Below are 144179 nucleotides of genomic sequence, written 5' to 3'. Positions count from 1 at the left end.
AAAGATGGTTGCCAGATATACGGTTGAATGAACAGACACCACACCTTTCCACAGTCACTGCCAACAAGCCCACAGGTGAGGTAACCAAATGTCAGTCAGATGTGTGAAGACAGACAACACATATAACTAAGTGAAGCACAGGTTCATTATAATTCAGAAAATAGTTTATTATACAACAATATCAAGGTGAAACCACATGACAGTGGGCACATGGTCACCAAGTGATGTCAAATGGGGCTTTAAGGGTGGATTCTGGATATCAGTGTCAGACTTGCCCCAGCAACTGGCAAAGTACATTGAGAAGGAGAGAAATAAGACACAGTCAGAAGCACACCAGAACAGGATGGAAATGCAATAAACATGTCACAAGAAACCTACACACTCACAATTTAACATGTCAACACCATTGTGGACTATAGACCATCTGATAGGACACATCACTGCACGCTTCCAGTCAAGTACCACACAGACAAACTCTAATAGCAACTGAGCTGCACAGATACATCACAGGCTCACTCAGGACATTGACATGACAACCCTGTGAACTCACCTTCAGCTGAAGAAGTTGTTGATGAGCTGTGTGCGGACGTCACCCTCATCATCATCACTGGCCTTGTGGCCCAGGACAGGATCCTCCACAGGTGGTGGATGTTGGTCGTCGTCATCCTGGATGAGAGGCACCTCCTTCCGTACTGCCATGTTGTGGAGCATGCAGCAGATGATGATGATGATTTTACACACCTTTGCAGGCTCATATGGAAGGGCCCCTCCGGTCTTGTCCAGGCAGCGGAACCAGCTTTTCAGGAGACCAAAGGTACGCTTGATGACTCGCCTGGTTCTGACATGTGCCTGATTGTAGCGCATCTAGGATGCTGTCACAGGGTTCCTCAGGGGTGTCAGCAACCATGGCATGTTGGGGTATTCAGAGTCGCCTACATACAAAGAATCACACATTAGTTGAGTATTGTAAGTGGGTGGGAGACAACTTTGCAAAACACACACAATGGTAAACAGTACACACCAACAAGCCAGACACGCTGGTTTGGCACCTGTGACATCCTCAACGGTATGTGACTCCTCCTCAAGATGTAGGCATGGTGGGCCGAACCAGGGAAACGTACATACACATGTGTAATCACCATGTCCACCAGGCATACCACAAGAGCATTGATTGAGTGGTAATGTTTGCGGTGCAGAATGTCTGTCCCATGGTGGTATCAGGGCCACATGTGTGCCATCAATTGAGCCAATCACATTTGGCATCCTCCCCAGTCCATAGAAGGCATCCTTGAGATCTGCAAGTTCACCCGGTGTAGGAAACTTGATGTAGGAGTCCAGGTGAGTCAACATCCCCTCCAAGACATCTCGTAGCACACAGCTGAACATAGTTTGTGACACACCATCAACACTAGCCACAGTTTGTTGGAAGGTACCGGTGGCAGAAAAGTGCAGGGCTGCCATCACCTTCACCTTTGGTGTCAGTGCTGAAGGGTATGTGCGGCCAGGTAGCATATTTGGTGCCAACTGCTCTGCCAACTCATCAATCATGCTCTTGGTGAAGCGGTACCGTCGGATGCTGTCGCGTCCCACCAGGGTCTTGAGGTCAGGAAACGGACTATGGACTTCTGAGGCCCTGCAGTACAGAGATGAGCAAAGTAACATCATATATTCAGCTACCCATGTGGCACTCAACTTAAAAAAATCCCATTTTACATCATAGCTATTCACAATTAACTAAGGTGTGTGCAGTGGGTTATGGACACATATGTCACCTTCATGCCCATCAACTCACATATAAATCACACATGTGTACATAAGTTCCTTGGGGGGCAATGGCAAATCATTGGGCTGTGGCACAGTACACATAGACTGCTGTCACGTTCAAAACACACAACATAGTGACAAGGGAGGACTGATGTTTCACAGGCATCACAATTCCTTGTCAGGGAAATAGCCATGGTCCCTATATTGCCACATGTGCACTGGAATACCATGTTGTATCATGGACATCACACAACCTATTACATATTATTATTATTATTACATATTTGTACCGCGCTGGGAATCGACTCCCGAAGGAGTATTTCCGCGCCTCTGGCGTCATCTTTGAACAGAACAGGTCCTACAATGAAGAAATATTACAGTAAGGTGTATAACTAATATTGGAAGAAAAAAGTTTTTAGTTTCTTCCTAAAAGGAAGATGATCCCTACATTGTCTGATCTCTCTGGGGAGAATGTTCCACAGCTTCGGGCCAGCCACTGACAAGGCCCTACCCCCTTGCCTTGCCTTCTTAATCCTAGGAACACATAGGAGTTCTTGATCTCCCGATCTAAGAGATCGGGAGGGAACGTAAGCATTACATTTTTTTGTCAGGTATTCAGGGCCTTTCCCTGTAAGGCACTTATATAATAACCTATAACGAGTCACACAGTTAGTGGCCCCTGTGGTCCCTGCAGGCCATACATGGATGCCCTTTACACTCACACACAGCATGGAATTTCATGCTCAAGGCACATGGTGGACCCTGTCTCACATTGGGCATATGGAACCATTAACATCAGAGACACAACATGCACACAGACTGTGTAGGTAGGTCATGATTGTAGCCATGGGTCTGGCTGTGATGTACATGACATGCAACCCTGTACACATGATGTATGTGACAGGTCATACTAATCTCCAAACTGGTACTGTGTCCATTACTCATGCCCATAAGCCAACACTTTGAAATTACATTTGTGAGGTGCACCACACCAAAACTAATCTGTCCCCATGAACTCCTGCCCAGCCTGGGAGTGGCTTGACCTAAGTGTCATTTAAGAATGAACATGTTGCCCCCCCATACACACACAGGTGATACAGCCTTACTTGCCACGTGATGCAGTGTGGGACATGCTGAGGTGTTGAAGGTGTGGCCATGGCACTTAAATCTGTATTTAAACCATCTGCAAGTCACACCAATGTGATCCGACGTGGCTGACTTGCATGCAGACGCGTCGTAAATGCATAGACCGAGTATTGTGCACAGCTTGTTCATTGACTGCACTATGCGTATGCGTATTACATTCACCCGCATCTGATCACATTGATGCCAATGGGCAATGCTTGCGCATGGCTCGGTTCATGCATGTTGGACGCGTATGCAATCTGACCCGACGCTGGTGACTTGTAAGCAGACGCATTGTACGGGCATGGACTTAGCTGTGCGTACGCATAGCCCATAGAATCGTATCAAGATGGATTCGTCTTCTTAAAAAAATACGCGTCGGATAGTCAGTTTACCGAGCCCTGCACACTCATTGGCAATGGGCTGTCATGGAGACGGATGGGAATTCTAAAAACGTTCGAGTCATGCGCTGGAAATACAGTTGGATGCGTACAACAATGTTGCAATCCTAGGGCGTCCTGAAGGTGAGTGATTTGAACGATGCGGAAGACATGTAGGAGTCTTACATTTCCATGGATTGGACAGATTCATAGAATGCAACCGTGTCTGGCCTATCAGTGAGGAGCAATGTCACATGATCTGCCTCTGTAGCACTGATTTAAGGCTGGCAGGCCCCAGGGACCTCACTTGCCTGCACTACTTTCTACAGGACCACTTTCCCAAATCCACTGCTGCTGCTGTCTGTGCTTCCTCTGGATCCTGCAATGGCACGTACTTTGGAGAGGGCCCCAGCATTCACTGAGGAGGAGAACCAGGCCCTGCTGGATGGGGTCCTCCCAGAGTACAGCAAGCTGTATGGGAAACCAGGGGAGCAGGTGAGTGTGCAGTTCACTGCCTATCATTTTCTGCAAGTTGTCTGACTAAAAGTAATAGAAGTGTGCACAGCAGTGTGAGACATATGCACAGAGTACTTTCAGGTATCTATTTAAGTGTGTACATGTGATTAACAGGTGTCCTGCTGCAGAAGTGCAGGAGTGCTAGCCCTCTTATGCATTGCCCCATGACATGTGACAGTGAAGACTAACTTTCCATGCATGTCTGTGCCAGGGGAATGTATGTCATTACAACGCATGCTTTTACAACGCATGCCATTACGACACAACTTTTACACCGCAAGTCGTTACAACGACTTGCGTTGGGGGGCGCTGGTTAGTGAATAGTTTCATTTACTATTCCAACAACAGTCCCCGTGGATAGTAGGGAAGGTGTTGGATAGTAATTAAACTATTCACTATCCTAGAGCGCCCTCCAGCGCAATTCGTTGTAATGACTTGCGTTGTAAAAGTTGCGTCGTAATGGTAGTGCGTTGTAAAAGTTGCGTTGTAAAGGATGTTTCCCGTGCCAGGGCATTGACTTGAGAAGAGGGATACTGGATTGGAGTCAGAGGTGCTCCATGCACCCCATTGTGTCATTAGCTTTCAAGACCTAAGGACATCATTGTGTGTATTGCTGCTAGGCATCACAAGATTGTGAAATGTGAGTCTGGGCATACATTCATCCAGACCCCTGTACTGAGTGATTGGCATGCGATGTGATGTATGTCAATAGTACTGTCCTTCTACATGGTCATTTGCATGCTCAACAACTGTTTATGTGGTTCATGTGTGCATCTTCGGGTATTATCAGCCAGCATGCAACAGACATATGGGTACAGGTCCAGGAGGGATTTGTGTGCCATGGTGGATGTTCAGACTTGCTATTGCCCTATGTACACCTGTGTGTGCATTTTGAGCACATATCAGCTAAGGATGCCAGTGCATGGCCTGTGATGTGGTGTATTTACAATGCTGTTTGCCATCAGTGCAGGCAACTAATGTGGTCGTTCTTTTCCTACTTATATGCAAATTCATGCACAGGCACAGGAGACAGCGCCACGGAACAGGTGGAGCCGCAGAGCCAGCCTGGGCCAGCGACTGAGGGGTATGAGGGACCCAGTGGCACGGAGGGTGAGGTGAGCCACACAGAGGAGTCCTCAGTACCATCCACCTCACCTGAGGACCACAGCAGCTCGGAGGATGACGCCCTTGTAGAGGCAGGTGTCAGCAGCCAGGAAACAATGGATAGTGAGGCTCTCCCCGCCACCGCCACCACCACCACCACCACCACCCTCCCCTTGGCTCCCATCCCAGAGGTCCATGGCAGCTCCTGTGTTCAGGAGCATGTCTCCTTCCTGCCAGGCACCGCACCCCCTGCCCCTGTGTCCTCTGCTGCCCTGATTGTGGAGTCTGTGGACCTACTTAAACAGATCCATGTAGGGCAGACATCAATGCTGAGTGTCCTCCACGCACACACCGGTCTGTTGACGCAACTGGTGTCGTTCATGGAGGGCATCTCATCTGGCATGTCTGCCCTACAGAGGACCAATCAGTCCATGGCCTCCTCACTGACATCAGCAGTATCCCTCCTACAGCAGTCCCTGACCCCTTCAGCCTCAGCCCAAACAACTACTCCTAGCACCCCACCTGTCCTCAGAACACACACACCTGCACGATCACCCAAACACACAGACACAGACAGCACACAATCACCCAAACCTAATTTTAAACGTGCACACAAGCGAAGTCAGGGGACTGATACCACACACACAGGGGATGGGTCGCATACTGTTAGATAGGGACCCGGAGGGTCGGCCGAGAGCAGGGGGAGAGGCCTCCGGTGAGGGCCGTCTCCGGCGATCGTACAGACAAGTAACTTCCCCCCCACAGATGGACACCACACAAGGATGAGTTCAACACACTTTATATACGAATCTTGAGGCAAGGTGATAACGATACAGTGGAACCAGGATACGAGGATCCTGCCAAGTCTACTCTCTGTAGGGGAAAGGGGTAGCGGGACAGTCTTTGTACCGGTCCGGTACAGGTGCAGCAAGAGGGAAGCTCACAATCCTCGAGCTTGGAGGTCTGCAAAGATGAGCCGCGGCAGCGCCAGCAGGCTAGGTTGATGGTTCACAACGAGGAGGGCCGCGGCAGCGCCAGCAGGCTAGGACGATGGTTCACAATGAGGAGGGCCGCGGCAGCGCCAGCAGGCTAGGACGATGGTTCACACCGAGGAGGGCCGCGGCAGCGCCAGCAGGCTACGAAGATGGTGCACGACGAGAAAGGCCGCGGCAGCGCCAGCAGGCCAAGATGATGGTTCACGTTGAAGAGGGCCGCGGCAGCGCCAGCAGGCTTTGGAGATGGTTCACAAGAAAGGGCTGCGGCAGCGCCAGCAGGCCTTCAGGGATGAGTTCCTCACGGTGTCTCTCGACTCCAAGATACAACTGCCTTCCGGCTCTGGAGCTGCCCCAGTTATAGGTCTGGTCTCCTTTGATGTCCGGACCCTCGCACTTGGAGGTCGGGAGGTCCGGGATGAGGGAGTCCAGACACCCAACAGGGGGGTGGAGCCAGCGCCCGGGGAGGCCGGGGGCGATCGACACCTGGCGGAGGGGAGCCATTGACACTCCTTCTCCCATTGACCTGCCAAGTGGTCTCTTCACCCCCTAGGTGGATGGTGGTGCCTCGATGTCGGGGCCTGGCCAGGCCCGGGGTTGGGGTCGAGCCGAGGCCACGCGGCCTTGTTATGTAGTGTCCAAAGATGGCGGCTGGGCTGGGGCAGGGGTGCTGACGGGAGCCCGGGCCAGCCGATACTGGGGTGTTTGGGGGCTGGAGTTCTGTTGTGGACGGGTCGTGGGTTGCCCCAGCGGGTTGCCGGGATGGTTCTTGTCTTGGATACAGGGAGAGCAGGGGTCCGGGCCCCGCCATGCGGGGAGGGAGCGGGCCTTCCACGCGGCCTGTCCAACACATCCACACACACAGGCATCCACAACCACACCGCAGTCATTAGATCCCTCTTCCTCCAAGAGCCCTTCCCTTGCCTCTCCTGCAACCCCATCTCCTAAGACGCTCTTCTGGTGTGGCCTAGGCCTCTTCCCCTCAGATCCAGCAGATCCTGACTACAGGGGGAAGGGGAAGTCCCCACACACAGAGAAGAGTGCCCCTCACACCGTGACACCCTCCCCCAAGCGCAGGCAGACTGAGGCCCCCACCTGCAAGTCACCCCGTAACCAGAAGAGCAAGACCCCACCCCCAACCCCAGCTCCACTGCACAGTCTCCTTCCTCCATCCCCCAGGTCAGCAGACCACAGGTTCCCCCGCCACTCCCTGTCCCAGGTTCCCCCACTCACAGATACATCATCCCCAAAAAGCTCAGGCCCTCCCCACTTTCTCTTCCACTGACACCACCACCAGTCTCTCTGTTGCTGCAACTACTGTGGGGAGCGTGTCCGCCCAGCTGTACTGCCAACCTCACCTGCGCCCCTTTCCACTCCCATGGTGTTAGGCGGTTCAGTGGAGTCCATGCCCACCCAGTCTGACATGGGCACTGCAGTGGGGACCATGTCCACTACACCTGACCTGCCCACTGCAGTGGTTCCAGCACCCACCCCATCAGACTTGTGCCCCACAGTTGTGACGGCACAGCCCATGTCAGACCCCTCCACTGCAGTTGCCACTGACTCTCCTGCACCCAGCACCCCTTCTCAACCTCCTTCTGGTGAGCCCTGATCCTGTCCCTGCGGTGCCTGGCCTGCCCCATGTATGCCCCTCAGAGTGGATTTCCCCAGTCCTTATCAGTGCAGCCAAGCAATGGGTGACAGGTGTCACTCACACCATCATTGTACTTTGGATTTTCTAAAGGACATTGGACTACAATTCATTGTTGAGTATCCCTTCCAGATGGCAGATTGCTGATTCAAAGCGTTTTGTTCTTCTCCTTGTGCATTTGATTGAGCTGTAGATTGTGTTGATGCTTTTTAGCCTGACCTTGGTGTGATGATGCAGGATTTACAAATGTCTGTTACTGAGGTGTTGATGTGGTGTACTCCATGTGGCCCATGAGATGTGTTTCATGTTCAGGTTTATATCCATGTCATCCTTTGCAGCTGAGTGGGTGTGTCATGATTAACTATTTTAGCACATGGATGGTAACATTTCATTGGCATGGCCACATCTGTGGCTTGCACCCATGCACATATGATGTGCTTCACAATGTCCAATTTGACAGTTTCCCTGACTGTTGTCCCATCTCCACTGTACATGCAGGTGTGGGCATCATTGGTGTAAAGTCAACTTTGTCCTCTGTACAACTTGGTAGACATATGTGCAGGTGACTTAAGGGGCAATACAGTACCCAGGTGTATGTCACCAGTGCCTACATTGGGTGGTAGATGAAGGTTGAATGTACAGGTGTTGTGCTGAAATGCCCAGGAATCATACATACTGTTTGGCATGTGCTGCTATTTACATGATGACACCTAGCCTGTGGTCACTGTGATGATGAGTGATTTACACCCTTTCCTACAATGCTCAAATTTAGCTGCAGTTTGTGTACACACATTTTACATTGGATGTACACACTGATGGGGTTTTTTCACGCATTGGCCCAGTGCTATTTCCAAGCTTGATTTGTGTAGCCCACACTCTGGCGTTATTTACACATGTGATGGTAGTTACTTTGTTTGTCATGAATCAAAATCACTGTTGGGGGTATTTGTCAGGCACTACACACTGTTGCCATGATGTTGTTGTGAAATGCATTTGGCTGACATGCCTGTGGTTGATGTTTGATGATGTGTGACTCATCATCCTCCTTATGGGTGGGGGTGGCAGTATTGATAGGCAACATGCCCGTATGGGTGGGGTTGCAGTCGGAGTGGGTAACATGCCCCTATGGGTGGGGTTGCAGTCGGGGTGGGTAACATGCCCCTATGGGTGGGGTGGCATCAGTGATAGGCAACATGACACTTATGGGTGGGGTGGCATCAGTGATAGGCAACATGCCCCTTTGGGTGGGGTTGCAGTGGGGGTGGGTAACATGCCCCTATGGGTGGGGTGGCATCAGTGATAAGCAACATGACACTTATGGGTAGGGTGGCATCAGTGATAGGCAACATGACACTTATGGGTGGGGTGGCATCAGTGATAGGCAACATGCCCCTATGGGTGTGGTGGCATCAGTGATAGGCAACATGACACATATGGGCGGGGTGGCATCAGTGATAGGCAACATGCCCCTATGGGTGGGGTTGCAGTGGGGGTGGGTAACATGCCCCTATGGGTGGGGTGGCGTCAGTGATAGGCAACATGACACCTATGGATGGGGTGGCATCAGTGATAGGCAACATGCCCCTATGGGTGTGGTGGCAGTGGGGGTGGATAACATGCCCCTATGGGTGGGGAGGCATCAGTGATAGGCAACATGACCCTATGGGTGCGGTGGCATCAGTGATAGGCAACATGACACTTATGGGTGGGGTGGCATCAGTGATAGGCAACATGCCCCTATGGGTGTGGTGGCATCAGTGATAGGCAACATGACACATATGGGTGGGGTGGCATCAGTGATAGGCAACATGCCCCTATGGGTGGGGTTGCAGTGGGGGTGGGTAACATGCCCCTATGGGTGGGGTGGCATCAATGATATGCAACATGCCCCTATGGGTGGGGGGGCACCAGTGATTGGCAACATGCCACTATGGGTGTGGTGTCAGTGGGGATGTCCATGGGTTCCCTAAGAAAGCGTGGTAATGGTGGACAGGGTCTGGACCCCTGGATTAGTTTGTTGTATGGGTGTCCGATTTACCTTCAGCGCCGTCCGCGTCTGTTTCTGATCCGGTCATATATCTACAGAACTGGTATGACCTGCGCGATTGGATTCATGCTCCATCTCGATCGTTCCTGGCTGCTCTGGCTCGAATCCGTGGAATGGGTTAATGGCGTGAATCAGAGTTGATATGCATCTCTTCCAGGTGCTGTGACGTGCTGTACATGGCGACCCGTCCGGGAATGTGAAAACTGCGCATCGTGTTTGACCGGCCGGAAGTAGCATTGTTTATGTTGCCGTGCGGCGCCGATTGGGTGTTTCCGGGTCAGGCTCAGACGGAAATTGATAATGGAGTCGGAGCGTGCAGATCGGTTGGGAATTTGGCACTTTTCCGCATCGTACTACCTCGCTACTTGTACGGTTTGGCCATAAGGTAAGGCTACTAACACGTCTTGGAAGGCTGACCGACCAAGATCGGAATCCATCCCTACATGTTTAAAGTTTTTGGCCCATTTTTCATAAACTTAGGGGTCGATTAGGATGGCGGACGGATTGCCCCCACCGGGCTGGCGGTAGCCACCGCCGGCCCGGCGGGGGCAATCCGTCCGCCATCCTCACAGAAATGACCCCCGCCACATTAGGATGGCTGGGGGGTCCGCGGCAGACGGGAAGACCGTCTGCCGCCTTTCCGCCGCGATCGCCTTGCGACCGCGGCGGAACAGGCCTAATATGGTGGCAGTGTCTATTAGATACCGCCAGCCATATTAGGATGTGCTTTGGGGAATTCCTTTCCGTGGCGGCAATACCGCCACGGAAAGGCATATGGTCTTTGCTTTGGGGGCCTGTTGTGGGTCCCATGGTGAAGGGGGTTGGGGGTGCACATGGGGGGTACCTATGGTACCCCCCTGCATTTTAAAGTACAACATGGCAGGCTCCACGCGGGGCCTGACATGTTGTGCTTTGAAACGCACAACATGCATTTTTGGCATTGCGGCAGACGGTGCTTTCAGCAGATCTTTCAGCAGAAGATTATGCAGAATATACAGAAAATATGCTCTCATTTTAACTTCTGGAACTCCTTCTATAACCTCTATGAGAAGATCATGAGAGAAAACTGTTTTCTTTCATACATGATTCATCAAATCCCCACACAGTATCATCAAATTACACAGTGTACACTCGCCTTAGAATACACCCCAATTCCTAACATTAGAGTAGAACCACCAACAAATGATTTATATTGTGACAAAAATCTGTTAGCAAACTTTATACAAGGGGCACCCCACAACTCCTTTTAGGTCAAAGTGTGCTCCCAGGCCCCCATGTATAATTGTAGTTCATTTTCAGGTCACAGGGACTATGTATTAAAGTCCTGTAATGTCTGTCACAACATATTGTTCAGGCTATAACCAACCTATCAGACTTGACTAGTCACCTTTAAGGTGGACAATCAGATCATATCAGGATACAAATGGTCAACATAGTACTAACATTTTAATCCTAACTTCACAAAAACAACTAAATGTATTCAAGCAAAATAACGAAAAGCACTCCTTCAGAGAAAAGATCAGCTTTCTGACAAATTTGGGTGATTATGTTCAGATTTTTACTGAAACACTGTCTGAGCTTCCTGTGGAAAGTTGCATGGGAAAAATGCGTTTTGGGACCCCCTTTTTTCTTATCTCTCACTTGACGGATCACCACAAAACCTTCCAGCAAGAAGCTGAGGTGTACAAACTTTTTTTTGGTAAAGTTTTGGGAAGATTCATCAAATGGTGTGAAAGTTGTTATCAAAACATAAAATGCTCTTCCTATGGAAAGTCTGACCTAACTATAAGTACACAGTGGCAAAGCATGAATTGATATTGAGTTCCTAAGTTCTATTAGATGGTTTATTGAGTTCTGAGCATCAACTCCATTGCCACCTCCCTGAGTAATACTTGGAATGCTCGAATTCACTACCCTAAGGGGCCAAGTACTAAAATTGAGAACTTGAGGCCATATTATCAAGAAAGGGCGATACATTATCGCCGCTTTTATCGGCAGGAAATGGCCGATAAATTATAAAGGCAATGAGGCCTTGTAGTTTCCTTGTTTCATATTTAGAGGAAGTGGAAGTGATTGCCACTAGATTTCCTGTTACTTTGTATTTGTATTTGAAGCAAGAGGGTTATACAGAGATCCTATACCTTGATTTGACAAGCCAGTTTTTAAAAGAAGTATTTCTAGTGCTTTCTGTGGGACTGCTGTTTTTCTCTATGGTTTTCTTATACCTCTTGCTCTATTGACCTAGGGTTTCCTGTTCACACTCACCAAGCTTTGCACCTAAACATCACCTGAACAGGCTCTGGTTGGAGTCCATAACAGACCTCCCTCACTACTGCTTCACCCTTCAGGGAAGATTTAGGAGGTTACAATTCATAGCCGTTCTCTTGTGCCAACTTCACTCTGCCCCTTAGCTCTGTGGGAGGAACTCCATGATCTGTGGAGACTGCAACGTGTATTGATGTTGTAGCCTGCTGGACTGGCTTCTATGGCCAGACAAGTGTTTGGAAAATGCTTAGGACATAAAGTCCTAACAGATGGCTTGAATTCTGTTGATTTCGGATGGTGAGATTTTTGGTATTTAAAATATATGTGTTCTCTGCGACATTTTCGACAGATTTTCTGCTTCCTGTTACGCATCTCAGGCGAAGAGCAAATCAATACTGTAACGTGCTTAGTGCATTTAGTTTAGTTCCAATGACTGAAGAATGTAAAGAAAACCCTTAGAAATGGGCAACGACCTAAAGGTTGATGCATTGGATATTGAAGTTTAAAAATCTAACTTTATCATGAGAGAGGATTTTTCGTTACAATTCCAAAGACACCAAACATGAACTGGTTTCCTTCTCCAATTTGGAAATTTCAGCTTATGAATTGACATAAGGTAACTGTAATGCTACCATAAGGAAGAGGTAGGCCTTCCAGTAGAGAAAAAGTAATTTAGGAGTTTTCATTACCAGGACATGAAATTGCATGTCCAACGTTTTAAATACACTGCACCCTGCTCTCTGCGCTTTCCAGGACCTACCCAGGGAGTGATTTTACAAGCATTAAAAAGTAAGTTTGGGGTATGTCAAAAGGCTTATTTTGCCAGGTAGAAATACCAGATTAAAACTACACACACAGGCTGCAATGGTAGGCCTGAGACAAGTGTTCAATGCTACTTATGTGGGTGGCAAAACCAGTGATGCAGGCCTCCTAGTAGCATTTAGTTTACAAGCCATGGGCACAGGTAGTACCTCTTTACTAGGGACTTACAAGCAAATAAAATATGCCAATTAGCATTAACCAAATTAACCATGTTTTAAGGAGAGAGTTAAAGCACTTTAACACTGGTTAGGAGTGGTAAAGTGGTAAAGTGAGTAGAGTCCTAAAGCCAGCAAAAATGAAGCCAGAAAAATAAAAGAGAGGAAGGCAAAAAGTTAGAGGGAAAACCATGCCCAAGATGCCAGATCTAAAATTAGCCAGAACACTAAGGCCCTCATAATGAGAGACACATTGTTGGGAAGGGTATTTTTGCACCCCTGGAGTTAACCATATTGTGCCCCTTTTCCCTCTGGGGGCGTGACATTACCTGAGATCAGGAGTAAAACCCGGAGGTTTGACTGACGAATGGTGAATTACTGAGAGAATTAGCATTTTTGGGTCATAGTCCCATGGTCATGCCCCATTTTTCGTAATAGTTTCCCCTTCAAGCATTCAGCCTCTTTCAGCAGCCAGAGCTCTCAGGGAAATATGTCCAAGGATTTACCACATGGCACGCCAAGTTCCATATTGAGCTCATTGTAGAATTCGATAATCTTTTAAAAGGGGCATAAAGATCATATATAGGTGAGACTTTTTATTGCATGGTTTAATGAGTCACTTAACGGTTGAAAACATACAACAAGACATTTGAAACACTCCTGGTTGTAAACCTATCAGCAAGAGAATTCACTCGTTTTTAAGCACAGGTGAAACTTTATAATAAAGAGCACTGACTGAGCCCAAGAGACAAGTTTATAAGGGAGACTCACAACTCCTATCAGTGGCTATTTCAGTCCTGGGATCCTTCCCTCTTCATTTAGCCCTTGTTGTGAATCTTTCACAGTGTTTTTGGGATATCTTAGTGAGCTTCTTCTTGCAGAGAACCCAAAGCATCTGTGCAAAGATTATTTAATTGCAAGATACCCAGAAGGATTGTGTGTCATTAGTTTGCATGTCATTACACCAGAAGTTACTAAATTGCAGCCACTATATCGGGAGTCACTATATTGAGAGTATCAGGACTTCACAATTTCAAAGATTTTTAAAATAACTTTAGTATGTATGAATATTACTTCCTAAAGGAGTCTGCCTATTGGGTCTTCTTGGGCAGAAATCAATATTAGCAGTTCACCAGAGGAGAGAGCCCCCGCAAATCAGATGGACATATGCAAGCCACAGCAGGACCCTACAGGAGCCCCTCAGCCCTGGAGGAGGGCCCCCATTCAGGGCACAGCCAATGAATTTGTGTGATATATAGGAGACTCAGTGGCTCCTCTTCACATTCTGCGAGGGGGCCCCATTATTTTTCATTATGCCACTGCTGCAAGAGAAGTCTCCTGATTAGATATTGTCCACAGACTTAATAGGCTTGTTATGTGTATTTATATTTTGGACTGGGGCACTGATATGGAGGGTGGCTCCTGCAATAAAGCCTTGCCTGCCAACCAGGCTCCCTCCATCTTCTTCTGATGGCCTACATTTAATTTTAATTTAATTTAAAGGAGTTTGTAGAGCGCCTGGTGACGCCTCCCGGCGTGTCCCCGCGCTGTGGAGAGAGTGTGAAAAGGTGTAGAGAAAAAAAACCCATCACCAAGTAAAGAGGCAGGTTTTCAATTTCTTCCTAAACAGGATTTCATTATTCTCCATCCTGATATCCAAAGGAAGAAGGTTCCATTTCCTGGCAGCTAAAGTCCGGAAAGATCTGCCTCCCATTCTAGCTTTTTTGGGGCGTGTAGTTCTGAGCAGGCCCATACCTTTAGATCTAAGCGACCTGCTAGGTTCATAGACAGAAGCCAAATTCGACATGTAGGCCGGTGCTCTGTGATGAATTATTTTATGGCACCAAAGCATAGCTTTAAAATCAATCCTCTTCCTGATAGGCAGCCAGTGGAGGGCTACGAGAGAGGGGCGTGATGGTGCTCGGCGAGGGAGCCTTAAAACCAGGCGAGCTGCCGAATTCTGTAACACCTGTAGCTTTTTAATATTTTTCTCAGATGTACCCATGAGCAGCACGTTTCCGCAATCAATACGGGACGTTATCAGTGCTTGCGTCATGGTACGCCTGGAATTGATGGGTAACAGGTCAAGGGTGCGGTTCAGAGTTTTCATCACCCCAAAGCATTTGCCCACAGTTTTTCTTATGTGGCTATCAAAGGACAATTTATTGTCCACCCACACACCCAAATTCTTCGCCTCTCGAGAGGGGGAGGGCAAAGGACCAAGGCAACTGGGCCACCACTCAGTCGTCCATTTAGCCTCATTGCCTCCCAAGATGAGGACCTCTGTCTTCGTCCCATTAAGTTTCAGACAGTGGTCGTTCATCCATGTGGCAAGTTTAGTCATGCAGGCATTGAAGTTATTAGCTTCCTTAGAAGGGGCTTGGGTCAGAGATATGAGAAGTTGCGTGTCGTCGGCGTAGGAGACCAGCTCCACGCCGAACGACTGCACTACCTCTGCCAGTGGGGCCATATATAGATTAAACAGGGTGGGACTCAGGGCAGAGCCCTGAGGCACCCCCTGCTCAAGCCTCACCCTATCGGAGAGAAAACTCCCCCTTTGGACTTGAAAGCTTCTGTTAAGCAAAAATGCCTTCAGCCATCCCAGTGCCTTATTGGTGACTCCCGCTTTGTTTAGACACTGTAGCAAGATGGAATGTGCTACAGTGTCAAAAGCGGCACTGAGATCAAGCATGATGAGGGCCATTGTCTTTCCCTCATCTGCTCCCTCACGTAGGGTTTCTGTGGCCCTCAGGAGAGCTGTCTCCGTTGAGAAACCTGATCTAAAACCCGACTGGGATTTATGGAGAACATTATGGGTCTCAAGATGTTCCATCAGTTGGGTGTTAGCGATTTTCTCCGCCAACTTGGCCACATACGGTAGCAGGGATATGGGTCGTAAATTATCCATTGCGTCCAAACTGATGTTGGGCTTTTTCTTAATGGGTAGCACTATTGCCTGTTTCCATTCCTCCGGGAGACAAGAGGTTGAAAAAGAAGTTAGTAGCAGGTGCCTCAGGTGAGGTTCCAGTACTGAAAAAGCTTCAGCTAAAATTTTTGGTGGAGCCGGGTCTCGGGGCGATCCTGATTTGATCTTGTTGCACATCTTGGACAGCATCTCATAGGAGGGAACTTCAAAAGATTTGAGACAGACCGGCGTGTTTACAATTTTCTCATTTTCAGTAAAATCTGCGGTCGGGGCTCCCTGTTTAGAGAAACTGGTATAGATTTTACTAATTTTACCAGCAAAATACTGAGCAATGTTATTGCACGATTCCACTGAGTCATTTTGGGTGGAGGAGGACATCTCCACTATGGATATCTCCTTATATATTTGAAACAATTCCCTAGAGGAGTTGCCTGCTTCCGTGATACGAATGTGATAATGCTCAGCTTTTGCCAGGCGAACGGCTTTGTTATATTCTTTCTGAGCTGTTTTATACTGTATTTTTATGTCTGCACAGAAGTTATGACGCCAGGCTCTCTCAAGTTTCTTGCAGGCCGTTTTCAAGGTCTGTAGTTCTTGTCCGAACCAAGGAGCAGTTTTCTTAGGCCTCCTAGCATTGGACATGGTGCGACTAGGGGCTGTGATGTCCAGAGCCTTAGTGACGATATTGTTTAAATTTTCATTGGCAGCCTCACAGTCAGCTCCTTTCGGAGGACCTTCATCTTGGACAATTTGAATGAAGGAGTCTAAGGTAAAATTCTTCCATTTCCTGCGTTTGTAACGCAGATAATGCTGACGAAAAAGCTCTGTTTTGTCAATTTGGACTGAAATGGGGATAATATAGTGATCCGACCAGGGTATGGGTATAGGATCTGTAGTATGCACTCCCAGCCAGTTACCAAAGACGGGGTCTAACAAATGTCCTAGTTGGTGTGAGGGTTCTTTATTTTTAAGGTCAAATTGAACCGATTGCAGTTCCATACGTATGTCAACTGCATCTTTATCTAAATGATCATCAAAGTGAGCATTAAGGTCTCCCAGAACTAACAGTTTAGATTTCCTTAATGCAAGATGGGTGACCGCCTCCATGAGGGTGGAAGTGAAGTCATATAATCTACCCGGTGGTCGATATATCAAAATACCAGAGATCGAGTGATTGGGACCAGTGTTGATAGTAAAGATGCCAGCTTCACTATGATCAACCTGTATGTGTGCAAGGGAGCAGACGAGAAGTGCTCTAGTAATAATGGCGATGCCACCACCTCTACCGTCCTTTCTATCTAACCTGGATATAGAGTATCCGTTAGGTAAAGCCTGAATAATGTCCGGATCCGAGTATTCATCCAACCAGGTTTCCGTTAAGAAAAGGATGTTAAGATTCAGGTCGTCAATCAAGTGGTAGATTTCCAGCGCATGTTTGCGCAGTGATCTACAATTCAGTAAAGCTGCTTTGATGATAGGCCCGGGGCTAGTATCTGGGGCTTGGGGGCGGGGATCAAAGCTACACCTCCCGCATTTTGTGAGTGACTGGGCCAGCATGGTGTGCTTGCAGGTGGCATACGTGTCGGGTTGTAATGCAAGTAATGCATGTCTATCATACCTTATGGAAGTTTGAGTCAATCTACCAGGGTCTGTGGCCCCGCGCCCCGTCCGGCCGCGGACGGGCGCAGACGGGCTGGACTTTGGCTCGACTTTGGCGCGCTTCCGGCGCGCCCGCTGCACGCGTCCGCTGCGCGGTCGCTGTCCTAAGCACATTTATCCTGAAGGGGAGGGGTCGCTAGAGCGCTGACCTCAGCTCCCAGAGCCCGGATGTACAAGGCTCCTCCTCGCCCTCGCCATCAATCGTCCATGATTGGACGCGGCGGACCGGGGCGGGAGAGGGAGAGTTACTAAGCAGGAAAGTAAATATACAGAAATTCACCCGCACTGAGCGTTTTAAAAGTAATAGCCTAATCGCTACTTAAAAACATTCGCTGTTACAACAGCGCGCACAGTGTGTCCCACAAAACTGCAATTGTTAGCGCAAAGTGAAGGGGGCTGCCTCTGCCACCGGCAACACACTACTCCACCTGCTCCACTCTACATGCCCCACATATGGGATATTGATACAGTGCAGCCTCTTGGCAGCCTTCTTCTCAAGGGCCCACAGGTGAGAAAGGGGGACAGTGTAGAGTCTTCCAACCATCATTGCCCTTTCATCAGCACTCTCAATCACAAGCCTTCGGTTCTACCTTTGCTATCTCTTAAGGCAGTTGAGACAGCCTGTGTACTATTGTCCCTGAGTGAAAATGCAGCTGTGTATGCCAGTCTGGGTTCTGTTAAGGGGTACTTTTGGCTGACTGAGTCTCAATTGCCCTTTATGGCTTTCCACAAAACAGGCCCCAAAGAAGATAATCCCTGGTTTGCATTTGACATGTTATCTGGATTTCTTTTTTGTTGGGTGCTATATTAACTGTGTGTGTCCTGCGTTGTCCTTCTACAGTAAGAACAGTCCTGGCATGTGACTTTTAATGGGTACAGGCTGCTTTAAAAAACATGTTTACCGTTTGGTATGCAAATGCAGGAATGGAACTGCTCTCCCTTGCAGCCCTCCATCACTGCATTCCCAGCCAATCACAGGGGATTGGAAATAGTAACCTGTCTAATTATTAAAAAGCAGGTTATTTAGTGACTCATGTTCATAGACAATTGGTGAAGCAAGATATTTGCACATAGGCCACATCATCAACTGCAGTGCACACCCATTTACAAACCTGTTGGTGTGCAAATTGCACATCCTAGTTTGCAAACGGGTGTTCTTAAATTGGGGCCTAGGGCCAGATGTACAAAAAGTAGGAATTGTGATTTCCAAATTGTGATTCTTACTGAATGGTAATTAGAAAATCACAATTCCTTATGCAAAAAAAAATTCAACGTCTAATTCGTGATTACTAGTGGGTTGCAAATCAACCTACCTTATGAATAATAATGAGGTAGATCTCAATTTAAGACCCATTAGGAAACACAGCCATCACAGGGCTAGGGGCCAGCTGCAGACCACCATATCTGTGATTGCTCTTAAAAAATATTTTTTCAACATTCTCGAAGGAGTACCCGGGGGACCCCTTCCCACTTGCAAATGGGTTACCACCACTTTTAGTTTAGAACTTTGTTGCAAAACAGTAATACATACCATACCGATTCGGTATTGGGAAGGGACGGCCAAAACACGCCAGTTTCAAATGCTGAATCACAAATGCAAATTGCGATTCGGTAACAAGTTACCGAATCACATTTTGCATTTTGTACAGCTGAAGAAGCATTTTTTCCATGATAAATGGCCTGATTCTGCAAATTTGGTCGTTAGCCATGGGAAAAATGCTTTGTACACCTGTCTCTGAATACCTCTATGTATTCTGTAAGTGTCTCAGTTGGGACAACAATTCCTCATGGTAACCTTATTGCTAATCGGAATCCCTGCTGGTTTTCCTTGACCTTCACCCTTTTCTGAACCTTTATGTCACTGTGTGGATAAAAGAATCCCAAATTATAAGCAGCTTGTCGGAGGTATATTTAAGTATCTAAATCAACGTCAAACATCAGTCACTGTTAACTGGTAAAACTGGCAACAATCTACGCGACACAACTAAGTACAACACCTGCTCACTCATTAGGCGCATCATCTAGCATCTTATAAATTAACAATGTTACCAATTTGTTTAGTTCACAACTTTGTAATTTTTTAGGCTATAACAGAAAGGTCCTGCAATTTGTGCTGCAACTTTACATTTTTAGAAAATGTTTGTAAAATCTTTGTGTCATTTTTTTCATATTTGAATGTGTTGTGTAGCATTTTCAAATGAGAGTTTGTCAATACTAATGATTCTTTCCTTTGTAAATATGCTAATAGAAAAACACCAAGTTCCAGATTTACTAAAAGTTCACACAAAACAGGGCAGCAGGCAAAGTTGCTGTGGTGCATTGAGTGAACTGAAGAGAGCAAAAATAAACCATATCTACAAAGATTGTCTTGCCCCATAGTGCAAGGGTGTCTTATGTTTTGGTCTGCATAGATTTTGTTCAGGAAAGGCTATTTCCTCTATGTTAGTTTGCTGCAGAATGCAACACCAACGCAAAGAGAAGAAAAACATGAAGAAATAAAGATATTTATTTATGAGTTTTTATATAGCGAAAACTTTACCCTAAGGTGTCAGAGCACTTTACAATAGAACCAGTTCCATTACATAAGTACTTCAGAGTACATGAATTACATAAAAGATACGAAACAGATAAACTCTAGACTCACAAAGAATGTCAGTAAGTACATAAGTCTACTACAGATACTAGCGGTTAGAGTTACATATATACATGCTGCCAATTCACTCAAGATTACATTTTAAGAAAAGTTTAAGTGATTATGGTTGGACAAGTATTACATATTTACAGAGCATGATCTTCTCGCCCTTGCTTGGGTTCCTTCAGTGATCATTCAGCCTTCCCTGTGTGGTGCACTCACAAGCGATGATCTTAGGCCTGGAGGGGTCCCTGAGCTAGTAAAGGCCATATGTATTCTGTGCTTGTTCTCCCAGTTTATAACAAGAAACAATGTCCCACTAGGTATCAATAACAGAGACAATTCAGATTTTTGCATACAGTACGTATTGCAAGAAAGGAACACCAGGGAGTCTCAATACATTTTGTGAGAAGGTTGTTAATCACCAGTTACATTAAACACGGGAAGCACAGTTAAAGGCAGCACTGTACATGAAAAGCAATCATGAAGCAACCCAAATGACACTTGGTGAAAATGTGATGACGCAGTGATAGTGACGACGCAAGTGAAAGTGAAAGACAGCGTGGTCGGCGCAAAGTGATAAAAACAATCAATTAAAGGCTTTCACATTGAATATATACAAATAGACAAGTTCAATTTGACATGGTGATAAGCCTATTGGTAGTGCGCCGTGAAATCGCGCTGTTGTTGTCGACGGCGTTTCGATCCTCTATGATTCGGGATCCTCTTCAGGACAGGGTTGGCGTTGAATTAGGGTGCTGGAAATTAGGAGCACTAACTGGATCCAGGGGTCAGTCCTCCACAAGGTAGTGGGTCCGGAGCCTCGTATACATTTAACGAGTATTGTTTCAGGTAACTGTAGGGCGCCTGAATCGCTGGAAGCTGAATGTCACAAGTTGCGAGTCAAAAGATCACTCTGGGGGGTTAATAATTCTCCGTTTAAGTCGGGTGCCTGGATTAGGATCGAAACGCCGTCGACAACAACAGCGCGATTTCACGGCGCACTACCAATAGGCTTATCACCATGTCAAATTGAACTTGTCTATTTGTATATATTCAATGTGAAAGCCTTTAATTGATTGTTTTTATCACTTTGCGCCGACCACGCTGTCTTTCACTTTCACTTGCGTTGTCACTATCACTGCGTCATCACATTTTCACCAAGTGTCATTTGGGTTGCTTCATGATTGCTTTTCATGTACAGTGCTGCCTTTAACTGTGCTTCCCGTGTTTAATGTAACTGGTGATTAACAACCTTCTCACAAAATGTATTGAGACTCCCTGGTGTTCCTTTCTTGCAATACGTACTGTATGCAAAAATCTGAATTGTCTCTGTTATTGATACCTAGTGGGACATTGTTTCTTGTTATATTCTACATACCCAGTCCCATTTTGGTCTATGGGTTATACTCCTGTCTTCTTCACTCTCTGTTCTCCCAGTTTGCCACACATTTCCAAGACAGCAGCGTAGGTTCCAAGGGGCCTGTGGTGTCGATGGGGCGGTAAGGAAGTTCGCTTTTGATGTTGCTCAACCCAGCACATGGAATGGAAGGTCAAGATGGGGATGGAAAGAGGCGGTTGAATGGGACTATCTGTGGGGATGTCGAAGTCAGAGGGGGACGCGGACTTACCTTTAGCGCCGAGTTGGTGCTTCCATGTTGGTTGCTTAGTCTCCCTGCTACCTGTCGGCAGGGCACAGCAGGGCACCAGAAGTGGACTCAGGGCCACATGGCATATCAGTGGCAGTGTGTAACCACAATGACCAGATAAATCCGGACTAGGGGAACCAGAGGCACGGAGTACTGGTAGACAGCATCGAGGAGCGGAGGCATGCAGACCTAGGATGAAAGGCGGCGATCACTGCAGTTACCATTCCAGGATATAAAGGGTCCATCTGCTCTCCCTCCTATGAGGCGCAGTTTACCTCATCATAGGAATCATTTAAACATATCATTACAGACAGTGGAGTGTGAGTATTGATCACCCCACTAAGTGGAACGCTCTCACCCAAGTTCGGTAAGAGTAGAGCCCTTTATACTATGATCCTGATGAATGCCGCGGACCCAGTTGGGCCTACAGGCAGAAACATGTTGATCTCACATACAGCGGTGGGGGGACACTAATATCCCCATGGCACCGATCACTTGATTTTAAGCTACCATATGGATGTCGATGCTATTAAAATTAAGTAGACACCCATAAAGGCTTTTTAATTCACTGCACATTTTTCTTTGGGCCCCCACTTAGTTTAGAAGTGCATCCCTGTCATCAGGTGTATGCCCGCCTTCTATCAAACCAGGTTTTTAGAGAGCATGACACCCGGTGGTGTGTGAGACCAGTCCTCCACTTTTTGTGAGATGCCAGCACTCACAAAATAACACTTCACTTACACTAATAATATTCTTACTGGTAGCAGTTCATTGTGGTAAAGAACATATCAGTGGCAGTCTCTCAAACACTAGACAGCTGTGCACAGCTGAGATGTACCCGCAGCCGACCCAGGACCAATATGTTGGATGAGACTGGGTTGGGTTGCATAGTACACATTGCCCTCACCCCAGAGCACACCTTGTTGCCAAAATGGCGTTCACCGTCATCAACCTGTAACCCTTGGCAACCTGGCCATCCACCTGGACAGCCCTTGACAGATGGTGCACGGCATTCTCCTGACCACCGGTCACTGTGCATGGCGGAGCACATCAGCAGATCCCAGACGACATGTTGGGTGTGTATGACCCAGGCCACAAAGCATACTGCCCTCCTGCTAGAGTGGGCTTCACTGCCATGATGGTGGTCTGCTTTTCCCTTCTTTGTTGTTGTTGTGCGGTCCTCGTTGTGTCACCCTGTTCCACGATTTTGGGCTCTATTGTCCTTTATGCGAGATGGAGCAATTGTTTCTCATGATTCCTGATATGGCTTTTTCTAGATACAGGGGCTTTGCTGAGATTTATGCCAAAACGGCCATTCTGAGCCAGGGGAGCTCCTACGGGAGTTACCTAGCAGTCGGTCATCTTTCTCCTCATTATGCCAGCTTCAAGTAGGTGTGGGATTTTGGCCTAAATGCATAACTACAAGTCTTTGTAGCAGGATTGGATTGGGATTAAAAATCGGCCCGGGCACGCATTAAAAAATCGGCCCACATTTACATAATGCCTTACCTCAAATCACTGCTTCAGCGTAATTTTACATAAAAGGGGTAGGGGGGTAAAAAAAAATATGCACGCATCAGTTTACACCAGTGAAACGCCTGAAAGCAAGTGAGGCCACTCCTGCACAGGCCCCCTGCCCCGCTCAGTATGCCTACATTAATTGGAGGCCTAGCAAGAGAAAAGGGGTGACACCTCTACATGTTGCTGCAATACGGGAGGTAATGAGTGCCCATCTCCCTCCAGAAAGGCCACTTAGACACCCACTGGGCCACTGGTGGTATAGTCGAACAACAGAGACACCGCCCAAATCGGCCCCCAGGCTGCAGCCCTCCGGTGGAACTCGACCCCGCCCCCTCGGGCATTGCTCGAATGCCCCCGTTATTAATCCCACGCTGCTTTGTAGATATGGATAGACAGGAATGTCCATCCACCATCCTGGAATGCCTCTCTTTCGCTCCTTTGCATTACTTATTGTTGCACACCAAAGTAAATCACCATCTATGTTGGTTTGTAAATTCCAGTCAGGATTTTACATTGGGTCTGCATTTTAAAAAGTAACGCAAGGGCGCAACAAAACCTTTGTAAATCTCGTCCTAATTTCTACCACTCTGGTTTCACTTACATCAAGCAGAAAAGTCCAACAAACGATTCACTGTGCAGAGTGTCCAGGTAAAGTTAAGGACTACACCATTATGGACCTGCTCTCACATAAATGGTCTCATATGGCCAGACAGTTATTAATGAAAAATAAAAAAAACTCTCTCCCTGTTATATCACCCCTTCACTTACGGTGAGGGGCGACTTTGAATGGTGCAGCATATGCAGTGGCACCGAGTGTCCGGCATGGGCCCTTCTGCATTCGAACTGTGGCTCTATTTTACTAGTCACCGCTGAGGACATTAGTGCACATCGCACCCTTGCTGGAGCCACTGTTCTTACGTCAAACTGTACTTTGTCTCATGATAGCAGATTGAACATCTCTGAGATAGCGGAGATCCATAAACACATTGTTTGCTTTACATTTTTTTCTTTTAGCCTAATATTCTTCTCATATTCCATGGTTTGCATGTGTTGAGGATAAATTACAGATGCGCCATCGAAAACATCTGACAGAGGTTGGCGGTTTACCTCCTAAACCTGCGGAAGGGGGCCGGATATTGACTCAAGGTTTGCTTCAGACTCTCCGTCAGTGTCTTCCACTCAGCATGTGAGCACAAGATAAAGTGCTGTTTTTTCATCCCTTTTTTCTTTAAGACAAATGGGCTACAAATTTTAACAATATGAGGACGATTTAAAGAATTTGTCCCGCTGAATAATGTTGGGGCGAGAAAGGTTTGTTCCACCGAGGAACGCGCGTGCTCTGCCAACTGCCATAGTCGAAAACAAATCATGTAAGATGCTTCGAAACCTCGGAACCTGCATTGCCAACTCGTTTTTCAAGTACTTTGTCGTCAGATTACCCGACTTCAAGGGAGATTACCCGACTTCAAGGGCTCGTGGACAGCCACTCCCCACCGTGGCGGTTCCTGGTTAGTTGTGAAGGACAGTGGAGTTTCATTTTTGAAAATTAATGGTGAGCAGCTGCGTTTCAGCAGAGGCAAAGCAATCCATTTGGCGCCCTCGCTGTCACTGTTTTGGTGTTCAAAATATTTGTATTACATTTTTGATAACAGAAAACATACAAAAAGAGCTCCGAAAAGGTACAAAAGATTATCCAATACAACAATATGTAAGTAGATAAACATTATAATTTATAAATAAGCATCAAGAATATTTTATAAAGTACCAATAATACAAAAACCATATCACTGTAAAAGAAACTAAAACATCATACTCCTATATCTGTAACTTTATAGAGGTATTAAGTTGCGTGTTATGCCTAAACATGAAATGTTAACTATACTTACACTTCTTAACGATTCAAACCTAAATGGTACTGAAAGAAACTTAGAAAAAGTCATGTACTTCCTTGTTCAAGAAATGGTTTTTGGATGGAAATATCTGAAATGTTGCCATTCTCAACAAAAACATGACTTTGGTCCAACACAATGTCTTTCCCAAACTATTTTTCATCTGCAATGAGGGTTTGTATTATTTCAGAAGGTAATGCTCTGTGATATATTTGTAGGCACTTTCAAGACATTAGTTAAAACTGCACACATTCTGTGACAAAGGTCAATTTTTATTACAACACAAGCAGTAAAATCGTGGGCAGATATGTGCCCCAAACTTTGGGACAACCGATAAGTGCCACATGTTAGCTTTGCTCTAGACAAATTGGTCCAAATGAAGTTTTCTGCACTTGTCAAGAAACTAAGGGTTAGATATACTAAGGGCCTTATTTATGAAGGCCTTGCGCTGCCGGTGCGCGACTTTTAAAATGGGAAAAAGTGACGCACCGGCGGCGCAAGGCCTTCATAAATAAGGCCCTAAGTGCTTTTGTGGTTGCAAAACCTTAAAATATCAAAAACATAGGGTTTGTGGCTCAAAATTCCCTTTATATAAAGTACTCACCCCATTTTGCGTAACAGAAAATCTGTTCCAAATAACAAAATGGGGTTAGGGACTCATTCTGAAACGCAATTTGGAAGACGCTTGTAATGGCCATTCCTCCCAAACTGCTAGTCGATATGAGATATATCACTGCTTTCTGACTGCACATCCAGTCACAAATAATTGACCAGTTACAGACATATATGTTCGGGTGGTGCTTGATTTAAAGATGGGAGGGGACCCCTTTTGACCCCCTTCCTTTTGTGAATCAGGATGGCTGATACATAAGGTCTCACTGATGTTTTTCACAATAGAAAAAACTTTTTTTTTTTAGAGAGTAGCGCCATCCTTAAAGATACTTAGATTGGTTTAAAAAAAGTTTTGCAACTGGAATGAAATCATATGGGTTGTGTTCTGCTTAGGGTAACCAGATTTTCAGAATGAAAAACCGGGATAGGCACAGACATAGAAATAGGACTAAATGTCCAATTAGGACTCAGGGCTTGTTATATACAAATATATATAACAATATATATATATTGCATCATGGGATTGGTAGTCCTGACACGGACATGTGCACATGCTGGATATTAGATTGTTGTCTCACATTGATACAATTGTGTATCCTAGGTCCTGTATCAAGATAACAGTTACCTTACCGTAGTATAATGCGACTTGGGTCCGGAGTTCATGTTCAGTGCAATTTATGCTTTGGCTTCGAAAAATCATGTCTGCTCTATGAGTCAGCATCGGATTATCGGTGTACTGTTTTGCATTTTTACAGCATTCCTTTGCCATTTTCGTTTTCCAGGGGGAACAGTGGCACCTTTATTCTCCATAATGATGTTATTACAGCGTGTCTCTATGTCAAATGTGTCCATTAGATTTCATATAACGGTCAATATACAGACAACATATTTAGAGCATTTGGCGCCCCATTTGAAATCTATGCAATTTCCCACTTAGTTTTGGCTACATTAAGATTTTTTAAGATTCTGTACCATCACTATATATATTTTATGCAATATTGTACAGCATTAGCTTTGCGCAAAGTGTTAGACACAGTTCTTGTATAATTGGGAGGGTCAGAAGTGAGGCATGTAGTATGTTGTCTATTTTTACTAGTGCCATAAGTGGGAGTGACTATATATTCTGAAAATGAACTGGCGCCAAATAGATTGACAAAGGCTTCGCAGAACCCGAAACGCGTCTCTTTTGTCTTGGAGTCGAGGGGGACCTGATACAATAAAAGAAGCTATGTACCGTCAACCTGAAGTCCGTGCCTTTTTCAATTGGATTTTCCAGTTGAAGTTGGATGTTCTGTATATATATATTTCGCTCCCAAGTTCACTTACAGGCAGCATGTGCACTCTTACTGACGGGTGCGACCCTGTGGAAGTGGGTCCACACTTAAATGCACGCTCAAGTTTCCCAAAAAGAAACACGATGCACTCACGAGACCCCTTCCTCAGATTGTTTAAAGTCAGCGCAGTCTGCCCTGATGGAGATTTAAACAGGTAGGAGTGACTCCATTGGTCCTTGCTGCTGGACATCAAAAGAGGGCTGCAACCTCGGAATGAAGACTCCTCCCCCTTAGGTGTATTATGGGATTCGAAGTCCGAGAGTGTTCAGAGTGGGAGGGGGGGGGGGGGGGTAGCTTTATGTCTTATTCCCACCCGCCTCCACATAGGCATTGCCCCCAAAGTCCACAGTTATCGTGCAGTCCAGGTAACTCTTTACCTTCCTTCTTCGATGACAGATGCAGATTCCAAGTTCCAAAGCATATTGTGCTGTTCTCAGAGTCTCCTCCGGGGCCCCTCGTCACACCCCCAGGTCCATAACACGACGCAGGAGTTGGTCATATGGCCGTTGCTCCCCCAGTAAGGATGACTGATGATAGGCACAGCTTCTCTGAGAGTGAAAGTTATATTCCTGCTGGTGAGACACGCGCGTCTGCCTATCTTCTATGCTGATAGGCACAGCCTTCTGCATCGGAAAGACGTGCACTTCTGCCTATCTTCTACGCTGATAGGCACAGCTTTCTGTATCTAAAAGCAAAAAACATAATAATAACATACATTTTACTAACATTCCTGATGGTTCTAATTTTACTTACATTCCTGCTGCTGTTCACAGTTTGTTTTGTATTTCTTTTCTACGTTGATAAGCACAGCTTCTCTGGTGTGTTTGTCACTACTACCACCACCAACTCCTTTGGAAGAGCACCTGGTAGGAATTGTAGAAAATCTATACATTTGTTGTATCTTCTAACCTCTAAAATGCAACATGTAACTGTTCCTCTGTTCTTTTTAATGTCATCTGATGATCCACACATCAAATGGCAAAAGCGGAAGAAGGTTTTTGAACGTTATGCTAAGGTATGTGGCACATATTTGTGTGCAGAACGTAGGTCTTCACTTCTGCTGCACTGCTTGGGGTCTGAGGGTCAGCAAGTTTTAGACCATCTCCCTGAGTTGAGTTATGCTGAAGCTGTAGACTTAAACGATTATGTTTGTATAAAAAAAGTAGCCAAACATTTCCTCCCCAAAGTCAGCACAATCTTTGAGAGATATTATTTTGCCAGAAGGCAAAATGATGGGGAAACAGTTGGATGTTACATTGCTCAACTGAGGAAGCTTGCTTCATCCTGCAAATTCAGGAATTTACTTGATGAGAGAATCAGGGATCAATTCATCCTGGGGTGTAACATCGAAAGGATCAGGGAAGAACTATGGTTGAGGGATGTACACTCTCTTGATGAGGTAATCCAAGTTGCAAAAAGAGTTGAACACGTCCTAAAGTGTGTGGATAGCATCAAAAAAGACAAAGAGTTGACGGTTCATGTTGTGAAAGAGAATATAAAGAAACCTGTGGTTAAAACTGGGCGGGGGGAATGGGGAGCAAATTCACACTCAAGTTTTACAGATGTGACAAGTCTGGGCATTTGGCGGATGATAAGAATTGCCAAGCATTAAAAGTTGTTTGTTCTAAAAGTAAAAAGAAGGGACATCTAGCTATTGTTTTCAAAGCAAGGTTGACTTCTACTAATGTGAGAAGTGTTGAAGCTGAAGATGTTGAAGAGGATTTTGTTTGCGGACAGATTGAAGTTCAAGTTGACATTCCTGAACTTAGGTACAAAACATGTCCAGTTAATACCATTCTTGTGGAAGGAGAACCCACTAAGTTTCTCTTTTACCCTGGTGCTAAAATTACAATTATCTCCCGCTTGTTTTTTCTAAATAAGCTTGCACACAAGATTTCTTTACATAAGCCTGATATATTTCCTGTAGCTTATGGTGGAGAACCAATTCTCCAATGTGATTATTTGATAGGTTTGATTGAGTATGAACAACATTATATCTCTGGGAAAATGTATGTTTCTGAAAAAGGTGACAGTATAATACGTTGGTTTCACCGAGGTGATTTGGTTGTTATACTTGACCCAAGTAGTGCTACACCCATTTTGGTAAAAGATAAGGTGAACATAATTCAAGGTGGCTCTCTTCTCAATAGTGGTGTTGAAGCTGAAATCAAAAAGAAATTTCCTAATGTATTTAGGGAAGATCTTGGCTGCCTCAAGGATCTTCAGCATAAAATATGGTTATGTGCTGCTTCTCAAACTTCATACTGTAAAGTAAGGAGTGTACCTATGGCTCTTAGCTATGGCATGAAAAAAGAATTAGAGAAAAATAAGGAAGGGGGAAGAATGGAAAGGGAAGACCACTCGGTCCCCCCGAATGTATGGATGGGTGCCCCGATCCCCCCGGGAAACCATTTTGGGCGGGGGAGTGGTTCGGCTGGTATGCCCAAAGTGGCGTAGCCGGAGCACGCCCTTCCCGCCCAGAAGGGGTTGTCCTAGACACCCACCCGGAAAACCGCGCCCAGTGGGCGTACCTGAGGAGGGTCCCCGCCCTCCCGCAGACGGATAAATAGAGCGGGAATCCAAAGCAGCGTCCTCTTGTTCCAGTGCTCTGAAGGCTGCACCACTCGTTGCTCGTGAGCCCTCGACGGAACAAGCAGCAATTTTGAGAACTTGTAATCTTGTTGTTTCTCTTTCAGTACCAGGAGTGTGAAGGATCTTGGACCTCGTTGATCGACTAAGAGCGGAGTAAACGAAGTTATGGCCGGCAAAAAAGCGGGAAAGGGCTCCGAGCTCGAGAAGGTACTGCGCACCTTGTCGAACCGAATGGCAATCATGGATCGAAAACTGGGTAAAGTAGATTCGATCGGGCGAGGTTTGGCCGAGGTTAAGAAACAGTTAGCGGCCCAGAACAACCCCTCAGGCCGTCCTAAGAAGGTGATAGGCCCGGCCTTGCCAGGAGTCGGCCCTGAGGGTAGGGGGAAGCGTAGTAAGAGGAGGGCGGTTTCCAAGGAGGATCCGGTTCCGGAGGTGCCCCCGGCTGCCCCCATCACACCGGCGGACAGCCCGGTACCGAGTCCGGATATAGGTTTACCAAATCCTGTTGTGATTACCCCGGTTAATGATGATCAAATGCCCCCAGAACTGGCCCTCCAGTTAGCGGCAGTGTTGCCCTGGCTTAAAAAGAAAGCAGGGGGGGCAGTGGCTGCGGGGGATCCGGCCGAGGAAGCTAGATTAATAATCGAGCAGTTACGGCAGTCAAGAGAAGCTGGGACGGCGAATGTTCCCTCTGTTTCCCCACAGGTGGCGCCAGGAGTAACTACGGTTGGCCGGGAAAAGACAGCAGACACGGAGGTTGAACCCGGTAAGAACCCATTGCAAATGGTGGGGAAAGTTCAGTGCCTTCAAGGCGCGAGAGGTTGGCCCAACACATCCCAGCGGCCACAAAGGAAATGATATGGGGGGACAAGTATGTTAATATGTTTTCATTATTGACCGATCATCGAGAGATGGAATATGCAAAGACGCAGAAAGATTTATGGCACCCCAGCGTATGGCGGGCCAAGATGGCGGAATTTAGGGTCGACGAGACCGTAGCGAACTGGGTGAAGGCCTTCTCGTTATTTACGGCAGTAATGGGGGAACGTAAGCCTGAAGTGTTGCCCGAGCTATCCTGTTACCAGAATAGGATCATGGATTTTTATAACATGTACGGGGGGAATGAGTGGAAAGGATATGACATGCAATTCCGAAAGTCTAAAGAGTTTGATGCAACTTTGACATGGGACTGCCTCGACACGGTATCGTGGCACAAGCAGCTCTTGCCTGGATCGGCAGGTACGTCCTCGCCGGGCGGAAGCGGGCCTGGGACAGTTCACCAAAAGCCCGCACAGCCCTTTAGAGCAAACGCTGGTGGGTAATCACAGCCTAAGACCGGCGGAAATGGGGGCAAGCGCGGGGTTTGTTGGAGTTTCAACAGAGGCAACTGTAACAGGCCCCAGGGGACATGTAGGTTCCGGCATGCGTGTGCGGGCTGTGGGAACTCCTCACACCCGGAGAGTAGCTGTAGATCCAAGAGCGGTGGTTCGGGAGGAAAGGGGGGGTCCAAGCAAGAGTGAGGTGATGCTTGGGAAGCAATCATCTTCTCCTGTCGACATGGCTCTGACTCCCTGGTTGAACAAATACCCTGATCATGTATCCGCCGGGATTTTGAGGAATGGTTTCCTATATGGCTTCAACATCCCGGCGGGGAATTTTCAGGGGAGCTCCTTTTGTAAAAATCAGCAATCTGTCCAACACAACCCAGCAGTGGCAGCTAGGAAAATTTCCAAAGAAGTCAGCTTGGGGCGGGTAGTGGAGCCTTTTCCATGCCCGCCGGTGGCGGACTTCGTGTGTTCACCTCTGGGAGTGGTTCCGAAGAAAGACCCAGGGGAGTATAGACTCATTCACAATCTGTCGGCCCCGAGGGGGGCCTCGGTGAATGAAGCCATTGATCCAGATGTCTGTTCAGTACGGTACGCATCGTTCGACGATGCTGTTGCCCTATTGAATCACCTGGGCCCGGTGCTCTGATGGCGAAATCGGACATCGAATCGGCATTCAGGTTGCTCCCGGTACACCCACGGGACCAGCGCTTGCTAGGTTTTACGTTCCAAGGAAGTTATTACATGGATAAATGCATGCCCATGGGTTGCTCAATTTCTTGTGCTTATTTTGAGATGTTCAGCTGTTTTTTAGAGTGGGCATTCATCGAGGCCACAGGGCATAGACAAGTGATGCACTATCTAGATGACTTCCTGTTCTTAGGGCCGGCCGGCAATGCGAAATGTGCACAGGCGCTGCAGGACTTCTGCATCCTCATGCAGGAGTTTGGAGTCCCATTGGCACCAGGTAAGACGGTGGGGCCATCTACTTCACTGGAGTTTCTGGGAATTGAGCTCGATTCAGTGGAGGGATGCTTCCGTTTGCCAATGGAGAAGGTGGCCAAGTTCAGGGCGTCCTTGACACAATGCCTGGGCAAAGAAAAAGTGACCCTGCACAAGTTACAACAAACAGTGGGTCAGCTTAACTTTGCCTTGAGAGTAATACCGATGGCTCGCCCCTTCTCACGCTCTATTGCACAAGCTATGGTCGGCCTCAAGGAGGGACACCACCGCACGAGACTGTCGGCAGAGGTTCGCCAGGATATGCGCATTTGGTTTGCATTTCTGGTGGACTTCAACGGTCGAGTAGTGTGGAACAAACCGCCAGCATCATCGGACGAGCTGGGTTTGTGGACCGATTCAGCCGGGAGCGTGGGATTTGGCGCCATCTTTGGTAACCGATGGTCCGCGCAAGTATGGCCGACGTGGTGGCACTCCAGCGGCCTGACAGGTAACATTGGGTTCTTGGAACTGTTTCCCATTTGGGTTGCTCTGTTGGCATGGCCAGACGATTTTAGGGACCGCTCAGTAGTGTTTTGGTCCGACAATATGACTGTGGTTGAGTGCATTAATCAGCAGGCAGCCCGCTGCAAGTGGATCTTGAGACTGTTAAAAGAAATTGTTTTACGTTGCATGAGATTGAATGTACAGTTCAGGGCAAAACATGTGCCGGGTGTACAGAATAATGCAGCTGATGCACTCTCTCGTTCACACATGCAGGCTTTCAGGGGCTATCTACTCACAGCGGACCTAGTAGCGGCACCGTTCCCCGAAGTACTATGGCTGATCGGTGCCCCGGATTACAGGACCTCGTGGCAGCCAGCTTAGTGCCCAGGACGAGGAAGGCTTATGAGGGAGCGTTTCGTTCCTACTGCACCTTTTTAGGCCCGGCAGGGAGACATAGCTGGGGACAGGAGGAATCCTTCCTGGGATTCTTGGTAGCGCTGCATAGAGAAGGCCGATCAGCGGCAACTGCCAACAGACATAGGGCGGCCATTTCATTCATGGCACAGCTCCACGGCATAAGGGACCCGACAGGTTCCTTTTTAGTCAGGAAGGCGCTCCGCGGCTGGCAACGCCTGGAGGGTCGCAGACAGGATACGAGGCGCCCGATTGGTTTAGAGAGATTGTCTCGACTTTTAGCAAAGCAGTTCTGTTCCGGGCAGCTTTCGCCTTGGCATTTCGTGGGGCCATGCGGGTAAGCGAACACGTGGCGAAGAACAAGAAAGATATGGAGGGAGGCTTATGCAGGAATCACGTACAAATACGGGGTGATTCGATGCTAATCTCGATAGCTAGGTCCAAGACAGACCAGGGAGCTTTGGGAGATAGTGTTGTTGTGCAGCGCGCTCGAGGATGCCCCACTTGTCCGATAAAGTGTTTAGAGGAATATTTGGCACAGAGGTCGGCGACATGGGGAGGGAGCCTGCTTAGGCACAAGGATGGGACCCCTCTGACGAGATTTCAGTTTCAGAAGGTGCTAGCACTTACAATCGCTGCGGCGGGCATGGACCCGTGCGATTTTGGGACCCACTCATTTAGAATAGGGGCCGCTACGGAGGCTACGGCCCGGGGTTTGGGTGCGGAAGAAGTGAAACAGCTAGGCCGTTGGTCCTCGAACTGCTTCAAAAGGTATGTGCGATTGCACATGTTATAAAAGACTGATGAAATGCACTCACGCTTGTTGTCTTTTCTTTGAATTACAGTTTCGCAAGCCTGTGACGCGGGCGGAATTTGGAGTCAACCCATCACCGGGGGACGAGCGGTCGAGGATCACCGACTGGAGAGCAAGTGTTATGGGTCGTGGGCCACTCATACGTGAGGCGCGCCGGGGACGTATTCATGGCAGGTGACGCGACTCACGCATCTGGGGAATACGGGTACAGAGTGACCTTCCATGGGAAGGGTGGCCTCTGTTTTGACCAATTTCAACCGTTTGTGGAGGGTCTTTTAGGGCGGCAAAGGTCACCGCCATCTATAATCATAGTACACTTGGGGGGCAATGACTTGGTAAGACTGGGAAGACGAGTGCTATTGGAACACATTTTGTCGGCAGCTAGCTGGTTGGCTAAAAGGCTCCCGGGGTCCACAATCGCCTGGTCCCACATGATCCCTAGGAAAGTTTGGCGGGGGGGTCTCTCTGTATCAGCGTTGAACCACTCGGTAAAGAGGGTCAACAATAAAGTTGGGAAATTGTTTCGCTCCGCACAGTTGCATAGCATTCCCCATGGGTGTATTCGGGGTGATCACTTTTATTTAAATGATGGGGTTCACCTGTCCAGGGCGGGGAATGATTTACTCATAGGAGACTTCATAGCATGGCTAAGGGGTTTGAGGAGGCATGACCTTTAGGAGGTGTGGGGGGGCCGGATAGTCGGTCAACTGTCCGGCCTGTTGCGGTAAGGTCATGATCGGTGAGCAGTAATTTCAAGGTCCCTAGAGGGGGGCGCCACCCAGAATGGATGGGAGCGCCCGGGGGGAGGCGGCCATTGGCCCCTCCCACGGGGAGGCGGCACCCACTACGGATGGGTCGCCTAGGGGGAGACGGCCATAGGCCCCTCCCAGGGGGGAGACGGCTAGATGCCCCTCCTACGAATTTCCCGGGGGCCGGATATCCGCTCCGGCGGAAGAGAGTGTGGGGAAGGGGGGGAGTCCATGCTGCCTTCCTACAGATACCTCACACGGGAACTCGGACGACCTTTAAGATGGCGTCGAGTGGAAGGGGGCCCCCACGACAAGGGAAGTTACAGTTGGCAATGAGGGTAAAGTCCTCTGCGCATGCGCCACTCACACCTTGAGGGCGGGATTTTGGTAGTAGGGCTCTGACACCGGTTAAGACCTTGCCGTTGGCCCTTAATGCTAGGATGTACAATTTTAATTTAGAATGTATGCATTTTCAGGATGCTAGACTCGGCTAGGAAACCTTTGTATTAGAGATCTGTTAAGGTTAGCCAAAGAACATGTCTTCATCAAAATGTAATGAAAGTAAAATTGTACATAATTCATGAAACATTTTAATTTAACGTTTTAAATTTTGTTTCATATTTTAATAAATACGGCTGGGGGGGTAACTCCCCCCCGCCTTCCAAAAGTTCAAACCTGTGTCTGTCTCCTCCCATTGGGGAATTGGTGTTGGGAGGGGGTGGCGGGCATCCCGGCCATATGGAAAGGGAAGACCACTCGGTCCCCCCGAACATATGGATGGGTGCCCCGATCCCCCCGGGAAACCATTTTAGGCGGGGGCGTGGTTCGGCTGGTATGCCCAAAGTGGCGTAGCCGGAGCACGCCCTTCCCGCCCAGAAAGGGTTGTCCTAGACACCCGCCCGGAAAACAGCGCCCAGTGGGCGTACCTGAGGAGGGTCCCCGCCCTCCTGCAGACGGATAAATAGAGCGGGAATCCAAAGCAGCGTCCTCTTGTTCCAGTGCTCTGAAGGCTGCACCACTCGTTGCTCGTGAGCCCTCGACGGAACAAGCAGCAATTTTGACCCACCCACCAGCCCCTATTGCAAGGTTTGTTTGAATAAAGTAATTGTTGATGATATCCGATTGTATTAAAGAGATGCAGTCACGTTTTTTCAGCATTTATGTATGCCTTGGGATTGAAGAAATGTGTTTAGGCCTTTTTTCCTTTGTAGAAAAGTAAAGGAGTGTATCGCATAATGAAATTGTCTTCTGCTTTAGGACTTTTTTCCCGTTATAGAAATGTAAAGTTGATGACTCGTCAAGATGTGTCAGATTAGGCACATTTTTCTTTCCTTAGTAGGTAAAACAACTGTCGTATTTATTTTTGGTCGGGCGGTAAGGTCATGATCGGTGAGCAGTAATTTCAAGGTCCCTAGAGGGGGGCGCCACCCAGAATGGATGGGAGCGCCCGGGGGGAGGCGGCCATTGTCCCCTCCCACGGGGAGGCGGCACCCAATACGGATGGGTCCCCTAGGGGGAGGCGGCCATTGGCCCCTCCCACGGGGAGGCGGCACCCACTACGGATGCGTCACCTAGGGGGAGATGGATAGATGCCCCTCCTACGAATTTCCCGGGGGCCGGATATCCGCTCCGGCGGAAGAGAGTGTGGGGAAGGGGGGGAGTCCACGCTGCCTTCCTACAGATACCTCACACGGGAACTCGGACGACCTTTAAGATGGCGTCGAGTGAAACGGGGACCCCACGACAAGGGAAGTTACAGTTGGCAATGAGGGTAAAGTCCTCTGCGCATGCGCCACTCACACCGTGAGGGCGGGATTTTGGTAGTAGGGATCTGACACCGGTTAAGACCTTGCTGTTGGCCCTTAATGCTAGGATGTACAATTTTAATTTAGAATGTATGCATTTTCAGGATGCTAGACTCGGCTAGGAAACCTTTGTATTAGAGATCTGTTAAGGTTAGCCAAAGAACATGTCTTCATCAAAATGTAATGAAAGTAAAATTGTACATAATTCATGAAACACTTTAATTTAATGTTTTAAATTTTGTTTCATATTTTAATAAATACGGCCGGGGGGGTAACTCCCCCCCGCCTTCCAAAAGTTCAAACCTGTGTCTGTCTCCTCCCATTGGGGAATTGGTGTTGGGAGGGGGTGGTGGGCATCCCGGCCATATTGAAGAAGGGGAAGGTACTGAATGGTTGGCCCCAGTAGTCGCTGCTCGCAAATCTAATGGAAGTCTTCGCCTTTGTGTAGACATCAGGCAGCTTAATAAGAGTGTCATTGTAGATCGATACCACCTTCCAAATATTTCAGAATTATTGGTGTTGCTAGGAGGAGCCAAAGTGTTCAGTACAATTGATCTAACTTTGGCTTACCACCAGATAGAATTGGAAGCGTCATCCAGAGATTACACAGCCTTCATTATACCTTTCGACATGTTCAGGTTTGTAAGGATGCCATTTGGCTTGGTATCAGTGGAATCCGTTTTCCAACGTGCCATTGGTAAGATTCTTAGTGGGTGTGAGGGAGTCTGTGTATATCAAGATGACACCTTTGTTTTTGGTAAAGATGAAGGAGAACATGTGTGTCATCTTGGTATGGTGTTAGGAAGACTTGACAAAGTGAATCTTACTGTTAAGGCTGAGAAGTGTCAATATTCCACCACAACCATCAACTATTTGGTCACACCATCTCTGGTGATGTTGTCAAGGCAAAGTCCGATTTGGGAGATACCATTTCTCGCATCTGTGCCTCTACTTCTAGAGAAGAGTTAATGATGTTTTTGGTATGACTGAATACTATAACAAGTTTGTGGAGAATGTTGCTGAACTTAGTGTCAACATGAGGATGCTGTTGAGGAAAGGGGTGGAATTTAACTGGAGTAGTGCTTGTGAGAAAGAGTTTATCATCCTCAATTGTGCACCAAGTCTTAAGAGTTTTGACCCCTCTAAAATTTCCATCATCACTACTGATGCGAGTCTTAAAGGTTTGGGGGCTGTCCTTCAACAAGAAGATGAAGAGGAAATGAATACTATAATGTTTGTGTCACGTGGTTTGAAAGATGCTGAGTCTCGCTATTCAGTCATCAAGGAGGAAGCTCTGGCTGTGTTCTGGGCCATCAGAAAACGTAAGAAATTCTGTTGGGGAACTAAGTTTCTTGTTACCACGGATCACAAGCCCCTGTGCGAAATCTTCACGAAAAAGGGTATATACCTGATTTCAGGCAGGATAACCAAATGGGTGATTGCCTTCCAAGATTATAATTTTGAAATAAGGTATGTTAGACCTGGCACCATTGGTGTGGGTCTCCCTTCCATTTTTTGCTGTTGCCTCCTGTGTTTTTGCTATTTGTTTTGCTGGTCTAGATGCTTTGGGCACTGTGCCACTGCTATTCCGTGCCACAGGGCAAGTGCTCCCTATTGTAAAGTATTGTATTGGATTAATGACCCCATGATTGGTTAATTTGATTTACTTCTCAGACCCTAGTACAGTGCACCATGTGTGCCCAGGGCCTGTAAATCAAATATTGATGGTGGGCTTGCAGCACTGGTTGTGCCACCCACACAAGCAGCTTGTAAAATGTGACTCAGACCTTTCTGCCTCAAACCTGGTTTGCTGTTCTTTTGCTGCCTTTGCTCCCTGAGCCTGGAGGACTGCGCACCAAGCGCGTGGGCCGCCATTCCTGCATCAACGCCGGGGGAGCCACGAAAGTACCACTCCCAGCATCCCTCGCGGCCGCTGACGCTGCGCTTTGCACCAGGAGGCGCTTAAAGGACGCCCAGGGCTCCTGCAGCGCGAGACGCCCTTTCTGCCTCATACCTGGTTTGCTGTTTTTTTGCTGCCTTTGCCCCCTGAGCCCGGAGGACTGCGCACCAAGCGCCGGGGGCCGCCATTCCCACTTCAACGCTGGGGGAGCAAGGAAACTACCACTCCCAGCATCCTTCGCCGCCTCTGACACCGTGCTTCGTGCCAGGAGGTGCTTAAAGGACGCCCAGGGCTCCCGCAGTGCGGGACGTCCTTTCTGCCTCATACCTGGTTTGCTGTTCTTTTGCTGCCTTTGCCCCCTTAGCCCAGAGGACTGCGAACCAAGAGCCGGGAGCCGCCATTCCCGCATCAACGCCGGGGGAGCCAGGAAACTACCACTCCCACATCCCTCGTGGCCGCTGACGCCGCGCTTCATGTCAGGAGGCGCTTAAAGGACGTCCAGGGCTCCCACGGCGCGGGACGCCCTTTCTGCCTCATACCAGGTTTGCTGTTCTTTTTCTGCCTTTGCCCCCTGGGGCCGCCATTCCCGCATCAACTCCGGGGGAGCCAGGAAACTACCACTGCCAGCATCCTTCGTGGCCGCTGACACCGCGCTTCGAGCCAGGAGGCGCTTAAAGGACGCCCAGGGCTTCCGCAGCGCGGGACGCCCTTTCTGCCTCATACCTGGTTCGCTTTTCTTCTGCTGCCTTTGTCCCCTGAGCCCGGAGGACTGCGCACTAAGCGCCGGGAGGCGCCATTTAGTTTATTTTATTTATTTATATTTAATTGTATAGAGCGCACAGCTACCCGGAGGTTTCCCGGCGCTAAACCAGTAAGGAAAGTGTACAGTAGCAAAATTAAAGAGCAAAAAGCCACGTTTTGACATCTCTTCGGAATTTTAGATAGTTGGATTCAATCCGAATAGATAAAGGGAGAGAGTTCCACAAGGATGGGGCCAAAAAAGCAAAAGATCGACCTCCCATTCTGGCTCTCTTCGTCCTGGGGATCAGAAGTTTATGTTGACTGGATGAGTGAAGAGTGCGGGAAGGAAGGTACGGATGAATAAGAGATTTCAAATACTGGGGGGCCTTGCCAGTGTTAATTTTATGTACAAGACAAAGAGCCTTGAATTTACAACGATTGTTGATGCTTAGCCAGTGAAGACTACGACGGTGCAGGGAAGTGGAGGATTTATAAGGTAGTTTACACAGGAGACGGACTGCCATGTTCTGAACCGTTTGTAATTTCCGAATAACCTCTTTGCCCGCTACCAGAAAGAGAACATTACCATAGTCCAGGCGAGATGTTATTAATGCCTGGACTACGGTTTTCTGGGTTTCCAGAGGAAGCATCCAAGTGATTTTCCTCAACCATTTGAAGATGGTTATACAAATGGAGGAGACTCTCACGGCATGTTGTCTCATGGACAGCTGGTCATCGAATATTATTCCCAAGTTACGGGCAGTTTTCGAAGGGTTGGGAGGGGTGCCCATTTGAACAGGCCAGTGAGAGGGTCCCCATGAGGCAGGATTGTTGCCAAATAGGAGGAGTTCAGTTTTCCCTCTGTTCAGTTTTAACTTATTGTTATACATCCAAGAGGCAATATTGTTGAGACCATGACAGAGGGATGATGTAGTGGAAAGATGACTGGTGGAGAGAGAGAAGATGATCTGTGTGTCATCTGCATATGAAAATATGGAGAGCCCTGCCTGCTCCGCAATAGCCGCCAATGGTCTGACATAATAATTAAAAAGGAGGGGGCTCAGGATGGAGCCTTTTGGGACACCATATGCAGATGTATGAGTTTTAGACGTCGAGGTAGCCGAAAAGACTTGAAACGTCCGATCGGACAGGAAACTGATGAGCCATTCAAGGGCGGAATGAGTGATGCCAGATGTTTTTAAAGTGTTAATCAGAATGGGGTGGGAGACCGTATCCAATGCGGCACTTAAATCTAATAGAATAAGTGCCACGGTCTCCCCTCTGTCCACCAGATGACGAATGGTTTCAGAGACTCCCAGCAGAGTGGATTCTGTAGAAAAACCAGAACGAAAACCAGATTGTGAAGGGTGTAAGATATTATGAGATTCGATATGGCTAGTAAGTTGTTTATTTATATGTTTTTCCAAAATCTTAGAATAGACTGGAAGAAGGGAAATTGGTCGAAGTTGGCGGGGTTACTTGGATCAGCATTGGCCTTTTTCAGCAATGGTACGACCATTGCATGTTTCCAGGAGTTGGGGACCTTAGCCTCCCTAAGAGATGTATTCAATAGTTCCACTATGAGCTTTAGGGAGGGTGGGTCAAGGGTGAGCAAGATTTGAGGAGGGAAGGGATACAGAGGGGAACCAGATTTAATGCTTTTCACTAAGTTATGTAGTGTGGAAGGGGTCAAGGGGTCCCAGACCTTGATCTCTGCCACTTCCGACTGAGAGAAGTCTGAGGCAGTAGAGGCAGTAGGTTCAAAGACTGGATGAGCGTTAGATGGACCAAAGTCGGCATATATACTCTTGATTTTGGAGACAAAGAAATCTGCTAAGGAGTCACATTGTGCTTTATCTAGACATGGGGCCTTGGGTTGACTAGTGGCACCCGAGATTTCCTGCACTACCTTGAACTAGGCTTTAGGACGATTTTGAGCGTTCAGGATAGATGAATTAACATATTCAATTCTGGCAGTTTTGCAGAGAGAATGGTATTTAGTTAGAGCAGCTTTATAGTGTAGTTTAGCTTGTGGATCGTACTCTGAACGCCACTTCCGCTCAAGATGTTTGCAGCTGTTTTTTTCTTTTTTTAGTTGGTCATTGAACCAAGAAGCCGGGGGATGATGTATATTAAATGTCTGCTTTCGAAGTGGGAGACAAATGTCTGCAGCAGATGTGAGCCAGCGATGAATGACGTCCACTTGATCAATGCTACTGATCTCAGTAAGGGGCATAGAATCAGACTAAACAGAATTGAATTTATTGGAATCTAATTTCTTCCAGTTGCGGGTCATTCTAGGTTTAGGGGCGGTTGCTAGGTGGTTAATAGATCGATCAAAGAAATAGAGAATTCTAGCACGAAGTGGTCAGACCACGGGACAGGTAAGGGGAGCTTGCAGGATACTGAATCCAAATTAGATAGAATAGGGTCAAGCAGATTGCCCGCCTTGTCGGTAGGGTCTGTATTGTGTAGGGTAATATTCATGGCTGCTAAGTCAGACTAATTGGGCATGTTGTATCGTTAAAATGAATGTTTAGATCACCAACAATAAGGAAATTAGTTGACGTCAATAGTAAAGGAGCTAAACATTCTGACAGAGATGAAGCCCAGGAAGAGGCAGGGCCAGGGGGGCGGTAAATCAAGGCACCTGTAAGTGTGAGATTGGGGGATAACAGCAACTTAAACAACCCAGCCTCACAGTTAGAAATCGCGATATCCTCCCATTTACAGGAGAGAGTTCTTTTAAAAATAATGGCATTTCCCCCCCTCCTTGCCCTTTCTGTTACTGCCCAAGAAGGTGTAATTATCTAGGAGAGCGGTTGCAATATCAGGGCCAGAGTGGTCCATCAGCCAAGTCTCCGTGAGGAACAGGGCATCAGGTTGGAAGGAACAGAGAAGATCAAAAAATCTCTACTGTGCTTAGGGAGGGACCTGCAATTTAGACTAATAAAGTTAAAAATGTGTGAGGGGAGTTTCGGAGTCGATTTACATAAGAAATTAAATGCCGACATGTCTAGTGTTGATGGAAGCGCAGTAAGAGATAGCGAACACTCCGGACAGATCAGGGGCTTATGCTGAGGGAAAAGAGGAGTATCATTGGTGCATTGTGGTGGCCTGAGGGACAGGAGAGTATTTTTGGAGTAGGTTCGCCTAGAATCTGCGTACGTTTGGGCATAAGGACTGGCCCTGGGCCGCGTACAGTCGCGGACGGGCAGGACTCTGGCACGACTCCGGCGCGCCACCGTCGCGCCCGCTGCGCGCGTCCGCTGCGCGTCATCCAGCACATCGGTTAAGTAGGGAGGCGGCGGTAGGATGACTAGACCGCACACCCCCGCTTCCGCCGGAAGTGAATAGGGATAGGAAGACCTCCCTGCACACCACGAGGTGGGCTCCGGGAGGAACGGGGAGTGGTAGAGCACAGAAAAGGTGACTGTCAGCAATCGACACACACGTTTTCTAAAATCAAGCACTTTTAAAAATACAGGAGTGCAGGCAACTGAAGATGTGCCCCCTTGCTCTCTCACAGCAGCGTCACACACCCCGGAACCATAATGTACAGAAATAACAAATAACAATTAAAATAAAGTAGCGCGGTCAGAGCACCTAAATCGTGCCCCCCCACGAATTGATTATGCAGCGCGGTGCAAGCACATAGATCGTGCCCCCCGCAATCAGGTCGTAGAATGAGGCGCAGTAGTACAACAGTATACGTACCCTTGTTGGTAGGTCTGGAGCCTGATACTCTCCTGCGTTAAGTAGGGAGGCGGCTGTAGGATGACTAGACCGCACATCCCCGCTTCCGCCGGAAGTGAATAGGGATAGGAAGACCTCCCTCCACACCACGAGCTGGGCTCGGGGAGGAACGGGGAGTGGTAGAGCACAGAAAAGGTGACTGTCAGCAATCGACACACACATTTTCTAAAATCAAGCACTTTTAAAAATACACAAGTGCAGGCAACCGAAGATGTGCCCCCGTGCTCTCACAGCAGCGTCACACACCCCGGAACCATAATGCACAGAAATAACAAATAACAATTAAAATAAAGTTGCGCCGTCAGAGCACCTAAATCGTGCCCCCCACGAATTGATTATGCAGCGCGGTGCAAGCTCATAGATCGTGCCCCCCTTAATCAGGTCGTAGAATGAGGCACAGTAGTACAACAGTACACGTACCCTTGTTGGTCGCCTTGTTGGTCGCCATGCCCGCATCAACGCTGGGGGAGCCAGGAAACTACCACTCCCAGCATCCTTCGCGGCCGCTGCTGCAGCGCTTCCCGCCAGGAGGCGCTTACAGGACCCCCAGTGCTCCCGCAGCGCGGGACACGCACGGGCGTTGCCCAGACGAAGCCCGGGCCAAGGGCGGGCCGGTCCATGCCCGTCAGCAGCTGGAAGAGGCTGGGCTGGGCCACCCCCCTAAATTTGCTACTAAAACTTGAAGTAAGCGGTTTAATTACCTTGCCTCCGGACTTAAGGGGAAAATTGTTAATATTACCTGTTAGTACGAGTAGAAAGACAATCGCGTCAATCGCCTTGGCCATAGCTGTGCTACAGAGTGGTTTATTGTTGGTAATTTAGCTTTGCATAATTGAGAAAATCGACAGCTCAGGATATGAGTAAGACCATACGCAAAGGGGGAAATGGGGCGGGTGTTGTTGGAACCCTAGATGCATTTCTTTCTAGGGCTGAGTCTGTGTTAATACATGAGATCCAGCTCACAGAGCAGAGGCTATCACTAGAACCACTATATGCACTCCCACTACAAGTCCCCCCGCTAGAGCCTAATATTGTTGTAGTTAAGAGCCAAATAGCGCCACAGAATATTGCATCCAACCAGCAGCAGGGTACTACTGAACAATTAACATCGGTAAATCTTTCATGCTCAACACCATCTTCCTCTCCTCCCTCCACCCGCACCAGGCAATCGAAGGTCATGCTAGAGCCCAAAGGAAAAGATCAGTCAAAAAAAGAAAAGCATGTAGCGCTCCCAAAACAAAACAGACCACTAAGCAGGCTAAGAATAGGAACGTCATGTATGAGCAGGGTGGGCCTGCTGTAATGTCTCTGGATCCAGATAGCCATAAGGGGGGCAGGGTTAGTAATAGTTCGCTAGCGGAAGGGCCAGGTCTTAACTGTCCCCAGGTGACATCGGACACTTCAAAGCAGCTAGAAGAGAGGATATTAGCAATAATGAATCCTGTGATGGCGAAGCTGGATGCAATTGCTGCAAGGTTAAGTACAATAGAGAAGCATTTAACCAAAGACCCACCTAACCCTAGGGCCTCCAAGTGGGGGAGTTGGGCGAGGTGATATTGACAAAACAGACGGGGGGCACCATTGAGTCTGTAATACCGAATAGTCCCCCGCCAAAGACAAATCTCAATTGTACTCCCCAGGGCCCCAGGAACACTGGTAGCAGGAGCCAGGGAGAAATGCCCACCAATGTCTCAAACTCTACAGTACTAAATTTACCTCCCCAATCTACACCTCTGGTGGTAATCTTGGGTAATGTGCCGCCCCTTCCCCATGGTACCACTGAAGTTTATTCCCAACTTCAGAACAAGGTGATCCACTGGCTTTGTAATAATGCAACAGTAAGCCCTACAATAGATCGTAACATCATAATAGTTCACAAAGTGGGATGGGTGGGAAACTCAAGAAAACCTGGAGGGGGGACTGTATTGTTGTAAACTTTAATGACCGCAGGCTTGTTGAAAGGTTATTTAGAGGAACTAGATCTGGTATGCCCAACACTGGCACCGGAATCCAGATCCTTGGGTTTCTTCTATCAACCCGAGCTTCCAACTAGTAATAATCAATCCTCATATACTGATTGGCAGCTACATGGTCCGCCAGCAACTATTAGAACTACTCATCACATCCCTCAGATAGTTAACCACGATCCACAGGGGAACTTTAACACCTTTCCTATTCTGTGTAACAGATTTGCAACCCTTTCCTCATTAGAGGACTGCGATTGACTAAATAGACCTGTAGCGCTCAAAGAGTCAACACCGCCCTCTAATCTTAATCATATGAGAAAGGACCGCTTAGGAGAGCCCCGGGGTGGAGATTATATTGTTGCCCATGTTGAGACCCCAAAAACTGGCTCCATTGTAGCTCAAGGCAACACAACAGTCTATAATGTAATTTCCCGAAATATCACTGGGTTGGCAGGGAAATTTCAAGATCCCAAGTGGATAGAGCTCATCGGGGTATTTCCCATGATTTTTTTACAAGAGACTTGGTTGGTGGATTGTGACTTTTTTCTAGAGGGCTATAAGGCTTTTTTGTTCCGGCCCTACGTTCATCTAGTGGCAGAGCTAAAGGAGGTCTGGTCATATACACCTTCCTAGCCCTGAAATGTGCAATTACCCTTATATGTGTGAAAAAATATGAGAGAGGACCCCACACGTTCCAGGGAACAGGGTACTATTAACATTAAAAGTCAAAGGGCTATCCCTGGAAAGGTTCGTAGACAAGGGAGCTACTTCCCGAGTGTCGAACTCTATTCTCACTCACTCACCGCACACACTAAATAACTCGTCTGAATCACAGATCACAGACTAGAACATAACGTATTACAGTCTTTTTTATTTAAAATTTGTACTTGTTAAAAAATTAGTAAGAATTCTGTCGAAAACTACTGACTGCGTCATATTGGAGACATCTCATAATATAAAAAAACAATATTTAAAAACAAAGCATAATACAATTACTTATGTATAACATATTCAAAAAAACAATACATATATATAACACATTAAAATCCACAAAAATAATCATACAGTATATCATCAGTCAATGAAACAGAACATACAACATAACCCCCTAGTTTCAATAGAGCACTTAATATTGCTACAGATTGATTGATTCAATAACCTTTACATAAATGCATGGGGATTTCCAGTATTTTTCAATGTTATATCTCTAGGATCCCTAGGTTTTTTTGAATTCTGTATATAAAAGTGCGTTGACGCGTTTCGGTGTTGTAGCCCGTGGATATGGTCACACCTTCATCAGGACAGTATTTTTGTTTGGGGTCATCAGGTTCAACCGACCATTTCCTTTCTGTATAATAGAAAAGCATAAATGAGTGTGTATTTATGGTTAAATATCAACACCGTACTATAGTATAACAATCCCAGGTCTAAATCTGACAGACAGTCATATTTCTTGCCCTCAGTGCCCTCAGTGCTTTAAGTGCATCGATTATATCCCTTTAACATGGCATTTGGCTTTCTCTTACATCTTTATTCCATTACATTTTGTTCACGATTTCCTAACATGTTGTCCCTCCGTTACATAATAGTAGGTGACCAGTTTGGAATTCTCTCACATTCTATTACATCTTGTTCGCGATTTCCTGGTTTCTAATCCATCCACTATAATATTATAAATAACCAGCATTCATACACATCTCAGGCCCACTGCGTTTATATATACTGACCTCTAGGATCTGTGGTGTAGTTCTTTGTATTTAAAGCTTCTCGCATTCCATCATCAATTAATCTTATTTATTCAGTATAAAGTGGAATCTAATAGGGGGAGGAATCAGAAAAAGGAGGGTTTTATTAGCAGTTATGTACTATCCCTATTTATCCTCAATCACGTTTTATAAGGAGGAGATTCCATTGTACCTTTTCCTTTTTGTAGACAGAGACTGAATTTGCAGATCTTTAGTCTTTTTGGCTCCTACCGACCATTAGTTAAGGGGGTCATTAGGATGGAGGATTTTCCGCATCCTCCGGGCCGGCGGAAGCCACCGCCGGCCCGGAGGATACGGAAAATCCTCTGCTGACCCACCAGGACCCACCGCCACATTAGGATGGCTGGTGGGTCATAGTTTAGGTCCGCAGCTTTTCCGCCGCGGCTGGCTTACAACCGCGGCGGAAAAGCACTAAAATAGTGAAGGTGTCTCTTAGACACCGTCAGCCAGATTAGGATGTGCTTGGGAACATGCTTTTCCGCGGCGGCTTTTCCGCCGTGGAAAAGCATGTGTAACTGCACTGCAGGGGCCCGTTGCGGGCCCCTAGGTGTAGTGGGGGGTGGGGGGTGCACATGGGGGGTACCTATGGTACCCCCCTGCATTTGCGTGCACAATGCAGCAGGCACCGCGCAGTGCCTGCCGCTTTGTGCACGCAAATGCTGTGCATGCATTTTTAACATTGCTGCGGGTGCAGCTTGAAGCTCCACCCGCAGCAATGTTAAAAATAGAGGATGTGACCGCCACCCTGGCGGTCACATCCTAATCTGCACAGAGGGAACGCCGCAGCCCATGCGGACGTTCCCTCATGCTCTGGGGTCGCGGACGGACTCAAGTCCGTCCGCGATCCTAATGACCCCCTAAGTCTTTCAGTTTGCCTCGGTCTCTAATTTATCATATAGGTTCCTATTCGGGGTATAAGTATAAGGAAAAGTGATGATTTTATTCATTGTCCCACACGTTCCTTCTATCTACTCCGTCTCTTATCCTTGTCCCTGTCTTACCTTAAATAGTTTGAGACACCTCCTTCCCCGTGGCTTCACTATGCTTCCGGAACGCCACTTGCGTCCTGGTGCAAAATTATTAAAGTCGATGGTTTCTATAGAGGAAAGACAAAGTGTGACGCTATTTGTCAATTCTCTCTGGTTTTGGCCGTGTATCTCTCAATACCCAGTATGGCATAGACACCTTCCCCACTATTAACGCGGTAATCTAATTACAGTATGTACCGCTATTCGCAAATACTCTTGCATGTTTGTCGTATCTCTCTCCTTTTAACCCAGTATGATCGGAACAGCCTCCCCGATGGTAAAGTCGTTATTTAATCAAGGGGATCTAATCTTATTTAATTGAGGGGATCTAATTACGGGGATATCTAATCACCCTCTCTCTATCTTTATGTGGAGCGGTTCCCTCCCGGGTGTGTAACGCCCCATAGGATCCTTTACTGTCCCCCGGTTCACCTTTTGATTTCGCAGTTCTTCAGTTCCACCGGTACGTCTTGTCTCGCTGGTTGTATTTTACCCGATCGTCTCCCTCTTCTATTTATATCACTCTCTTCTCATTGTTTACAGCTGCGGTGTACGGGTTTGTTAGTGTACCCTTGCGCATGCGTAAAGGACATTCCATTGCCTCTATTTCGTGGCAGCCATCTTAACACTATGTATGTGTGTTTTTGTTAAAATAGCAAAACATGACACCAACGGCTCCGAGTATCAGAAGTAAACCCTGAAAGCCGTTAGAATCATAGCTTTTAAGTCCATGCCGGGTCTCCTAAGTATTAAATGGGCATGCCCATGACATTTACAATATTTATATTAAATGTATATTTATGAAAGGAGTATCTCCTAAGTATTACACGAACATTTCAATGAGGTTTGCACTATTTACGTTTAATATTTAATGTCACCTGCCATTTCCGTATATTTATGGTTAATAACTTTGTTTTTATTCTAGCATCTATCTCATGATTTTAGTGTTTTTGATACTCTTATTTATTTTTTAAACGACTCGTCCTCCCGTATCTCTAGACAATTTATTTCATATTTAGTGGACACTAAGCACTCTGCACATGGATGTATTCTAGTTTCTGTATTATGCTTTGTTTTTAAATATTGTTTTTTTATATTATGAGATGTCTCCAATGTGATGCAGTCAGTAGTTTTCGACAGAATTCTTACTGATTTTTTAACAAGTAAAAATTTTAAATAAAAAACACTGTAATACGGTATGTTCTAGTCTGTGACCAGTGATTCAGACGAGTTATTTAGTGTGTGCGGTGAGTGAGTGAGAATAGAGTTCGACACTCGGGAAGTAGCTCCCTTGTCTACGAACCTTTCCAGGGATAGCCCTTTGACTTTTACAATTACCCTTATACCCAGCACTAACAGTAATATTCAAGCAGTTATTCTGAAGCGAGGGAATGTGAAGATGTTCCTGATTAATTTTTACAATGCAGTGAACATCTCAGGGACATGTCAGATTGACCAACTGGGTGGCTATGTCAAACAACACCGCAGAAACGCTTCACACTGTACGGTGCTAACAGGGGACCTTAACATTCATCCGTGTGGTAACCCAGCAAAAACTGTTATCGGTGTATTGGGCTGTGGCAAATGGGGTGCATAAACTTTGAACATTCCAGTTGGGGTGATGCCCTCAATCACTTATTGAATTAATATGATCTGGTTAGCACCATGTGTGTGGTGGATGTCGGTAGCAAACAGGACGTTCCAACATTTAAGGGACATTCAGGGGGGTCCTCTATAGATCATATTCTAATTACGGAAGGTCTATGTTCCAGTTTATCGGGTTTCACAATTTTAGACAGTATTTACAGCGATCATAATCTTGTCTGTATCCATCTGGCCGGGAATTTACTGCTTTTGCGGCATAAGTCGTTTTTTAGCGGGGTGTTGAAACCCACAGACACAAGGCGCCGCCTTAAGTGGTCAAAAGTGAACCCGGATTCATTTTATGAGAGTATTCATAAAACATGTGCCCCGGAACTCGAATCTTGGGTATCCTCTGTTTCTGTCCCCATGGATATTCTTGGTGCCTTTGAGGCGATTACTATCAAAGCCGGGACATTGCTGACCACCCCGATACCAGCCCCGAATTCTAGGTACCCAAGATGGTTGGATCACACCTGCTCAAGTGCCACCAGGGAGCTAAAGGTAGCCCTAAAAGAAACACTAAGAGACCGCCTGCAGATCCGATCGTTGCGCTTAATCTATAAAAAAAGTGTTAGCGAAGCGTAAGGGTGAATTAAAAGAAACTATCTGGAAGGATCTGTTAGACCCTGAATAACAGCGAGAAATTCTGGGGTATAGTCAACAGACCGCAGTTTGACATGGGTGGGGAACCCGAATTAGATACTAATATCTCTGAAAACAATTGGGTATTGCACTTCAGCTCCATATTCAAGACTAACACTCCACAGTTAGATTTGCACATGGGATTTGCACAGGGTGTAACTCCACCGCACTTTACCCCAGGTGAAATTGAAAGAGTAATTGTGGGGCTGACGAGTAATAAAGCATTGGGCCCGATGCCATGCCTCCGGATCTTTTTAAATCAAATATAGCATTATGGGCGCCGGTTCTTACTGCAGTACTCAATGCAGCAGCATCCTTGGATTGCCCTGGGTCATGGGGCACATCCACGATCGTACCAGTCTTCAAGAAGGGAGATCGGAACAGCACCACCTGCTATAGACCATTCTCCCCGATCGATTCTGTGGTTAAGGTTGTGGGTGGCGTGGTCCTGAATAGACTGTCAACATGGGCTGAGGAAAACAGGATTACATCGGATATTCAGTACGGGGTTTCGCCCTAGCCATTCCACGCTAGCACAATGCCTAAATTTATTTATTTATTTATTTATACTGAGTTTATAGAGCGCCTGGTTACACTGGCCAGTGTGTCCCCGCGCTATTCAGTGGCCTAAATGATCCCTAGTACAGCTCACGAAAAAAACAAATTAATACGTGGGGAACAAGTGTGTTTTGAGTACTTTACGGAAAACTTTTTCGGACGGCTCCATTCGGAGTCTGAGAGGGAGAGTGTTCCAACTCCGGGCCGCCAGGAGGCGGAAGGATCTGCCACCCATCCTGGCCCTGCTGGTCTTCGGGATGCACATTAACCCAGTGCCCTCCGAACGGAGGAGCCTAGTGGGTTTATACAATGTGAGCAGATTCCGCAGGAAGCTAGGGCCCTTGCCATGAGCCATGAGAATTTATATATGATCCTTGGGAAGTACACCCAGGCTCGCCGTGGCACCATCTACATGGCGTTCATGGATCTCTCCTCCGCGTTTGATTGTGTAAACCGGGGGAAATTATGGGATCTCATGGGCGCCATGAGGATGGAGCCTTCCCTTGTCAATTTCATAAGGGACCTTCACAAGGATACTAAGGCAAATGTTAGATACTCGCTAGACCTTAGGGTATCCAGGGACTTTCCTGTCGAGAGAGGAGTGAGGCAGGGCTGTATTCTGGCCCCCTTTCTTTTTAACTTATATATCAACGAGCTGGACGAGTTCCTGGTTAAGATTGGTGTTGATTTCCCATATGCTGGGCGCAGGAACCTGCCCGTCTTGCTATATGCAGATGATGCTGTCCTCCTGCCAAGAACTGCCAGAGGCTTGCAGACCATATTGAATGCCTTCCATGGTTTTATGGCTGTCCGCGACATTGCCATAAATAATACTAAATCATATATCATGCAGATAGGGGTGCGCCCTAAGAAACAGTATTCATTCATAGTAAATGCTGAGAAGGTACCTCTGACCACATCATTTTCTTACCTGGGAGTCTTATTCGATGATCAGTTAAAATGGGGCCCACTGGAACAAAGGAAAAGAGGGGAGATAATACAGGCAAACTCAGCAATCTTCAATTTTGAGACTAAAATGGGCAAACGCCCAGTAGCCGCACTATTGAAGATTTTCCAGGCAAAAAGGTTTGCAATTGACAGCTATGGCAGTGAACTATGGGGGTACGCACCAGTCGAATGTATCGAGGTGACTGAGAATACCTTCTTGAAAAAGCTATGGAGGTTACCTAAGGGAACAGCTAACCTAATAGTTCATGAGGAAACCAGAATACCCTTTATCGGCGAAACTATAGCACTACAGTCTCTATTGTTTTGGCTTAAGTGCTGGTTAAACAAAGACCTGGCCCTTAACCATCAGCTTCTGAGAGAAGTGTTGTCTCAGGATCATATGCTCAATGTACCATGGCTTAAATACCTAAAAAGTTTTTTTACTGAGCTGGGGCGTCCGGACATTTTTTTAAATCCAGACTTGATCGTTACCACCGATGTAGAGTTTGTAAAAAAAACTTTAACATTAATGAAAAAACTAGTCAGAGATGATGCGGAACTGGTGAAACCCAGCATACGCAAATTTGCGATGCTTAAAACCACGCCTTTAATGGAGCCGTATTGATCATGGCACATAACAATTCATGAGCGGTTTTTATTAACAAGGTTTCGGCTGGACTATTATCATCTATTATTAGCCGTACCTAGGGGATCACACAGAGGCTAGGTGTTACCTCCCTGCGGCTGCGACAATATGTCTCCACAGGATTTGGTGCACTTTTTATTTATTTGCCCTTTTTATAATGTTCCCCGGAGGTCCTTTCTGAAACCTTTATTAAACAAATTAAATTTTAATCAGGTCTGTCCTTCCCTGTGCTACCTGCAAATGGTAAAACCAGAAAGTACTTTATATGTGGTTGGCTTTCTTAAATCGGCACTAAAATACAGAAACGGAAGAGAGTCCTGACTGTCTTTTATCTCGTCATTATACCTGTATTTTATTGACATATTTTGTACCCCTGTAAATGAAATGAATTGTATAAAAATTGGGGATATGATCATGCTATATATCTCTATTAAAGTTTTATGCTCACGTTGTAATTTTGATTTTATGCTTTTTAAAATATGCAAAACCGAATAAAGTATATTGAATGAATGACTCAGACCTGACATTGCAGAGCCTGTGTGCAGCCTGGGGCTGCCATGTCGACTTGGCAAGTGCACCCACTTGCCAGTCCCTAAACCTTCCCTTTTCTATATGTTAGTCACCCCTAAGGTAGAGCCAAAGGCAGGGTGCATTGTATATAAAAGGTAGGAGATGCCCTGATGTGTGTAGTATGTCCTAATAGTGAAATACAGCCAATTTTGTTTTTCACTATCGGAAGGCTACCTGTTCCCACATGCAAAAATGGGCAGTTTGATTATAACATCTTATATTCCTAACTGACTCAGGGAACTAGGTAGAAATTTGAGTTTAGTATGCCTAAACTCATAATGATAAAATACATTTTTTAGTGAAATTGGTTTTAACATTCTGTGTTTGAAAATACCATTTTTAGACAGTAGGTATTTTGTTGCCTAACTATCTAAGCCTGCATCTGCTAGGTTGTGCATTCCTTGTCTGGTTTTTGAGTGACATGGTCTGTGGGGATCCAGGAGACAAGGTGAGGTAGCACAGGGCTGAATAGACCTATCTGCATCTAGAGTGGTGGGAGGAGGTGCACCTGTGCCTGAATAGGGCTGTGCCTGCCTTCCACAATGCTGGCTCCCCCTCATGTGGTGTGTCTGATGACCCTGGCCCACAATGTCAAAGGAAAGAAGGAGTCCTGTAAACAAAGTGCTCCAGGGCTGCACAGAACTGGTTTGGACTAGGTACAAACACTTTCTGCGTTCAGAGATAAAGGATTTTGGTGTATAAAAGGGGGGACCCAGGCCCCAGAACTTTAGATCACTTCTGAGAATCAAGACAAACCTTTGCCAAGGAGAAGAACCAAGGAAGCTGCAAGGAGGAGACTGCCCCTGTGCTGTGCTGTTGGCGTTGGCCTGCAGTGGTTAATTTATTTGCCAAGGAAAGGAGAAAAGGAACAATGTGTGTACTTTTGCAATCTTGAAGAAGAATCTCCAAGAGCTTGAACTAAGCTCGACTCCTGCCTGGAGTTTCAGGGGTACAAGACTTCACCCCCAGCTCCCCTGAATTCCCTTGCTGTTGAATTCTGCCTGCAAAGAGGTGCCTATTGTTGTTTGGGCCCTCTGAGAAGACTGCAAGTCGCTGGGAGCAGGAAGCACAACGCAACGAGGAGAAGCGTGTCGCCGCCACAGCAGTTGCCGTCGCATCACCGAAGAAGCGTGCCGCTGCTGCCGATGTTTGCCGTTGCATCATCGACAAAGCGTCATCGCATTCCATCGCATTGCATCGAGGCACCAACTTGTCGCATCACACCGGATCACAGTAAGAAACCGACGCATTACCTCCTCTCTGGTAAGGAACCTACGCATCACCTCCCCTGCGTAGCAGTAAGGAACCAACGCATCACCTCCCCCAAAGCAAGGAACCGACGCATCACCTTGCCTGCGATTCTTTTGTTTGTATTGCGTGACAAATCCAAGGAACTTGAGAGTAAAGTGTTGCATTTACCATCTACATTGAACTGAAATATTTTCTACTATTTTAAGGTCTATTTTTGATTACAGTATCATGGATTTTTGTCGTTTGGTCTTGTGTTAAGTCTAGTAAAGATTACTTATTTTTCTAAACTGGTGTGGTGTCCATTTGCAGTGTTTTAACTGTATTACTGTATGTGTTCACAAATACTTTACACACTGCCTCTGAGATAAGCCTGTCTGCTCGTGCCAAGCCACCAAGGGGGTGAGCAGGTTTTTTTTTAGAAGTGTACCCCCTTGCCTCTGTGCTGTGCTGTTGGGGTTGGCCTGCAGGGGTTAATTTATTTCTAAAGGAAAGGAGAAAAGGAACTTTGTTTGTACTTTTGCTATCTTGAAGAAGAATCTCCAAGGGCTTGAACTGAGCTTGCCTCCTACCTGAAGTCTCAGGGATACAAGACTTCACCCCTAGATCCACTGAAGCCCCTTGATGTGTGTTAGATTAGGGGGTCTCTAGTTGGCAGAGGTAGGTACCTTTGACCAAATAGGGACCCTAGCGTCTAGTCAGGGTAAGGGGGTACACTCCTAAAATATCCCTTGCTCACCCCCTTGTTAGCTTGGCACAAGCAGACACGCTTATCTCAGAGGCTCTGTGAAAAGCATTTGTTAACACATACAGCAACCCAGTGACAATACTACAGATTGACACCACACAAGTTGCAGTATAAAAATAAGTATTTTTATATAGACTTAGCACAAGACCACAAACGACAAACAATCCACAATACTGTACCTTAAAAAATGATAGAAATAGCTTAGTTCTCTTAAGATGTAAAATACAACACTTTGAGTTCATTGCAGTTTTGGATGCGTAACGCTATACAACAAAAGTGTTGCAGGGAAACTGATGCGTTGGTTCCTTACACGCAAGAACAGTGATGCGTCGGGTCCCTCCTGCTGATTAGGGGATGTGTCGGTTCTTTTTCGCATGGGGAGGTGACGCATCGGTTTCTTACTGCTCTTCGATGGCGATGCGACCAGCCTTGATGCGATGAAGATCTGGTGCAATGAAACAAAATTGGAGTCTTCTTCTTGATGCGACAAAGATGCGTGCACGCCCGATGGCCGTGCGGCGACTCAACGATTCTTCTGAGCCGTGACAGGCTTCTCCGGTGATGCGATGGCGTGTACTGCAACGGCGACACTCTTCTCCGGTGATGCAACCTTCACCACCAACGCCATTAGAGAACTTCATAAGAAACCAAACTCTATTCGTTGTAATTTCAATGCCAAACAAAAACAAGCCATCCGACAAATCATCAATGACAAAAATATAACCTGTTGCAAAGCAAATAAAGGAGGAGCGTTGGTAATTATGGACACACAGTTCTACCAAGAACGCGTAATCGCTCACATATCCAATCCAGACTTATACATAAAATTGGCTCATGATCCAACTAAAGTGTTTTTGGACATTTTGAAAAACATTCTTGAAAAAGCACTCGACATGGGAACCATCACAGAGAAAGACAAGAGATACTTAATTCAAACGAACCCAAAAAGTCCTAGTCTTCATATGCTCCTGAAGATTCACAAGGATTCCAACAGACCACCGTTCCGGCTAATAGTATCCACTAGAGGGTCCATCCACGAACCTACAGGAAAATATATTGACATGTATCTACAACCATTGGTGAAAGAAATGTCCACATATTTACGGGACACTACGGATTTTTTGAATAAACTTGACCAAACTTCACTTGACCCCAATGCTAACATCATACTATGTACCATCGATGTGTGTGTGTTATACACATCCATTCCACACAACAGGGGCCTAGAGACGATTGAATCATTTCTTCTGCAACATCCAATCAAAGAGGAATTAAAAGTATTACTACTTGAACTAATACAAAACATTTTGTACCACAGCTACTTTCTATACGACGGAGTGTATTACCAACAATTGGTTGGTACATCAATGGGAAATTGTGCAGCCCCCAGCTATGCTAATCTTTTTATACACAGACTGGAACTTGATCACATTTTGAACAATCCAAGATGGTCCAACAATATAAAAAATTTTGGGAGATATATAGACAACATTTTTCCCATATGGGATGGAACCATGGATGAAATTTCAGAGTTCATCACGTACATTAAGGGCATTGATGACCACATCAAATTCACACACTCAATGAGCTTTCAGAATATACCTTTCTTGGATGTATTAGTCAAATACCAGGAAAAGAAACTGCAAACTGACCTGTACATCAAAACTACTGATAGGAACAACACTCTCCACTTTGACAGTTGCCCTCCTTTTTCTTTAAAAAACATCTACCATATTCACAACTTCTCAGGGTCAAAAGAATCTGTTCTCAGTCAGAAACCTACACCCACAACGAACAAATGATTCTATCAAGGTTTAAAGACAGAAAATATTCAAGTCAAATTCTTGATTCAGCAAAACAACGAGTGGGCAACCTTAGACGTCAAGACCTTTTGTCCATCCAGACAAGACAGAAATCTACCAACAGACCAGTTTTTATTTCAAAATTTTCAACTAAAAGTTTACAAATCAAGAAAATCATCTTGAATACTGGCAGATGATATAAAGTGAACCTGATTTTAATGGAATCTTTAATCATGTTCCACTTTTTCCAGAGATCTAAAAACATCAAAGACTTATTGGAAAGTACACCAACAATATCCAATACCCATTCACGGGCACTAGACTTTGTCATAATTGCAGTCATTGTCACAATATTATCCCAGGAAACACATTGAATCACCCAACCTCAGGTAAAACAATGAAACTATTAGCAATGCTACCTGTGACTCAAAAAACTTGGTATATCTCTTAAAATGTCCCTGTAGATTACCGTACATAGGAAAGACTGAAAGAAAAATAAAGGTTTGTCTAACTGAACACAATAGTACTATCAGGAATAAGATCAAGTTTTTCAAGTTTCAAAGCTTTATTCGACATTTGTCATAAAAACATCCATCCTAACCCTATACAATAAATACTAAAGCTAAAAATACTTTTTTAAAACACATATTAAACAAATGACAGTCGAATACTATACACTTATAAAATTTGTGCTTAATTCATACAATTTGTTTAGAAAACTTTTAAAATTTGTGAGTATTTAAGACATGGCAACCATACCTCATTATGTTACATTTAGCAGTAAAGTGCAGGTACGAATTACCCAGGCCCAAGCAAGAAATTTTGCTACTGCAATCACAAATGGTGTAGAGCAGTCGGATTCTAATATTCTAAGTGCTATCGATTGACTACGAGTGCCAATGTTTAAACAGACTGGCTTTAGCCATTTACGCCGTGGGCCGGCATATAAAGGGCAACAAAACAGCAGTTGGGAGATGTGCTCTATTTGGTCTTTACAATGATAACAATGTTCATACCGCGGCGGGGACCAATGTTTCTTGAAGGCATTCACTGGGAGTGTTCCAACGCGAAATTGGAAATATAATTTCCTATCTTGCGGGCGTTCAATTATGTCCCAGTATGCTTCGCACGATGGAAACATTTTGATGTCCAAAAAGCGAGATGACAAATTGGGTACAGATCCTTTGCAATACAATGTTGAATACACCATCTCCCAATACATTTCTTTCAATTTTGTTTTCAATGGAAAACAAGCCACTTCCCTGTTACCCCATAGTTGTTCCAGTGTTAACTTTACCAGTAGGCCCCGCAGTTCTTTTAACCATACAATACAATGGAAACGATCACACTTAACAACATCTGACAAAGCTGTGACATAGTGGCTTAGCTCTGGGGTCACCGTCAATCGCCTCCAATACAGCAGTGGCCGTAGCCGAGCTATATCCTCAACATTTTTCCTGCCAAGGTCCAGCTTTAATGGAATTGTGGGTGTGCTTTGTGGGGCCATTACAAGCCCTCGCAAAAATCTGTTTTCTGCCCGCCCTAAATCTCCTAGATTTGAAAATCCCCAAAGTTCGGAACCATATAAACAGGCGCTCAGTACTTTCATGTTATAAATTTCAAGGGCACAGTTTATTGGTTTTGTCAACGAGGCTCTATGTTTGAGGGCGACTACGCCTGCAAGCTGGCTAAACTTTAGAACTGCCGTATTGATATGCGATTTCCATTTCATATCGCCCTGCAAAATAATTCCTAAGTAGGAAAAAGCATCAACTTTCTCAAGTGGGGTACCCTTGTACGTTATCACACCTTTAAACGTGGTCTGGTGGTTAAGGCACATGAATTTAGTCTTGGTGGTGTTCAATTCAAGGCCCCGACTATCGCAAAATTCACCAAAGGCATCAACCGCTTTTTGGAGACCACTCGGTGTACGTGAAAGTAGAAGCGTGTCGTCCGCAAACATTAGGACGGGGACATGTGAACCTGCTATGATTGGGGCGTCACTTGGAGATTTCTTTAAATGATCAACAATACCATATATGTAGATTGAAAATAGTGTTGGGGCCAGGACACACCCTTGCCTCACCCCTCGCTCCACCGGAAACGGCTCAGTCACTTCTCCTTGCTTGCCCCATCTAATTTTGGCGAAGTTATTTTCATGGAGGCGCACAAGCAGGATGAGGAGTTCTTGGCTTAAGCCTACATCAGCCAAGGTCTGCCACAGTTTTTCTCTTAGGACCAACTCAAAAGCTGCTTTTAAATCCACAAAGACAGCGTACAATGTGCCCTTTTTTAGTGTAACATTTCTCCAATAGATAGCTATGAAGTAGAAAACTTGGTCAACACTGCTGGTCAGGGGGCGGAACCCTGCTTGATATGGTGACAGTATGCTTTTTTCATCAATCCATTGTTGCAATTTATTCTGGACTAAGCTCCCCATAAGTTTTTGCGCTGTGTCAATGAGACTGATGGGTCTATAGTTTTTAGCCTGAGTTTTGTCACCTTTTTTAAATATAGGGATGATTTCCTCTCCCTTCCATGAGGCGGGCACTTCCCCTCCCATAGCCACTGCATTAGCCAACCATGTAAAATAAGTGCACCATGAATTCCGGTCAGATAGGAACACATCTGCCGGGATTCCATCCATGCCCGGTGCTTTTCCCCCCGCTACACAATCCGGGGCCATACTAACATCTTTTTCATTAAATATTTGGTGTTTAAAAAAGACGGTTGGGAGGGGGATCAGAGATATGCGTTGGGTTGCGGGCATACTGTGGCTGAAAAAACTCAGTCCATTTATTTTTAGCAACGTGGTTTTGTGGTTGTGCAGCTATCCCTCCCCTATCCCATTTTACTGTGGCCCAAAATGACTTGGAATCCTTGGCTGCGCAAGCCTGTTTCAGCTCGCACCAGCGTTCCTCGTCCCAACGTTTCCTGGCTTGTTTTTGGGTCAATCTATAACTATCTCTCGCCTTCCTAACTGCTGTAGCATTACCCGTTCTCAATTCAGTACTTAGGTTATGTCGTGCCAGTCTACAGCTCTTATCATACCATCCCTGCCTTGGTTGTTCTTTTTTAACTCTGCTTGGATCTACAGTTTTAATGAAGAAGCTTTGAAGTTTACAGAAGAGGTTTTTGTGAACCTCCATCATGTAGTCCTGGAAGTTTGGGTTCCCATAGTGGGACTTGATGTTATTTACTTCCTCTATCACTACTTTTTTGAGGTCCTCTAATTTCGCTACATCTTCTATCAACATTCTCCATTTCAAGTGGCGTTGATTGTTTGAGCACACAACATCTTGCGTCACCCGCTCGTTTTTATTGACATGTTCTGCGGTCTCATGGTAAGAGTCAAAGATCATGCACAGGGGATTATGATCACTTTCCAATCTTACTTCCACAGCCATGTCTATCAATTTGCTCCAGGCCCTTACATCTATTAAAAAATAATCAATTCTACTTGATGCACGTCCATTGTCAAATGTATTGTTCCCTTTTAGGTCCGAGGGCGTGCGCCCATTTACCGCTCTCAGTCCTCTTGCTAAGCAGAGACTCTTTAGCTGAATTGCCACAGACTCCATCTTTTAATGGCAGGCACCTCCAACTGAGGTATTCCCCACTTGATGTCCTCCTCCTCGGCCAGAATCCTATCCTCTTCACCCAAGGGTTCAAAGGTGGTATTGAAATCCCCACCCACAATAATGTGAGGTTGAAGTGTTAGCAGTTCAACATCCTGTTCTAGAATAGTTACTACTTCTGAGGATTTACCGCCACCAACCCCCCTGGCATAAACATTAAACAGAGCGAGTTCTTGGCCACTGTCCCATCTAATGTTAAGTGCTAAAATATCATTAGATGGTAAAGATCTTTGCGTTATTAAGCATTTCAGCGATTGACAGATCCAAATTAATAGGCCTCCAGAGGGACGTCCTAAGCGATTTCTGATTGCTGGTATGTGAAAGTTTAAGTACCCTGGCGAAAAACTGGTTTTAGTGACTGTTAGAACCGGCTGTCTCTAGTTGGCAGAGGTATGCACTTCTGACAAATAGGGACACACCTTTTCTAGTCAGGGCAAGGGGATCACACCCTTTGATAACCCCTGCTCACCCCTTGGTAGCTTGGCAGAGCAGGCAGGCTTATCTCAGAGGCTGTGTGTTAAGCATTTGTGACCACATACAGTAATAAAGTGAATACACTACAAATGGACACGACACAGTAGTATTATAAAAATAAGGATTTTTATATAAGGCTTAGCACAAGACCAAATAACGACAAAAATATACCACAATCTTAATAAATACTCTTGGAAGGAAAAATAATAGTTCAAGAGTAGTTTCTTCTTAGCAGAAAGTCTTTAGTATCAAAAGCAACTCTTCTTCTTGGAAACACACAGCCATATTCATCAATCTCCTGTTTTGCGAGGCCCTAATAACGAATTATAGCGATTCGCTATTAAGGACTCGCAAAACGGGATTCATGTAGGATTAGCAAAAATTATTGCGATTCCTACTGATTCCTTATTTGCGATTAGCAAATTGCTAATCGCAAATAAGGAAAAACTCCCCATTCATTCCTATGGGCCAAAAGGCCCATAGGAATGAATGGGGAGTATTCCTTATTTGCGATTAGCAATTTGCTAATCGCAAATAAGATTGCGATTTGAAGGGTGCCAGGGGTGTCCAAAGGACACCCTGTAGCACCCCTCAAATGCACATTTGAACAGGTGTTGCGCACACACATGTCCAGAGGACATGTGTGTGTGTAACATGCAAAAGAAAAAAATGCACTAAAGTGCTTTTTACTCTTTTTTCGCAATTTACCACGAAGTCAGATTTCGTGGTAAATTGCGACCAAATATTGCGAATTCGCAATTTCAAATAGGGTGATGAATTGCATTTAAGGAATCTCTATTAGAGATTCCTTAAATCCAATTCCTCTCAAATATGCGATTTCGCAAATAGCGATTTTTGCATTTGGGATGATGAATCCCAAATGCAAAAATCGCACTCGCGAATGGCCAGATTCTCAGAATCTGGCCATTTGCGAGCGCAATTCAGGTTGATGAATATGGCTGACAGTTCTTAGCAACAATGTAACCCACACGGGAGTCACACGACGTTGAGGCAAAGTCAATCCAAAAGGTTCGGCGTCGACCGCGAGGAGCGCTATGTCGAGCCCGGAGTCACACGGACCCCCAACAACACAGTACCTTAGGAAAATGAAGCACACGATGATCAGTGGCGTCGAGCAATCCGGCGTCGCGTCTTCGGTGTCGATCAGGCCTCAGTAGTCGTCGATGTCGATGATGCTGTTGCAAGAGTGAGCAGCGCTCACGGCGTCGAGAGGGCACGAAGATGATGCGATCAGCAGCGGTGCAGACACAAGGTCACTTGGAGCTGGAGCCGAACTCACTACTCACTGGCGATGCTGCTGGCGTCAATCGGGCCCGGCGGTCGGCGTCGAGGAAGCGGGACACTGGAGCCGTTACTCACGATGTCGAGCTGGATTCGGCGCCATCCGTCGGCGTCGAGATTGCTGGTTTCTTTCAGAGGTGCTGGATTCACAGGTTCCAGCAAATAGCACTTTTTAGCAGATGAAGTCCTTTAGCCCTGTGACTTCAACAGGAGGCTGGCACTCTTCCAACCCTTGGAGATTTTCTTAGCAAAGCTTGAGAGTACACACTCAGTTCCTCTCTCCTGGTTCCTTGGCAAAAACAAAGAAGCACTGCAGGATTCCCCCCAGCAAACAGCACACTGGCAGAAGGGGTAGGCAAGTCCTTGGATCAGCAGGCTTCTTGTCCTTGGTTCAGGTTTCCTTGTCAGAAGTGATCTAAATTCTTGGTTCAGGGGTCCTTCTCTTATACCCCTTTTTGGCTTTGATCCCTTTGTCCATGCAGGGGAATTTCCCAACATCCTGGGTCTGTTGCGGGTGTAGCCAGGTCTAACACGTGTCCCCTCCAGCTGAAATGTGGGGAGAACTACCCTTGACCTAGGGAGTCCTCATCACTAAGGCAGAAAAATCTGGACAGACCATCAGCATTGGCGTGATCTGTACCAGGACGGTGTTCCACCATGAAGTCCATCCCCTGTAGGGAAATGGACCACCTCAACAGTTTTGGATTCTCGCCCCTCATCTGCATCAACCATCTGAGGGGCCTGTGGTCTGTCTGAACCCGGAAGTGAGTCCCAAACAGGTAGGGTCTTAGCTTCTTCAGCGCCCAGACCACAGCAAATGCTTCTCGCTCTATCGCACTCCACCTCGTTTCCCTGGGAAGTAACCTCCGGCTGATGAAGGCTAGAGGCAAGTCTCGGCCCTCTTCATTCACCTGAGCTAGAACAGCCCCCACGCCATGCTCTGAAGCGTCCGTCTGGACAATAAATTCTTTCAAAAAGTCGGGTGCCTGGAGTATAGGTGCTGTGCACATTGCAGTTTTCAGGGTGTCAAAGGCCGTTTGACAGGCGTCAGTCCAAATCACATTTCGTGGCTGCTTCCTGGAAGTCAGCGAAGTCAAGGGGTGCACAATGTTACCATAATCCTTGACAAACCTCCTGTAGTAACCCGTGAGACCTAAGAAGGCTCTCACCTGAGTTTGGGTTTTGGGCGGGGCCCAAGCCAGGATGGCATCAATCTTGGGTTGCAGGGGGGCCACCTTGCCGCTCCCTACTTGGTGCCCCAAGTATACCACAGAACCCTGCCCAATCTGGCACTTACTGGCTTTGATTGTGAGGCCTGCTCTGCGCAGGGCCAACAACACTTCCTGGAGGTGGTGCAAGTGTTCCTCCCAGCTGGCGCTAAACACTGCGATGTCATCCAGGTAGGCGGCACTGAAATCCTCCAGTCCAGCCAAGACCTGGTTGACCAACCTCTGGAAGGTGGCAGGGGCATTCTTCATCCCAAAGGGCATCCCCCTGAACTGGTAGAGCCCCTCTGGTGTGGAGAATGCTGACCTCTCCTTTGCCCCATCAGTTAAGGCGATCTGCCAGTACCCAGACATTAGATCAAATGTGCTAAGGTACCTGGCAGCCCCCAACCGATCTATGAGCTCATCAGCTCTGGGGATGGGGTACGCGTCAGTCTTCGTGACTGAATTGAGTCCTCGGTAATCCACACAGAACCGAAGTTCTGGTGAAGCACCAGGCGCTGCAGCCTTCGGGACCAAGACCACTGGGCTGGCCCAAGGACTGCTAGAGAACTCAACCACCCCTAAGGCAAACATTTTGGAGAACTCCTCCTTAATGTATGCGCTGACCTTGTCAGTCACCCTGTAAGCCTTGTGCTTCACAGGAGGGCTGTCTCCGGTGTCAACATCATGGACACACCAATGAGTGACACCCGGAACCAAGGAAAACAGATCAGGGAATTGTCCCAACAGTTGGCGGTAATCCTGCTTCTGCTCCAGGGTGAGTGTGTCAGAGAGGACAACACCATCCACTGACCCATCTTGCTCTTTAGCACACAGGAGGTCAGGAAGAGGCTCACTCTCCTCCTCCATTCCATCATCCGTAGCTAGGAGCATGCCCACTTCTGACCTTTCTAAGTGGGGCTTCAAACGGTTGACATGCAGGACCCTCAAGGGGTTCCTGGGAGATTTCAAGTCCACCAAGTAGGTGACATCACTCTTCTTCTCCACAACCTTAAATGGTGCAGTCCACCTGTCCTTGAGCACACAAGGTTCCACAGGGGACATGACCCAAACTTCTTGACCAGGCTGAAGCTCTACCAGAGTGGCATTCCGGTCGTACCAACGCTTCATCTCCTCCTGGCTGGCCTCCAGATTTGCCTGAGCAAGATCTCTGAAGCGCCGAGTCTGGTTCCTAAAGGCCAGCATGTAACTATATACATCCTGGGGAGGTTTCCTGGGAGATTGCTCCCAGCCTTCTTTGACCAGACTCAAAGGTCCTCTTACCGGGTGACCATACAAAAGCTCAAAGGGGCTGAACCCTAGAGACTTCTGTGGCACCTCACGGTAAGCAAACAACAGGCATGGCAAGAGGACGTCCCATTTCCGCCTCATTGGTTCTTCAAGACCCATGATCATGCCTTTAAGGGTCCGGTTGAATCTCTCAACCAGCCCATTACCTTGAGGGTGGTAAGGAGTGGTGAACTTGTAGGTTACCCCACACTCCTTCCACAGAGACTTCATGTAATTGGAAATGAAGTTGGTGCCCCGGTCTGACACCACCTCTCTGGGGAACCCCATGCGGGAGAAAACACCCATCAGTGGCCGTCCCACCACGGGGGCCGTCACTGTTCGGAGAGGGATGGCTTCCGGGTACCGTGTGGCATGGTCCACCAAGACCAGGATAAACCTGTTGCCCAGGGCTGTCTTGGGGTCCAGGGGCCCAACAATGTCAATCCCCACCCGGTCAAAGGGGGTACTGACTACTGGAAAAGGTTGGAGGGGAGCCTTATGCTTCCTTCCGCTTTTCCCACTTGCCTGGCAAGTGTGACAAGTCTTACAATGGATGTCTACAACCCTTCGCATCTGAGGCCAATAAAAATGGGTGACAAGCCTGTCATAGGTCTTGTCCTGCCCCAGATGTCCAGCTAACGGAACGTCATGAGCCAAACCCAGTAGGAAGGCTCGGAAGCGCTGGGGTACCACCAGCACACGGGCTGACCCAGGCTCAGCAGCCTTAGGCTTGCTATACAGGAGGTCGTTCTCCCAGTAAACAAAATGCGACCCTGACTGATCACCTGAGGTTTGGGCTGAGGCCTGCTGCCTCATGCCCACAAGAGAAGGGCACACTTTTGATTCTGCACAAAATTCTTCCCTGGAGGGACCACCATCCTGCTGCCAATGGGTCAGCTCGGGCAGGTCTCCCAGTTCAGCAATCTGTTCCCCTGTGGGCTCCAGGGCATCCCCCTCAGGGTCTACCTCCTCCTGGACCACGGGAACTATGGGGGCCGGTTTCCCGCGCCTCCTGCCTCTTCTCTTTACAGCTGGGTCCTGGGCCATACTTTCAGGCTCCCGGACCCCATCAACACCCTTACTCGCTGTCATGGAACGACTGGTTGCACACACCCACTCTGGCACACCCAACATTTTCAAATGCGTCTCCCTCTCCACCTTAGCCCAAGGGGAGTCTTCCAAATCATTGCCCAGGAGACAATCAACAGGCATGGCGGGCCTCACAGTAACCTGAAGAGTACCTGAAACTTCCCCCCATTCAAAGGAAACTTGAGCTACCTCACACTCTTTCTGGGAGTTGTCAGCAGCTATCACGGGGTAGAATGCGTGGGGAACCACCTGCTCTCTGGACACCAAGTGACACTTGACAGCTGTCACACTCGCTCCGGTGTCTCTGAGAGCTTCCACTCTATGGCCATTAATGGTTACCCACTGCCTATATTTATTAATGTTACTAGGCAGAGGGGGTGGAGGGACTATTTCCATGTCTCCTAGCGAGACCAGGGACATTTCTGCTGGACCTCTCCCACCAGGGACAACCATCTCCTCCCCTCCCAGGGCTACACTCGCCAACTGACGGGTGGTGCACGCCGCGGTGCACCAGAGTCCTTCATAGGACACTGGGGATCATAATACCGATGCCCCACCTGCTTACACACATAGCAGGTCACCGGGCCCCTATGAACAGGTTTACCTGTCGGGCCCCTGACTTCTTCTCAGGGGGAGGCTCGGAACCCTTCCCTTGGTTCCCTTGGGGATTACTTTGGGGCCCTTTCTGGGACTCCTTCTGTTTGCCCTTGTCCCCCCCCACTCTTCTGCTGGGGACCCTGCCCACCTTTGGCTGAGTCTCCCACTGGACCCTTGTGGACCCTGGTACTGACCCAGCGGTCCGCCTCCTCAGCAAGTTTTCTAGGGTTAGATATCTTGCTATCAATATGGTGCTGGCGCAGTTCTGGAAAACAGTTATTAGACAAATGCTCCCAAGCAAACAAATCATAAAGAGCTTCATAACTTTCCACTTTGCTGCCCTTTACCCAACCATCCATGGCTCTGCAAAAAAAAGACACATATTCAACCCACGTCGTACCAGGTAACTTCTTGCATTCTCTAAAAGCTTGTCTGTACTTTTCTGGGGTTAGGCCATACCTCAGCATTAAAGCATCTTTCATATGAGCATAAGACATCCTATCCTCAACAGGCATGTCTAACAGGGTATCTCTTCCCTCATTCACAAAGCGACCCCACAACCCCGCTACCCAATCCTTCTCAGGGACCCGGTGGGCCAACAATGCTATCTCATATGCTTTAAACCATTGACCAATATCTTCATTCCTATGATAATCTTTGATCACATCTTTTGGAAAATAAAACCTACTTTCTGCAGGCACAGATGGGATGCTGCCACCAGAGGGATTCAATTCTAAATTCTTAGCTTGGATCTCCAACTCCCTCAACTTGGTATCACGCTCCAAAGCTAACTTCTCTCTTTCAAAATCCAACCTTTTGGTCTCCAAATCAGCTTCTCTCCTACCTCTTGCATTTTCTAACTCCAACTGCCCATTTATCTTAAGCCTTGCCATTTCCATGTTGTATTCTCGCTCTTTCGCCCTTTCTTCTCTTTCTTCAGGGGAAAGACCTTTGGAGGAAACACTGCTACCGGGAGAGGACACAGCTCCATTCACTAGCACCTCCTCATCCCCTTCCACTGGCGGTACCACCACCAGATCAGTGGGATCTCTGGCCTCTAACCAGGCCTGCAATGCTTTGAGAAATTCCTCTTTTCTTGAGATGCCTTTGGTAGGCACTTTCAACTGCTTGCAAAAGGATTTCAGCTCCTTTAAGCCATAGTTGTTTATCTTTGCTCTGTCAAATTCCTCCACAACAACAACAGGGGCAGTGACTCCGGTGTCACTCATGGTCAAAACTGGCAGTGTTCAAAAATTCAAGCTTCAGAAAAGCGGAGAACAAAAATGGAATCCTTCCAAATTAGATTGTGGCTGCGCTATGGTCTGCTTTCATTATGTAGCTCACACTAATCACTGCACATGGGTCATAAATGCAAGGTTCAAATCCTCACCGCTGCGTCCAATGTTAGAACCGGCTGTCTCTAGTTGGCAGAGGTATGCACTTCTGACAAATAGGGACACACCTTTTCTAGTCAGGGCAAGGGGATCACACCCTTTGAAAACCCCTGCTCACCCCCTTGGTAGCTTGGCAGAGCAGACAGGCTTATCTCAGAGGCTGTGTGTTAAGCATTTATGACCACATACAGTAATAAAGTGAATACACTACAAATGGACACGACACAGTAGTATTATAAAAATAAGGATTTTTATATAAGGCTTAGCACAAGACCAAATAACGACAAAAATATACCACAATCTTAATAAATGCTCTTGGAAGGAAAAATAATAGTTCAAGTGTAGTTTCTTCTTAGCACAAAGTCTTTAGTATCAAAAGCAACTCTTCTTCTTGGAAACACAGTTCTTAGCAACAATGTAACCCACAAGGGAGTCACACGACGTCGAGGCAAAGTTAATCCAAAAGGTTCGGCGTCGACCACGAGGAGCGCTACGTCGAGCCCGGAGTCACACGGACCCCCAACAACACAGTACCCTAGGAAAATGAAGCACACGATGATCAGCGGCGTCGAGCAATCCGGCGTCGCGTCTTCGATGTCGTTCAGGCCTCTGTAGTCGTCGATGATGCTGTTGCAAGAGTGAGCAGCGCTCACTGCTTCGAGAGGGCACAAAGTTGATGCGATCAGCAGCGGTGCAGACACAAGGTCACTTGGAGCTGGAGCCGAACTCACTACTCACTGGCGTTGCTGCTGGCGTCGATCGGGCCCGGCGGTCGGCGTCGAGGAAGCGGGACACTGGAGCCGTTACTCACGATGTCGAGCTGGATTCGGCGACGTCCGTCGGCGTCGAGATTGCTGGTTTCTTTCAGAAATGCTGGATTCACAGGTTCCAGCAAATAGCACTTTTTAGCAGATGAAGTCCTTTAGCCCTGTGACTTCAACAGGAGGCTGGCACTCTTCCAACCCTTGGAGATTTTCTTAGCAAAGCTTGAGAGTACAAACTCAGTTCCTCTCTCCTGGTTCCTTGGCAAAAATAAAGAAGCACTGCAGGATTCCCCCCAGCAAACAGCACACTGGCAGAAGGGGTAGGCAAGTCCTTGGATCAGCAGGCTTCTTGTCCTTGGTTCAGGTTTCCTTGTCAGAAGTGATCTAAATTCTTGGTTCAGGGGTCCTTCTCTTATACCCCTTTTTGGCTTTGATCCCTTTGTCCATGCAGGGGAATTTCCCAACATCCTGGGTCTGTTGCGGGTGTAGCCAGGTCTAACAGTGACCAAGTTTCTTGTAACATGATAATATCGTGTTGGTCAATAAAATCAACCCATTCTGGTGTAGCTATCTTGTTCGCTATGCCTGCTATATTCCATGAGATTAGGGTCAGAGAAGGTTTTCCTACGTGTGGCCCTGACTGGCCCATCTCCACATCATTTTCAACAGGGTCAACATTTATTATTTTTCCATCCTCCAATGCTACCTCACACCCAGACGTTATCCTTTTTCTATTATTACCATATGGGTCTTTATCTATCTCTCCAGAATTTAAGACTCGTGATTCCCTATGTCCTATATCTGCTTATTAGATTGTATACATGCCATATTATCTGCCCTTCCATTCGTTTGCATTCTTTGTGGCTTAGCTGACAAATGTTGACACCTTGCGAGTCAATCGCATTCGTTTAGGTTGGATAAGGCCGAAAATCTGTTTTCCAGGTTCAACCCCCAGTCACAAATAGGTCCATCCCTAGCCCTTCTGCTACCCACAACTGACCACTTGGTCCTTAATACACTTGGATTAGCCACAAGTCCTCCTCTGCTATAGAAGAAGTCCAGCTTGAGTGGTATTATTTCTGCCGTTCTGCGTTGGGGGGGAATAAATTGAGCAGGATTTCCGGTAGTACTTCAGGACCCTTAAAGTTCAGTACCACACAGTCCCCCGCAAATTTCTTAGGTTTATTCCCTATCCACTTCACTCGTCTTGCTGTTAGCAAGTCCTCTGACAACTTTTGTTTGCCCCAGGGAGAAATGTGCATGTTATTGCTCAACCATTGCAGTGCTTTATTTAGCAAGGATTCAGGCGGCTCAATCTGACCTGTATTCAGGGGTGGCACGTTGGCAAGAACAAGAATCAGAGGTGAGGCTTCAACGATTAACTCCACAGGGCCTATTTCTAGATTTGGGCCAGGATCTGTAATATTCCCTGGGATTGCTGTGGGGCCAACGGCTACAGGGTTATTTGGTTGCATGGCAAGATGTAATCTAGTTGGCTGAATAGGTGCTAATACGTCTACTGTTCCCCCTAGTGGAATTTCCATAGATTGCTTTTCGTCAATTTTACCTAATACCAGATTCTGTATTTCCCCCACATTGTCATTAGTAGTTTTTAATAGGGTCTCCAATTTATTAACTTTATCAGTGAGGTGGTCAATTTTAGACAGCAGAGGTTTAATTATCCGATTTAGTTTAGTGTCCAACATACCCATGAGCTTCTTTATAATGGCGTCATCCCATCCCATACTGCCATTATCTTCTCCCACTTTTCCTTCTAAGACACTCTTACTAGGGGGGTTTGCAGGTATTTTCCTACTAGACCGCAGCCCTCCTCTTTTAGGAGGATTCTTAGTGGCCCCTCTAGCTGCTCTTGGCGCGGGAACAGGCGCCGGTGGAGATATACATTCCTCGATTAACTCTAGGTCATGTAGGGAGACGTCTAAATCATCCCCCACTGTTATGTCTACATTAGTGTCTTGATTTGAAACCGTGGAAACATTTAGCAATAGTCTATCGGTATTTTGTTGGGTAGATGGTTCTATAACATTTGCTGTGTCCGAATCCATTAAATTCATACTTAGGTTCTCCCTTTGGGAGGGTGTTGGTGAGGTGATAAGTCCCAAGGAAGACCTCCGCTCATTATTTATTTTTGCCACCACCTGCACTAAAAAGTTGTCCATGGTGTTGGCAGGAGCAATGGGGATCTTTTGTTTAGACTTATACAAGGCTAGTAACGACCAGATAATATATATTGAGCTGGTGCCCCTTACCAATGACGATGTATTCGCCCTTTGCCCAGGGACAGTCAGTAGTGAAGGCACGGGTATCTAGTTACCTCACAATACGATTTTTGCAAGAGTCCTGGTCCAGTCCAGTCGTGGCCAGTCTTGGACTGTCTTAGACTGTCCGCCCTTTGTCCGGGCTTCGTCCGGGCGTCCCGCGTTGCGGGGGGACCCGGCTTTTCAGGCGCCTCCTGGCTCAAGATGATGACGCGCACAGCGTGCGCGAGAGCAGGGCCCCCTGGGATAGCGAGTTCACTCCGCTGCCGCTGGTGACTCCTGGTGTGGCGGTGGCGGTACTCGGCGCGTGGCGTGTGTCAGGTAGGTCGGCATCTGGCAAGTGACCCAGGTAACTGGCAACTTGTGTGGCAGTAGGCTTTTCCACTTCTGCTCTGGGTTTTGCTGTTTGGTAACGTCGAGCCCCCCCCCCCGCTTCCACTGTCCTCCTTGAGTTATGAGAGATGCCTTTAGGGTGTCGGCATCCTTGAAAATGTCTGAGGTTTTTCGTCGATTGAATCAGCAGTAGGTGAGCTGTGATTCTGGCTAAAACTCAGCTAGCTACCAGCGAGCCGTTCACTTCTTGCACATTGGAGCTCCCTCCCAACGCTGCACCGCTCACCTGCTCACCTGATCACCTGCTTGCCAGCTCCCAAGCAAGGCCCCCGTCGCGGCGATGAGCTCCTCCCGTGAACAGCTATACTGCAGATGCGCAGCAACACCTGCGGAGCCGAGTGATGTGGAGCCAGACGGACCGAACGCCGGGTGTGAGCTCCACACAGGTATGGATGAAGGTGGCGAGGCAAGGGGTGCCAGATGAGAGGCTTCTACTGGTCGCTTCTTCCTCGAGAGCTACCGCGGTCTTCCGTGAGGCAGCAGCGACGAGGGCTTCAACAGCTTCGATAGCTCCGCTGAAAATTGAAACGCTGGCTCGTTGAAATAAGATCATGAAAGCTCCATTTGCTGCACACTTTGTCAACAACAAACACAACATCAGCCAAATTACATTTTTGGTATTGGAGGTTGTCCCTCTCAAACAGGTTGTAGACAACAGGAGGAGATTACTACAGCGCAAATTGATTTGGATAAAAAGACTTGATGCTTGCCAGCCTAAAGGGCTTAATGACAGGATTAAATACAGTTGCTTTCTTTAACGTCATACCAATTGCGAAATTACATGAGGAATGATTTTTTACGTTTCACGTTTCATTTTTTTTTTTGCTTTACCCCGGCACTTTATTTTTTCCATTACTTTGATATAATTGAATTCAATATATCAACCTTCGTATTTCATATAATCTCCATTTGTACTTGTTTCCACATACTGTCATGTACCTTGTTATGTGTGTACTTTGTAACATTATAAATTCTGATTGTTCATTGTGAAATTAATTTACATGGAATATTGGACACCTTTTCAATATACCCTTAATTCCACCATAAGTTTCACACATTCATTTTGTGGTGTTCGTTGGTTTTCACTTTTTTAGCTACCATCACGTTACCAATCATCTCCAAGATGGCCGCGTACCATTTAGTCCTTTTTGGAGTTGTTTTCCACACACACGGCCCAGGTTCCGTCTTTGATTTTTGTTTCTTTCACTAACACACAGGATCCCTCATCTGGAGTTCCGCGTTACCGACCAACGTGAACAAGAATATTTCGACACGCTGTCCTAGACAATCATGCAGTAAGAGTCTTATCACCTGACTTATTCCTTTCTTGTAAGCGGATTATCACTCGAAACTAGCAACAATCGAATGTCGATTAAACCCGTAATTCCTCTAACTGCACCTTAACGAGCACTCGTTTTTTCACACTTGGAACTACCAACCGTTCATCGTTTTCGGGCACACCTTCAGTTTTATGTTCATTCCACACTTCAAATCTTGTTATGTGTCTTAACAGTATTGCCTGCATTTAAGCTATCACGCACCATTGGGCTCTGTTCCTTTCACAATCCATTGTTTTTTTGTACCTGAGTTAACACGAACAATCATTACTTGTTCTCGTTTTCGTTTGATTTCACAAGCATGTTCACCACACACTTGAGCTTTTTGTAGGAGGAGTCAACTGCCCCCATAAGTAACAAGCATTTGCAATGCAATAGGTCTCGCAGCATTCAAGTTTGAGTTATTGGCATTGTATATGACAATGTGTTGCATTAATTTTTTTACAAACTGCGTACCTGAACCTCTTGTTAGGTGTTACTATTAACTGTCCCTGGTTCAGGGGTATTGGACAGCCTCTGTCGTTGTTAATGACTTGTGTGTGTTCAGACACACTTTCCTTTGAAAGGGCATTCTTTGATTTGCCTATAAGTTTTGACTTCTGGCTATATTGCCCAAAAATTGGCAGTCATTGGGCATAATCAGCTTTGCAACGACATGCCAATTTTGTGACGATGCGTACGGGAGGGAAATTTGAGGGGCGGGGAGGTGCATTTTTCCATTTTAGTCCATATTTGCTTGGCTTACAGCAAAAGACATGCTGAATGGATTTACGTGGTATGAAAGTAATTCTGTACTCAAAGTGTGCTTTCATTGTGTAGATCCGTTTTTTTTATGCTAGTTTTATATTTATTTTCATGCAGTGGTGAGCGGGCGGGGGAGGGGGGGGATTCCCAGCCATGGAGGGAGGGAGAGGTACCACGAGAGGTGGCCGTGTGCATGAGGGGCACACAGAGGCATGGAAAAGAAAAAGCTAAAAAAATAGGTTTGCTGCAATAAAATCGTGATTTCGTGTTGTGCCCTTTGTTTTCTGGGCTGTAAAATAGGAACCATTTTGTGCTGAAAATAAATTTCAAATTAAAAAAGATTAGGGGGTGGGGACCTGTGAACAGCCAAAGGGCAACCAGTGGTGGGTTGGTCGCAGGCATATTGGACACTGGGCCTGGCTTACTGAAGGCTGCCGGGGTGGCCAACCAATGCTGTGCACTGACTTCTGCTGTGTTCAACATATGTTGGCAGATGGTGGCAGGTTGGTTGCTAGGTCCTTTGGCTAATGTATGCTGAATATGCCCTTTTGCAGTGCACAGGAGAGTTAGGCCGCTTATCGCAGGTGGCGTGATGGAATTGCCCTGCAATAAACAGAGCTGTTAATGGCCGAAGAAGAAAGTGCACAGCAGAGCTTGGCAGCTTGTGTCTGGTTGGTTCTGCAGCCATTTACTGCCGCACCCTGGCAAATGTTGATTGTGGCAGAGGATAACAATAAAGTAAACTATTTAAAAAAAAAAATCTCTAGAAATCATCTACAAGCCTTCCGTCATGGAATTATGGTCCTTGCTCAAACACGCAAATCCACTGAAATTTGACAGTAATGGCTGGAAAGGCATGATATTATGCACTCTGCCTGCCAGGATAAATACATCACTTTGCCAACAGCACAGGAACACAAGACGGATTCCAATGGCAAAACATGTAAACAAAAGGTTAGCGAAATCGAAACTTTCCGTGGGGCGGGACGGCCGCTTATCGGAGGTGGCGTGATGGAATTGCCCTGCATTAAACAGAGCTTTAATGGCCGAAGAAGAAAGTGCACAGCAGAGCTTGGCAGCTTGTGTCTAGTTGGTTCTGCAGCCATTTACTGCTGCACACTAGAAAATGTTGTGTGTGGCAGAGGATGACCCTGGTCCTCTGCAACAGTCATGGCTACGCTCACCATCGGGCCACTCAGAGCCTGGAACAGTTGTTGTGCTTCGATTGGGGCTGCTACCGGCCATGTCCCTCTTGCAGTGACTTACCACTTCTTTGCAATGGGGTGCATAGCCACAACGCACAGAGAAAGATGGCACGCAGATTTCTCAAAAGAAGAAGTAACTAGTGAGACAGCGTGGAGTGTACCAAGCCTCCCATGGCCGAGCATGTGTGTCAATTAAATTTCTTGGCGGAGCGCGATCAGGCAACTGCCTGCAGTCAGTAAGTGCAAGTTGTACAGTGTGCGTCAGAATAAAACAGTTACTCTAAGGTGACATTTTTTCTTTGCTCAAATGGGTGTAATGTGTTAATATTTATGATTCCTTCGCCTTCATTGCTTGATTTTGATCACGAGAAAGTGTCAGTCATAATTACACTGAAATTATGGAAATGTCGCACATAGCAATCTGAAAACTTGGTAGCTATTTTGCAAGTGTGTGCCTCTATTTGCTATATATAGCATGGAGTCGTGTGTCCTACTTAGCAGGACACAAATAATGCAATTAAAACCTGCATGCAGCTTAATAATGTAAATGTAAAGGATATTTTTATAGCGCTTACTATCCCGGACGAGGCACTGAAGCCCTTAAAATACAACAACGCTACCTAAACCGGATTCCACAAATCCATGCTTATCTACCTATATAACCACGAACACCAGATTGTTCAAGTTTAAACAATATTTGGGAGTATAAAGAACCAAATGTAAGGGATGTGCCACATTTCACATCAATGGTGTCATGGCAGTGAAAGTATAAATAATTATTGGAGCCGAGGGCAAAATCTGGTTTTCCTAATAAAATGTGAAATTCCGCACGGTGCTAATGAGGACTCAACCTAACCTACAAAAGAGGGAGCTTCACTTGTAGTGTTAGGCTACATTAAGAATACTGATGACTCCATGTCACCAAGGACGCTTGTACTCTGATCCAGGGTTTTCGTTTAACAGCTGTCGCAAACTAGAGTCCTCGTCCTATGTGACGTCAGTGTATTCAATTGAAAGCAACGACTACTAAAAGAAAAGTTTAGGACTTAAGTAGTATGTACTTGGATACAGATTAAAAGATCAATCTAACAAAAAAAATACTTTTGCCGCTCAGCCACTCAAATCAATCAGTTTTTTCTAATCATTTCTTATGTGGCTTCCTTTTATAGCACCATCAACAAATAACTACGAAATCTCTAACACGTCCGAATCGGGCAAGCTTATATCTTACCTCCCGCCGTGGGACATAAAATTCCCACTTCCGATTCCCAACCGGTAACAATTCATGTTAAGACAGTAACAGAATTCAGTGAGTGAAAGGCAGCAAGCAGAGTCAATCAAAAGCCAGTATAAAGAGATTGACAGACGAATAGCGATACTGGGCGGACCTTAAGGGTTCTGAAGCAAACGATTGGTTACAAACATTAAGTAGCAACGGAAACGCCGGCCACCTCAAACAGCGACAACCCTCCACCGTCCAAATACCCGGAAGTAATTAACAGTCGCCAGTACCCAATATTGTAGTCTTCATTTCTGTCTACAATCGCGTGGCAAGACTTTTCCTCGGGAGTAAGGTGCGTGCGGCAGAGCGCCGCCGCCGCCACACAGTGGAGAAAACCCAAACTACCTTACTTCTAAACACTAACGCCGCCAGGGAAGCTGTCACACCTCAGAATAGGAAGGCGGGCGGCCTTTTGCCCCGTTTTTCGATAAAAAAAGTAACAACTACATACAGGCCAATAGATCCGATTGAGGAGGAAGAGAGAAGCACTGCCAATGACGCGGGGAGAGCCCCGCGGATGGCGGCTGAAGTCCGGAGTGGCGGTACGTGGTCGGGCGCTCGGTGCACGTGTGTGTGTGTGTGGGTGTGTGTGTGTGTGTGTGCGTGTGGGTGTGCGTGTGTGTGTGTGTGTGTGTGTATGCGACGGCGGGGGGGTGTTCTCTGTATGTGTGGGTGCGTGCGTGCATGAGCGCTCGTGTGTGTGTGTGTCTCTGTTTCTGCGCATGCGTGTGTGGTGTTGCTGCTTCCCAGGAGACAGCAGCTGAGCGCGTTCGCGAGCGCGTGGCCCGCGGAAATCGCCTCCTTGAAGAGGCAATGCACGTGGCCAGGTGCTGTCTCCTGGGAGCAGAGTCAGTAACAAAAGATCTCTGGCGAGACACAGCGCTTACGCGCTGTTTTCGCTACGAGACCTAAAAATAGATTTTTTGAATTTCAGATAATAAATGAATCCCCTGAAGAAGGGCTGGGTCCCAAAATGCATAGGGACATTTACGTCGCAATTTGAGAGGATATCAAATGAAGTAGCGAATGTCATGTATTGTTGATACTTGATGGAAATAATTAATAACGCTGAAGAACTGATTTGAATACAAGAAAGAATTAAAGAAGTCATTACAACAATCTACCAATGAGTAATTGCAAATGCTTACATTTTTTATAAATGCATTACATGAATTAAATTACAGAGAGTAAATTCTCAGAGGAGTGTCCGTGGACACAGCGCCATTCGTTTGGCACTGCAATCGACGTGTATATACAATTCAGGTTCCCCCAGGGTCAGCAGGGAACACACCATGAGGCACCCAAAAACAGCCATTGAATTTTCATATTGTGAAGCCACAAACAACATTCAGGTGTGCCACGCATCAATACTTCTTTCTAATTGTCCCTGAGACTTTAGCAGGAGGCAAGCTCTATCTCAAGCCCTTGGAGATCCTCTAAAAGTAGATTTGAAAGTAGCACAAAGTTAATCCTTCTTTCTTTGGCAGTCAGGCAACCACTGCAGGCCAATACCCCAAACAGCACTCAGCTTAGGGATAGTCTCCTCCTCAGTTTCTCTGCTTCCTCTCCTCAGCAAAGGTTCTTTTTGGTTCCCAAAAGTGATCTAAAGTTCTGGGGTCTGGGTCCCCATATTTATACTAGCAAACCCAGTCCAAACCAGATATGTGTAGTCCTGGAGCACTTTGTTGACAAGACTCCTTCTTCCCTTTCACAGTGTAGGCCAGGGACATCAAACGCACAACAGGAGGTGGAGCCCGTATTGTGGAGGGAAGGCACAGCCCTATTCAGGTACCAGGTGCAACTCCTCCCACCCCTCTACATGCAGATAGCTCTATTCAGCCCTGTGCTGACTCACACTGTCTCCTGGAATCCCCCAACCCCTGTTACTCAAACTCCAGACAAGGAATACACAACCTAGCAGAAGCAGGCTCAGATAGTTAGGCAAGAAAATATCTGCTTTCTAAAAGTGGTATTTTCAAACACATAATGTTAAAAACCAACTGCACTAAAAGAAGGTATACTAAACTAAAATTTCTAACTAGTTCCCTGAGTCAGTTAGGATTATAAGATGTTATAATCAGACTTTCCATTCTGGCCTTTGGGGAACAGGTAGCCTTGTAATAGTGGAAAACAAAAATGGCTGTAATTCACTATTAGGACATGCCACACACATCAGGGCATGCCCTACCTTTTACTTACAATGCAGCCTGCCCTTGGTCCTACCATAGGAGTGACTATTATGCAGAAAAGTGAAGGTTTAGGGACTGGCAAGTGGGTGCACTTGCCCAGTCAGCATGGCAGTACCAGACTGCACACAGGCTCTGCATTGGCAGACCTGCAACACATTTTACAGGCTGCTTCTGTGAGTGGCACAACCAGTGCTGCAAGCCCCCCAGCAGTGCACGGTACTATCATCTGACAAGGGTCTGACAAGTAAACCAAATCAACCAATCAAAGAGTCACTAATCCATACTTCAATTTACAATAGGGAGAGCATATGCACTTTAGCACTGATCAGCAGTGGTGTAGTGCCCAGAGTCATAAAACAGCCAACAACAGGTCAGGAAAAATACAGGAGGAAGGCAAAAAGTTCAGGGATGACCCTGCAAAAAGGGCTAAGTCCAACACTGTGGAATTCTGCCTACAGAGAGGTGGCTACTGTTATTTGGGGCCTCTGAGAAGACTGCGAGTCGCTGGAAGCTGGAAGCGCGATGCAATGAGGAGAAGCGTGTCGCCGCTGCATCAGTTGCTGTTGCATTATCGATGAAGCGTGTTGCATCACCAGAGAAACGTGTTGCTGCCAAAGAGGTTACCATCACATTACTGGGGAAGCGTGTCGCAGGGCCTGTCGTGGCTCGGAAGTTACTGTGTTCACCGCATGGCCGTGGGGCATGGATGCATCACATCGAATGTTGTTGCATCACAATGCTATTTTCTCGCATCGCACTGGATCGTCGCATCGCATTGAGGAACCATCTTGTCGCATCACACCGGATCACAGTAAGAAACCGATGCATCACCTCCTCTCCAGTAAGGAACCGATGCATCCCCTCCCCTGTGCTGCAGTAAGGATCCGATGTATCACCTCCCCCGGAAGCAAGGAACAGACATATCAACTTCCCTGCGACCCTTTTATTTATATTGTGTGACACATCCAAGGTACTTTGAGAGTAAAGTGTCACATTTACTATCTACATTGAACTGAACTATTTTCTACCATTTAAGGAATATTTTTGATTATAGTATTGTGGATTATTTTTGTTTGGTCTTGTGTTAAGTCTAGCCAAGATTACTTATTTTTCTAAACTGGTGTGGTGTCCATTTGTAGTGTTTTCCCTGTATTACTGTATGTGTTCACAAATGCTTTACAAACTGCCTCTGAGCTAAGCCTGTCTGCTCTTGCCAAGCTACCAGGGGGGTAAGCAGGGGTTATTTTAGAAGTGTATCCTCTTACCCTGACTAGAAGCAAGGGTCCCTTTTTGGCGTAAGTGGGATGCCCTTTTGCCATGCCAACTCTTTGCTTACAGAGAGGTGCTACAGAAGTCCTTAGGGTTCAGCCCCTTTGAACTACTTTATGGTCACCCTGGAAGAGGACCTCTGAGTTTGGTAAAGGAAGTCTGGGAGAAAGCTCTCAGGAAACCTCCCCGGATGTATATAGTTACATGCTGGACTTCAGAAACCAAACCCAGCGTTTCAGGCAACTCGCCCAGGCGAATCTGGAAGCCAGCCAGGAAGAGATGCAGCAGTGGTACAATCAGAATGCCATTCTGATTGATTTGAGCTTCAGCCGAGTCAGAAAGTTTGGGTCATGGCCCCCGTGGAGCTCCGTGTGCTCCAGGATAAGTGGACCGGACCATTTGAGGTGGTGGAGCGCAAGAGTGATGTCACCAACTTGGTGGACTTGCGGTCTACGAGGAACCCTTTGCAGGTCCTGCATGTCAACTGCCTGAAGCCCCACTTAGAATGGTCCGAAGTGGGCATGCTCCTAGCAACAGATGCTGGAATGGAGGAGGAGTCTGAGCCTCTTCCTGACCTCCTGTCTGCAACAGAGCAAGATGGGTCAGTGGATGGTGTTTACCTCTCTTCCACCCTGACCCCTGAGCAGCAGAATGACTGTCGTCAATTGTTGGGACAGTTTTCTGATTTGTTCTCCCTGATTCCCAGTGTCACTGATCGGTGTGACCATGATGTAGAAACTCGAGACAGTCCTTCTGTTAAGCACAAAACTTACAGAGTGACAGACCGGGTGAGAGCTTGCATCAAGAAGGAGGTGTCCAAGATGCTTGTGTTCGGTGTGATTGAGTCCTCTAAATGTCCTTGGACCAGCCCAGTGGTCTTGGTCCAAAAGGCTGCTGCACCGGGTGCCATGCCAGAACTCCGGTTCTGTGTGGACTACCGAGGGCTCAATTCAGTCACCAGGACTGAGGCACACCCTAACCCCAGAGCTGATGAGCTCATTGATCGGTTAGTGGGCTGCCCGGTACCTCTGCACCTTTCATCTAATGTCTGGGTACTGGCAGATTGTCTTAACTGATGGGGCAAGAGAAAGGTCAGCATTCTCTACACCAGATGGGCACTTCCAATTCCAGGTTATGCACTTTGGGATGAAGAATGCCCCATTCCACCTTTCAGAGGTTGGTCAACCAGGTGTTGGTTGACTGGAAGATGTCAGTGCTGTCTACCTATATGACATTGCAGTGTTCAGCGCCAGTTGGGAAGAACCTCTGTGCCACCTCTGGGAAGTGTTGATGGCGCTACAGAGAGCAGGCTTTACAATCAAGGCGAGTAAGTGCCAGATTGGGAAGGATTCTGTGGTGTACTTGGGACACCAGGGTGGGAGCAGCCAGGTGGCACCCCCTATAGAACAAGATTTGTATAACCAAAAGGATTCTATCAAAAAAGTGAAAAGGTGATGGTTTTTTTATTTTTAAATATTTTAGAAGTGGTACTAGGCTCTCTCTTAAAGGTGGAAAGATGAGAGCACAATGTGCTTGTTAAAATACCCCTCACACACTAAAAAACCGTTAGTGTCATGCTTCATCATAGGGGTCTTCCCGCCCCTATAATGGGACGGGGCGTGCTACGACCAGACGGACTACGCGGGAGCACTTAAGTTGTGACAGAGGCTATGTGTGGGTGCATGGGTATCAGTGAAAGTGTAGGGACCTAACACAAGTGGGTGTGAAAAAATTAAAAAAGTTTAAAAATTCCCTGGCTTAGTAGAAAAAAACAAATTTATTAGCTTCTCTAGCTGGGAACATTAAGAAGGGGTTGTGTGGTAGAGCATTAGCTAACTACCTAGTCGACATGTTTCGTAAGCAGTCCCCTACTGCTTACTCATCAGGACCAAATAGCGATCCCTACTTATAATACTCAGTTCTATGAAGTTATGCCTACTGTCCTACAAACAATACAGCAAAAATCAGCTGGCTGTTTGGGCTTCGGGGCATGAGTTGGCCCAGGTGAAGCAAAAAGCGATACAATGGGTATAAAAAATTGACCTGATGTGGTCTCTGTAAGGGAAAGAAAGAAAGAGAAAAACCAACATAAATGCGTAAATAAGCATCATGATCTGAATGAAAATGCAGACAGATAATTGTGTACCACACTGGTGGAGAAACCGCCTTATATATCTGAAAGCGATTATGTTCCTGTATGAAATTCAACAGGTAAGTGCGTTGCGTCTATCGAGATCGGCTGTCTGTCGCCAAAGTATCTCGCTACAGACATATAGTGACCTCAAACTATGGGTTTCACTATCATCTCATCATACACACCAACAATCATGACTCCATGCATTATTAGCGAACCAGCAATTGAAAGGGGAAAAGGGGGGACCCTCTTTTGCAATATTTACACGAAGGAGAAATGGTGGAAAACGATAAGCGTTTCAATCGACTCAAAACCTTGTCAATGAAATCAATACATACTTATCTCAGTAATTGTCAGAGCCCCATGAGTTTGCAGGCAAGGGGTATTCTGTGCGGTTTACTGTAAGGAACAAAACCGCACCTCGTGTTATTTACTTAGACATTTACGAGATTTTCTGATTGCTTGTTATGCCCCCGTGACCCGTTTTTTAAAGACTCGAGGTCAGAGTCTATTACTCACATGTCCGGCAGCAAAAGAAATCATTGTTCCTAACCCCGTGCTCCTCCGAGGATTTGCCGGGCTCGAGTGTCCGTTGTTGTTAAGAGCCCTGCATATCCGCATTGTCATCTGTGTGGGTGCCGCCTACTGCGGAACGACTGGAGCGCTAACTTTCAAAAATGGCCGCCCCTTGTTGGCACGGTCAGAGTGCAAAAGCGGAAGTCTTTCCGCGATGTCTATTGCCATCATTCAGGGGTTGCCCATGGGTTTAGTCGTTCTAGTTTTATGGAGAGAATACTCAATCGATTATTAATCTATGTAATCGTTATAGATGTTTGGGAAAGAACATTCAAACAATTATGGAGTCATATTTTCAATATATATACTGGTGCAAATAATTCTTCTTAAAATAATTTTTGATTCTTCCTCAATGATAGATGATATTTGCAGAAAGGATCTCCTGATAGCGGCCCACACCATAGAATGCCGAAAAAAGGAAGAAGGGGGGGGGTGGAAAGAGATTGTTTTCATGGGCGATATTGATCATAGTCTAGACAGGCAAAAAGAGTCATTACAGCTGGCTCCAGGGTATATCGTCATTCAGCCCATTTTTGTGTGATTGAATGCGGAACACCCATCTCTGTTCCTTTTCCAACAGGAATCTTTCATTACTGACCAGTTCTATTACAGTCCATGTAATTTCCTCTGGTTTGTGGTTTTTTTCTAGAAAATGATTTGTGAGCTTTGTACTTGATTTCCTGCATTTTATAGTGTTCTTGTATTCACCTATCCTGATTTTCACTGCCCTGCTTGTCATTCCCACGTATTCAAGGTGACAGGGACAGGTAATCAGGTATATAACATTCGCGCTATTGCAGTTACTGAAACATCTCTGTTCCTAGACGGTACCATTGTTGAAAGTTATTTTTTTGCTTTTCTTAGTTAGACCACAGACCCTGCACCCTCCACATGGATAATGACCTTGGACAAAATTAGGGTCTCTTTGTGCGTTATTGTTGTTGGGTTTAGGTCTTGAATGAACCAAGACATCTCTCAAATTCTGTGCTCTTTTGTGCGCAAACATAGGCTTTGGTATTTGCAATCCACCGCTGTTCAGGATTTTCCAATTTTTGTTGATAATCTTGGTCACTAAGTTGGAGCTGGTGTTATACGTAGTCACACAAATTGGTCGTTTCTCTTCCTCCTTTGGAGTTTTTTCTTCCAGAAGGCTTTCACGACAGTTATTTCTAGCCCGTGTGTAAGCCTGGTTGATAATACGGTCAGGGTACATTCGTGCTTTTAATTTCTTTTTGAGATCGTCTGATTGGGCTTTGAAGTTATCAATCTCTGTACAATTCCTGCGTAGACGCAGGAACTGACCGTATGGGAGGTTGTCCCGTAGATGTTTTGGATGGAAACTATTGTACATTAGGAGACAGTTCTTTGAGGTGCTCTTAAAATGGGTCGTGGTCATCAATCTCCCGTCTTTTGGGAATATGTTCAGATCGAGAAAAACCAAGTTACTTCTGGAGGTTACGCTGGTAAACCTTAGGAAGTCATCTTGTAGATTGAGCCATGTCAGAAATTGTTCGGAGCCTCTTTCATCTCCATCCCAGATGATAAGGATATCATCGATGTATCGTTTCCATAACTTGATGTTGGGTCTGAAAGGGTTGTTAGAGTTCAGTATTTTGGTCACCTCTAGATGGTATACGTACAGTCCAGCTATACTAGGGGCAAATGTACCTCCCATGCTGGTCCCGTGCTTTTGTAAATATAGGGTGCCATTGTATTCAAAGAAATTTTCCTTTAACGCAAGTGAACAACAATTCATCACCACATTACGTGGTGTTTGGTATTCCCAGAATTCTTCAAAGAGGACATCCTCTATGATCTCTAAGGTAGCTTGATGTGGCAAACTGGTGTAAAGGCTCTCCACGTCACAGCTAATTAATAGCTGGGTGTTGGGATCAAAACTCACATCTTCCAACAGGTTTAGAACTTCTTTGGTATCTTTCAGATACGTAGATGTCTTTTGGACCATAGGTCTGAGAAAGGCATCTGCAAATCTCGAGACCGGCTCTAGGATGGACCCAATCCCCGAGACTATTGGTCGTCCCGGGGGGTTCTGGAGGCTTTTGTGGATCTTAGGTAAAGTATATAGATAGGGAATTCTCTGGTCTTTTTGACAAAGGAAGTCTCCTTCTTTTTTGGTGATCCAATCATGTGCTAGCGCTTCCTCTACCATGGTACCAATCTTTATTTGTATAGTTGCTGTAGGGTCAGTGTGGAGAACTTCGTAGTTTCTTTTATCCTGTAGCAACTTCATACACTCATTGTCATAGTTCTCTATATTCTGTATGACAGTAGCACCGCCTTTGTCGGCAGGCTTGATTATCAATCTTTTGTTGTTGCTAAGATCTCGTAATGCTTGCCTTTCTTCATTGGTAGTGTTGTGAAAAACACGTTTTTCTAGAGGGTTGATGTTTTCCAACTCCCTCATTACTGCCTTTTCAAAAGTTAGTAATTCGACTGGGAGGGTGTTGTCCATGGGAGTGAACTTAGATTTGGGTCTTAAGTTGGTGTCTCCATGATCAATTTCGTCCTCTTTATCTTTAAAGAAAACCTGCAGCTTTAGGCGTCGCATGAATTCCTGTACCTCTTGGCAGAGATGGAATTTATCCGTGCTGGCTGTGGGCACATATCCCAAACCTTTTTCCAAGACTCTTTTCTGTGGAGCTGTTAGTTGGATGTCAGAAAGATTCACAACCAGACTCACTTCTGGGTCCTCGTGGCGCCTGTCATACTCCTTGTTGATACTCGGAGTTTCTTCTTCTTCGGTGTTCCAATGGACCGTGGTCCCTCTCCGGTTCCTCCCCTTCGTCGGTCCTTGTATATATATTGAAAATATGACTCCATAATTGTTTGAATGTTCTTTCCCAAACATCTATAACGATTACATAGATTAATAATCGATTGAGTATTCTCTCCATAAAACTAGAACGACTAAACCCATGGGCAACCCCTGAATGATGGCAATAGACATCGCGGAAAGACTTCCGCTTTTGCACTCTGACCGTGCCAACAAGGGGCGGCCATTTTTGAAAGTTAGCACTCCAGTCGTTCCGCAGTAGGCGGCACCCACACAGATGACAATGCGGATATGCAGGGCTCTTAACAACAACGGACAATCGAGCCCGGCAAATCCTCGGAGGAGCACGGGGGTAGGAACAATGATTTCTTTTGCTGCCGGACATGTGAGTAATAGACTCTGACCTCGAGTCTTTAAAAAACAGGTCACGGGGGCATAACAAGCAATCAGAAAATCTCGTAAATGTCTAAGTAAATAACACGAGGTGCGGTTTTGTTCCTTACAGTAAACCGCGCAGAATACCCCTCGCCTGCAAACTCATGGGGCTTTGACAATTACTGAGATAAGTATGTATTGATTTCATTGACAAGGTTTTGAGTCGATTGAAACGCTTATTGTTTTCCACCATTTTTCCTTCGTGTAAATATTGCAAAAGAGGGTCCCCCCTTTTCCCCTTTCAATTGCTGGTTCGCTAGTAATGCATGGAGTCATTATTGTTGGTGTGTATGATGAGATGATAGTGAAACCCATAGTTTGAGGTCACTATATGTCTGTAGCGAGATACTTTGGCGACAGACAGCCGATCTCGATAGACGCAACGCACTTACCTGTTGAATTTCATACAGGAACATAATCGCTTTCAGATATATAAGGCGGTTTCTCCACCAGTGTGGTACACAATTATCTTTCTGTATTTTCATTCAGATCATGATGCTTATTTACGCATTTATGTTGGTTTTTCTCTTTCTTTCTTTCCCTTACAGAGACCACATCAGGTCAATTTTTTATACCCATTGTATCGCTTTTTGCTTCACCTGGGCCAACTCATGCGCCGAAGCCCAAACAGCCAGCTGAATTTTGCTGTATTGTTTGTAGGACAGTAGGCATAACTTCATAGAACTGAGTACTATAAGTAGGGATCGCTATTTGGTCCTGATGAGTAAGCAGTAGGGGACTGCTTACGAAACATGTCGACTAGGTAGTCAGCTAATGCTCTACCACACAACCCCTTCTTAATGTTCCCAGCTAGAGAAGCTAATAAATTTGTTTTTTTCTACTAAGCCAGGGAATTTTTAAACTTTTTTACTTTTTTCACACCCACTTGTGTTAGGTCCCTACACTTTCACTGATACCCATGCACCCACACATAGCCTCTGTCAAAACTTAAGTGCTCCCGCGTAGTCCGTCCGGTCGTAGCACGCCCCGTCCCGTTATAGGGGCAGGAAGACCCCTATGAGAAAGCATGACACTAACGGTTTTTTAGTGTGTGAGGGGTATTTTAACAAGCACATTGTGCTCTCATCTTTCCACCTTTAAGAGAGAGCCTAGTACCACTTCTAAAATATTTAAAAATAAAAAAAACCATCACCTTTTCACTTTTTTGATAGAATCCTTTTGGTTATACAAATCTTGTTTTGGAGGGTTATTCTATCAGTACCTCTACGCTTCACTTTTTGGTTTGGGCACCCCCTATAGCCCAAGATTGAGGCAACCTTGGCTTGGGAACCCCCCCAAGACCCAAGACAGAAGTGGGAACTTTTTTAAGTCTCACTGGGTTTAACAAGTATGTCAAGGGGTACAGCAGCATTGTTGCACCCTTTACAGAGCTGACTTCCAGGAAGCAGCCCAAGAAAGTGAACTGGACTGACACCTGTCAGAAAGCTTTGGATGCCCTGAAGACTACCATGTGCACGGTGCCCGTGCTCAAGACACCCAACTTCTCAAAAGAGTTTATTGTTCAGACAGACGCTTCGGAGCATAGTGTGGGGGCTGTTCTTTCACAGATGAATGAGGAGGGCCTAGCCCAACCTGTAGCCTTAATCAGTAGGAGGTTACTTCCACTGGAACAGAGGTGGAATGCAATTGAGCGTGAGGCATTTGCTGTGGTCTGGGCACTGAAGAAGTTGAAACCATACCTGTTTGGGACTCACTTCTGGGTTCAGACAGACCACAGGCCCCTTAGGTGGTTGATGCAGATGAGGGGTGAGAATCCAAAGCTGTTGAGTTGGTCCATTTCCCTACAGGGGATAGACTTCACGGTGGGTCACCACCCTGGTACACAGCACGCCAATGCTGATGGTCTGTACAGATTTTTCCGCCTTAGTGAAGAGAAATCCTAAGGAGTGGGTAGTTCTCCCCACATTTCAGCTGGAGTGGACACGTGTTAGACCTGGCACCATTGGCGTGGGTCTCCCTTCCATTTTTTGCTGTTACCTTCTGTGTTTTTCCTATGTGTTTTCCTGGTCTAGATGCTTTGAGCACTGTGCCACTGCTATTCAGTGCCACAGTTTAAGTGCTCTTGATTGTAAAGTATTGTATTAGATTAGTGACTCCATGATTGGTTCATTTGATTTACTTGTCAGACCCTAGTACAGTGCACCATGTGTGCCCAGGGCCTGTAAATCAAATACTTCTGGGGGCTTGCAGAACTGGTTATGCCACCCACAGAAACAGCTTGTAATATGTGACTCAGACCTGCCATTGCAGAGCCTGTGTGCATCCTGGGTCTGCCATGTGGACTTTGCAAGTGCACCCACTTGCCAGTTCCTAAACCTTCCCTTTTCTACATATTAGTCACCCCTAAGGTAGGCCCAACTGCAGGGTGCACTGAATATAAAAGGTAGGACATGTCCTGATGTGTGTAGCATGTCCTAATAATGTATTACAGCCAATTTCGTTTTTCACTATTGCAAGGCTACCTGTTCTTCATAGGCCAGAATGGGCAGTTTGGTTATAACATCTTATTATTCTAACTGACTTGTAGAGCTAGGTAGAAATTCGAGTTTAGTATGCCTGAACTCAGAATGATAAAAGACATCTTTTAGTGAAGTTGGTTTCAACATTCTGTGTTTGAAAATACCACTTTTAGAAAGTAGGTATTTTCTTGCCTAACCATCCAAGCCAGCCTCTGCTAAGTTGTGTATCCCTTGTCTGGTTTTTGAGTGGCTGGGGGGCTCCAGGAGACAGGGTGAGTCAGCACAGGGCTGAATAGACCTATCAGCATGTAGAGTGGTGGATGAAATTGCACCTGTGCCTGAATAGGACTGTGCCTTCCTTCCACAATGCTGGTTCCACCTCCTGTGGTGTGTCTGATCACCCTGCCCCACACTGTCAAAGGAAAGAAGTAGCACTGTAAACAAAGTGCTCCAGGACTGCACAGGACTGGTTTGGACTAGGTACAGACACACTCTGCCTTCAGAGACAAAGGATTTTGGTGTTTAAAAAGGGGGACCCAGACCCCAGAACTTTAGATCACTTCTGGGAATCAAGACAAACCTTTGCCAAGGAGAAGAACCAAGGAAGCTGCAAGGAGGAGACTGCCCCTGTGCTGTGCTGTTGGCGTTGGCCTGCAGTGGTTAATTTATTTGCCAAGGAAAGGAGAAAAGGAACAATGTGTGTACTTTTGCAATCTTGAAGAAGAATCTCCAAGAGCTTGAACTAAGCTCGACTCCTGCCTGGAGTCTCAGGGGTACAAGACTTCACCCCCAGCTCCCCTGAATTCCCTTGCTGTTGAATTCTGCCTGCAAAGAGGTGACTATTGTTGTTTGGGCCCTCTGAGAAGCCTGCAAGTCGCTGGGAGCAGAAAGTGCAACGCAATGAGGAGAAGCGTGTCGCCTTCACAGCAGTTGCCGTCGCATCACCGAAGAAGCGTGCCGCTGCTGCCGATGTTTGCCGTTGCATCATCGACAAAGCGTCATCGCATTGCATCGCATTGCATCGCATTGCATCGAGGCACCAACTTGTCGCATCACACCGGATCACAGTAAGAAACCGACGCATCACCTTCCCTGCGACTCTTTTGTTTGTATTGCGTGACAAATCCAAGGAACTTGAGAGTAAAGTGTTGCATTTACCATCTACATTGAACTGAACTATTTTCACCATTTTAAGGTCTATTTTTGATGACAGTTTCATGGATTTTTGTCGTTTGGTCTTGTGTTAAGTCTAGTAAAGATTACTTATTTTTCTAAACTGGTGTGGTGTCCATTTGCAGTCTTTTCACTGTATTACTGTATGTGTTCACAAATACTTTACACACTGCCTCTGAGATAAGCCTGTCTGCTCGTGCCAAGCTACCAAGGGGGTGAGCAGGTTTTTTATTTTAGAAGTGTACCCCCTTACCCTGACTAGAAGCAAGGGTCCCTATTTGGCCAAAGGTACCTACCTCTGCCAACTAGAGACCCCCAGTTCTGACAAGTTGTAGTCCAGGTATACAAAATGGAGGGGCTGATACTTTGTCGACATTGGTAGGAAAGGTCGATGAGAGTGAGACAGATGATGATATTGTGGATGATGATGTGTACATGTGCATTGTGGATAAGGATCTTGTATCCGAGGAACAGTGGCGAGAGGAATTATCTTCTGATGTGGTACTTTCTGAAGTTTTGCTCCTGGTCATTAAAGGATGGCACTCTAAAAATCAGGCCTCTGATGAAGACAAGAAATGATTGGGTGTGAAGGAGGAGTTGGAAGTCTGTGGCGGTCTTTTTTTTGTGGTACAAGGTTGGTTCCTTATTATGTGTGGGTGCGTGCGTGCATGAGTGCCATGTGTGTGTGTGTCTCTGTTTCTGCGCATGCGTGTGTGGTGTTGCTGCTTCCCAGGAGACAGCAGCTGAGCGCGTTCGCGAGCGCGTGGCCCGCGGAAATCGCCTCCTTGAAGAGGCAATGCGCGGGGCCATGTGCTGTCTCCTGGGAAGCAGAGTCAGTAACAAAAGATCTCTGGCGAGACACAGCGCTTACGCGCTGTTTTCGCTACGAGACCGAAAAATAGATTTTTTGAATTTCAGATGATAAATGAATCCCCTGAAGAAGGGCTGGGTCCCAAAATGCATAGGGACATTTACGTCGCAATTTGAGAGGATATCAAATGAAGTAGCAAATGTCATGTATTGTTGATACTTGATGGAAATAATTATAAACGCTGAAGAACTGATTTGAATACAAGAAAGAATTAAAGAAGTCATTACAACAATCTACCAATGAGTAATTGCAAATTCTTACATTTTTTATAAACGCATTACATGAATTGAATTACAGAGATTAAATTCTCAGAGGAGTGTCCGTGGACACAGCGCCATTCGTTTGGCACTGCAATCGACGTGTATATACAATTCAGGTTCCCCCAGGGTCCGCAGGGAACACACCATGAGGCACCCAAAAACAGCCATTTAATTTTCATATTGTGAAGCCACAAACAACATTCAGGGGTGCCACGCATCAATACTTCTTTCTAATTGTCCCTGAGACTTTAGCAGGAGGCAAGCTCTATCTCAAGCCCTTGGAGATCCTCTAAAAGTAGAATTGAAAGTAGCACACAGTTATTTCTTCTTTCTTTGGCAGTCAGGCAACCACTGCAGGCCAATAGCCCAAACAGCACTCAGCTTAGGGATAGTCTCCTCCTCAGTTTCTCTGCTTCCTCTCCTCAGCAAAGGCTCTTTTTGGTTCCCAAAAGTGATCTAAAGTTCTGGGGTCTGGGTCCCCATATTTATACTAGCAAATCCTTTGTCCTATGAAGTTACATGTGTCCTGTACCCAGTCCAAACCAGATATGTGTAGTCCTGGAGCACTTTGTTGACAAGACTCCTTCTTTCCTTTCACAGTGTAGGCCAGGGACATCAAACGCACAACAGGAGGTGGAGCCCGTATTTTGGAGGGAAGGCACAGCCTTATTCAGGTACCAGGTGCAACTCCTCCCACCCCTCTACATGCAGATAGCTCTATTCAGCCCTGTGCTGACTCACACTGTCTCCTGGAATCCTCCAACCCCTGTTACTCAAACTCCAGACAAGGAATACACAATCTAGCGGAGGCAGGCTCAGATAGTTAGGCAAGAAAATATCTGCTTTCTAAAAGTGGTATTTTCAAACACATAATGTTAAAAACCAACTGCACTAAAAGAAGGCATACTAAACTAAAATTTCTAACTAGTTCCCTGAGTCAGTTAGGATTATAAACTGTTATAATCAGACTTTCCATTCTGGCCTATGGGGAACAGGTAGTCTTGTAATAGTGGAAAACAAAAATGGCTGTAATTCACTATTAGGACATGCCACACACATCAGCATGCCCTACCTTTTACTTACAATGCAGCCTGCCCTTGGTCCTACCATAGGAGTGACTATTATGCAGAAAAGTGAAGGTTTAGGGACTGGCAAGTGGGTGCACTTGCCCAGTCAGCATGGCAGTACCAGACTGCACACAGGCTCTGCATTGGCAGACCTGCAACACATTTTACAGGCTGCTTCTGTGGGTGGCACAACCAGTGCTGCAAGCCCCCCAGCAGTGCACAGTACTATCATCTGACAAGGGTCTGACAAGTAAACCAAATCAACCAATCAAAGAGTCACTAATCCATACTTCATCGTTTAGTGAAGTTGGTTTCAACATTCTGTGTTTGAAAATACCACTTTTAGAAAGTAGGTATTTTCTTGCCTAACCATCCAAGCCAGCCTCTGCTAAGTTGTGTATTCCTTGTCTGGTTTTTGAGTGGCTGGGGGGCTCCAGGAGACAGGGTGAGTCAGCACAGGGCTGAATAGACCTATCAGCATGTAGAGTGGTGGATGAAATTGCACCTGTGCCTGAATAGGACTGTGCCTTCCTTCCACAATGCTGGTTCCACCTCCTGTGGTGTGTCTGATCACCCTGGCCCACACTGTCAAAGGAAAGAAGTAGTACTGTAAACAAAGTGCTCCAGGACTGCACAGGACTGGTTTGGACTAGGTACAGACACACTCTGCCTTCAGAGACAAAGGATTTTGGTGTTTAAAAGGGGGGACCCAGACCCCAGAACTTTAGATCACTTCTGGGAATCAAGACAAACCTTTGCCAAGGAGAAGAACCAAGGAAGCTGCAAGGAGGAGACTGCCCCTGTGCTGTGCTGTTGGCGTTGGCCTGCAGTGGTTAATTTATTTGCCAAGGAAAGGAGAAAAGGAACAATGTGTGTACTTTTGCAATTTTGAAGAAGAATCTCCAAGAGCTTGAACTAATCTCGACTCCTGCCTGGAGTCTCAGGGGTACAAGACTTCACCCCCAGCTCCCCTGAATTCCCTTGCTGTTGAATTCTGCCTGCAAAGAGGTGCCTATTGTTGTTTGGGCCATCTGAGAAGACTACAAGTCGCTGGGAGCAGGAAGTGCAACGCAATGAGGAGAAGCGTGTCGCCGCCACAGCAGTTGCGGTCGCATCACCAAAGAAGCGTGCCGCTGCTGCCGATGTTTGCCGTTGCATCATCGACAAAGCGTCATCGCATTGCATCGCATTGCATCGAGGCACCAACTTGTCGCATCACACCGGATCACAGTAAGAAACCGACGCATCACCTTCCCTGCGACTCTTTTGTTTGTATTGTGTGACAAATCCAAGGAACTTGAGAGTAAAGTGTTGCATTTACCATCTACATTGAACTGAACTATTTTCTACCATTTTAAGGTCTATTTTTGATTACAGTTTCATGGATTTTTGTTGTTTGGTCTTGTGTTAAGTCTAGTAAAGATTACTTATTTTTCTAAACTGGTGTGGTGTCCATTTGCAGTCTTTTCACTGTATTACTGTATGTGTTCACAAATACTTTACACACTGCCTCTGAGATAAGCCTGTCTGCTCGTGCCAAGCTACCAAGGGGGTGAGCAGGTTTTTTTATTTTAGAAGTGTACCCCCTTACGCTGGCTAGAAGTAAGGGTCCCTATTTGGCCAAAGGTACCTACCTCTGCCAACTAGAGACCCCCAGTTCTGACAAGTTGTAGTCCAGGTATACAAAATGGAGTGGCTGATACTTTGTCGACATTGGTAGGAAAGGTCGATGAGAGTGAGACAGATGATGATGTTGTGGATGATGATGTGTACATGTGCATTGTGGATAAGGATCTTGTATCCGAGGAACAGTGGCGAGAGGAATTATCTTCTGATGTGGTACTTTCTGAAGTTTTGCTCCTGGTCATTAAAGGATGGCACTCTAAAAATCAGGCCTCTGATGAAGACAAGAAATGATTGGGTGTGAAGGAGGAGTTGGAAGTCTGTGGCGGTCTTTTTTTTGTGGTACAAGGTTGGTTCCTTTATTGAAACTCTGTAGTAAATTGAATGATTTGGCTCATATTTCTCATCTTGATGGTCCAAGACTAAAGAGAGGCTTTGCTCCTCATATTGGTTACCTGGTATGGACATACAAGTAGAAAGGCTGGTAAGAGATAGCTTGGCATGTGCAATATGTGAGAAGTCCAAAGTTGTAAGGGTACAACCCATGGTGGTCAGAGAGCTACCTAACGGACCATAGAAAGAAATAGCTTTGGATATCCTTGGCCCTATTCATTTGGAAGGACAGCAGCTGTTGTCATTGTTGTTACTGGTATGTTTTCGAGGTGGCCAGAGGTTTGCTTCACGAGTGGGATTGAAAATAAAAATGTTATTGCATTTTTGGATAGCCTTTTGGCTAGAGAAGGTTATCCTGACACCATTTTAAGGGATAATGGTGTATAATTAGTTTCTCGTGAAATTGAATGATTCTTAAGGAAGCGTGGTATCAAGCACAAAAAGTGTTCTCTGTATCATCCCGAAATGAATGGCATGGTGGAGAGATTTAAGAGTTTTGAAGGAGACCATTGCTTTGGCTAAAGGTGGTGGACTTAATTTGAAGAAGGAAGTCATGAAGAAAGTGAAGATTTATAGGTTAACTCCTCATAGTACGAACTGGAAATCTCATTTTGTTTTGTTTAGAGGTAGATCTCCTTGTACCCTAGTGGAACCATAATGGGTAAGAAAGTTGGAGGGAGATCCAAGTGAGAATGTATGCATTGATCAATGGCGTGAGAGAGAAGTTGGGAAAATCTTGACAAAAAAGTTGCTCTTTGACTCGAGAAAGGCCGCAGGCAATACTGTGGTTGCTGTTGGCGATTTGGTGGTTATCAAACAGCCTGGTCACAGTTCAAAATTTTCAAAATCCATTCGGGTTATTAAAGTGTTTGAGAATGCAATTAAGACTCAAGATCACTGCATTTGGAACCTGGGTAGAGTTGTTCCATACAATGGCCCTAGGTGTCTCACTGAGTCTTCCGTAAAGGAAAATAACAGCCAGGGTCCTATTCCCAGATTGCCCTCTAGGGTCAACAGGAAACCAATACATTTGAAGGACTTTGTACAGTCGTATGTTAAGTGTGAAGTTTTTTATACTATTATAATGTTTGTGTTTTCTTTGTTTGCCTATTATATTGTTTTTTTATGAAAAGAGGGGAGGAGTCAGGCATCTGTAGGCTGTGATGCTGCAGCACCATGGTTACTAGGGAATGTATTCTCTGGTGTGGTATCTTAGTTACAAGAAGGGTTGGAATGTGATAATTTGAATGATCTAGTGGACTGTTGGAGGACTCAGCTGTGAAACCTGGATGGTACCTTCTTATCTAAGAATAAACCTGCACATCTTACAACAACCTGCCTTCTGAGTGATCCTTCATGCTGTAATCAGGATCTTAAAAAACCTCATTTTGATTTAGGACCCAGGATATATAGTTTATTATCCATATGCTTTTCATAAAGTGGAGTTTGATTATTGGTAAGTGGACTCACATTTGAGGGCCTATTTATGACATGTTTACTATTTTTATTGATAAAGGTTTCATCATGTTAGCAGCAGTACTGTCTGAACCATCAGCAAATTACTGTACCCCAAAATCAAGACAGCCCAAAATTGACCTTAGTCAGATCACTCTCATTTCTGTGGATCGTAGAACGTGTGAAATCCCAATTTCCCAAGGGAATGTGGCCCTGCATTCAGGCACCCCCAACGCATCAGAATCCACAAAATACAACTACATAAAAAAAAGTACTTTTGGCCCACTCAATTACTGAGTTCTAGATCAAAGAACAGCTAAAGTGTTTTATTAAAAAAAATTAAAACTATTTTGTACAAAGTCAATGCCATGAAGGCTTTCAACTGCAGATTTACACAGAGTATGTAAAAATCAAATAATATACTAACAGCTAGATTCATTAAAGAGCCGTTTTGCGAGTCCTTAATAGCGATTATTAAGGAATCGCTATTAAGGACTTGCAAAACGGGATTCATGTAGGAATCGCTAAATAAATTGCGATTCCTACACATTCCTTATTTGCGATTAGCAAATTGCTAATCGCAAATAAGGAATAACTCCCCATTCATTCCTATGGGCCTAAAGGCCCATAGGAATGAATGGGGAGTATTCCTTATTTGCGATTTGCAATTTGCTAATCGCAAATAAGATAGCGATTTCAAGGGTGCCAGGGGTGTCCAAAGGACACCCTGTAGCACCCCTGAAATGCAAATTTACACAGGTGTTGCGCACACACATGTCCAAAGGACATGTGTGTGTGTGTAACATGCAACAGAGAAAAATGCACTAAAGTGCATTTTTCTATTTTTTCGCTATTTACCACAAAGTCAGATTTCGTGGTAAATAGCGGCCAAATATTGCGAATTCGCAATTTAAAATTGGTTAATGAATTGCATTTAAGGAATCTCTAATAGAGATTCCTTAAATGCAATTCTTCGCAAATATGCGATTTCGTAACTAGCGATTTTTGCATTTGGGATGATGAATCCCAAATGCAAAAATTGCGCTCGCAATGGGCCAGATTCTCAGAATCTGGCCCTTTGCGAGAGCAATTTCCTTTCATGAATCTAGCTGTAAGCCTTAAAGAGTAGCAAAATCAGAGAAGAAAATGACAGCATCCCTAGCAGCATTAAGGAAAACTCTGTCTCACACCCAAAATCCATTCTTGCATAGAAAGTAAGAACTTTTGCAGAATTATTATGGCGTGAGCAAATGTTTTATTTGCTCAGCAGAATGAGAGCACACATCAAATATATGCCATTAGCTTAACATCTAAGCACTAATCCATTTTCTTAAATAACAATTCAGAACTCTCTATGCTAATTTCATCCAGAGATGTTCAAGAAAACAAGTTACATTTACAATATCACACTATTTGAATGAATAGATCTCACTGAAACAGCAGACAATGTGGTTAAATGTTGCCACAACATCTGAGCTAGAGAAGTTCACTACGAGCAGAACAATATTAACCGTGAAAATACTCTAGTACATTGCAGCTGGAATGTATTCTGCAGACCTTGAGGGGAGAGGATGTGCACTGGAGTGAGCACTGAAGGAGTGGCAGAGACGGGTTGCAACTTAGTTAAAATGGTGTTATGCACAGAAATGTGGCCTAACTAAAACAGATTAGGAGCTAAACATCTACACATCATAAGAAGTTTGTTCCAAATGCTTCAAATCAGTCTGCAGATGCACCATTGTGTGTAGAAATGCTTATTGCATGTTGTTAATGATACATAAAAGTAGAAAGCCATAACATTATTTTACACATGTAGATTGATGTAATCTTTCTGCTGTCTGGTCATGAGATTTCTTTGAAACAGAGCGTTAGCACTTCTTTTTGAGCCTATAAGAAAGTCTAGCTGGGGGATATTCTCAAGAAAGTGTGATAATTATCGCAAAATTAGCTTAACACAACTCTTCACATCGCAGTCCATCGTGGGAAAATAACGCTGTGTTAACAGCAGTACCATAAGAGAGTAACACAATATTGTGTCAATTGACTGCGTTAAAATTAATGCGACGCCGCAAAAATGCGAAACATGAACGCGAAAAAACTTGCGATGAGGCCAATCGTGATACAAAAATCAGTGATAACCAGTGACAAGCCTGTAATTCCCACGTGTCATGTGGGAAAATGCACCATAAAAGCAGAACAAAAAAAAGGGAAAGAAAAATAAACTGCGTAGCACCATGGATGCACCCAGACCAAGTACAGATGTCAACGCTAACCCCACAAGCCCCACAGATCACCAGCAAGGAACCACAGGGTCAGGGAAGGCCAAGGAGAAAAGGTAACCCGCTGCCAACAGGAAGGTAGCAACGGTGACTGGAGGTGGGAGTCCTGCACCACAGGAGGAACTGGAGGAAATGGTGGCCGCAGTCATCAGTGTGGAGACGGTGCAAGGAGTTGGGAGTTTGGACACAGCTCGATATGACCTGGCAAAACATCAACAGGGTGAGTAACGACCAGGGACTGGGGAGACGGGGGAGATGGGCATAATGGCACACATGCACAATGATGTGTAGCACACTGCACACCCACATTGACCCTGGATCATGTTCTTGATCCCCATGGCACACTGCAGCACACATACAAACACCAAGTAGGCCCCCGTCCACCATGTGCCCAAAGGGGTCCAACCCCACACATCAACAATCTCACAACCAACACATGCACACGGGAGAAAACCAGCATAGATGTGTATGTGTGAGCCACACTGACAATTAAATTGACACTACATGACGATCAGCATGGCTGCAGTAAAATCATCATGAGATTGTGCACGCCACTACACTGAGGTGGCTGAATGTGGACCACATCCGGAAAGGAGTAGGTCACACTCTGACAAATCCACATGCACAAACAACCCCTGAAGTCAACAATACATCCGCAGACAAACAATGCACAAGAGTACAATAACCGTCCAAGAGCACAAATGACCTAAGTCAGCACTGTAAAAGCACAAACGTCAAAGCCACACAACCTCAAAGAGGTAAGGGGCAGCAAAATCACAGCTGCAGGGACGACTCTCCCACAATGCAGCACACACACACATAGCAATAACAGCACATCCACTTTGACGACAATGTGGTACAAAGTGCAACACTTACACTGCAGAATAGATCAATCAAGAGTATTTGTAAAGCGCGCTACTCACCCGCTAGGGTCTCAAGGCGCTGGGGGGGGGGAGAGGGGGGGAGGGGCGGGCTGCTCCTGCTCGAAAAGCCAGGTCTTGAGTTGCTTCCTGAAGGAGAGATGGTCCTGGGTGAGTCATAGGTGGGTGGGGAGGGTGTTCCAGGTATTGGCCGCCAGGTAGGTGAAGGATCTTCCTCCGGTGGTGGTTCTGCGGATCCGTGGGATGGTGGCGAGGGCGAGGCTGGCGGAGCGGAGCTGGCGGGTTGGCGTGTAGAACGTAAGGCGGTTGTTGAGGTATTCGGGGCCCAAGTCGTGGAGAGCCTTGTGTGCGTGGGTGAGGAGTTTGAACATGATCCTTTTGCTGACGGGGAGCCAGTGCAGGTCCCTCAGGTGGGCGGAGATGTGGCTGTGTCGGGGGATGTCCAAGACGAGTCGTGCTGAGGCGTTCTGGATGCGCTGGAGTCTTTTCTGTAGTTTGGCGGTGGTCCCAGCATAGAGGGAGTTCCCGTAGTCCAGACGGCTGGTGACGAGGGCCTGGGTGACCATTTTCCTGGTTTCAGTGGGGATCCAGCGGAAGATCTTACGGAGCATGCGGAGTGTGTTGAAGCAGGAGGAGGTAACTGCTTTAACTTGCCTGGCCATCGTGAGGGAGGAGTCAAGGATGAAGCCCAGGTTGCGTGCATGGTCCGTGGGCTTGGGTGGGGGGCCCAGAGCAGGGGGCCACCAGGAGTAGTCCCAGGCGGAGATGGATGGGCTGAGGATGAGGACTTCCATCTTTTCTGAGTTCAGTTTCAGGCGGCTGAGCTTCATCCAGTCTGCGATGTCTTTCATTCCGTCCTGGAAGCTGGCTCTGGCGGAGGTGGGGTCGTTGGTGAGGGAGAGGATCAGTTGGGTATCGTTGGCGTAGGAGATGATGTTGAGGTTGTGCTTGTGTGCGATGGCTGCGAGGGGGCTCATGTAGACGTTGAAGAGGGTGGGGCTGAGCGAGGAGCCTTGAGGTACGCCGCAGATGATCTTGGTGGCTTCTGCGAGGAAGGGCGGGAGACGGCCTCTTTGTGTTGTCAGGGTGCGGTGGCAGACCGTGTCGAACGCAGCCGAAAGGTCGAGCAGGATGAGGGCGGCCGTTTCTCCGTTGTCTAGCAGGGTCCGGATGTTGTCGGTGGCCGCGATGAGGGCGGTCTCGGTGCTGTGGTTTGCTCGGAATCCGGACTGCGATGGGTTGAGGGAGCCGCTCTTCTCCAGGAAGGCTGTCAGCTGTTTGTTGACGGTTTTCTGGATGACTTTTGCAGGGAAGGGGAGGAGCAAGATGGGGCGGAAGTTCTTATGGTCTGAGGGGTCTGCGGTGGGTTTCTTCAGGAGGGCGCTGATCTCTGCGTGCTTCCAACTCTCCGGGAAGGTGGCAGATATGAAGGAGTTGTTGATGATGTCCCGAAGTATGGGTGCGATGATGGAGTCGGCTTTGTTGAAGATGTGGTGTGGGCAGGGATCGGCTGGGGAGCCCGAGTGGATGGTGTTCATCGTGTGGGTGGTATCTTCCGTGCTGACCTGAGTCCAGGCGCACATGGTGGTAGTGGGGGTGTAGGTTCGGTGGTGGGGTACGTGTTCTGAGCGCCGAAGCTGTTGTGTATGTCGACGACCTTACGGTGATAAAAGGTGGCCAGAGAGTTGCAGAGGTCTTGAGAAGGCGTGATGTCATTGTCACTGGCGTTGGGGTTGGAGAGCGCTTTCACAACGTTGAAGAGTTACTTGCTGTTGTGGGTGATGTTGTCCAGTCGTTCTCTGATGGATGACCTTTTGGTGGTGCGGATCAGCTGGTGGTGTTTGCGCCGCGGGTGGCGTTCTTGAGGGCTGTCATGTTATCCGTTGACTGATTGTGGCGCCAGGCTTTCTCGAGGTCACGGCAGGATTTCTTGGAGTCTTTGAGATTGTTGGTGAACCAGGCGGTTTTCTTGCTGTTGAGGGTGCTGGGAGGCAGGGCCGGACTGGTAACCCGAACCGGCCCTGGCAAAGTGCTCGGCCGGCCCCCCTCCCCCCTCCTGGAGGACGGGGGGCGGGGCGGGGTGCGACTGCGCTCTGTGCCAGGGCAGGTTTTCGGCCATTTTTGTTACAGGGCCGTTTTTGCAGCATAGCTGCAAAAACGGCCCTGTAATATAAAACGGCCCCCAGGAGCCCAAAAACGGCCCCCAACCATGCGGCCCACCGGGGGTTTGCCCGGTGCCTGTAACGGCCAGTCCGGGCCTGCTGGGAGGGTTTTTCAGTGGGGCAAGGGTGTTGGCGCAGTCGGTGATACACTGTGTGAAGTTGCGGGCTCCTTCGTTGGGGTCCGTGGTGTTGGTGGGGGGGTTTAGGCGCAAGGAGGTGGTGAGTTGGTCGGTGGTGATCTTGCTCCAGCATCTTCGGGGGGTTTGTTGAGGGCGGTGGTGGGTCGTTGTTTTCCTGAAGTTGAAGTGTACGCAGCTGTGGTCAGTCCAGTGGAGCTCGGTGGTGTGGCTGAAGGAGATGTGGTTGCTGGAGTAGAAGATAGGGTTGAGCGTGTGGCCAGCGTAATGGGTGGGGGTGTTGATCAGTTGCTTGAATCCGAGGTTGGCGAGGTTGTCTAGTAGGGCGGTGGTGTTGTTGTCCTGGTCGTTCTGCAGGTGGAAGGTGAGGTCTCCTAGGAGGATGTAGTCGGGGGAGGCGAGGGCGAGCGGGCTGATGAAGTCTGCGATGTCTTCGCTGAAGTGTGAGCTTGGTCCCGGGGGTCTGTAGATGAGGGTTCCTCTGAGGGTGGTCTTGGGGTCGGTGTGAATCTGAAAATGCAGGTGCTCTGCGGTGGCGAGGGTGTCGTCGGTGTTGGTCGTGATGCATATAGTGTTTCTGTGGGCGATGGCGATGCCTCCTCCGGTCTGTTTGACGCGGTCCCTCCGGATGATCTTGTAGCCGTCCAGGATGGGAATGGCGATGTCGGGGGCTGAGGAGGCGTTCATCCAGGTTTCCGTGAAGAAGGCGACGTCCGGTGCCTTTTTGTCCAGGAGGTCCCATAGTTCGACGGCGTGCCTGTGGATGGGACGGGTGTTGAGCAGTATGCACTTGAGGTGGTTGTTGTTGGCGGCTGTTTTGGCTGACGCGGTGCAGGACCGAGTGCAGGTGAAGTAGCAGGCGTGGCAGGTGCAGGCTCCTTGGGTGCGTTTCGGGGTGGCTTGGTAGCAGGCTGGATGTCGGCCGGTGTCGAGTGCTTGGAGAGTGACGGCATCATAGCTCAATCAGGTTGGCTGGCTCTGGCGGGGTCCAGGGGTTGTGGCACTGGGCGCGGTCCAGGCGTGGACGGGCGTAGACAGGCTTGCCTTTTCCGTGCCTTTGGCGTGCAATCGGCGTGCCCGCTGCACGTGGCCGCTGCGTGTACGCGCAGTTCCTGTCATTGATGGCGAAGTGGGAGGGAGGAGCAGCTGGGAGGCGGGAGCGGGGCGGCGAATGGGGAGCGAGAGACAGGAGAGGGGGGCGGGGCCGCAGGAGAGCAGCGGCGAGGAGCAGAGGGGGGGAAGAGCAGGAAAGCAGAGCGGGGGAGAGCGAGGGCAAGCCTGGGCAAGCCTGGAGATCGGGGCAAGCCTGGGCAAGCCTGGGGAGCGAGGGCAAGCCTGGAGAGCAGGGGCCCTAAGGAGAGGCGGCAGCAAGAGGACCAAGCAGGCAGCAGCAGCAGAATCCGGGCACACAGGGCCGTGCGGTAGTGGAGTGACCGGGTCAAGGGTCACAGCTCACTGCCGCTCGGTCCCCACCATTTCTGGCCAAGTGGGAGGGAGAAGCAGCTGGGAGGCGGGAGCGGGCGGCTGATGGGGAGCGGGAGACAGGGGAGGGGGTGGGGCTGCAGGAGAGCAGCGGCGGGGAGTAGAGGGGGGAAGAGAGGGAAAGCGGAGCGGGGGTGAGCGAGGTCAAGCCTGGGCAAGCCTGGAGAACGGGGCAAGCCTGGGGAGCGAGGGCAGGCCTGGAGAGCAGGGGCCCTAAGGAGAGGCAGCAGCAAGAGGGCCAAGCAGGCAGCGGCAGCAGAATCCGGGCACACAGGGGCCGTGCGGTAGTGGAGTGACCGGGTCAAGGGTCACAATAGAGGGCACAACTGGGTCCGCTTGGGCTTAGAAACTGGCCAATCACACCTGACCTAGCAGGAAACGATGAGATGACAACCTCACATCTGTCATGTAGTCCAAATGTCCACTGTCTCGCATCAAATAGTCAGCTCCTCCCAAACAGTCACAATGTACATTGTCATACAGTCTGTATGTAAACCTGAACAATGTGCCAACATGCATGTCAACACAATGTCTCCCCTTCACATTGCAGAGGGACAAACAACAACTCCAGCAGAGCAGACCAGACAACTCATCAGTGATGCTGCCTCGAGGAGACCCCACCCCCTGCACAGACCACACAGCAGGAAGCACCCTCCACCACGGCTGCTGCCAGTACCTCACTGAAGCACACATCGCATTACAAGGCCTGGTGTTAGACTGCCAAAAGGAGGTGGCGAACAGGTGCAGGTGGGGTTAGACCTCATGGAAGCCGATTTAGATCACATACGTGGGTGTCTAGGTTGCATCAGGGACCACTTACGCTCCCCAATGGAAACCCACACTGAGACAGAGACACATGCATTTGCACATTTCGAGTACTGAACCACGCCCAGCGCCCCAGGATAATCATTCACACCCCCATTCTTTACTTGCGTACGCTAGCCCAGTCCACTCCTCCTACGAATTAAGTGGGGATGACAAAGCTACATGTCCAAGGTCTCACCCGCAGCCTGCGGTGACATGGTTGCGTCCCCTGTTCACATGACAATGTAATGTTGTAGGGCCCGGGGCCCTCATGCATACATTATGACCACATGGAGATACTCAGATAGTTTGTGGAACTGACTACAGACACGTGCGCCCGGCACCTTTATTGCCAGGGTCACATGCACAGTGACGCCTGTGCTGGATATGTGTGGGATGACTGTAAGCCAGCCCTCACGGAGTGGTTGGTGCTAGCAACAACTTGAACAGTGATCACTATTAAAGCGGAAACAGAAAACACCTGCATTACAGATACAACTGCGAAGCATCAAGGTGGTAGCTGGAGCAAGTACAGAGGTCACCCAATATGCAGTGAGTTACAGTGCACTGAGGTTGGGGCACCAGAGCTGAGCGTGCTCATGTGAAAAAATTGTCTAGGGTTGTGTCCCTTCGGGATATTCCTTCTGCAGCTGCAGAGGGGTGTGTTACACCAGCATCATCTTCCTCATCATCATCCCAGGTCTTCCTCACTGCCAGAGGTGACATTACTGTGTGAGCTGTCCAAAGCACAAAACTCAATCAGAAAGGGTCCATGAGTTGTGGTGCACAGAGTTAGGGGCATCTGAAGAGCTGAGCAGGGTATCAAGCAGATGATGGCATACAAGACAGGTGTGAGCAACTCTGATAGTCTGGCAGTAAGACCCTTTCGACTCTGACAGTTGTTGGTTGGAGGTGGTCCTGGCGGTGGTTGTGTGTGCATCACAAGGTGATGCAACATCGGGGCTGGTCAGGAATCGATTTGATGTGTGAGCCATGGTGGACTGCAGTTGAGGCCGGAGGCAACGGACAGCACAGGGCCACAGACACATGGCATTGATGACCCCAAGGCCATCAACCCAGAGGCCATCCAATATTCTCTCAGACAGTGTCCATGACTTGAGCTGCACAGAGTTAGTGGCCCTGGATACACTGCGGCCGGCACAAGCACACTGTCACGTGACGTTGACTTTCGGAGCACTGAGGTAGGGCCACGCAAGCTGAGCGGGTACCTGTCGAAGGTGAATGTCATGGAGGGTTGCATGGGACAGTGGATTGTGTCCCTCCAGGGCATGATGCAGAGGGCAAAAGTGGCAGAAACAGGCAAATGGAGGAGTGGAATGTTATAGCCTCTATTTTTACCACCAAGTCAGTATCAGCTACATGATGATGAAGACAACCCCCTGGCCATAGACTCAGACGCCACCAAAGTTCAACCAGAGAGTGTCCATGAATGCCGGGGCATAGACTTAATGGCACCAGAGCTGAAAGGAGATGCAGTCTGCGATGAGGCCTGCACAATGATATAAACTCTGCCATAAATAAATCAAGACTCAGTTCCAAATGCATGACCTACTCAACCGCAGTGTAGGCTGGAGGCAGCGGTCAGCAGGGGCACGCAGCCACGTGTCATTGGCTTGCGATGCACAGAGTTAGTGACACCAGAGTAGCTGTTGGTAGCGTTCGATCACCTCCATAAGGATAATCATTTTTTCTTCCGGACTGAAACGCGTCTTCCTCTTACACCTCTACTTGCGTGCAATGATATGAACTCTGCCACTGAGAAACCAAGATTCAGTTCCAAATGTGTGACCTACTGGACCGCAGTGTGGGCCGGAGGCAGTAGTCAGCAAGGAACCACAGACACATGTGGTTAGAATGCTATGCACAGAGTTGGCTGGCACCACATCGAAGGGAGTATAGTGATATCAAACATCCCATGAACATATGAACTCGCCATCAGAATATCAAGTTCCAAATGTGTGACCTACTTGACCGTAGTGTAGGCCGGAGGCCGCAGTGGAGTACGTCAACGAGAATGGAGTACTGCGGGCCTGTGTTGCGGAAGCCTTGATGGTCTGAGGAGGCTTATTTCGGACCAATGCAATTATTTGTTTAAGCTGCACACGCACTGTTTTTAAGCTTGACACCAGGCTAGATCTTATTAAAGGTGTTGTCTTCCTGATAGCCCATTTTAAATCACCACTTACTTTATCGCTGCATACACTGCAACCATCACCCTCTAAACCATCTAGATTGCTACACTTCTAGGGGACTTAGCATATCCTAGAATCAAATACTTTAAAACATCCCTGAGCTACCACCTCCCAGGGAGGGGGTTGTACCCCTTGGTGCACTAGGTTTTGCAACCAAGAGGAGATCCCAGATGATGAAGCATGCCACCTTGGTGGGTGATAGGATTCCGTCCACTATAAAGGACTCCTCTGAGTTTTAGGAGAGATTTGTAAACTTAAACTATTTGTGCTCCCTAGCTTGTTTAAGCTTGAATAGACCTACGCATTCCATTTGGTTCTTTTTCTATAGTGTCTTTGGGGATTGAATCTGTGAAGGTCTGTAAACTTTCCCTTGGACACGCTTTATAACATTTTGTTGTGATTGGTCAGGGGAGGCTGCCAAGGTTGCAGGCCTTGGACTAGGAGCTTGCACCGGCACGTGGTGGGCACTCTTTGACACACACCGGTGTCAGTAGGTGAACAGTGGGGCCTGTGTGCGCAGGGGCAGGCAAGACGAGTTCAGGGACCAGCAGCCCGGAGTACAGCAGGAGCACAGGATCGCAGGCAACACCGCTCATGGCAACGGTGTTGGCCTTGTGGCGGGGTAAGGGGCACCGGCCTGGCAGACACATTGGCCATTCTGGAAGAGAACCATGCCCAGAGGTACCTGCTTTTTAGTCACACCCCTATGCTGGCCTGGCATACGTCAGGCTAGCCCACTCCGCTCACTCTTACAGGGGGGTAAATAAAAAGCTACATTTCCGCATTCTTTCTCACTGGGTGGGGTGACATGGTTGCATCCACTGTCCACTACACTCCAAACACCAGCAATGTTTGTCGACATGCATATGTCTGTGGTCTGCATACTAAAGTCTGGGCAGCACATCCACGCCACACTTGGCATTGTGTACATTCTCATTCATGGGTCACTTGCCTCCTTTGCACATCCCTGGTCCCCACCTCTCCCCCACATTCTGCTATTGTGTGGCTGAGATGCCAAGCCCTTGATGGCTATGTACATGGCTAGCCCAGGTTACCACAGTAAGTTGAGCTGTCGTGTCTGGTGGATGGACATGTTGTTTGCCATGTTGTATGTGAGTTTGTAATGTGTGCATTCCCAGAGTTGTGACTTGCATGATTGTGGAGTTGGGCTGTGTGGTGTGTTCATTTGGTACTTGCCAAGGAGCAGGGCATTTCCGAAGGTGCCATCCTGGAAGCGCTGGTTGATGATGGACTGTCGGAAGATGCAGGAATCATGCACACTGCCTGGGTAGTTGGGGACGAGATTGGTGAGCAGTCCCCGGTGGTCTACTATTGCGTGCACATTGATGGGATGCATGTGCATTCTGTTGCGGTAATTGTGTGCAGAGTAGGTGGGGGCACAAGTAGGACATGTGTGCAGTTAATTGCCCCAACACGTGTGGGAAACCAGCAATGATGTAGAAGCCTTGCTTGGTGTCTAGCTGTTCCTGCGCAGTGTGGGGGAAGTGAAGGTACTGGGGTATAACACTGATGATGGCATCCAAGACAGTTGTGAGGAACTTTGATGGGGCTGGCTGTGAGATTCCTCCCACTCTGGCCATTGTTGGTTAGAAGGTTCCAGAGGCCAACAGATGCAGCACAGCCAGCAGCTTTGTCTGCAGAGGGATGTTGGTTGTCCGCTGTGATGGTACTGTCAATCTGTGGGCAATGATGGTCAGGATGCGGAGGATGGTTCTTTTTTTGAGCCAGTAGTGGGCATTGACATCCTCTGGCATTGGGTCTGTGAAGCTGGGGTGTTTTCTGAAGGTCCGCTGTCTTTGTCTGCGCTGCCTCTTTAGTAGTCCGGGTGGGGGGGGGGGTGTTGCGGGCCTGGAGGTGGTGGCAGTGGGTGTTGTGGCTCTCTTGGGTGTCCGAGCTGCAAGATCAATAGCTCCACAGCATCTGTTGTTCTTCAGGTCTGGCTGGGCTGGGCTCCCTTTTCTGGCGCAGGTTGATGTCCGACTATACACCAGGTAAGGGCAGGTGTTAATTTCCTGCTGCTAACACGCCTTATCACCTGTTTTGTGATCTTATCGCCAATCTGGCTGGTTGTTGAGAATGTTGTGAAGTTGGGTTGTTGCGACTTTTTGCACGGGAACGCCTACTCTGCATCTCATTAGCGATAGTTGCTGGTGTTATCTGTGGCGATGCTTTTTGCAGCTGCTATCGCAGAGAAACTGGTGATATTGGCTGTTAGCACCAGCTTGTGAATGGGGCGATAAATGTATCACCACTTTGGCTGCAATAAATTGCTGATAATTCCTTGAGAATAGGCCCCTAGCTGTTGTGTCTATGGCCTGTATTGGTGAGGTTTGTATTACCTTTGACTTGTTAACCCTACTCCTTCCATGTAGAAACTCAGCCATAACATATGACTAAGAACATACTTTGGAGGGAATGGATGGGAAAAGTAAGTGAAGAAAGATGTTTTTTAAAAAGCTATAGGCAAGGGTGACTTTGAATACCTTGTTTATCTTTGCTTCCTGTCATACATATTGCTGTCAATAACTTTTAGTGGGAATTACATTAAAAGGTCAGGATTTTATCTTCATTTTGTGATGGTTTTCTAGAAAAGTTTCAAGACTCCCTAGCAAAGGTAAAGCTTGCTTGGCATAACACAAAGGTGCCTCTTCTGAACCTCTAGATTTTGTAGCAAATGTATGTGAAAATTGCATATTAAATGCCCCATATTGCCCTATTAGTTTTCAAATGTTATTAGGGCAGAACTACACCCATCCCAAAACATTCTACAGGGACCTCAGGTGCGCTGACTCCCCTAGCTTACTCATTCCAGTTTGAGGAAAGAATCCATGCCTCACAACTTTCAAAGTTCATCAGCTGCCACTGTATTACATTTCTCTATATTCACTGAAACAGTTTGGTTAATTCTTACAAGGTTAGGGCAAAGTCAGATTTGCATAGCTGGCACGTGCACAAAAACAATAGGCTGGATTGTGACCCAAGTGTTTGCCAGTGGTTAACACTTCTTCATGATTCCACCCATCACTTTTGTGTTGCATAGCGATATCCTAATTGTGACAGACATTCTTCTCTAGTATGGTCGCTTGCTAAGCCATGTAATAAATAACCTTGCACATTCCCTGAAAAAACGTAGCTTAAAGTGCTACTACGGTCATAATCCAAAACTAAATAACATGTACATTTTGGTTAGCTCATGACATTACACACAACATCACAATTTTCATCATGATTGACATCACTGATGAAATAATACATGGTATCACAACTTACATTAATACTTTTTATTGAGGGTTTAGAGCATGCATCTGGCCAGGGCATTCAGGTAGTGAACACATGGCTGTAGGCCTCGTTCAGTCCCTACCGTGTTGTGACCATGCAGTATGTTTGCTACATACATGGTGGTAGGGCACATCTGCGTGTTTCATGCAGAATAGCATTGGCGATATATTGGGACATCAATTCATTAAAGAATTTAGGAGTAGGGCAAATAGTACTGCAGAAGAATTATTTTACCTACTCATACATGCATTTGTGAATCAGTCCCGAAATGTTTAAATCTCTAATGGTACAAGTGCAAAAAGGGAACTGTTATAATCTAATAAGTGATTGATGCATCCTCTCTGTTCCTGCCCTTGCCTTGCTGCTCAGTTTATGTGATGTCATCAGAAAGTTGAGAGTGTTTGAGTGGAAGAAGTAATCAGTTGGTGTGAGGGGCTGAGTAGTGATGTAGCTGCTCCTGGTGGGTCATTATATGAGGCCTATCATGAGACTTAATATGGATCCTACTTGAAGAATAAAGCTGTGATCCTGAACTACATTACCTGAACTACGCATCTTTCATTTAACTTTAACAGGAACATACATTGCTATGTGTACTATTTGTATGTGAATATTCTCTGAATACTCTCGTAGATGTTTTGGGGCAAATTCATTTAGGCATGTAAGAGTGTGTAAGCATGGCTGTGGCTTAGTCAGTGAGATTCAGGGGGTGTGAATGTCAAATTTCCCAACTAAAAAAACCTGTGGACTGTAGGGTGGAAAGGTGAAATCATCAAAGTTCAGGATGGACTGTTTCCAGGAGGAACCGGGACAGTATGGATTTTCATTAGGTGGGCCTCTGTCTAGAGTGGCACAGTGGGTGAAAAAAGATAGATTAGAATGCTACCCCATGGAATTGTCACTGGTTAAACTAATTGCAAGCCTTTATCACATTTTATGAGTTTGATTGCCTGCAGTATGCCTGAAAACTTGAGAATGACCCAGATTTCCAAGCCTAGAATAGCCAATGTTTGTGAATTACATGAGGAGTAAATTTGAACCCATTCAAGGAGTACTTCCATGGGTGCAGATGTACTACTTTTTTGATAAGCTAGTCGCTATGCATATTTAAGATCATGATCCAAACAATGAACAAGGTAAAACTTTTAGTGAAATGAGAACAATGATAATAAAAACCTACACAGTTAGAGCAGACCCGACTCAGGGTCCACAGAATCAACTAACAGACCAATAATGCATTTGAGAGATGCCAAGGGAATCATGACTACATTCACATACAACACAATGGCGCAGAGACCCTGCCCTGCGATCACTTGTTTTAAGTCCATTTTCACTGCTGATCCTATTCTATGCCTCTGCTACAAGGAGCTTTGATGGTAGGATTGTCAAATTAGTGTAAGTGGGCAGGCATTCATGCTTCCAATCCTCATCTTTATGAATCATTTTATCAAGTGACTGATGGCTCCATGCATTAAGCCCAAGTTTCAAATGGAGGAGGGCTTGCAAGCAAATTAACAGGGTGAGCTGAGCCAAAGCTGAGCTTGGCTCTAATAGTCCGTGCACAAGCAGAGCCATGAAAAGGTTTGGCATGTATCTTGTGCAACAAACACAATGTAAATTCTGATAGAGTCTCTTCATAATTCAGTGTATTTATTCAACACACCGAAATAATTTGCCTTAGTACATCAGATTACATCACTGCATTGATAGGTATTTATTAAAAGTGATAGTTTTTAGAAACATTCATAGCTCACCACCCTCCCCCAACAACAATAACATTAGTGAATCAGTAGTCATGTAAATCCTAAACCTGACCTAGATTCTTATTACACATGGAGCAACATTAGGGTCTATTAGGTTAAATGTAAGAGGTGCTTTTACAACGCACATCCTGAACCCACATATTTAATATTGCCCTCATAATTGATAATAAAAAAAGGAGCTTCTATGAAATAAAATATGTGCCTAGGATCCCACAACTTGGACAGGTAGAGAAGACACCGTTGATTAGATTATCTGATCTTAGACCTGGCATCCTTAGTGTGGTTTCCCCTGTCTTTTTGCCTCAACCTCCTGTATTTTTGATGGGATGCTGGACTTTGTTTTTGCTGGTGTAGGTACTCTGAGCACTTTACCACTGCTGGTCAGAGCTAAAGTCCAAGTGCTCCCTAATTAAATTGCGATTCTGATGGGTTACCCATGATTGGCTTATTTGATTTACTGGTTAGTCCCTAGTAAAGTGTACTATGTGCACCCAGGGCCCGTAAATCAAATGCTACTAGTGGGCCTTGATGCACTGGTTGTGCCACCCACATGAGTAGCATTGTAAACGTGTCTCAGGCCTGACATTGCAGTGTCCTTAAGTGCAGATTTAAAACTGCCATGTCTACCTGGCAAGTGCACCCACTTTCCAGGCCATAACTTTCCTTAATAGTGCATTTAAGGTACCTCTAAGGTAGGCCCAAGGTAACCCAATGGGCAGGGTGCAGTGTAAGTGAAAGGTAGGACATGTACTGGTGTGTTTTACATGTCCTGATAGTGAAATAATGCCCATTTAGCTTGTTTCACTATTGCAAGGACTAGCTCGCCCATCATTGGAGCTGCCTGTAACTTTCAATTTGGAACAGATAGAGATTTGGAGGTTGGGTTCTCTGAGTTCAGAATTTAAAAACACATCTTTTAGCAAAGAAGGTTTTTAAATTGTATGTTTCAAATACCACATTTAGAAAGTGCAAAAATAACAATTGATGATTTGCAAATATGTCTTGATCCTGCTCCCATTGGGAACAGTCCAGCCAGGCAAGGTCCTCCCTAAACCGGAAACAAACATCCTGGGACTGGTTTCGGGGTACCACACAATCCAACTTGATTCCAGTGGCATGGAGAGCATGGTACCCACATCTGGGCACACCCAACCCACTCGGGTGACAAATGCAAAAAGAACAATCGATGGACAGTATGATGAACAAAGGTAAACATTCACTCCAGTACCGACATCTGAGACTAAATCCATAAATGTTTTTGCTCCTCCTGCCATTCCAGTTTAAACCCAGCCATATGCAAAGCAATCTTGACCCTGCTCCCCATGCTAACAGTCCAGCCTGAACTACTGGGCAGGTCCTCCCTGGACCGGGAACAAGTATCCTGGGACCGGTTTTGGGGTAACAGGTCTTGTTTCTGGTCCAGGGAGGACCTTGCTTGGCATTTTGGGCTGGACTGTTCCCATTAGGAGCAGGGTCACAACTGCTTTGCATATGGTTGGGTCCAAACTGGGGTGGCCTGGTGAGCAAAAGAACAATGGGTTAAACATAGATCTATGTGACTGGCTGTGAATGTTTGCATTGTTTAGCATTCCGTCCATCATTTGTTCCTTTTGCTTTTGTCGCCTTAAGTGGGAAGAGTATGCCCAGACGTGGGTGCTGTTCTTACTGCACCACAGGATTCAAGCTAACCTGGCTGATGAGGGGTGATGACCTGAAACTGGTCCCGGGATGCTTGTTTCCAATCTAGGAAGGACCTGGCTTGGCAGCTCGGGCTTGACTGTTCCCATGAGGAACAGGGTCAAGACTGATTTGCATATGGCTGGGTCCTCACTGGGGTGGCGTGGTGAGCAAAAGAATTATTGATTAAACCCAGATCTATGTGACTGTGGATGAATGTTCGCATTGTTCATAATTTTTCCCATCATTTATTCACCATGCTTTTATTGCTCTAAGAGGAAGGGTAAGCCCAGATGTGGGACACATGCTCACTGTGCCACTGGATTCAAGCTAGCCTGGCTGTTATGGGGTGATGCCCTGAAACCAATCCCAGGGTGCTTGTTTCTGGTGCACAGAGGACCTTGGCTTGGCAGTTCAAGTTGGACTGTTCCCATGAAGAACTGGGTTAAGACTGATTTGCATATGGCTGGGCTCAAACTGAGGTGTTGTGGTAAGCAAACAAGCAATGGATTAAACCCAGATATTTGTGACTGGGGGTAAATGTTTGCATTGTTTAGCATTCCATCCATCATGTGTTCCTTTTATTTAGGAAATTGGGCATTTTTATCATCCTGTGCCTCTGCCTATCTGGGTAATCAACTTCTGGTTTGGACTGGCAGGAGCCTGTTTGTGCATTCACTCTAGAAAGTCACACAAAGGAAGTTGAGGTGTGCCCAGCATATCATCATGGCCCATCATCAGGTCGATGGGCCTTCCTGAGCTAGAGGGGTGGGACGAGTTGTCACTGACACCCGAATAGGACTGTGCCTGGCCTCTCAAAATGCTATTTTCCCCCATGGAGTGTGTCTGGAGCCAAAATCAGGCATGGCAAGAACTTGCGGACTACAAAGACTATCCTTTGGAGAATGCCTGCTTCAAATGCCAAAAGGGTTTAGGCATTGGGACCAAAATCCAAGACTTTTAGAACACTTCTGGATCAAGAGGAGAATCTGCCAAGGAGAAAGTTGAAGAGCTGTAAAGAGTAGTACTGCCCCTTTGCTGTGTTTTGCTTTACAGGGTTGACCTGCAGGTGCTACTTCTGCTTAGGAGAAGAGACATGGTTGGACTTTGCTGTGTATCCTGCTGGTGAAGTTTCTCCAAGGGCTTGTGTGTGCTTGCCTCCTGTTAAGAAGTCTCTGGACCATCAATGACTTCATCTGCAGCATCCCAAAACGCCACTGCTGGCAGTTCTGACCTGCCAAGTGGTGCCAAGTCCAGTTCTGGACCCTTGGAGCTGGTTCCTGCTGCAAAAAGCTAAAAAAGACTTGAAAATCAATACTTTGCCATTCCAGCACCTGGATTTCTGATGCAGCACCGCTGTGTGGGAAAATGTTCCACGCACCACTGCTGTGCGGCTGAAGAAATTAATGCAGCACCTGACCGTGGCCCGAGTTCAATCGTATCTCCGAAGTCCAAGACTACCAGACTGACTGCGATGCAGGCCAGTTCGCCTCCACCGCATCGACCTACAGCACTTCCAGGTTTCCACAGCATCACCCACAGACAAGAATCATCTTGGATTTCGACATATCGCTTCCCCTTACAATCTGGATTCTACACAACACTTCTGTGTGCAGCAGAACCGAGGTTTAGCCTCCTCAGGGACTCAGGAATTCACACATCTCTGTGTTTTCCGATGCTTCCCTCCTCTGATGCTTTTTTTCTTGTGGATTTTGACGCAACTAAGGTACTTTGTGTAAACTCACAAACTCCATAGAGGTCTATGAAAAGAATCGCTTTAACCTTTTAAAAGTGGTAATTTTAGTAGTGTATGGATTTTTGTTCTTTTGATCTTGTTTGGTTTAGATAAAGATTGTTTGTTTCTCTAAACTGGTGTAGTGTCCATTTGTAGTGTTTTCATTTTTTTTATTTGCAGAAGCATAAGAGGAAAACAACAATAGTGAAAATCAGGGCAAATTAAGACACAATTTGATCAAAATTCAGAAGCAATTGGATAAAAAAGATACAATAAAATGCATAATGGCATCTTCCAGTCAAGACCAGATTAAATAAAATTTTTACAAAATTAAAAAAATTCATACCCCAACTTAGTACAAAGTGCAGTGCTAAAGTGCTTAAGTGCATCCTGTGCAAATTTCCTTCATCAACCTTAGTTACTCCTCCTAATGTACTCTATCTAAGTACATTCTTTTTTACCAAAGTTTCTTTTAATTTTCATAAATTAATCTCCTTTCCCCTTTTTTATTTTTATTTCTAGATTTTCTATGTGTTAAAACCCCTTTGCCTCTCATTCATCTCATTTTTTTAAACAAATGTTATTGATTTTTCCGTAGCCATAATTAAACATCACACAAATATGATTGGGATTACTCATAGGTCTCAACCTACATTTTAAAGTAGTTAAACCTAGTAACCTCAGGATATACAGCTGCATTGGACCATTAGTTCCTCTAATGAGCAAGAAATAATGCCCATCATAGTCCCAGGTTGATCTCTAACCCTAGCCCTCTAGTGCTGTGCAGCGCATTTTATCAGGACTGAATCTCCTCAAAGATCTACTTCTCAATCAATGCCCCAATAGAGTTCCCTCCCATCCCGCCCCACCCCAACTTCCCAACTCCCACCCTCCCACCCCCATGCATGTCACTTTATTATCAAATCCACCTCGTGTGGGCGTTTGTCGATCCAACAGTACTCAGTACATTCTATTCCACCTAAACTGACCTGCTGGGAAAGCAGTGTGGGGTGCTTGCTATATCAGTCAGCCCTATTATGCGGTCTGGGGCGGTAGATGCGCCAAGTGGTCAAACTCCCATGGTAGGGTCCTCCCCGTCAAGGTTTTCATCTTCATCAGCGGCCGGTTGCCGTAGTAGTTCCACTAAGGCCAGCCATGCCCTCACTGCCTCCAACGTCTTTTCATTCCTGGTTTATTGGGCCATTTTCAGTCTGAATGTCCCCTCGCATTCTGCCCACTTCACTTCATTCCCTCATCTACCTTGGGACGCTAAGGCCATTTTTCGCCTTCAAATGGCTAGTGATCTCTCTTTTAGCCAACACCATCCCCAAGTCTATGAGCTTGCTAGTAACCTTATTCCTGGCAGTGTGAGGGAGCCAGTGTAGTAACCAACACCCTGGGGTCAGTGCTACCTCTCTGTTCATCGTGGCCTTCAGCCCTGCAATTACCTCCCTCCAGAACTCTCCCAAATGCGGGGAATTCCAGAACATGTGTAAAAACCCAGCACCCCCCATGTTACACTGCATGCAGACGGTTAAGACCCTGAAATACTTGCTAATCTTACTCGGTGTGAGGTATGCCTTATGCAATACATAGAAGAGAATCAGCTCAAACTAGGCATTTCTAGAACTTTTCCGGACCCTTTCCACAAGCTCTCCCCACAGTTTCTCATTGATAGGATCAACTAAGTCCCCCTTCCATTTGATGCGTAAGGCTGTCAGCGGTCGGCGTATCTCCTGCGTGAGGCACCTACATAGACAAGCAACTGCTTTAAAAGTTCCTGCCAATGCTTTTGGTTAGCTGCTGTCAGGGCAGCATGAAGAATAAAATCTCCTCTTGGGAGGTCATAACGCTCCAGAAGATCATCAAAAGGGAGCAAGGTATTTTCCTCATATAAATCTCCACTTGTGGAGATCCTACCTCCCCCCATGCCTGCAGTCTGTGCCAGTCCCCACCATGCCATAGGGTAGTGCCTCGCATATAGCTAGTGGAATGTCTGGGTCATAGGGCCCTCGTATCTGCGCTCGTCTAAGTGATCGATTCCTGCACCTGCACACCATCTTAAGGTCCGAGTGGTGTGTATGATCTCTTACGGGGAGTTGCGAAAACACCCGAGAAAAGAGCCGCAAGATCGGATCCTGACCCCTAATATCTGCTGTGTTCCTGAGATGTCCCGCTATCCACTTTATGAACCACTGCAACTGTGCTACATGGTAAAAAGCCTTAAGGTCTGGTACTGCGAATCCCCCCTCCGCTCAGGGCCTCATGGTGGTAAGCGCCACTCTCCGTCTTCCCATGCCCCTCAGAAATTCCATGATCAATGTATTGAGCTGAGCAAATATTTTGGGCGGGATTCAGAATGGAAGTGACCCAAAGTAGTAGAGGAGCCTAGGCAGCGTCACCGTCTTCAGTAATGCCAGAAACATAGGTTGGTCTTTGTTAGGGGCATAGAGACTCCCTATCGGTATGTCCCTATCGTCTAATCGCCCGAAGCATCACAAACCTTCCCTCCAGATCTATTATTTGCCTGATACACTGAAAAGGGACTCCCGCCCGCACCTAGACCAGAGTTCCCCTGGCAAAGGCTGAATAAGTAGTATAAAAAACCTGTCCCCTCCACCTCCGCTGTAACACAGCTCCCTTCTTCTGTGATAAGTGAGTTTCCTGTAAAAGAGTGATGTGCACCCCTCTTTTGACCAGGTATGCCTGCATTTTATGGTGGCACAGCATGTGTGCGTCCCCCTAATGTTCCAAGATATACATTTAAGAACTATGGTGGGTCCCCTTGTGCCAGTCGTACCATACCTCTAACAATTTCCCTCAAAGCGACATGCCTGGCCCCAAATAAAATCCCGTCAACAATAAAGATCTCCCAACAACCCTCCCCAAGAGAGGTACAGACAAACAAGTGCCCATCCAAACTAAAATGTATGAACAGCAATTCACTGAAAGTAGCGGGCGTGAGCTGACCCTACTGGACCTACATCTCCCCCAGGCCCTCTCCCAACATCTTAATTCAGTTGATAGCCCTAGTATCACTTCAGCATTAGCGGGCGGCTGCTATAAGGCCTAAATCGCAGAAAAAGTGAACTTCCAGTACCATAATCCCTTCATACATAAAACCTGGTGTGCGAATATCAGGTTATTTCATCCGCTGTTTGAGGAGTGACCTCCGGGAGGTCAATCTCTGAGTCTTAGTTCGCACTGCCTGGTTGCGAGCTTTCAGATCTATTCAAGCCATGCTCACTGGTGGTTAAACTTGGGCTGGCACCTCCATGACTAAGTTCCGCTATCGCCTGCAAGGCTTTGTGCTGCTATGGTCAACATTCCTTAGGTGACGGAGCTCTTGAAGGTTGCTGGGGAGTGGTGGGTGTCCGCTGAGTCAGGTCCGGTGAAGAAGTACTAGTCTCTGTGCTCTGACGGGTCTCCAACCAGTCCCATGCATCATGCGGGGCAGTAAAGAAATGTGTGTCTGATTTGTTGATCACCCGAAGGCTCACCGGGAAAAGCATGGCATATTGGATTTGAAATTGCCGCAATTTCCGCTTGATGGCCATAAAGGAAGCACGTTGGCATTGTATTTCCCTGATGAAGTCCGGGAATATCATCACTCTATTATTCCCAATGTGCAAGTTCTGCTTCTCTCTGGCTTGCTGCTGTATATGGTCCCGATTAAGCATGGGCGGAAAATCCGTTTCGCTCGCGGATTTTGCGGATTTTCGGTAAATTCGCAATCCGCGAGATTTGCGAATCTCCCGCAAAATCCGCAAATCCGCGAGCAGCGGATTTTGCTCGCACTGTTCGCGTGAGTTCGCGGCTTCCCAGTACAACTTCGCGCCCCGCGAATAAGTGCAAAATTGCAGAAATACGATCTTAGCAAAACTGAAACTACTTACCAGGTTCAAAAGTTCAGGCTCATCATTAGTAGCCATTTCCTGTAGTGCTTCCTGAGGGGCCCCTCCAGAGTTCAGTTGCCAGTTGCAACTATTATGTGACCCTGCTCTGAACCTCAGAATAGTTACACATACGCCACAAAGGTCCTGAATTACAGCTAAGGGAGACAAGCAGGAGCCAGGCTGGAAGTTCAAATCCATTAATCAGCCCCTAATTTATTATTGTCAGTTGGGGCAGGGCAGGTGTTGTAACTAATTTTGCAACAATGAAAGCACTTAGCAAGTGCAAAAGATCACTAATCAGGAAGCACTAAGGAAGCAGGTGCCAGCTAAAAAAATATTCTGTGACACATTAATCAGCCCCAAATTAATTCAGGTCACTTGAGGCAGGGAAGGTGTGCTTGCGTTGCCACAATACTGTACACTGACTGGACAACCAGAGGGTGCTGTGATGAAACAGAGGGTGGCATGGGTGGGCCAGAGGGTGGCATGAGTAGTCAGAGAGTGGCAGTGGTGACAGAGAGTGGCAGTGATGAAGAAGAGTGTCCCAAACAGGCTGGACACGTAGAAACAACAAGTTCGCGAAACTTACGACCCGACAGGTAAGTTCGCAATTTGCGAAATTGTACAAAACCCTCGCGAACTGGCAGAAACCCGCGCAAACACAAAAAAAAAAAATCGGCAAATTCGCGAGAATTCGCGGATTTTGCGGATTGCGAGTTCGCAAATCCGCAAAATTCGCGAACGCGAGATTCGCAAAATTTGCCCATGCTTAGTCCCGATCACGAAAATGAAGAAGTTGCACCAATAGCGGACGAGGAGGAGCTCCAGGTTTTGGCGGACTAGTTGGGACTTTGTGAGATCGCTCAAGCGCATAGAAGGGTGAAGGACCCTCCGGGCCACATCCACTCTAAGCTAGTTCTCCATGTAGCTCACTGCATCAGCCCCTTCATCCAGCACCAGAACTCCAACAATGCGTAAGTTATTTTTGTGTGAGCGACTTTGGCTGTACTCCACTCTCACTTCCAGTACCTTGATCTAGCCTCTACACTTTTTAGGGACCACTGCAATGCAGAAACTGCGTCCGGAATCTCCTCCAGATTTTTCTCGTTACGTTTCACTCTCTCTTTAAGCTTGTGGTGGTCGTCTTTTAGCAAGTTAAGGCCTGCCCCAATGGAATCTATCTTTGTCTCCAGGGCTTCTCTTGAGGAGGTGATGTACTGAATAATGTACGATAGGGTAGGTCCCTCAGGTGCTGTATCATTCCTCCTCTCTGCCATCTCTTCTTCATCCTCAGTGTGATGTTCTGCATCTTCCGCATTTAGGACAGCATAGTCCTTCTTTTTGGACACTCTCCCCATTATTATCAGCCTGCATGTGCCCTTTATTCTGGGTTCCTTTATAGCAATGCCCACAATGTGCACAGATCCCCGGCATCCACCTCTGTGCCTATGTGAGATCGGCCCTACGGTTTAGCGGTAGGTATATGGAGTTGCCGCCCTTCAGACTCCGTTATGTGGGTCTGCAAGTAGTGCTTTTAGTCTCTCCGCCTGTCGTCTCCCCTGCTTCTGTCATATCCAGTCATATACAGCCAGGGGGTGTTGCAGGGCTGCGTCGTGCTCAGCGTAGTTGCCTCCATTGTCCTATGCGCTCCGGATCTGTGCCCTGCGTGATAAAACACCACTGTTGTCCCACAAGCGCCTGACACCAGCAATGGGGCTCAGCGGAGCAGTGATGTATCCCAGCTAGGTGGTTGCAGTTAACCCAGCACCCCCTTGTGCCTTCGTCATGCGCCCGATCTGCAGTGGTCTCCCAGCTAGCCCCCGGCAGACCCCAATGGGCTCACATCCCTTCAAGCTGCCTAGGCATGTACTCCAGGGCCGTCAGCCCCTCTTCACCTCTCAGAGTTGCCGCCCAAACCTCTCTGATTATTAGGCCTGGTAGAGCAAACCCAGTGCTGACTTCTCACCTCTCAGGGCTACAGTTCAGGGTGGGAGGTGTATGCTCCAATGCTCCCCCTTCACATCACAAGGCGGCTTCTCTGTTGTCTCTCTACGCACTTCTCCAGCCCGCCGCGCACCTCCGCTGCCGTCAGGGCTCATTACTACTACCCACAGCTGCCATTTTGTAGGGATAGTGCAGAGCAGCCAAGTTCAGGGGTCAGCTCCTTATTTTACCACAACTCTGGAGCTGCTGCCCCTGCCGTTTGTCTCTGTATGGCTGCTCTCTGCCCCACCGCTGGACAACCCACACAATCGGAATGAGCGAGCCGCCACAGATTGCTTTGTAGGTGTCTGCTTCAGGTTGAGGCCGCCATCTTGAGTGCTCCACAGGCAGCGCGCAGTCAGGGAATTTTCGGCATTTTCGCCTCTTTAGGGGCACCAAAATTCACCGCTGGCTGCCCGAGCTGATCATTAGCAATTGCGCCACAAGTATTGCGGTAAGGGGCCTCACTGTTGGATTAGGATCATTGCCGTTATGGGAGAGCTGCAGACGGAGCTCCGGAGTCCTCTTCCCCTCACATCGGCACCTAGACATGCCCCCTACCTCTCATTCATCTCATGCCAGGATTATAGTTGAATCTAGGGTTCTTCTTCCACCTGCCATTTTCTATCTTCGCCATGTGTTTTCAAATGGCATTAAACTTTTTAATGGGACCTTTTCTATTTGCATATGCTTCTTCAAATTTCCTTACACGTTTCATCTTATTTAGCCTCCCCATATAAGTAGGTATTTTTGCAGATCTCCAATTCTGTAGTATCAGGGAACGAGCTATAAGGGATGTGACAGCTATAAATGTTTACTCACCTTTTGACATTGCTAAAATCCCCCTTTGTCTACTAATTCCAAAGAGGGCTACATCGACTTCGCGAACTAACCTCTTCTGGGTCCCCTTGGTAATAGATAAGAAGATCATTTCCCAAAATTGTACTAGCCTAACACATATAAAAAAAATATGCAGCCAATCTCCCCTCCCTTCGGCCTGGCAACGGAAGAATTTATTTTCCTATTCTGGGTACATTTTATGGAGTGTTTTGGGACTATAATAAGCCATCCATTGAGACAAAAAGGCCATTGTTTTAAAATGAGCAGCTCCTAAGGCCTTGCTGCCCAACTGTAAAATGGTCTGCCAATCCCGGTCTGAGAGCGTACAAAGTATCTCCTGAGTGACTTTTTCCAGAAGTTTTTTTACCCACATTGAATCTTCCTGGGAGCATAAAAGATGATAACAGTTTCCCACCCCTTTTTGTTTAGCTCCCAGTAAGGCCATCACAAATTGAGTGGGGCTGATACTTGAAGGGAGATTCAAGCTATTTTAAAAAAAAGCACTCTATATATATTCAAAAAGTAAGGTTTGCAGCTTTCTTCACTTCTATTTAGTACCTCTTGACAAGTAATCACTCTATTTCGTATGATAAAATGTCCCAACTCATTAAGGCCACACTTATTCCAACTATTCAGATGGCTACTCCTAATTTGTAGACCCAAACTTTTACACTCGCCTAATTTTAAATAGTGAATCTTTGTAACCTCTGCTTGCTTATAAAAAAATCTGCAATCTATACATAAGAGCTTGGAGAGTCTTATACCTTTTCTTTAGGGAGTTTTGCTGTTTTAAAAAATATCAGAATCTGTGATCAACTTTCTTGCACAATTTTATCCCCCCCAAAAATTAGCTACTGATCCTTTCAAATCTATTAAACGAGCTGTCAAGTCTAAAATAGCTGCTTATTAGTATGTGTCGATATGGGGGAGCACGAGCCCCCCCCCTCGTTAATATCCAATTGAAGCACCGAAAGTTTGACCCTGGGTGCCCTCTTACTCCAAATAAACTTTCTGAATATTGTTTCTATTTCTTTAAAATAGCTGTTGTAAATCTGTATAGGTATATTTGTAAAAAGAAAACCCAGCAGAGGCTGGATTGACATTTTATAAGGCCAACACATCAAATTGGGTGGTAATAATGACCAATCATCTAGCAGTTTTTTAACCTTATTCCACAATTTAATTTACATAGATCCTCATGTTGATTGGAGACATTAATCCCAAGATAACAAATTGGATCAACCTTGTGGGCTTTTTGTCTAAGGGTTTCAGGAATAAAATCGCTCGCCGTATTCATAATTAGGATCTCAGTTTTATTTTGGTTCATTTTGTAGCCCCCAATGTTCTGGCTCTCAGGTTTAAGATACAGAATGATGTAATCGGCGAACAACTTTCATTTTGCCATGTCCACTATTGGAGTTTTGATTGTCAAATTGTTTCGAATTTTAGCGGCCAAGGGTTAAATAAAAAAGGTTAACAAGACAGGTGATAACGGGCACCCTTGTCTGGTCCCCGATTCACCTTTAAAGTCCCTGCTAAGTTAGGACTAATGAAAACCTGAGCCTGTGCACCCTGATAAATATTCCACAACATTTTAATGACCCGGGTGGGGTGGGGGGACATGAAACTTGCCCAGCCCGTAAAAAAGTGCATCCCAATTAACCAGATCAAACGCTTTTTCAGCGTCTACCATCATGACAAGCGCGGGGTTTTGTTACTATTAAAAAAAACAAGAGCCTGAGCTAAAAACCCTGTATTGGCCAACATTAACTACCTGCAATAAACCCTGTCTGGTCTCAATGGATCACTTCTTGTGCTAAAGGAATAAAACGCTGTGCCCAGATTTTCCATAAAATTGGTAGTCTGAGTTAAGTAGACTAATCGGCCTGTACAAATTTATATCCTTGGGATTGTTCCCTATTTTAACGAAGCTCACAATAGTGGATACTTTAAAAGTGGAGGGGATGCAGCCACCTGACTTTACATAATTAAAAAGCTTTATCAAAAAGGGTGTTATTTCTTTAGAAAAGACCTTATAAAATTCAATTGGTATCCCATTGTTCCCACAGGCTTTTGCACCCACCATTGAATCAAGGACTGCCATAATTTCTACTCCTGAGATATCATGTTGAAGCTTCTCGACCTGGGTATTTGACGGGAGCAGGAGATCTATTCCCTCAAATTAGTGCTGTATTGCCTCTTTCTAACCCCGTACTTAGTAGCATACAGCTGATCACAATTCTCCATAAATACTTGGGCAATCCTTTCCTTATCCGTCACATTAGCTCTAGTTCTGAGGTCTATAACCTCGGTAGTTAAAATCGCTTCCTGTATAGCCTTGGTTGACCAGGCTAACAATTTTCCACCCATTTGGCTTTCTTCATATGTTCGCTGTAAGAATGTCCAAGACCTATTGATTTCTTCCAGCAAGAAGAAGTCTCTTAGGGGTATATTATCAAGCGGCAGTGATGATTATCGCTGGCCACTCTTAGCGCAAGTATAATTATCCCGGGCTATCAATGGATTATATCGCAGAGATAGCGCGCTATCATCACCGCTTATCTCCAATGCAATAAATAATCCAGCGATAGCAGCAAAATGTGAGATTATCACTGGAAATCCAACGATAAAAGCACAGCGATAGGAAAATCCTTGTAAATAGGGCAGGGTGGGCTTAACCTTACAATCCACTTCCCATAGGTAATAATGGCTAAGTAAGATTCAAAGCAGGCGTAATGAAACCTGCGATAAGCACGGTTAGCGCTACTTCTATCATCGCCCCCAGTCTCCTTGAGGAAATTTCAACCTATCCCGCTAGATGAGGCAAGGCAAGAGATAACCCGGTGTAAGTCAGGCTCCCCAGAGGACCCATGTCCACCTAAACTGTGGGCACCTTTAGCGGATGCTATTGCACCTATGCTTCAACACATCTGGAACACATCCATAGACACTGGGGAATTTCCGGATAGTTGGAAGCATGCGACGCTCTTTCCACTGAAGAAGAAGCCAAACGGGGATGCGGAGGATTTAACTAACCTCCATCCTATCTCTCTGCTGGCAGCTCCCGGGAAAATGCTGGAAAAACTAATTCAGCGCCAGCTGAATGCTCATGTCGAATCTAATAACATCCTTTATGAGACTCAGTCTGGGTTCAGACCCGGCTTCAGCACGGAGACGGCGCTGATTGAGGTGGCTGATTCTTTGAGGTGGTCGTTAGATTCAGGAGACTCGGCTATGCTGATGCTCCTGGATCGCTCGGCCGCGTTTGATACGGTGGATCATGCTAGGATGATCCAATGTCTGGCAGAAATTGGTCTACAAGATCAGGCACTCGGTTGGATGCAGTCCTACTTGTCAAACCGAACGCAGAGGGTCACTCTAGGCACATGTGACTCAAAGCGTAAGCCGCTGAGATGCGGGGTCCCGCAAGGATCTGCCCTAAGCCCCCTTTTGTTTAACGTTTATCTTGCCCCTCTTTTCTCTCTCATTGCCAACTGGGGAGTCACCGCAATATCCTATGCTGATGACACCCAGTTGGTTTTTCCCTACTCTGAGGTTTCAGAAGCGGCATTTGCAAATTTTAAGGGGTGCCTTCAGGATGTGGCATCCTGGATGAACACTAATAAGCTGAAACTGAATCCGGGAAAAACGGAAGTGATCTTCTTTGGCAAAGGTAGTCACCCTCCAGCTGAGCTCTGGTGGCCGACTGAGATGGGTACTCCACCTCCCCCCTCCCATTGGGCTAAAAATCTGGGGGTCAAGTGGGACGAAAATCTCTCTTTTGTGCCCCAGATCCATCAGGTCACAGGTTGCTGCCTGAGCAAAATGAGGAATCGCCGCCCAGTCCTGAAACTTTTGCCTGAATCCTGCCGGAAAACCGTGATCCATGCCACCATCACTTCGAGACTGGATTATGCTAACGGCCTGTATAGCGGTCTCCTGAAATACTTGGTCCAAAGGCTGCAGACGGTGCAAAATGCGGCAGCCAGGCTGCTCAAGCATATTCCTTTTAAAGAGCACATTTCCCCCCATCTTCGGGCCTTACATTGGTCCCGATTGCCAGTAGAATAAAATTTTAAACTCTTACTCTGGCCTACAGGTCCCTCTACGGCACCTGCCCTAATTATTTGAGAGCCCGTCTGCCCAGATACACACAGACCCGCTCCCTTCGTTCAAATGATCAGGTGCTACTGAGTGTGCCGCGAGTCAAAAGGGCTAGATTGGGCGGCCGGACCTTTTCAGCCAAGAAACCGCAAGGTGTATGCTGCGCTCTAGAAATATTTTAAATTAGAAATTAGAACGTGACCCGTCTCTGGAATTCCCTACCTCCTGAGCTGCGAAAGGCCCAATCAGAAACAAGCTTTAGGAGACAGCTTAAGTCGTGGCTGTTCTCGGTGCCTCTCTAAGCCGCAGACTCCCAGCTAGCTTTCCTGCCAAGCCCTCACAGCGCCGGGACGCCTCCTAGTTGAGCAGCTGTTTGCACTTTATAAATACTAGTATTATTATTATTATTATTATTATCGCTACGCAGGTTAGCAGCAGCTTGATAATAGGAGAAAGGTTTGTTAGTGACATTATCCATGTTATTTGAGTTAGGTACGCCCACTTTGCTTATCATTAGCATTGCAAAGCTGGCAGTTAAGGAAACGGGTGCTGAGGCTTGGTATGATGTGCTAGCGTGTGATTGCTGATAGTGCGATAAAAGTATCGCAGCTTTTTGCCCGAAAACGGACGCTAAAGCGGCGATAACTTTATCGTGGCCCCTTGATGATATGCCCTTTAATCCTTTTTTTGCTTTTTCAAGCTGACTTACAAGAAACAAAACAAATGGAGATGTATTGTTAGCTAATTCTGCTATGAATGCAATGAACCCAACACAACAGTATCAAGGCAAATTATACTGCAGTTTATTTACATAATCATAAAATTGAACAAGAGGAAAAAAGGAAAGATTGGTGCTCAAGTGATGAGAAGAAAAAAGCTGTAGGCAAAGGTTTAGGATAATTCAGTGCAACAAGGAAATATTTTACATTGCACATATAAAGCCTACCCATACAAAGTATATATACACTATTATACAAGGGGACATGGGAGAATTGGTATAGGCTTTTTTTTTAAAAAGGGGGGGGATCGTCGACGTTTCGACCCTGGCGCAATACGGGAGAATCACAACCTCTGCTGCGGGTCTTCTTCAGGACAAATGGGGCGGGGGGAGGGGGGGCACCACGAAGGAACTGTGAAGGTGTCGCAAGGCCAGATCAGTTGGGCGGTACACCTCTGACTGATATGTTCAGTTGAAAATCAGTTGATAGAGAAAAACGAGCAGTCGATATCAATCGTGCCTAGTCCGGTAAAACAGTAGACATTTAGCCGGTTGCTTAACCACCGTGGTCTCTCCCGGATGTGAGAGTCGGGATGTGCCGGACTGATCCTACAGTTACGAGCCACTAACCTCAACTGACGGCTTCTCAGAATTTAATACAGGGACCTACTAACTAATTAAAGGTCCTCCTGAATTAAACCTACTTCTTCCTCGCCTTAAGCAACCGGCTAAATGTCTACTGTTTTACCGGACTAGGCACGATTGATATCGACTGCTCGTTTTTCAACACCTTTCTATCAACTGATTTTCAACTGAACATATCAGTCAGAGGTGTGCCGCCCAACTGATCTGGCCTTGCGACACCTTCACAGTTCCTTCGTGGTGCCCCCCTCCACCCGCCCCATTTGTCCTGAAGAAGACCCGCAGCAGAGGTCGTGATTCTCCCGTATTGCGCCAGGGTCGAAACGTCGACGATCCCCCCCCCTTTTTTAAAAAAAAGCCTATACCAATTCTCCCTTGTCCCCTTGTATAATAGTGTATATATACTTTGTGTGGGTAGGCTTTATATGTGCAATGTAAAATATTTCCTTGTTGCACTGAATTATCCTAAACCTTTGCCTACAGCTTTTTTCTTCTCATCACTTGAGCACCAATCTTTCCTTTTTTCCTCTTGTTCAATTTTATGATTATGTAAATAAACTGCAGTATAATTTGCCTTGATACTGTTGTGTTGGGTTCATTGCATTCATAGCAGAATTAGCTAACAATACATCTCCATTTGTTTTGTTTCTTCAGATTATGTCTGACTATTTGTTTACTATGAATAATTAATACTTATATCATTCGTATTGTTTTAAAAATATTGTGTCTAGGACCACTTTTTCTATATATATACAATTACCCAGGTCCTATTGACTTATTGGGTCTACCTCATTGTTTTCAATGATGCTATCTGGAGTTGGGCTTGGGGCTGCAAATCCACCAGGGTACTCTTTACTTTAAGAAGGGAAGCCTTTAACTCCTTTTGTTCTGGATTAATAGGCTGACATTGAGGTAACTGTGCATTTAAGATAGAACTGGCTAATGGATCCTCCGTGTATGCCTCCTGAAGTTCTTGCAGCTTTACTAACGCTTTTCCCGCTATGAACTGTAATGCTTTACCTTTCACAAATAAAGGGAAATGTACATTTTTTGGATCTTCCTCGCTCGCCTCGGGAGTTGCATTAAAAACCTGCTCAGCCTCAGATCTTATTTGCTCTTCCGGGCATTCCCCCCTTGCTTTTTCTGCACCTAAATCTTTTACTCTCATAAACTGCTGAAGTTCTGGCAGAAGTTTCGAGCTTTCAAAGCTAGAATTTATGCTGGATCGCTTTAAATTATATTCAATTTTAGCTGCAGATGATAGAGTTTTAGATTGAGACAGGCGTGTTTTGGCTTTAAGTCTTGCTTCAGAATACACTTTAGCCATTGTATTGAATTGTTTTTTATGTTTTCCCATCTTTATATTTTGCCCCTCTGTATCTGGGAACCTCTTCTGGCTATCGTGCTTTTAGCAACCCTCCAAGCCCAACATTAGATTCAGATTACGATGCTTGAGAGGGGATGGGCTATGGCGATTCCCGCTAGCACATAGCCAAAGGTGATTGCTTGCCCCTCCCGTTGTAAATGTAAATGTGTTGGATTTGTATAGCGCGAACAGTAACCCGTAAGCATCCCGGCGCTTGTACTCCTACCACAAGGGAACCCCTCCTGGCTTTTCCTTGTGAGGTGTCCACTCCTGGGCATCCCATGGTGAAACCAGGCATCCCTTGTGTATCGGGGGCCGTTGTGGAGACTAAGCAAGCTATTGCCCAGAGTTGCAGCGTGGGGCCCATGCTTAGATTCGGCACTGAGGCGAGAATATCCGGTTAGAGGAATTTAAGACCGATCCCGCTGAGGCGGGAATCGAACCCTGGTCCCTGGCCAGCGCTCTGCATCAAGGTCTGCCACTCTAACCATTGAGCCACACTTCTGGAGGTGAACTGACCTGTGCGTCAACCGGACAGGAGGAAGAGTATGACAGTGATTTTCAGCGGATTTTCAGTGGAGCGGATTCTCGCCAACGGAGTGCAGCAGCGAGTTAGGTGGCACACAGTCGAATTGGTTGACACAGCCTTGGAGTGTCAGGAGGCTGGTCGTGGGGGGCACATTTCAGTATTTCCACACTTCCGGCACATACAGCATCAGGAGGAGGTTGTGCTGGCTGCCGGTGCTCATGCTTGCTGCCGTCGCAGAGTGGAGCCGGAGGCTGGGGCTCAGTGCCGAAAGTCAGACAGATGGCTAAATGGCTTGGGGAGAAAAAGGATCGGAGAGAGGCCACGGACCAGAAGCTTCATGGTAACTTACAAGACTCTATTTGACTGGAAAAAAGGATCATCTCGCTGCGGTGGTGAGCCAGCTGAGCACTCTTTCTGCAGGGGGAAGGAGAGATGCTGTCAATAGGGAAGGCCTGGCATCTGCTAGACTTTGCTGGGTAGCTGCAGTCTGCTTTTTGGTTTTTTGGTTTATTCCTATTTTAGATTTGTGCTGGCTCAAGGTAATCTGGGTGGACGCATTTTCATCTCAGGAGGCAGTCTGTCATAGGGGTCAAGGAAGCCAATCAAGCGCTGCTAAAGAATAAACTGTATTTGGTGCCTGAATGCAATTCAACCAGATCTTTACTTACCACCATGCGCCCTTTCGGACTAAGTGCCAGTCGTGCTGTGCCGGCTTACCTGGTCTCACATCTCAGTGATGCTTGGTACATGTTCTTGGTTTGATTCCATCCTGCCTCTTGGCTTTAGAGGAAGCAGGGGGGAAAAAAAACCTCTCTAGTCATCTTACCGAAGAATCATCCATTTGTAGTGTTTTCACTTTGTTACTGTGTGTTGTATGTACAACTGCTTTACACATTACTTCTGAGATAGGCCTGGCTGCTCCTGCCAAGCTACCAAGGGGGTGAGCAGAGGTTATCTTGGGTGTGTAACTCCCTTACGCTGAATAGAAGTTCACTGTTTTGTCTTTAATTCTTGGTTTAAGATCAGAATGTTTTTACACGGAGATAGCAGACCCGACTCAGGGCCCTAAGAACAAATTTCCAGGCTTAGAAAACATTTATTTGATGGGAGGGTGTCACACCGTAATCGCCTCCCCCCTCACCCCTCCCCCCCCAGCTACTCTCATTCACAAAAGAATAACACAGAATTACTACTTTATGCAATCCAAACTACCTTTATGAATAGGCCCGCCCCTTTGTGGACTGGAAGACCACTCGGCGGACATGTCAAACGGAGTAGCAGTTCAAAAGCTATTTCCTTTGTGAACCCTTTCTGCCTCCTAATACTTCATCTTTCCCTGGCAAATTGTATGGAAATACAATCTTTGGCAGAAGATTTCATGCCTTTACTTTAAAACACCGCATTATTCCACTCAATAGTGACTTACATTGTTTATAAGGCGGGATGGAACTTTTTTAACTTCATTAAATTACAAGTGCTGTGCAGGCTCGAAGATGTTAGTATAAATGAAAGATTAGATCTTGTACTTTTTCTGTCTTACTTAAGAAAAACATCATGTCAGGAATGGCTCCGAGGCAGAGATTTCATTTGTTGATGTGTGCACTGTTAAATGATAACCAACCAATTGCCTTTAACTTTAAAATGCTGTTTATTTTTCCTCAGATCAAGAGGGAAAATTGAGGAGATGGAGATCTGACAGGAGGTCAATTAACCTTTTACATTCATTTTGACAGTCGGTTCTCCTTTGAAACATCACCCTTTTGAAGAATATCAGATTTAATAACGTTATGAAATTTAAGTCCAAAGAGTACTTTAAAGCATAGAATACGAATGCAGAAAAAAACAATTTCGTGATAATGCATTTTTTTTGCATGTCTGGTCACTTAGGGCCAGATGTAGGTAGGCTTTTACCGGGTGGTAACGGCCGAATTCGGCCGTTACCACCCGGTAAAAGCAATTTGACATGTAGGTCCCTGTAATTTACAGACTCGGTAAATTTACCGATAGGTAAATTTACCGAGTATGTAAAATACCGAGTCGGTAACATAATGGATACCGGTAAATTGGTATGTAGGTGGGACTCTTCTGAGTCCCACAAGCAGTACAAAATCGGTATTTTACCATCAAATAATACTTGATGGTAAAATACCGTTTCAGGTGTGCATGCACATGTGTGCATGCACACCTATGCCATATGACAGGCAGACCTGCCCTTAGGGCAGGTATGCCTACCACATGGCACCCGAGCCTCTTTTGGGGGTGCCAGAGGGTGTCAAAGTGACACCCCCTGCACCCTTGTGGCTATCGGTATTTACCGATGTGGTAAATACCGACCGGAAAATGCCCGTTCATTCCTATGGGCTTCAAAGCCCATAGGAATGCATGGGCATCAACTGGTCGGTATTTACCGCATCGGAAAATACCGACTGGTTCCGAATCGGTAATTGCACATCTGCAATTACCTACATCTCGGTATTTTTATTTTCCGACCTCTGAAATACCGAGTCGGTATGACTCGGTATTTAAGAGGTCGGAAAATAAAAATTACCTACATCTGGCCCTTAGTTTCCTGGGGTAATGAGAAGGTTAGATGTCTGGGAGACGCTGCTATTTACAGTAGTTAAGGGTTGAAAATGCATTGGCCTTTTCAACACTTTGCAGACTAGTTTCTGAGCATTGTAGCCAGGGTCTGTGCGTCAGTGCAAAGACAATGTGGGTGAGTTCAGTATGGTTTGAATTATCCCGGACGTCCTTGTACCTTCTGTATTATGCAATCAAAAACAGTGTAATTATATTCGATCTTTTTAGATGCAAAGCTCCCCTTTTAGAACCAACTTGAATGTTGCTGCATTGTTAGACATCGGTTCTTTACGGTGACCATGTTAATACAACGATGTTGAAAAATGTAGGGTTTATGGAAAAAGTCATAAAGGATAGCTTCTGTTTAAAGACAATCCAAAAACATTCTTGAAGCACTGCTGATGAAAGAAACCGGTCCCCAGCACTGCTATCGATTTTGTAACGGGGGCCGATATTGCAACAATGCTGCAAAATTGTCAAACAACGCTCCAAAACCGGCCCCCAACCACCCAGCCTCCTGGGCAAACGCATGATGCCCGCTATGGCCAGTCCAGATCTGTTTATGATCCCTGGCCTCAGAGGTGGCAAATACAGTGCCAGGAGCACAGGCGTAGCTAGGTCTACACTCTTTATTTTCTGCTGATTCTTTATTATGCTAATAGTGAAAAACTAAAATATAGTATTCACTAATAGGGGCATATTCTCAAGAAAGTGTGATAACCATCGTAAAAGTTACTTAACGTAACTCCCAACATCGCAGTCTATCGCGGGAAAATGACGCTGTGTTGATCAAGCATTCTCAACACGGCGGTACCATGCGATAGTCTTCAGAGAACGTGTTAAATGTCTACGTTTAAATCAACGCCACGCCGCAGGCATGCAAACCCCATGCATCTGGCAGGAAAATACAACATAAAAACCACAGATACAACACACCAGAAACAATCCAAAGCGTGTAGCAACATGGATGCACCCTGATCGAGCGCAGAAGCCAACGCGAACCCCACAACCCCCACAGACCACCAGCAAGGACAAAGGAGACGGGGACGGCCAAGGAGGAGAGGGAGAGGAAGACGGGGTGCAGTCCGAAGTAAAACTAGATCAGCGTCACAGAGGTGACAGAACACTACCATCAGATGATCCACAAGTAGACCACCTGGATGCAGTCGGAGTGCCAAAGAGGCCAAACGAGGAGGCCAAGAGGCACTGGCATGATGTGACAACCTAAACCAGGCACAAACCCGCTGCCAACAGGAAGGCTGCAACGGCGACAGGAGGTGGAAGTCCTGCGCCACAGGAGGAGCTGGAGGAAATCAAGGCCACAGTCCTCAGTGTTGGGACAGTGCAAGGAGAAGGGAGTACGGACACAGCTCGAGAGTACCTGACACAACAGCAAAAGGGTGAGTAACGACCTGGGACTGTGGGGTCAGTCGGAGATGGGCACAATTGCATATATGCACAATGAGGTGTAGCACCCTGCACACTCATAATTACCCTGGATCAAGTCCCTGATCCCCGTGGCACACTGCAGCACACACACATAGCAAGAACAGCACACCCACATTGACGATAACGGGGTATAATGTGCAAACCCGACACTGCAGAACAAAGGACACAACTGGCTCCGCAAAAGCACAGTAGCATGCCTACTACATCTGGCAGACCTGGAACCTGTGAAATGAATATGTATGCATCCGACCTCACATCCGTCATGTAGTCCAAATGTCCACTGTCCCACAACACTACTCAGCACCCCCAAACAGTCACAATGTACATTGTCATACAGTCTGCATTTAAACAAGAACAATGCTCCAATATACATGTCAACACAATGTCAACATGCATCTCCCCTTCACATTGCAGAGGGGCACACAACATCTCCAGCAGAACACAGAAGACAACAAATTTGTGAGGACAGAGGACCACCACACTGAGGTAATCTAAATTTTATGGTCAAGTTGTGTTCCCTAGCGAGTACCCCACCGACTCCATGTACGAGTTAAAGTGCATGTAACTTCCCTCCTGTGTCAGCTATGAAGACGCAAATACATTTGCGTCCAACGTTAACATGTCCTCTTTCAGACCCACCATGAATGGGTCGAATGGTCCGTTCCTAAGTATGCTATGCCAACGTCTTTTTGTAGTGTACTCCTACGTTTTTCAGCCCTGGCTGAAGTAGGCCCTGAATCTCTGCCACCGAGCCTCTTTTCTGGCTTCTGACTCTGAGAAATCTCTGCCCAGGCAGCCCCTGTACTCGTGAACTCTGACTTACTTTCAGCGCGGCCCCTCGCGCTCGGCTCAGCCTGCTGCCTGCCAAGATTGACTATAACCTTCGAGTTATCTGTTTCCCTCCCCGAATATACATTCCTGCCTGCTAGCTTCAGTAAACATCCTTCCTCAGCTACAGGGCTAAAGGGCCAACCTGTCTCTGTGCAAGTAATTCATAGCTTCGTTGCCATGCTTCCATGGAAGGCCCCATGCCCCCACGCTTCTCATACAGACACCCAGGCGCTTATACACGCATCCACAGCAAGTATAGAATAGCTTCTGCTCTAGAGACCTTTCTGCCCAGATAGCTTAGTTCCTAAACATCAGATATCAGATATGATAGAAGCACAAGTTGATCTGACATGCCAGACTTCTGTCTCTTTCCGTCGGTGTAAATGTCAAGTCCCCTGCACCCCTCTAATTACACGTCATGCAGCTGCGTGCGCATCCAAGCTTCCGATTTCTGCTGACATTGCCACATTTTCTGTTAGTGCCACCCCTTTGTGACACCTATCAGTGACGTTTCCAGAACACACCTCTAGTTCACGCCTCTTGATTACGCACATGTACCACGTGTATATTGTTATCTTGTCTTCTCTCAGCTGTTACGCCTTCTATACTATTTTCAATGGTGTACAATAAGTATATAAGCTATGTACTGTTAATAAAATGTAGCGCGTTCATCTATCCCTTCTGACACCCTGTGTGGTGGTCAGAACATGATATCTTGGTCATGACCATTCCTTTTTAAGGAATAAAACCCTTAGAACTCTAACACCACGGACTCTGTCTTTTTTCATCCGATCTGAGTTATTATTGATTAAGTACTTACCTGCATAGAAATTAAGAGAGTAAATTATTTATTTACGTCATTTTGGCGCCCGAACAGGGACCCCTCCCCCACCTCACGCGCCGGTTGGTGCGTTGCAACCTCTGTCCCCTGCCGTCAGTTAGCCGGAACATACGCGTACCGGCAGGATTTCCTGCATCTCCCTCTGACCCACGGAGGTGACGAAGACTGCGATCAGTGCCCAGACGAGGCGGTGAGGAGTGCGGAGGATCCCGACCAGAGCCTAGCCGAAAGAAGCAAGGTCCGAGGTGTCAAGAGGCCCACCAGGTTTCCGAAGTTTTCCGAAAATTTCCGAAGTTTTCCGAAGTATCGAGCCGAGTCCAGTCGAGTTTTCCGAGGCCTTCTGTTTCCGTGCTTCCCGGTGAGTACCATTGCTGGGTCGTATCTAGACGGGTTTGGGTACGCAAGTCCGGTCTGCACTGTTTTTAGGCAGTGTATCTGTACTGTTTAGCAGTATATCTAGTATTCCGAATTTCTGAATTTCTGCACTGTTACAACAGTGTATCTGTACTGTTGAGCAGTACATCTAGTATAGTGGGGTAGTCGTCTATGTTTTAAATGTTTTTGTGATTAATGTCGTGGTATGAATGTGATTGTTTTCCTTGTGCATTATTGTATTTTCTTGTATAAATAGTTACATTCAGAATTAAGTATTAAGGATCGAGCATTTCAGTATCAAGTAGGCACAATGCCGTTTCTCAACAAGTTAAAGCAGATAGGAACTAGGAAAGGGATGTTAGAGGAAGAAATTCCGATCCCCCCTAGGGACACTCCAGGTAATTTCATGTATAACAAACATGGCATAGACGCCATATTGTATCTAGAGTTATGGACCGATTATACCAAGCACCTAGAGGAAAGATACCGATGGCCAGTTAACGGAACATGGGATGCCGAGTGCATCATAAAGGTAGAAGAGGCATTACGGAAAAAGAAAGCCAGACAATCCCAGAAAGACGCCATAGAATTTTGGCGTAAGGAATCACATAAACGTGCCGAAAGAGCACTTCGTAGGGAAGACAGACTTAAAGAATCAGAAAAGGCCCAAGAAAACGAATTAGTTATTGAAGGAATTCGAGTAAAATCAGAACAAATAGATCGCATCCGAAATAGCCAAGTGAACAACATGTATCTTTTGGCCGAAGGTACACCTGACGCCATTTCAGAAATACCGAAAAATTTGCCGTCACCATTAGTTCCAACTAAAGTAATGCACAAGACTACTAAAGACATATTCCTAAATGCATACTTAGACGATGTAGCACCAGCTTACACCAATCTGCCTGTTCGTGCCCTGCCTACTGACAGGGACGGGGGTGGCACTCCACAACCCAGGTCACGTTCCGCCGGTACCACAACAGACCTCCCCTGTTCCACCAGCCCCGCCGCTTCCCGTACTCAAAACTGACCTACCGAAACCACGTTTGCCTGATCCACCTAAACGACAAATTCAAGTTCAGATACAGACTCCGCAGGGAGGTAATGCACAAGCTTCTGTTTCAGGAGGTGCGACTGCGGGTCCTCAGACCCCGCCACCGACTCACAGATTCAATCTCAGAGGTATGCAGAGTCCTCTTACGTACAGGTCTCCCCACTCCTCTAATTCATCCCGCCTTGACACATTAAAAGAAAATATGTCAGTTTGCAGATATGATCCAGTACCCGGAAAGGACGATTTAATGATATTGGCATCCTTACGGTTAAGATCTGCTACTGATAACTTGTTATGTTATGTAGGAATGAAGGAGCGTCTAGATAGAATATATGAGTTTGTCCAGACAGGAAAGGACCCTGACAGTATTAAGGATGCCATGGAGAAACAGAAAGTTGACATGCAAGCGCTGATACTACGATTTTTCATAAATTGTCTAATAAGAGAACGAGACAGGCCCGGAACAGATCAGAGTGAATTAGATGCATTGAACAAGTGGGGTCAAAATATAGCTGAAGGAAAACATGACAGACAGAATTGCATAGCCTCTATGTACAAGAAGATTAGGAAAGCAGTGATAGCAGTACACGAGAAAGGGAACGAAAAGGCTTCCTCCGAGGAGGAAGAAGAACAGGAAGAATCCGAAAGAAATGTAGGCACCATAGCATATGTAGGTAAGGGAACTTACCTTAGGAAGGGTATCCGTCCAGAGAGCAAGAGAGTTTTCTTCTCTGCCTTGACAAATCCGAATTCTGCCGAGCATCAGTTCCAGGAAACTGATAAACGGCTTCGAGATCGAGTTGGGTACCATGTACTCAATTCTATGGATGAACAAGAACTAGCCCGATCAGCTGTATCATGGGCCGAAAATGCAGACATATATAATGATGACACAGTGGCGCAGACATTTCTGAACCTCTCCCCCGACGAACAGAAATTAGCAGGTGTATACATGATTCAGCACCTTCTTATCAAATACAGAAAGCATTATTCCGATCCAGGTCCCTTACACGAGACACTAGAAGCACTACTGATGGATAGATGGAGAGGTCTAAGCACTAAATTAATTCAAATAATTCTAGAACAACGACACAGATATGATACCTTTGTAAGCTCTGAATATGTTCCCGCCCCACCTCCAGAAAGGAAAACGTACCACATGCAATGCGGGGGTGGTATTGAAAGTCAGAACCCCTTACGAGAAGTGCACCCTGTTATGGGTGAGGATAAAACCTTGAAACGCGTGTATGTACACACGCCTCTGACTAAATTAGAACTGTTAGAAATGAAGAAACTAGTACCATGCCATGATAAAGACCCTGCAGGTTTCCATAGAGAGCTTAAAGACATGTTATTAATGGGGGATTACACGTATGATGATATCATGAAAATGTTGAAGGTATTATTGCCTACAGGTATATTTGAGAAATTAAAGGAAAAGGAATGGGAGGTGGGAGACACAAAGATTGCCTGGGCAGAAATAGAGGACGAAGAAAGGAAACGGATCCCGGGGTTAGGCCTTGGGGACAAAACTAAAGCATTACCAGGTTTGATAGTACAGGTTCTGCCCAGATTATTGACAACTAGAAAGGAAGATTGGGACGCCATCTCGTCCTGTAAACAGAAACATGATGAAGATACTAGTGACTTCTATTCAAGATTCGAGAAATGTTTTATTATTAATAGTGGCCTCCAGCCAAGTAGCGAGTCGTACCCGCATCTTTTTGTATCAAAGTTAGTCGAGAATTCCTTACCGTTAGTCAAAAATAGAGTGTACAAGGTCGAGAGTACATGGCAAGCGAATACGCCATCACAGATGTTACAAATGTTACAATATCATCAGAACAGAATCAGAGAAGAACAAGATCAGGAACAGAAACGTATGAAAGACACGAAAATGAAAATGTTAGTGGCACAAACGGTTCCATCCGACGGTCACAGAAAAGGTACGACCCAGACCAGTCACACTGCAGCTCCCGTTAAAGGGACATGTAATTACTGCAAGCAGCCAGGTCACTACGTACATGAATGCCCAGTTCTGAAACATAACATAGCGACAGGTAAAACTAAAGAAAGACCGCATCCGCCTAGACAAGACCATAACCAGTATCAGTCTTCACAGAATACACAGAGTACACAGCCTATGCATGTTTCCTCGACTCCAGCACAGACCGTAGCAGTACCACAGCAACAGCCCATTGCCGCAACTCAGCAAGTTTCACAGCAGATGTACCAATATGCCCAGTCCGCTTACCCCGAATATTCACGATATACATGAAACAGCCTAGAGAGGGAAGGTGGCTTGCCTCTTATTGAGATTCCTGTAGATCAAGAAGGTCCTTATGTACACAGTCAAGTATTGGGAAAAGACAGAAAGTTTTTAATTGACACAGGGGCAAGTCGCACTACAATAAGCCATGATGAAGTTCCAGGGGCACCCCTCTCAGGCTCACAGAATGTTTCCCTGGGTTTTTCAGGACAGCCTATTGTAAATGAGGTATCAGAACCAGTTCCCCTGGCTGTGGGTCCATTATCACGTGTTACAGACCTGTTACTCACGAAATCATGTCCAGAAAATCTGTTAGGAATTAAAACATTGAAGGCTCTAGGAGCTATAATATGCTGTTCTCCGGAGGGAGTTAGACTCCTTCTGCGGGATTTCAAGGGTCATTATGTTCTGCGTGAATTTGATGTCAGATTGAAAAATGTACCAGATTACTTGTGGGCAAAAGGCCCAACTGATGTAGGCTGTATGCACATTACACCATACCGCGTTACACTCAAGGCAGGTGTTGTATTACCCAGAATCAGACAATACAAGTTACCACCCGATGCTGTAGTGGCTTTACTGAAAATCATTGAAGAGCTCATTGCCCAAGGAGTGGTCGTCGAGACCGACTCCAATATCTGTAATTCACCCATCATTCCGATTCTTAAACGTACTGATCCCAATGCACCGCCAGTATACCGGCTGGTGATTGATCTTCGAGAATTGAATAAATGCATTATTCCACAGTATCCTGTGGTCCCCGATATCTCCTCTCTATTGACTGCTATTGATTCAGAAGCAACGTTCTTTACTGTAATTGATCTCAAGAACGCCTTCTTCAGCGTGCCTATTGATCCAGAGAGCCAATATCTCTTCGGATTCAGTTTAAATGGACGCAGTTTCAAATTTTCGCGCGCACCTCAAGGATTCACAGAAAGCCCCAGCATCTATAGTCAAGCACTGAAAAGACAACTAGATTGTATTCAAATGCCAGTTAACACCGCTCTACTGCAATACGTCGATGATCTGCTGATCACCGCACGAAGTGAGCCCGAATGTGAAAAAGCATCACTGACAGTTTTACACTTCCTGGCCGACAAGGGACACAAGGTGTCCCCTTCGAAGCTACAATTCTGTGTTCAGCAAGTTGTGTACTTGGGTCACTTGCTGTCCAAAGTGGGGAGACAGCTCACTCCCGATCGCATTCAGTTAATTGCAAATATGCCACAACCCCAGACACAAAAGGAAGTGCGGGCCTTCATAGGCCTCACCTCGTACTGCAGACAATGGATTCCCCAGTATGCATTTCTAGCAAAGCCACTCATCCAGTTAACGACACAGGAGGCAGCGACTTCGACTGCCCTCCCTTGGACTCAGGAACACACACAAGCTTTTGAAGACTTAAAGAAAGCCTTATGTCAAGCACCAGTTTTAGCGACACCATGTTACAGCAAACCGTTTACACTTTTTGTTACAGAACGTGATGGTACAGCGTTGTCTGTCCTCACTCAAGATCAAGCAGGTTCACATAAGCCTTGCGCTTATTTTTCTAGTACATTGGATTCAGTAGCCCAAGCACTCCCTGCGTGCTTAAAATCAGTAGCAGCAACAGCGTTAGCAATAAGACAAAGTGACTCAATTGTTTTAGGTCATCAGTTAACAGTTCAAGTACCACATTCTGTAGAGGTTTTGTTAAACAGAACCCAGACTCAACACTTGACTGCAGCACGACTGACAGGTTATGAATTAACACTATTTCAGCCACACATAGAAATCAGACGCTGCAGTATCCTGAACCCCGCAACACTATTACCAACAGTTATGACAGATCCAGCCCCACATGATTGTATAGAAATCATTAATGCAGTAACAAAGCCTAGACGAGACCTAACAGATGTTCCATTGACAAATCCAGACCTGACACTTTATGTGGACGGTTCATGCATGAGAACAAGTACAGGAGAATTAGTGGCCGCATATGCCGTGACCACTGAAACTGAAGTTAAAGAAACACATCGTATTGACACACTGTCTGCTCAAGCAGCGGAGCTCATCGCGCTGACCCGAGCTTGTATTCTAGCCAAGAACAGAAATGTTAACATATACACTGATTCCCGTTATGCCTTCGGGGTTGTACACGACTTCGGAGTCCTCTGGCAAGAACGAGGTTTCCTGACCTCTCATGGGGCCAAGATTCAACACGGTCCCCTCATTCAAGCACTGTTAGAAGCAATACATTTGCCCTCGGGCATATCAGTCATGAAGTGTAAGGCACATACTAAAGTTACAGATTCTGTGTCCCAGGGTAACGACCTGGCAGACCAGACAGCAAAACATACAGCACTGACTCACATCCAGATTACTGATGTGACAAAGACAATAGTACCGATAAAGTGTATGGCAGTTAGAGATCCCGCCCTAGACGTAATTGACATTCAGACACATGCTACGCCAGATGAAATAAAGAAATGGACTGAACTAGGAGGGATTCAGACAGATCAAGGTTGGATAACGAAGGAAAAATGTATATGGTTTCTCCCTGACTCAATGGTTCAAGTCATGATAAACACAGCACATAGCCCGGCACATCTAGGAGAGAAGGCGATGTTAGACAGTTTACAGAATCTCTGGTACAACAAACACTTACGAGCAGCAGCAAAACAGAAAGTGCGTACTTGCATGATCTGTTGTCAGTTCAATCCAGGTAAAAGCGTCCCTGTAGAACAAGGTGGATTTCATCCTCCCGATCACCCTTTTGAAGTCCTCCAGATGGATTATATACAGATGAACAGTTGTCGAGGTTTTAAATATGTCCTTGTAGTTGTTTGTGCTCTGTCCCGCTGGACCGAAGCATACCCAGTTCCAGACTACACTGCTCCGACCACTGCCCGACAGTTGGTTCGTGAATTCTTCCCACGGTACGGTTTGCCCCGTGTCGTGTATTCAGATAACGGACAGCCATTCTCGTCCGAGTTGATGAAACAGGTTTCCCTTTTGCTAGGATATCAGTGGAGGTTCCACTGTGTCCGACATCCCGAAGCAGCAGGCCTTGTAGAAAGGCATAATCAGACACTAAAAATCCGCCTTGCAAAGATCTGTCAGGAAAAGGGGGTCGACTGGATAGTCGCCCTGCCCGTGGCACTATTCTACATGAGAATGGTCGCCCATTCAAGATCAGGGCTATCCCCGTACGAAGTGGTCTTTGGCAGACCACCGAATATGTGGGGGACGCCCATTCCGAAGAAAATAACTGATGTTGATTGCAATATGTTGACAGATTACCTTGCCTCCTTGATGTCTGCACTCCAATCATGTCGTTCACAGGTTGCCGCAGCCTTCCCTGACAACACCGATGTAAAGGCGCATGAGGTCCGTCCTGGGGACCTGGTACTCGTCCGGAATTTCGACCGGAAAAGTCCGCTGGAGCCCCGCTGGAAGTCTCCGAAGACCGTCCTCCTTACAACCAGGACCGCCGTGAAGATAGAGGGGAGAAAGGGGTGGGTCCACACGAGTCACATCAAACTTTGCAATGAACTAAAAAACGGACTAAAACAGGACTCTGACTCGTCCACCCCCACCAAAGACTGTGTTGAAAGAAAAGACGTTACAGGGTCTGAACGAGAAAAGACTCCCCAAGAACTATATCGTATGAAACTCCGATCTAGCAAGTCAGACAGTTTAATTGTTTAAGTCCTCCCCTAGGTGAATCGGTTAAATAGTTTCTGACATGTATCCCCTAGATCGAGATAGAGAGAGAGAGAGAGAAGCAAAGAAACGTACATACTGTAAATCACTGCGTAGTCACTGTATAGTGACGTTGTTAATAATGTTTTTTCTAAGTATTCTAATTATTATTGCCAGCATTCTGCTACCTATATATTGGCCTATTCTCAGGCGTGAACAATCTGTTTACAATGTCTCTGCTGAACACACTTTTAGTGAACTTCCTGCACATGAACTCTCTTACAGACTTGCGCTGCGCAACAATACATTCATTAGTATGTTACACCACTCCCATCAGACAAATAATGCTACCGACTGCTGGATATGTGGCCGACTCCCTCCCTACCAGAATTATAAGGGAGCTCTGCCCCTCTTCCCGTACCCGTTCACTCACAATGGCTCCTGTGGGGCATGGTTTAAAATAATTAATTCCTTAGATCCTGATATTGCTGTTTTCGATGGGGGCTGGGTTTGGGGAAACTTGAACTTAGTCCTGCTCGACGTCTGTTATCCTGATAAAGAGGGACTTCCCACTCGAATAGGAACTGATCTAGAAAATGAAGTATATGGATTAGGTAATTACACAATTAGCCTTATGATCCTTACTGTAGAATCCGAGGATGCTCCAGTTCTGCCCCATATGTTAGTATTACCAGTCACAGGTGAATTATGTGTTAGCAAGAAAGGTTCAGTACACGTAGGTCATAGTAAATGCACTACTGTGGTCGAATTCAGTGATCATGGTAAATCGTCCTTCAAAGCTACCAGTCACTCCTATTTTGTTTGTGGTCATACCGCATACATACGTTTGCCTCCTGATTGGGATGGTACCTGTTACATTGCATTCCTTCTGCCACCTGTTTTTCTAGCTCCCCCAGATTACCATAGAAATACGAATCTAGTACCGAATAGACCCAAAAGAGATATTCCACTTGTCGACTACACCGAAACGGCATGGGAACAGTACACTGATTTCAATAAGGGATTCTTTTTCTTCCTAGGACCTGTCCAAAATAGTAAATTAATACGTAGATTAACTAGAACACTTGAAGCAGTAGTACATGAAACTGCCTCCGCCTTAGGTAACTTAACAGAGGAACAATCTGCTATGCGGGTTGTTGTCCTTCAAAATCGTCTTGTTATTGACGTCATCTTGGCAGATAGAGGTGGAGCCTGTAAGGTCATCGGGTCAAGTTGCTGCGTTTTCATCCCACAAAATGCACCATCTGTCTATGAAGCTATTACCCGTCTGCATAAAATTGCGAATCAGATACATCAGAATCCAGGCACCTGGACTTGGTCCGGTTGGTTCTGGACAACGTTAACAGCTTGGGGATGGAAGATCTTATCCTTCCTAGGCATTGGCCTTGTTATAGTATTCAGCTGCTGCCTGTGCCTACAGTGTGGGCCAGCGATATGTGGACTGTGTGCCACCTCGTGCATTGAACATTCCAGTTGTCTCTCAAACAGTCAAAGAAAGAAAGATGAACATATAATGTTACAAGAACAAACCGATCGATTTATGAGGATCGATATATCATGAAGGGTCCGTAGGGAACAAGGAGGGAATGAGGTAATCTAAATTTTATGGTCAAGTTGTGTTCCCTAGCGAGTACCCCACCGACTCCATGTACGAGTTAAAGTGCATGTAACTTCCCTCCTGTGTCAGCTATGAAGACGCAAATACATTTGCGTCCAACGTTAACATGTCCTCTTTCAGACCCACCATGAATGGGTCGAATGGTCCGTTCCTAAGTATGCTATGCCAACGTCTTTTTGTAGTGTACTCCTACGTTTTTCAGCCCTGGCTGAAGTAGGCCCTGAATCTCTGCCACCGAGCCTCTTTTCTGGCTTCTGACTCTGAGAAATCTCTGCCCAGGCAGCCCCTGTACTCGTGAACTCTGACTTACTTTCAGCGCGGCCCCTCGCGCTCGGCTCAGCCTGCTGCCTGCCAAGATTGACTATAACCTTCGAGTTATCTGTTTCCCTCCCCGAATATACATTCCTGCCTGCTAGCTTCAGTAAACATCCTTCCTCAGCTACAGGGCTAAAGGGCCGACCTGTCTCTGTGCAAGTAATTCATAGCTTCGTTGCCATGCTTCCATGGAAGGCCCCATGCCCCCACGCTTCTCATACAGACACCCAGGCGCTTATACACGCATCCACAGCAAGTATAGAATAGCTTCTGCTCTAGAGACCTTTCTGCCCAGATAGCTTAGTTCCTAAACATCAGATATCAGATATGATAGAAGCACAAGTTGATCTGACATGCCAGACTTCTGTCTCTTTCCGTCGGTGTAAATGTCAAGTCCCCTGCACCCCTCTAATTACACGTCATGCAGCTGCGTGTGCATCCAAGCTTCCGATTTCTGCTGACATTGCCACATTTTCTGTTAGTGCCACCCCTTTGTGACACCTATCAGTGACGTTTCCAGAACACACCTCTAGTTCACGCCTCTTGATTACGCACATGTACCACGTGTATATTGTTATCTTGTCTTCTCTCAGCTGTTACGCCTTCTATACTATTTTCAATGGTGTACAATAAGTATATAAGCTATGTACTGTTAATAAAATGTAGCGCGTTCATCTATCCCTTCTGACACCCTGTGTGGTGGTCAGAACATGATATCTTGGTCATGACCATTCCTTTTTAAGGAATAAAACCCTTAGAACTCTAACACCACGGACTCTGTCTTTTTTCATCCGATCTGAGTTATTATTGATTAAGTACTTACCTGCATAGAAATTAAGAGAGTAAATTATTTATTTACGTCAACACCTACGATACCGACTCCCTACAACAGCCCATGGACATCCCACCCAACCCACCACCAGGACCCTGGCAGCCAAACTACTTATAGGAGAACACAGACCCTGGAACAGACCATACAGCAGGAAGCACCCATAAGAACAGCTGGTGCACAACACTTCACCTACCCACACATGGCACCCCAATGCCAGGTGTCAGCACGCCAAAAGGAGGTGGCTGAAGAGGAGTGGGTAGGGTCTGAACCCATGGAAGACAAACTAGATTACATACGTTGGTGTCTATTATCCTTCAGGGCCCACCTACACCCCACAAAGGAGACCCACACTGCCATAGAGACACATGCAGATGCACATTCACAATACAGAACCACGCCTAGGGGCACACATATAGCAGTCATACACCCACGTTGGCTCTGCGTACATCAGCCCAGGTCACTCGCCTTATGAACTGAGTGGGTGATGACAAAGCTATATGTCCAACCTCCAACCCCCTGCCTGCGGTCACATGCTGCGCCCGCTGTACACAGCACAATGTAATGTTGTAGAGCCCGGGGCCCTCATGCATACAACAAGACCACAGGGACACACACAGATATTATGTTGAACTGGCCACGGGCACGTGCGCCCGGCCCCTTCATTGATAGGGCCACATATTCAGGGACGCATGTGCTGGATGTGTGTGGGGTGAGTGTAAGCCAGCCCGCACGGAGTGGTTGGTGCTGGCAACAAATTGAACAGTGAACACCATTAAGATGAAAACAGAAAACACCAGCATAACAGGGTCAACTGTTGAGCAACATGGAGGCAGTCAGAGCAAGTTCAGAGGTCACCCAATATGCAAACAGAAGTATCTGTGAGTTGCAGTGCTCTTAGGTTGGGGCACTAGAACAGAGCGCGCTCATGTGAAGAAAAAGTCTAGGATTGTGTCCCTTCAAGATATTCCTGATGCAGATGCAGTGGGGTGTGTTAGACCTGCAAAGAAAAACCAAAGGTGGTGATGGGCGGAGCGTTGACAATACAAACACTCACCCCCAGTCTACTGATCTGGGTTTAATCCATCACCGTTCTTGAGCTCACTCTGCTACCCCAGTTCGGACATGGCCATATGCAAATCAGTCTGACCCTGTGCCTCATGGGAACAGTCCAGCCCCAACTGCCAAGCCATGTCTTCCCTGGACCGGAATCAAGCTTTCCAGGACCGGTTTCTGGTATTACAGCTGTCTTCAGCCGGGCTTGCTTGACTCCAGTGGCAAAGTGAGCAAGGGACTCACGTCTGAGCATACCCTGCCAACTTAGGGCGAACAAAGAAAAACCAAAGGTGGTGATGGACGGGGCGTTGACAATACAAACACTCACCCCCAGTCTACTGATCTGGGTTTAATCCATCACCGTTCTTGAGCTCACTCTGCTACCCCAGTTCGGACATGGCCATATGCAAATCAGTCTGACCCTGTGCCTCATGGGAACAGTCCAGCCCCAACTGCCAAGCCATGTCTTCCCTGGACCGGAATCAAGCTTTCCAGGACCGGTTTCTGGTATTACAGCTGTCTTCAGCCGGGCTTGCTTGACTCCAGTGGCAAAGTGAGCAAGGGACTCACGTCTGAGCATACCCTGCCAACTTAGGGCGAACAAAGAAAAACCAAAGGTGGTGATGGAGGGAGCGTTGACAATACAAACACTCACCCCAGTCTACTGATCTGGGTTTAATCCATCACCGTTCTTTAGCTCACTCCACCACCCCAGTTCAGACATGGCCATATGCAAATCAGTCTGACCCTGTGCCTCATGGGCACAGTCCAGCCCGAACTGCCAAACCATGTCTTCCCTGGACCGGAATCAAGCTTCCTCAGGACCGGTTTTTGTTTTTATGACGGGCTGTGCCTGATCAGGAGGGGACCAAATAA

This window comes from Lissotriton vulgaris, chromosome 6 (assembly GCF_964263255.1).
Source record: "Lissotriton vulgaris chromosome 6, aLisVul1.2, whole genome shotgun sequence".
In the NCBI taxonomy this organism is placed as follows: Eukaryota; Metazoa; Chordata; class Amphibia; order Caudata; family Salamandridae; genus Lissotriton; species Lissotriton vulgaris.
The sequence above is the reverse complement of the archived record's forward strand: the minus strand, read 5'-3'. Positions refer to the sequence as shown.